This window comes from Glycine soja, chromosome 1, assembly GCF_004193775.1.
Source record: "Glycine soja cultivar W05 chromosome 1, ASM419377v2, whole genome shotgun sequence".
In the NCBI taxonomy this organism is placed as follows: domain Eukaryota; kingdom Viridiplantae; phylum Streptophyta; class Magnoliopsida; order Fabales; family Fabaceae; genus Glycine; species Glycine soja.
In genome coordinates, this window is record NC_041002.1 from 48,045 (window position 1) to 162,463 (window position 114,419).

At 36.4% G+C, this 114,419-nt stretch overlaps 2 protein-coding genes and 2 long non-coding RNA genes across 55 annotated transcripts; all 4 read right to left on the reverse strand.

Annotated features, from left to right (window-relative positions):
- Positions 1-12,059: 12,059 nt before the first annotated feature.
- On the reverse strand, positions 12,060-18,036 carry LOC114406964. The gene is made up of 4 exons (XR_003665571.1): positions 15,100-18,036; positions 12,778-12,903; positions 12,565-12,630; positions 12,060-12,463 (listed from the first exon to the last, which is right to left on the reverse strand). It is a non-coding gene; the product is annotated as an uncharacterized LOC114406964 (long non-coding RNA).
- Positions 18,037-36,590: 18,554 nt separating this feature from the next.
- On the reverse strand, positions 36,591-37,681 carry LOC114406970. Its single transcript, XR_003665572.1, has 3 exons — positions 37,374-37,681; positions 37,024-37,250; positions 36,591-36,659 (listed from the first exon to the last, which is right to left on the reverse strand). It is a non-coding gene; the product is annotated as an uncharacterized LOC114406970 (long non-coding RNA).
- Position 37,682: 1 nt separating this feature from the next.
- Positions 37,683-61,115, reverse strand: LOC114406844. Of its 46 annotated transcripts, none has more exons than XR_003665525.1 (16): positions 60,576-61,115; positions 60,390-60,506; positions 59,948-60,009; positions 59,711-59,778; positions 58,542-58,874; positions 57,390-57,534; positions 56,668-56,751; positions 56,419-56,475; positions 55,268-55,412; positions 54,546-54,629; positions 54,297-54,353; positions 53,146-53,290; positions 52,424-52,507; positions 52,157-52,231; positions 38,221-38,353; positions 37,683-37,728 (listed from the first exon to the last, which is right to left on the reverse strand). XR_003665525.1 is itself a non-coding variant. In XM_028369683.1 (12 exons), the coding sequence occupies exons 5-11, from the start codon at positions 57,394-57,396 to the stop codon at positions 47,445-47,447; spliced, it is 429 nt and encodes a 142-aa protein (XP_028225484.1). In that variant the 5' UTR covers positions 57,397-57,534; positions 58,542-58,874; positions 59,711-60,009; positions 60,383-60,506; positions 60,576-61,115; the 3' UTR covers positions 46,751-46,792; positions 47,317-47,444. The 46 variants fall into 46 exon arrangements, 3 of the variants coding, with proteins under 3 accessions (XP_028225484.1, XP_028225476.1, XP_028225491.1); XR_003665519.1 differs by having other exon boundaries at positions 60,383-60,506; XR_003665522.1 differs by having other exon boundaries at positions 58,542-58,598; positions 58,791-58,874; positions 59,711-60,009; positions 60,383-60,506.
- A 16,514-nt stretch (positions 61,116-77,629) lies between these two features.
- On the reverse strand, positions 77,630-83,442 carry LOC114406977 (protein FAR1-RELATED SEQUENCE 9-like). Of its 7 annotated transcripts, none has more exons than XM_028369893.1 (6): positions 83,274-83,442; positions 83,025-83,156; positions 82,809-82,920; positions 82,619-82,698; positions 80,265-81,817; positions 77,630-78,202 (listed from the first exon to the last, which is right to left on the reverse strand). In XM_028369893.1, exons 5-6 carry the CDS (start codon positions 81,741-81,743, stop codon positions 78,035-78,037), a joined length of 1,647 nt encoding a protein of 548 aa, XP_028225694.1. In that variant the 5' UTR covers positions 81,744-81,817; positions 82,619-82,698; positions 82,809-82,920; positions 83,025-83,156; positions 83,274-83,442; the 3' UTR covers positions 77,630-78,034. The 7 variants fall into 7 exon arrangements, 6 of the variants coding, with proteins under 6 accessions (XP_028225694.1, XP_028225682.1, XP_028225689.1 ...); XM_028369881.1 differs by having other exon boundaries at positions 83,025-83,200; XM_028369888.1 differs by having other exon boundaries at positions 83,025-83,204.
- Positions 83,443-114,419: the final 30,977 nt, after the last annotated feature.

Sequence of the window (114,419 nt, forward strand, 5' to 3'; positions counted from 1 at the left end):
AACCAATTAGGGTTTAGGGTTATTTGATAAAATAGGGTTTCATGACTAATTGGGTTTAGGAGTATTAGACTAATGAAGGTTTATGGGTAGTTGAGTAATTAGGGTTATTTGACTAACTAGGCTTTATGGGTATTTGAAAAATTAAGCTTTAGTGTTACTTGACCAATTAGGTTTTAGGATTATGAGACAATTAAGACATACTTGATTAATAAATGTTTAGGGGTATTTGAAAAATTAGTATTCATGGGTTACATAACAAATTGGGGTTTATCGGTGTTTAACTAATTAGGGTTATGAATACTTGACTAATTAGGGTTTAGGGTTACTTGGCAAATATGGGTTTCGTGGTTATTTGAAAAAATAGGGTTGCTTGACTAATTGGGTTTAGGGTATTTGACAAATAAGGGTTTAGGGTTACTTGACCAATTCGAGTTTAGGGGTATTTGACTAATGAGGATATATGTTTAGTTAAGTAATTAGGGTTTAGTGTTACTTGATAAATTGAGGTTTATGTGTATTTGACTAATTAGGGTTTATGTGTACGTTACAAATTAGGGTTTTGTGTTACTTAACTAATTAAGGTTTATGGTTATTTGACAAATTATGATTTAGGGTTACTTGACAAAGTAGCAAATAGGGGTATTTGACTAATTAATGTTCAGGGGTACTTGACTAATTAGGGTTACATGACTAAGTATGGTTTAAGGGTATTTCAGAAATAAGGGGTTTAGGGTTATTTGACAAATTGGGGTTTATGTGTATTTGACTAATTAGGATTTAAGTGTACTTGACTAAACAGGGTGTTGTGTCACTTAACTAATTAGGGATTATGGTTATTTGACAAATTACACTTTAGGGTTACTTTGCTAGTTATGGTTTAGGAGTATTTGACATATCAGGGTTTAAGGCTACTTGACTGATTGGGTTTTAATGGGTATTTGACAAGTAAGGGTTTAGGGTTTCTTTACAAATAAGCTTTTAGGGGTATTTGACTAATGAGGGTTTATGGGTAGTTTAGTAATTAGGGTTTAGTGTTACTTGACCAATTAGGGTTTATGGGTATTTGAAAAATTAAGCTTTAGTGTTACTTCACCAATTAGGGTTTAGGATTATGAGACAATTTATAATTACTTGATTGATCACTATTTAGGGGTATTTGAAATTTGGGATTCATAGGTTACTTGATAAATTGGAGTTTATGTGCGTTTATCTAACTAGGGTTATGAATACTTGACTAATTAGGGTTTAGTTTTACTTGATCGATAATTAGGGGTTATCGTACTTGAGTTATTAAGGTTTTGGGGTATTTGACAAATTATGATTTAGGGTTACTTTACAAAGTAGCAAATAGGGGTATTTGACTAATTAATGTTCAGGGATAATTGAATAATTAGGGTTACTTGACTAAGTAGGGTTTAGGGGTATTTGAAAAATTAGGGGTTTAGGGTTACTTGACAAATTGGTGTTTATATGTATTTGACTGATTAGGGTTTAAGTGTACTTGACTAAATAGGGTGTTGTGTTACTTAACTAATTAGGGATTTTGGTTATTTGACAAATTACACTTTAGGGTTACTTTGCTAGTTATGGTTTAAGGGTATTTGACAGATTAGCGTTTAAGGCTACTTGACTGATTGGGTTTTAATGGGTATTTGTCAAATTAGGGTTACTTGACATATTGGGGTTTGTAGATGTTTATCTAATTAAAGTTATGAATACTCAACTAATTAGGGTTTAGTTTTACTTGACCAATTATGGTTTAGGGTTGTTTTACAAATTAGGGTTTGTTATTACATGACTAATTAGGGTCTAATGCTATTTGACAAATCAGGGTTTAGGTTTACTTGACTAGTTGGGGTTTAAGGGTATTTGACAAATTAGGGTTTATGGGTATTTCATTAATTAGGGTTATGGGTACTTTTCTAATTAGGGTATAGTATTTGTTGACTAATTAATTTTTATGACTATTTTAAAAGCTCAGGGTTTACGGATACTTCACTAATTAGGGTTTACGGCTATTTGACAACTTAGTATTTAGGGTTCAGGGGTATTTGACAAATAAGGGTTTATGTATAGTGAAGTAATTAGGGTTTAGTGTTACTTGACCAATTAGGGTTTAAGGTTATTTGAAAAATGAAGGTCACTTGACTAATTATTGTTAATGGTTATTTGACAAATTAGGGTTACTTGACTAATTATGATTTATGTGTGGTTAACTAATTAGGGTTATGAATACTTGACTAATTATGGTTTAGTTTTACTTGACCAATTATGGTTTAGGGTTATTTTACAAATTAGGGTTTATGGTTACATGACTAGGGTTTAGCGATATTTGATAGATCAGGGTTTAGGTTTACTTCACTAGTTGGGGTTTAAGGGTATTTGACAAATTAGGGTTTAGTTTTACTTGACCAATTATGGTTTAGGGTTATTAGGCCTAAAGGATGTTCTATTTGCTCGTAGTTCACGATTAATACCGGATAAAGCAAATCTAGGTTTTCGTTTTCCTTGTGATGGACCTGGAAGAGAGGGGGGGGGGGGGCATGCCAAGTATCCGCTTGGGATCATGTCTTTTTAAGACTATTTTGGATGTACAATTCCATTTCGGTAGTAATATTCCATTTCAGTTCGAAAATGCAGTTAGATGTTTGGGGTAGTATAAGTGATAAAGGGATAGTAAATCATATCACAGAAGGAAATTTTACGCAGAGTTCCATTACCATTAACGGGTTGCTCCGTGATTTCTTATGGGCACAGGCATCCCAAGTAATTCAATCTTAATTGAAGAGTAATTCTCAATTATTCAATTTATTAGATCTAAATTTTGATGAACCTTTTTTTTAAGCGATTCATAAAAAAAAAGAAATCGAGGAAAAACCTATGAATATCTCAACTAGAAGAAAGGACTTCATGATAGTCAATATGGGGCCTCACCACCCATCAATGCATGATGTTCTTAGACTTATTGTTACTCTAGACGGTGAGGATGTTATTGATTGTGAACCTATATTTGGTTATTGACATAGAGGAATAGGGTTTCTTTACAAATAAGCTTTTAGGGCTATTTGACTAATGAGGGTTTGTGGGTAGTTGAGTAATTAGGGTTTAGTGTTACTTGACCAATTAAGGTTTATGGGTATTTGAAAAATTAAGCTTTAGTGTTACTTGACCAATTAGGGTTTAGGATTATGAGACAATTTAGAGTTACTTGATTGATCATTATTTAGGGGTATTTGAAAATTTGAGATTCATAGGTTACTTGACATATTGGGGTTTATGGGTGTTTATCTAATTAGGTTTATGAATACTTGACTAATTAGGATTTAGTTTTACTTGACCAATTATGGTTTAGGGTTGTTTTACAAATTAGGGTTTATGGTTACATGACTAATTAGGGTTTAATGTTATTTGACAAATTAGGATTTAGGTTTACTTGACTAGTTGGGGTTTAAGCATATTTTACAAATTAGGGTTTATGGGTATTTCACTAATTAGGGTTATGTGTACTTGACTAATTAGGGTATACTGTTCATTGACCAATTAGGGTTTATGACAATTTTAAAAGCTTAGGGTTTACGAATACTTCATCAATTAGGGTTTACGGGTATTTGACAACTTAGTGTTTAGGGTTTAGGGATATTTGAGAAATGAGGGTTTAGTGTTACTTGTCCAATTAGGGTGTATGGTTATTTGAAAAATTAAGGTCACTTGATTAATTACAGTTTAGGGTTATTTGACAAATTAGGGTTACTTGACTAATTATGATTTATGTGTGTTTAACTAATTGGGGTTATGAATACTTGACTAATTAGGGTTTAATTTTACTTGACCAATTATGGTTTAGGATTCTTTTACAAATTAGGGTTTATGGCTACATGACTAATTAGGGTATATTGTTCGTCGAACAACTAGGGTTTTGACTATTTTAAAAGCTTAGGGTTTGTGGATACTTCACTAATTAGGGTTTACATGTATTTGACAACTTAAGGTTTAGGGTTTAAACTATTTGATGAATGAGGGTTTATGTGTAGTTCAGTAATTAGGGTTTAGTGTTACTTGACCAATTAGGGTTTAGGGTTATTTGACATATTTAGGTTACTAGACTAATTACGGTTTAGGGTTGCTTGACTAATTAAGATTTAGGGATATTTTACAAATTAGGTTTTATGGTTACTTGACAAATTAGGGTTTTGTGGTATTTGACTAATTAGGGTTTATGGGTACTTGGTTAATTAAGGTTTAGGGGTATTTGACAAATTATGATTTAGGGTTACTTGACAAAGTAGCAAATAGGGGAATTTGATTAATTAATGTTTAGGGGTACTTGACTAATTAGGGTTACTTGACTAAGTAGGGTTTAGGGGTATTTCAAAAATTAGGGGTTTAGGGTTACTTGACAAATTGGGGCTTATGTGTATTTGACTAATTAGGGTTTAAGTGTACTTGACTAAATAGGGTGTTGTGTTACTTAACTAATTAGGGATTATGGTTATTTGATAAATTACACTTTAGGGTTACTTTGCTAGTTATGGTTTAGGGATATTTGACAGATTAGGTTTTAATGAGTATTTGACAAATAAGGGTTTAGGGTTTCTTTACAAATAAGCTTTTAGGGGTATTTGACTAATGAGGGATAATGGGTAGTTGAGTAATTAGGGTTTAGTGTTACTTGACCAATTAGGGTTTAGGGTTATTTGACTAATTAGGGTTTATGGGTATTTGAAAAATTAAGCTTTAGTGTTACTTGACCAATTAGGGTTTAGGATTATGAGACAATTTAGAGTTACTTGATTGATCACTGTTTAGGGGTATTTGAAAATTTGGGATTCATAGGTTACTTGACAAATTGGGGTTTATGAATGTTTATCTAATTAGGGTTATGAATACCTGACTAATTACGGTTTAGTTTTACTTGACCAATAATTAGGGGTTATGGGTACTTGAGTAAATAAGGTTTTGGGGTATTTGACAAATTATGATTTAGGGTTACTTGACAAAGTAGCAAATAGGGGTATTTGACTAATTAATGTTCACAGGTACTTGACTAATTAGGATTACTTGACTAAGTAGGGTTTAGGGGTATTTCAAAAATTAGGGGTTTAGAGTTACTTGACAAATTGGGGTTTATGTGTATTTGACTAATTAGGGTTTAAGTGTACTTGACTAAATAGGGCGTTGTGTTACTTAACTAATTAGGGATTATGGTTATTTGATAAATTACACTTTAGGGTTACTTTGTTAGTTATAGTTTAGGGGTATTTGACAGATTAGGGTTTAAGGCTACTTGGCTGATTGGGTTTTAATGAGTATTTGACAAATAAGGATTTAGGGTTTCTTTACAAATAAGCTTTTAGGGGTATTTGACTAATGAGGGTTTATGGACAGTTGAGTAATTAGGGTTTAGTGTTACTTGACCAATTATGATTTAGGGGTATTTGACTAATTAGAGTTTATGGGTATTTGAAAAATTAAACTTTAGTGTTACTTGACCAGTTAGGGTTTAGGATTGTGAGACAATTTAGAGTTACTTGATTGATCACTGTTTAGGGGTATTTGAAAATTTGGGATTCATAGGTTACTTGACATATTGGGATTTATGGGTGTTTATCTAATTAGGGTTATGAATACTTGACTAATTAGGGTTTAGTTTTACTTGACCAATTATTGTTTAGGGTAATTATAAGTACTCATAAATCCTAATTAGTCAAAACACCTGAACCCTAATTTGTCAAGTAACCCTAAACTCTAATTTGTCAAATACCCCTAAACTCTAATTTGTCAAGTAAGCAAAATTTGTCAAATAACCCTTAACCATAATTGGTCAAGTAACACGAAATCCTAATATGTCAAGTACTCATAAACCCCAATTAGTCAAATACCCCTAAGCCCTAAACCCTAAATCCCTAATTAGTCAAAGACCCCAAAACCCTAATTATTTAATACCCCTAAACACTAATTTGTCATGTAACCATAATTTGTCAAAAAATCATAATCCTTATTTGGTCAAGTAACACCAAATCCTAATTTGTCGTACAAATAAACCCTAGATAGTAACATATCCCTAAACACTAATTTCTCAAGTAACAATAAACCCTAATTTGTCAAATACCCATAAACCCTAATTAATCAAGTAACTCAAATTTGTCAAATAACCCTAAACCTGAATTGGTCAAGTAACACTAAACCCTAATTAGTCAAGTGCACATAAACCCTAATTAGTCAAAGACCCCTAAACCCTAATTATTCAAATACCATTTACATTAACTAGTCATGTAACCCTAATTTGTCAAAAAACCATAATGCCTAATTGGTCAAGTAACACTGATCGAGGTCGTACCCGAATCAAATAAACATTAAAAATACAATATCTAGGAAGTGATCCTAGGTCGTCTCCCAACGAGCAATGTTCAACCAAATGTTCATAACAGATAGTAATAAAACAGTAACGAATTAGGGGGAGGGGAGGGAGGTTTGTTTGTTTTTTTTTTTTTGTAAATTAAATAGCGAGTAAAATTGAATTAGAAAATATCAAAATTAAAACACGTTGCTTCCCCTTGATTCACAAGCAAGTCTCTTATCCTAGGTTGCGATAACTTATCCTTTATCAGTTCAACCACTTAATCCAACCCTAAATTAAATTACGAAGCGAAATTTAACATAAGACATTCATTATGTGATTAAGCAACACATACACCAATTAATCATGAACGATCATTAAGCATGAACGTAAATTAAGCGCAGAGACAATTAATCAAGCACTAAGCATGCATGAATTAATAGCAACAAATACAGAGTAATTGGTGAAGAAAAAAAACTGATCAGAATTTAATAGTAATAATAGAACCTCAAAGAGAGTTGTGCTTAATCCTCAAGAGAAAACAACGTTGGAGACTTACCCTTCCATTAATCAGTAGAAAACGAAGAAAACTAGAATTATTCTTCCAAATGGCATTGCCTAACACTGTGCATGTGTATTTTTAATCTTTAAAAAATACAGTACTGATATTAAAACTCATCTATATATATGACACAGCCTAACACTGTAAGAAAGCACAAGTTTCAGTCTCAACCCAAGTCTTACAAAAAACTATGGCATTCTTGGGGGAGACAAGCAATCAGGCAGTTGTGAACTCCACATTAGGTTTTATTTTTCCAAATGGATCCATTGTTCACAACAATAGTGGTGTTTCCTTTCAAGCTTCCACTCCAGTTCCCATTCGAGTACCTAACGGGTGTGATTTTCAAACGTTAAAAACCAGAATACACAATACCCTTAAGCTAACCGACAAACAATTTTTGGATGAAATTTACTAACGGCAGCCTTTCACGTATGCAGGTAATCAATTTCGGTTTAAATGTATGCAACTGAAAGATGATGCTGATGTTAACACAATGTTAATGTGTAATCATGAATTTTTGTTTGTTGATCCGATTGAGTTTTTATGTAGCATTGCTAGAACCCCAGATGGCATTTTAAATTTACTTGAATCTATTATGAACCCTACTCATGATGCCCTGCTATATTACAATGGGAGGTGGAACATGTCACGCCAAAATGAGTTTGTTGGTTACTCATTCGTAGGAAAAAATCCCAAAAACTTTGACATTCCCATTGGATGTACCATGGATGAACTGAAGGATTTGATCAAAGCAAGTTGCGCCTCGTGGGATTCCCCCTTATGGTATTGATGAAACACAAATGGTAAGACGATTGTTTTTTCGAAAACCAAGTCACCACGAGTATTCAGAAAAAGTTATAAAATTCGAAATAATTGAACTCAAAACCAACGACGACGTGATGAAGGTGCTCATTGAGTCTAACTACTAGAAAAAGATTGGGCCAATAGAAATTTTAGCTGTTTTCAGTAAACTTGTACCGCAAATGAAAGACGAGTTGTCCTTGTTACAAAATTAGTATGAGTTAGTTGTAGTATTTGATGTGAATTTAATTTCGTTCGACTATGTTGAAGTTAATGCACTGTTTGAATTCATGCATAGCATAATCATTTTTTTTTTGTTTTAATTTCGTTCGAGTCTGTTGGGGAAGTCGTAGGGTTCCATGGCGTCGAGTGCAGCGTCCATTCGCGACTCACCTTTTTGCAAATCACAAACACGATTAAGTTCATGGAAAGAAGAAAAAAGTGATTGATTGAATGAGAAAAAGGAATGTAAAACAACCTACCTTAGGACGTCGTTTCGGAGCCATGAGAACAAAGAAATTGCAAATGGAATGCAAAAGAAAAGGATCGGTTTATGTTTGCATTTGCTCACACATTGTCAGTGGCTAGTAGTCACTGACACGTGGCGGAGACGCAACAATACAGTGAGACATACTCTTTAATCCTTTTCATTATTCAATTAGGGCACAAAATTGGTGGGCCCAATCTACACTTCACTTCATAAGAATTTACTACTCTTTAATCATTTGCAGAAGGGGTACTATTTTTATTTTTTTGAGTTTGATTGAATTCAACTTCAAACATGACTTATTTGGTCCTTTTTTTTTTACCACTCAATTCCATTGATTTACCACTCAATTCTATACTCCAGCTAGTCATACTCAATTTAAAATTATGATTATATTACACATTTTTATTTATAGGTTAGTTTTCTATAAAAATAAAATACATATAAATTAATTAAAAAATTTAGACCAAATGGCTTATTTGGTCCTTTTTTTTGGTTTTGTTTAATTTGATCCTTTATATTTAAAAAAAATATTTTGATAATTTATCTTTTTAAATTGGTTCAAAGTGGCAATTTGGAAAGAGAAAAAACTTGCAATTACTAACCCACCACCGCTTTCCAATCAAACCTTACAACACACCCCTTCTTGACTTTCAGAAGAAGCTTCCAGAAGAAGCTTATGGATCAACTTGATCCGAAAAGTGTGTAGACAAAGCTTTCGGATCAAGTTGATCCGTAAGCCTTTTCGGATCATGTTGATTCGAAAGAAGCTTATGGATCAACTTGATCCGTAACTTCCAATGCTGCAAACGACGTCGGCGAACTCAGCGTAACGATGCTTACCTCGATAATGCCGATGCGCGGAGGCGGCAACACCACCGTCAACTTGGCTGGGATGGTCAACACCCATGGTAGTGCGGTCACACAACGAAACGCCGACAAAGAAGACGAAGATGCAGAACAAATGGGCTGCGCCTGATGACGATCGTGGGTCAAGCTTTTTCTAGACAAGCCTAGACTAAGGTGAGGAAGAAGAAGAACGGAGGTGACGAAGAAGAAGTAGAACGCGGGAGGGAGGAGAATTTAGTGACGAGGAAGAAGAAAAAACAGCAAGGAAGACGCAGAACGCGGGATTGGAAGGGAGAGAGATGAGAATGAATAGTTTTTTTTTAAAATAATTAAGTCAGGGGTACATATGTCTTTTCCCCTTAAGTGTTGGGTGCACCAACAAAAATGTTGGGTGCACCTAGCAGCACTCTATGTACAAAGATAAATAGACTCATACTTAGTCCATGGGCCCAAAATCTACCCTAAGACTCATGAGAACCCTAAGATCTCTCACATCTTTGGCTCAATCTTCTTGGAGTCTTCTATCCAATGTCCTTGGGGGACAAGATTACATCACCAATGACTTTGGATCTCAACATCATAGAGCTCCAAAGACAACGAGGAAGAAAATAAAGACAATTAGGAAGAAAATAAAATAAAAAAAATATTAAAAAAATGGAGAAAAAGAAAAGGAGAGCGAGGGTGAAGAGGAAGTAGTGAGAGAGGTTGTTGGAGTGAAGGCTAAAGATAGAAATACTAAGGAGGAGAAGTTAAAGGCCAAAGCCCCATATCATTGAGGAGCTTCCTTATCAAAAAAATCCAACTAAGAAAGGTAAGGAGCGATAGTTTTCTTGCTTCATTGATATCTTCAAGCAGCTTCAAATCAACATTCCATTCTCAGAAGCTTTGAAGCAAATGCCTGCATATGCTAAATTCATGAAAAAGGTCTTGACAAAGAAGAAAAACATTGAAAAGGATAACATTGAGGTCCTAGTTAAGTTTGTTCCACATTATTCCAATTGTTGTAGTAGTTGCAACGAGGACGTCGACGACCACTGATAGATGCACCATTATTAGAGGAATGAGAAACAAGGGTAGAGCACTCCCTGATAGACGTGGAAAAGTTTCCAAAAGTATGCAGTGTGGAGAAACACAACAACTGCTCCTAAACCATGTCATAGGTAGGAAGAATGGGATCCAATAGTATCTGAATGCATACTGCATCAAGGTCTGCACCATGATAAATTGATTGTGTTGTTTGTAAAAAATTTCTACATCACTGGTAAAAGGCATGTCAACATTCTCTAACTTGTTTGTAGACTATTCCGCAATCAAGCAATCGAGCTTACCTCGGTATGTCTACATGTCAGCATTCTCCAACTTGATGTTTGTTAAAGGGGTAAACAAACCATAAGCACGATGGACATCGTTGGAGTAAACTTTCTTGGCCTTGGTCCACACATCATAACAGTTTGTAAGAGCCTAGTATTGTGCCTGAAAGTCAGGAGCATGAGAAAACCAAAGGAAACTACATAAAGAGGCATTAATTTGCTTCCAACGAACTTGATTTTTAGTTGGAACATCCTTCAATTTAGTGGTCAAGTGATCGGCAGGGCTTTGGTCTTGGAACCGCAACTGAACAGCACTGCCTAGGTGCAGGTGCTGTAGTTGGCTGTGCCAATGAGTTTTTCGCAGGAGATAAGGGGTCGTTTGTGAAAGTCATGACAGAGGAAGCAGATCCAAAATTAGATGAAGCCATCGCCAAAGAGCAACTAAACACAACTAAAAGGAGCCAAACAGCCAAAAAGGATCATTGGAGGAACAGGAGCACACCGGAGTGTAGATAGCACCTAAGTTATACTGCCAACGATTCCCAAATACAATGCTAGGGAATCAACACCACCTATCCCCTTCCCCTATTGACTGTCAATTCTATTTTATTTGTACCTGATTGTCCCTTTAATCAATCCATTATTGTTTAGAAACATTCACTAAAGGCATTGTTACCTTGTAGGATCGAAGCTCGGGAGAGACGATTGGCATTGGATGCGAGTCTCAATCTCTATTGCCCCTTCGCTCCACAATAAAATGTGTTTTGCTACCACATCTTTCCTCACCAAACATGCCTAGTTGGGACATCTTGGTCTTCCTAAACTTTAGAAGTTGTTGCCAAGTCTCTCCAAGTTGTCTGATTTACATAGTGAGTCATGTCAATTAGGAAAACACACGTCACTCTTTTCCTGACCATGTCAATAAAAAGGCTACATCCCTTTTTGTTGTAGTCTATTCAGATGCGTGTGGTCCCTCTCAGATGGTAACTCCTACTAGTTTTAGGAATTTTGTAACATTATTGATTCTTCAAACAAGAGAGGTTTTGTGCTTCATAACTTTCAATCTGTTGTTATTGAGATATTGGTTAGCTTACACCTTTCCTGACCATTTATAAATAAAGGCTCAATTTTTCACATTTAAATAAAACTCAAAATTCTCTGTGCATTTTCTCTCAACTCGCATCTTTTCTAATAGTCTTCCTCAACTTATTGAACTTTATTATGGTATCAAAGCTGCTTTGTTCCTCGTGCCAGATTGTCCCTTCAATCTACTTTATGTTCCCTCTATCCTATATGAAAACCCATCTGAGCATCCTCTGACAGTACAATCTATTTAGAGATATCAATGTCTCCTAAACCAACCAGTGGCACCTGTACCTACTCCTTTAGCTGAGGTCCAGACCATGATCAACCTTCCCTAGTGCAGACTTCTACTAGATCCAGGCCTGCAATTTGACCTTGAACTACCCATTGCCCTACGAAAAGATGATCATTCTACTTGTAACCCATCTCATTATGTTACGTTAAGTTATCATTGTCTTTTTTCCAAAACTATCCTTCATTGAAACTTGATATCATGAATAAAAAAACGTCAATAGAAATAGAATATCAGTTAGTTGAGAGGGTTATAGGGATGGTGTCATTAAATAAGGTAAAAATAGCTAGAAAAAATTTATATTATGTTCCATAACTCACAAATTTTTTTTGCTCATATTTGACTCCAAAGAGTATATATATAATAATAATTATTTAACATTTACGAAAATATTAGAGTAGCGGTCATCTCACTATCTACTATCTCATTTTTTTGTGGCAGCCACTCCACACCGCTATCCATATCTTGTATTAGAGCTATGAACTCTAACTCTATAAATACATTTACTAAGAAATTTAGCTTTTATCTAATCTTCAGTTTTTTAACAGCCCAACGTTATTATAAAGCAAGACATTAATGTAAAGCAAGATACAAGACATGATATAACATGAAACTGATACCAACCTCACCATAACCAACGCTTCCCTCTTCAAGCACTAAAGATAAAATAAATCCTTCTCTATAAAATTCCTTACAACTATCAGTAACAAATGTTGATGTTGGCGGAGCTTCAAGTGCAATTCTGCCACAAAACCATTACATCCAATCCAAGGAAAAGAATCAAAAGAAAGGAACATCCAAATAAATTAGAGATTAGAATCACTGTGCAATGTGGAAACTCACCTATATTTAGAACACTGTATTTCACGGATTTTGTATAAATAGAACTTGTCCTTTATAGAGCCTTGACTGAAAATCCATGACAGGAAACTTATGGTGTGTTAAGTAGTTTGGAGTTCAAATTTTTTCAAAATGCAGAGTCAAGAAGTGAAGGTGTTGGCAAAGACTTGTTCATTAAGTCAACAAAATATTAAATAACCAAAATGCAAATTAAACCTGTGGAAATTGGCATTGGCATTAATGGAACTCTCAATCTCAACCATACAGTCCATTTGCTCATGTTGTGCTACACACATAGCTTCTTTAAGTTCTGCCTTTGTCTTCACATGCAAATGTTTGACACTGCAAGTATATTGATTTTTTCCTTAGGAAAGAAAAGGTAGCATTGGTAGAACATGGCGTGAATATCAAAACAATTGGGAAAAATATTTAATTTCAAAGAAAATACAAAATTTAATATGTGTGTGTGTAGATTAGATTGATAGATTACAACATTTTTGCTCAATAGTTCTGCCTTTGTCTTCACATGCAAATGTTTGATGCTGAAAGTATATTGATTTTTTCCTTAGGAAAGAAAAGGCAGCATTGGTAGAACATGGCGTGAATATCAAAATAATTGGGAAAAATATTTAATTTGAAATAAAATACAAAATTTAATGTGTGTATGTAGATTAGATAGATAGATTAAAACATTTTTGCTTAATAGAGAGAACCAGCCCATACAACTATGCATCCTAGGGCTAGTTGTCTACTCAGCTGTATATAGCATACCTTACCTTTTTTTTGTTTAGATTTCAGTTTCTTGTCACTTTCAGTCTATAAAACACGCACTTTGACACAAACACCAGACACGGATACGGACACAGACATTCCGACTCGACTAAGGTCTAAAATATAGGACAGAGGGGCATCGCATACACACACAAAGAGAGAGACTCTAATGAAATGAAATATGAGTAATATATAACAATATCTAAATTGATGGTATATTCATCTTTTTAAATCAACCTTCTATGTTTTTTAATAATAACAAGACTTAAAACAGTCAAGAGACATTATTTTTGCTAATTTTATATTATATTTTAAGCTGACTTTTCCAAAAGTTAAAAAATGAATTTTTTATTTTTTATTTTTTTATTTTTTTATTTTCTTTTAATAATCTAAATGTGTGTCCATCCATATAGAAGTGCCTTGTGAGGAGAGATCAACCTAGTAGAGGAAAAAGAGAGATGAGTAGAGAGAGAGAGAGAGAGAGAGAATGGGTGGGTGAGAGTGAGGTTCAGGATAGAGAAGAAAGAGAGATACAGTGAGAGCTGGAGAGAGGATTCCCACCAGAATCATGCCGGAATTAGGAATGGTCATAAACCAAGCTACAATCGAGTTAGTTGGAGGGGTTGGAATGACATTATATCGTTCTACTTCACTTGTTTTCCAAAGGAGGCCACTGTGAAAGACTTATGGCACCATTTCAAGAAGTTTGGTGATGTAAGGGAGGTTTTCATCTCCAAGAATAGGAACAAGAATGGTAGAAGATATGGGTTTGCTAGATTCAAAGGCGTGGAGGATGTGCATAGTCTCGAAAAGAAACTTGATGACATCGTCTATGGTGGCCTAAAGATGTACGTCAACACCCCCAAATTTGGGAGGAACAGAATCCAGCAGATAAACCCAGAGATGAAATGAGTGGCAAACAATGAGCAAAGGGGAGAGGAGGCAATTCGGTTAAGGCAGCTGCAACCCAGGTCGAACAAAGGGTCGTATGTGGAGGTTGTGTCAGGGAATAAAAGTGGAACAGGCTCAAGGAGACCAGTAGGTAGTGAAATTCGCAGTTATGAAGGGTCATGGTCATCGGTGTATCTTGATGTGCCGGAAACTGAGTTTACCCGGGTCAAGGAGGCGTGGGTAGGGAGGTTAAAAAATCTGGCCATGTTTGATAAAGTTGAAGATGATTTGTACTGGGACGATGGAGAAGATGTAGTGCCGAAGTACATGGGGGACGATATGATCTTATTATTAGGCCTCACCGACGAAAGAGCCAAGCAGATGACAGAGGAAGAACAGTAAGAGGAGCTACCCCTTTCTACTCCCTGGAAAAATGGAGCCCGAAGCTGTGCACGGGGTATAGACTAACGTGGGTCAATTGCTGGGGTATACCACTATTGGCTTGGGACACCAAACAAATAAGCAAGATTATGGCTGCCATTGGTGATTTGGTGGACGTTGATGACGATGTCAAAGTGGTTAGGAGGCTGGACAGGACACGGGTCCTGCTGAAAACATCACGAAGACCACTCAAACAACACATAGTCAATGTACATATCCATGGGGAGATGCACAGTGTGCATATAGTGGAAGAAGGCAGAAGTAACCCAGAGAGGGGTCATTGCAGGCGATGGTGTGAGTATGGATCATCGGAGGAGATACAAACAATAGATAGTGATAAGGACGATGAATGCGATTTCACGATGGCACTCAGAAATGCTGAAGTGCAGCCATTATCAAATGAGGCGCTGCCGGAGGGGGGATCGAGCTATGTACCTGGGCAATTACCTAACCGTCGCGAGATGATGTTGGCAGCTGAGCAGGAAGCGTCGCCGACGATGGTCAAACAAGCCGAGACACCGACAATGACCTGGGCCGAGCGGGACGTGACCTCGACGAAGCCCATACAGGACGTGGCGGTGAACTCGACCGAGCAGGACTCGACGGTGTACGAAGCTAAAGAAGAGGAGCTCGCGGCTGCAGCCAAAGAGGAGGAGGTGGAGGCGCTGCCGTCGGGAACAGTGTTACACGCTACCACCCAATTATCCACTGAACAAAGGATAATCAGCAACCACAAGACAACTGCATTACCCAGTGGTTTTCTGGCCCAACGGCTAATGAAATACGTCAGGGCAGACAAACGTGCTTGATCGACACAGTGGAGACCCATACCCACCGACAGCTAGACGCTCAGACGGAATCAGAAGTCAACTTACATAAAAAAGGAAACATGCAGGGTACCAAGGAAATAACCAATACAGAGAGGATCGAATGAGGGGGAGAAGCAGAAAATAGCGAAAAGATGAGGTATGGCAGCGTGAAGGGAACGAGTATTATTATTTATAACCAGCCACGTCAGCAAGAGAAGAATATGGAAGGTGGATCGGGCCTTGCTATCCACACCCCCCTCACTTCACTTCATCAACACCTCTTTAGCTCTCATTCACCTAATTTGCAGGTTTACTCACGAAAAAAAAAAATTCCAAAAGAAATTGCACCTGGGCTGCAGCACAGAAGGCCCCATTTCAGCCACAAACCCAAAATTAAAGACCACCATCCATAGCCCAAACCATCATCAGCTCGGGGTCGAGGACAAAGCGGGTTTAGACCAAGTAGGAATCAGTTCTAACATAGATAAAAGCCCAATTCAAATAGACTATGAGGAGGAAGAAGGTGCTACCAAGCAGAAGCAAGAAGCTGCAGCATTATGGGAAATGGCAAAGGAATTGGGGTCACTTGTGGGCCACAGCAAAGCAATTATGTGAGCAAATTAATGGAAATGGAGAAAAGGGATAAAATAGAGGCACAGAGTGTGGGAAGTAGGAGGGGTATCCAATGAACATCATCTCATACAATGTCAGAGGGAGGGCTAGGGAGGGGGGTCAAATGACCAACAATTAGAAGATTGGTCAATATGTGGCATATTGACATGTTATGTATACAAGAGACGAAAAAGGAGATTATAGATAAGTCCACATGTCAGGCTTTGTGGGGGACTCTGAAGTCAGCTAGGAGGCACTACCTGCATTAAATTCAGCAGGTGGAATTCTATGCATCTGGAGTGATAAAACTTTCAAGCTAGAAAAAAAAGTTAGTGGACCTGGGTTCATATTATTGGTAGTAAAGAAGCTCCTAGAGACTCAACAGATTCATATCATCACCATTTACTCACCATGTGACATCCATAATCAAAGAGTTCTATGGGATAATGTCAAGCAGATGAAGAGCCAGAGCCAAGGGGGACTATGGTGTATCTTGGGAGATTTTAATAATATCAGAGATCCATCTGAAAGACTGAGCGTATGTCAAAGGGAGATAGGGGAAAGTAGTATCAATGACTTCAATGAATGGATTGAAAAATTGGAGGTAAATAAAGCGCCATGGTTGGGAAGAAAATTCACTTGGTTTAGACCAAACAGAACTGTTAGGAGCAAGTTGGACAGATTCTTGGTTTCTCCAGAGTAGCTCGCCAAATGGCTTGGTAGCACTCAGCAGGCATTGGATAGAAACTTCTCTGATCATTGCCCAGTCATGCTGTCATCCAAATTTGTTGATTGGGGTCCCAAACCGTTCAAGATCCTCAATTGTTGGCTTTCAGACAATTCATTCAAGAAAACTATTCAAGAGGCATGGAGATCTAATCAGCAAAGTGGCTGGGGAGGATTTGTGCTTAAAGAAAAAATCAAAAAATTGAAGCAAAGTATGAAGGCCTGGAACAAAGAACATTTCGGTGATACCTTTAAATAATTCAAGAAAATTGAGGAGGAGCTAAACAAGTTGGAGAATGACACAAGTGACAGACACTTAACCCCTCAAGAAATGTTGACCAGGAAGCAGCTTTAAGAAGACCTGTGGATAGCGGCCCAATCACATGAGTCCTTACTAAGGCAGAAGGAGATTGTAACTCAAGATATTTTCATTTGTTGATGAATGTCAGCCGCGGAAATAGTTGCTTCAAAGGAGTGATGATTGATGGATCTTGGATTGAAGAGCTGGCAAGAGTCAAAGACGCAATAAGATCTTTCTTTATGCAGCGATTTCAAGAATCGGACCAAGAAAGACCACAGTTGGACGGTATATTCTTCCAGACCATAGATGGGCACCATAATGATATGCTAGTGGAACGATTCAAGGAAGTTGAGGTGACAAGCACTTTATGGGAATGTGGGAGTGAGAAAAGTCCAGGTCCAGATGGACTAAATTTCAAATTCATCAAGAAATTTTGGCATCTCATTAAACCCGATGTTTTGAGGTTCTTAGATGAATTCCATGTTAATGGAAAATTTCCCAGGGGATGCAATGCATCATTTATAGCACTTCTTCCCAAAGTACGAGAGCCACAGCTTCTGAATGACTACAGGCCCATCTCACTGATAGGGTGTGTATACAAGATAGTGGCAAAGATTCTGGCCAACCGTTTGGAGAAGGTCATCCCTTTTTATCATAGACGAAAGACAATCCGCATTCATAAAAGGAATACATATGCTACATAGCTCGGTAATTGCAAATGAGGTGGTCGACGAAGCTAGGAGAGGGCAGAAGTCAAGCATTATTTTTAAAGTTGATTATGAGAAGGCATATGACTCAATATCATGGGATTTCTTGCTTTACAAGCTGAGGAGGATGGGTTTTTGTTCTAAGTGGATTCAATGGGTGGAGGGGTGCTTAAAATCAGCTTCCATCTCAGTTTTGGTGAGCGGTAGTCCCTCGCATGAGTTCATACCACAAAGAGGCCTGAGGCAAGGGGATCCTTTAGCACCGCTTCTATTTAACATTGTGGCAGAAGCATTGAATGGGTTAGTAAGAGAAGCTATCGTGAAAAACCTATACAAAAGGAATAGTTAACAAACTGCAGTTCAAATATTTAGTCGCATCAAGCTTCCACATAAAGATCCAATCCCAAGACTCATGTTGGTGTTTTCTAGGGGACTTCAATTGCATTAGACACCCTTCAGAAAGAATGGGATGCAATCGCAGCAATTCTGATAACAGTACCATTTTTTTTTTTGGAAGGCAAAATTAGGATATTATTAATAAACTAAACAGTACCAGTACCAGAGGTACTGAAGAAAGCAATTACAAGGCACTAGGTGCCACCTTCCAAAAACAGAAATAACAAAACCCCAACAGAGCCCATCACAAAGGACATCAATACAGATATCTTAACCAAATGCCTCCATAAGATTGGTAGACCAATGGTTATAAGATGTATTGAAACCTTTGTCTCCAACTTTTAGCCAAGACCAAACTAAAAATAATGCATCCTCCATAACTTTCTGCGGTTCAAAAGGAGTGCCTTGAAACAGGAGAGAATTCCTATGCTGCCATATTGTAATAGATAGAGCAATCCACCACATGCCCCGCCTTCTGTGATTACTCGTGGCAACAAATCCATCACAGAATTGGATAAAATGGCTAGCCGGATCAGCTGAAAGAGCTCCTATACCCCGGATCCATCTCAAGGATTCCCACCACAGCCCCTTAGTCATTTTACAATGGAAGAAAAGATGCCCAGCCTCCTCATGCTGGCAGCCACAGAGAGGGCACATAATATCCTGAATAGGAATGCTTCTCCTGGCCAAGTTTCCCCTAGTGGGGAGTCTATCCAAAAACAACCTCCAAGAGAAAACCGCAGCTCGAGGGGGGATTTTCAAATGCCACAGGATCTGAAAATTCCTCTTGGAAGGGGCAGAGCTGATGGATGGCATCAGGAGCCTATATGCTGACTTAGTGGAATAAACACCACTAGGGTCAGCTTTCCAGAACATGCTATCATGAGCCTGATTCTGGATGGATATGCCTGAGATTTCATCCATGAAGTCAACAGCCATCGCGTACTCATAATCAAATAAACTCCTTCTCCACTTAAAATCCCAACTCCAAGCATTCTGAGAAAACTTTCCCATCTTAGAAATGGTGAGATTCTGCTGTCTGCTGATGGTATAGAGTTGATTATACTTCTGCTGAAGGTTACAACCCTCACTCAACCAAGAATCTTGCCAAAATTTGATTTTGTCCCCACAACCAACCCTCCATACCATATTCTGGTGGATGCTGTGGAAATCAGATAGAGTCTTCTAAGGTCCTTCCACCAATGGGAATGCCAAGCTTTATCTCTACCACTCTGCAGGTCTACCCAGCCTCCATATTTGGAAATGAGAATTCTGGCCCATAGTTGATTGTGGTTAGCAGCTAGATCCCAAATCCATCTCCCCATCAAAGATGTGCATTGAATTTGGCCAGATCCTTTATCCCCAAACCTCCATCACTCTTTGGAAGACAGATCACTTCCCATTTTACCCAAGGGATTCTCTTGAGCTGTTGGTTTCCCCCCCACATGAAGTTTCTTTGAAGAGATTCCAGCTTATCTACCACTCTTTTGGGGATCTTGAAAAAAGATAAGAGATAAATAGGGAGGGCATTCAAGACAAACTTGATCAATGTAACCCTACCACCCATTGATAAATTCTTCTGATTCCACTTGGAGAGCTTAGCTTCAAACTTAGATATCATAGGCTCCCATACTACCCTGCTTGATGATTTGATACCAATAGGCATACCTAGATAATAAAAAGGAAAATCCATGTGTCTACAGTTCAGGAAATCTGCTACTTCCTGAATCCAGCTGGTCTGAACCCCCACAACACCAATCTGATTTTTGGCAAAATTGATCTTCAAGCCCGATGCCATTTCAAAACCTCTCAGCATTGACTTTAGGACTACAGCATTCTCCCAAGAGGCCTCTCCAATAAAAACAGTGTCATCTGCATATTGCAGAATGTTTGTAGGCACTTTTTGCTTCCCAACCAAGAAACTTGAATACAGATCTTTGTTCAAAGCCTCCCTCATCATACCAGTAAGACCCTCAGCCACTATGTTGAAAAGCAAAGGGGCTAGAGGATCCCCTTGCCTCAATCCTCTAGAAGGAACAAACTCCTTGGTAGGACTCCCATTTACCAAGACTGAAATTGTAGCTGTTTGGAGACAAACAGAAATCCATTTTCTCCATATAGGACAAAAGCCTAATCTCATCAACATATAGTCCAGAAAAGACCAAGAAACCGAATCATAGGCTTTCTCAAAGTCCACTTTAAAAATCATAGCAGGCTTCTTCCTCCGAATAGCTTCATCCACCACCTCATTAAGAGTAAGAATTCCATGAAGGATATGCCTATTCTTTATGAAGGCTGACTGCCTTTCATCTATTAGATCTGGAAGCACCACCCTCAACCTGTTTGCTAGAAGCTTAGCTATGATTTTATACATGCACCCAATGAGCGAAATGGGCCTATAATCATTTAAGGACTGCGGTTGGGTTATCTTGGGGATAAGAGCCACAAAAGATGCATTACTCCCTCTAGGAAAAGTGCCATGGACATGGAATTCATCCACGAATCTTCTAAAATCAGGTTGCAACAGTCCCCAAAATTTCTTGATAAAATTAAAATTAAAACCATCCGGGTCCGGGCATTTATCTCCATCGCAGCTCCAAACAGCATCCTTGAGCTCTATGTCAGAAAAGGGAGCAGTCAACCCCACTCTTTGATGTTGATCTATGGAGGGAAAACAAACCCCATCCAAGGTAGGTCTATGATGATTCTGTTCAGTAAACCTCTCAGCAAAGAAATTGAACACTGCCTTCTTAACAAGGTCTGGTTGGTGGACCCACACACCATCAATAAGGATACCCTGGACAGCACCTGAGCTTCTTCTAAAATTTATCAGTTTGTGAAAGTATGCTGTGTTTCTGTCGCCCTCCTTGATCCACTTATCCCTAGATTTCTGCCTCAACAAAGATTCATAAGCAGTTGAGACATCCCACAGCTGTTGCTGCAGAATTCTCTTGGTTATGACTTCAGATTCAGATAAGGTTCTATGAGAAGCTAAATTCTCCAAATCATGAAGTTTCTGCTTCAGGTTCTGAATCTGAGAAGCTTTGATGTCCCCCTTCTCTTTACACCATTGTTTTATAACCAATCTCAGGTTCCTCAATTTATTTTTAAGAGCAACTCCCCCCCATCCACCCTGCACATCTGAGATCCAAGCCTCTTTAATCATAGAATGGTACCCTTTATGTTTAAGCCACCAGTCCACCACCCTAAAAGGCTTAGGGCCCCAATCCACCATCTTTGTGGTCAAGATGATTGGGCAATGATCCGAATAATCTCTTTGAAGAACATGTTGAGAAGTATCAGGCCACAAGGATAGCCATTGATCAGACACCAGGAATCTGTCTAGTCTGCTCTTGGCACTGCCATTGGGCCTAAACCAAGTGAAATTGTTCCCAAAACATCTTATGTCCTGGAGCTCCATCTCAGATATCCAGTCATTGAAGTCCGAGGTATCTGAAGTAGCAACAGACCTCTGTGATATGCTAATTCTCTCCCCCTGGTTCCTTATACTATTGAAATCCCCTAGAAAGCACCAGAGGCCATTAGGATCAGAATCCTTAAGGTGCCTCAAATCATCCCACAGAGCCCTTTTCCCAGGTAAATCGCAAGGAGCATAAACATTAACAACTCGAATCCTCTGATTATCTTTCATCCAATTCCCCTCTAACATTAGAAAATTTCTGCCTTTTACCCTCCTCTCCACCTGAAAATCTGAGTTATTCCACAAACACACCAAGCCTCCTGATGATTGAATTGAAGGAACAAAATCCCATGACACTGAAGAATCCCCCCACATAGATTGACAAGTGTTCCTCTCAAAAGACTCCTTTTTGGTTTCTTGAATACACACAATGTCCACCTTATGCTTCATATTAATTCTCCTAATGGCAGCCCACTTAATCCCCTTGCCCAAACCTCTGGAATTATAGGAGAGAATGATCATGATGAGGCCATTTTAATTCCCATCTCTGCTGCCTGCTTGGTGTCTCTGTTTTCCATGTCTACCATCATCCTCCGAACCTTCACACTATCCTCTCCATGGGTCAGGCCCATTTGCTTTACTAAGGCATATTGGTTCTCTAGGGTATGAGAATTAATTTGCCCAAGATTACTGTCTTGAGAATTGCTGTTTGTACCCACTTCAGGTGGCAAATTAGGAGGGGTTATGAGGTCCACACCTAGGTTCTCGTGAGATGGAGGTTGTCCTCTAACCTTTCTTCTAACGTAGTATCTAGTGCCAGGTGCTGATATTGGGCCTTTAGGACTGGGGCCCATGTACCACCCCTCATCCTCGTAACTTTGATGTGGGTTAGAAAAAGATCTATTATAAGGCTGGTCAACATAGGCTGAGATAGGTGCTTCATTTGGATTAAAATTATGCTGCTCCTTAGCTGTGTCGCAAACTGAACCTGTCGGTCCTTCCACTATAGGCTTTCCATGTTGGGTCTCCTGGGTGAGTGTTTTTTCTCTCGCCTCCCCTTTCGGAAAACCATTAACTGCACTCTTCGTTAACAGCTTTTGGGCAGAGACTTCTTCGGGTAATATAGCAGGACCAACGGTTGGGGGGCAACTCGAGAAAAAGTTGTCGTTGGTTGGTTCACGAAAATCCTGGTCCAAGCATCTTTGACCAATGGTTTTTACCCACTGGTCGCGACGCGATTGAAGAGAGAGTGGCTGTCTCCCGTCGGTGGAGAAGCCTTTGTCGTCACCGGGAGTGCTGTCGGCTAGCTCGAAGTGGGTTACGGCCCCTTGGAAATCTCCCCCACCAGTATCGGGGGTGTTTGGCTCCGTCGAAAACGGGGACGGCGGGAACCCAGTGTCCGATCTCTTCACTTTCCGCCACTCACCCATGCACGACATGTCTTCAACGATATGGATGACATTTGAAACTCCATCTATGACCGCCGTCACCTCCGAATGTATCCCCGGTCTACCGTTTGTCCTGATGAGGATCCTTGCCACGTCCATCCGTTTTCTGTTCTCCACCATTTCGTCGACTTCCACCAAGTCGCCAATCTCCGCCACCACCTTTCCCATTGAGTCCGGCTCCCACGCCATCGACGGCAGACCCCAGAGAAGAACCCATGCCAGCCTGTGTGTCGGACGAAAGTCCGGGGACCATTTCTGAAGGTCCATGATCGGAGTGGAACCATTCTGCCTCTCCTCCTGAATCAACTGCATAGCCTTAGTCTGTTGCAGATTATGGAAGATTACCCAGTCATCACCCCAATAGCACGGGGTAACATCGTTATCTAACACCCATTTGAATTCCTCCTCTAATCTTTCAAACATGCCGATATTTTTTAGTCGACCTATCCATGCATTCTGTATCCACTCCTTCTGCGCCTTTGATACCTGGAGGATGACTGTTGTCGACACATCCTCAACGAGTTGGGGTTTTTCATTCTGGTGGCAAAAGGACACTCGTTCCCAACTGAGCTACCTTAACTACCTCGGCGTATGAACGAAGTCTGCCGCCATTAACACACGTTTCCAAGCCTCCTTGTCTACGTCTGTCCACACCTTGCAAGTTAACATTATGAGGCAGACTGTTACCATTTTGCTTCCTTATGGCCCCCTTGTTCCTTTCGAATCTGGGCTGATTAACGAACATTTTCCTCCCATCAAAGAAGATACTATTATCTAGTTTTCTTTCCAGCCCCGCTGCGTCTTCCACGTCCTTATATCTGACAAAACCAAATCTCTGCCCTTCTCTGTTTTTATACTTGGGGATGAAAACCTCCCTTACCTTTCCCCATCTTTGAAATTTCTGCCACAAGTCCTTCTCATTAACCCATGATGGGAATCTAGAGAAGTAAAATGATGTGATGTTAGCCTTGTTCCGCCATGTTATTGTTCTATTAGACACGTGCTAGTTCATTGACCGTGCTTGCAATCGACCAACTGTCGTGTTCTTATTCCTCCTACGGGTTACTTTAACCCATTCTCCTTCATTGGTTGAGGTTGTGGTATCAACAGCTTCACGCACATCCCCATCCTCTGCGTTTCCTGGTCGAAAATCATGATATCGGCAACCAACACTCCTGCTCCGTACTCGTCCTCGCCGGTATTCTCTCAGAAGGTGTCTCCCTCGGGTTGGCCCTCTGGTTCTGTCAATTTCCTTCAGACTCGCTCCCCCCCCCCTGTGTTTCCCTCTCTCTCTCTCACTACTGACTCTCTGTCTAAACTCTCTCTCTCTCTCTCTCTCTGTCTAAACTCTCTTTCTCTCTCTCTCTCTCTCATTCTCTTTCTCTCTAAGTCTTTGGGTACTGATAACAGTACCATAGCTGAGTTTAATGAGTGGATTGCTGAATTAGAAGTTGAGGATATACCTTGCATGGGAAAGCCTTTTACCTGGGTCAGGCCAAATGGATCTTGTAAAAGCAAGATTGATAGAGTCTTGGTTAGTGATGGTGGTTAGATAAATGGCCAGATAGCTCCCAATGTAATTTAGAAAGGAACTACTCTGACCACTGCCCCATAATTTTGAAATCTAAAAGCATCGACTGGGGTCCAAAGCCTTTCAAGGTTTTTGATGCTTGGCTCAACAACAAGGAGTACCAGAAAGTGGTGAGGGACTGTTGGGCTGACAACCAGCTCTTCGGATGGGGTGGATTTGTTTTAAAAAATAAATTCAAGATCTTAAAAGCTAGACTGAAGCTATGGAGTAAAGAGAATGCAGCAGACATGTGTACCAAGGTGAATCAAATCCAGCAGGAGATGAATGAATTGGAGAACTCTTTACCATCCCAGCCTTCTGATCAACAAGTTCAGCTGCTGAAAAAGCTTCAAGCTGAGCTTTGGGACAAGGCTAATTTTTATGAATCCACCTTGAGACAAAAGTCCAGAAGCAGATGGATAAAGGAGGGGGACAGCAACTCCAATTATTTCCATAAATTGATTAATCACAGCAGGAGAAGAAATAACTTGAGAGGGTTAACAATTGACAACTGTTGGGTGGAAGACCCTAACCTCATTAAAGCTGAAATACTGCAGCATTTCCAGAGAAGATTTCAGGAATCCCAGCTGCATATGGCTAACTTAGATGGAGTCTCATTCAATGTTTTAACTCATATTCAGAGGGATTCATTGATTGAACCTTTTAAAGAAGAAGAGGTGCGATGTGCTGTGTGGAGCTGTGGAAATGATAAAAGTCTAGGGCCAGACGGTTTCAACTTCAGATTCATTAAATTCTTTTGGGAGGATTTAAAACCTGAATTCCTTAGGTTTATATCAGAGTTTTATGTTAATGCTTCTTTCCCTAAAGGAAGCAAGTCTTCCTTCATTGCTCTGATACCTAAGATAAAGGATCCCCAGCTCATTAGTGACTTCAGGCCTATCTCCCTCATAGGTTGTATGTATAAAGTTATCACTAAATTGCTGGCTAATAGGATGAGAAACATCATGTCGCAGATTATTGATGAGAGGCAGACAACTTTTATTAAAGGGAGACAGCTGCTTCATGGAGTTTTGGTGGCAAATGAAGTGGTCGAGGAGGCTAGGAGATCTAAGAGACCTTGCATGATTTTCAAAGTGGACTTCGAGAAGGCCTACGATTCTGTCTCTTGGCAGTTTCTTTTTTATATGCTCAGCAGAATGGGATTTCCTAAGAGGTGGTCTAGGTGGATCAGGGGGTGCCTTACTTCAGCTTCCATATCTGTCCTTGTGAATGGCAGTCCTACTGCTGAATTCAAACCTCAAAGAGGGTTGAGACAAGGGGACCCTTTGGCCCCTCTTTTATTTGATCTAGTGGCTGAAGGGTTGACAGGTCTCATGAGGGAAGCTGTGTCAAAGCAGTGTTTCTCTAGCTTTTTGGTGGGAAGCAACAACGTGCCTGTTGACATTCTTCAATATGCCGACGACACGATATTCTTTGGAGAAGCATCTATGAAAAATGTCAAAACTGTGAAGGGTATCCTAAGATGTTTTGAGCTGGTGTCTGGTTTGAGAATTAACTTTGCTAAGAGCAAATTTGGAGCTATTGGGCAAACAGAAGATTGGTGTCTTCATGCTGCAAATCATCTTAACTGCGCCTTGCTTCAATTTCCTTTCAGCTATTTAGGAATTCCGATTGCTGCTAATCCCAAAAGAAGGATGATTTGGGATCCTGTGATTAGGAAATTTGAAGATAGGTTGAATAGGTGGAATAAGAGAAACATATCCATGGCTGGCAGACTCACTCTTATTAAGGCTGTTTTAACAGCTCTACCTTTGTACTACCTTTCCTTTTTCAAGGCCCCTAAAACAGTCATTAATAGGCTATCCTCCATTCAAAGACAATTTCTGTGGGGAGGGAAATCAGATGAGAAGAAGATAGCTTGGATTTCTTGGACACAATGCTGTGCTTCTAGAGATGCAGGAGGATTGGGGATCCAAGATTTGAGAATTTTAAATAATTCTCTACTAATCAAATGGAAATGGTTCATGTTTCACCAACCAGACCAGCTGTGGAATAGGATCTTGATTTCCAAATATCAGGGGTGGAGAGGACTGGACCAGGGGCCTCACAAACACTATTTCTCCAACTGGTGGGCTGACCCAAAGGCTCTCAACCAAGATCATAATATGAATGCTGTCTTGAAACAATTCTGCTGGAAGATGGGTAGGGGTGATCAAATTTTGTTTTGGGAAGATGCTTGGGCTAAGGATGGATTCCCTCTCAAAGATCAATTTCCAGAGTTATACTCAATTTCTTCTCAAAGAAATCATATAGTGGCTGATATGGGATCCTTTTCTGAGGATGGTTGGGAATGGAATCTTCTTTGGAGAAGAAACCTGTTTGATCATGAGACAGAAATTGCTTCCAAGTTCATTGATCTCATTTCAATGACTAGGCTTAATAGCAATCTCAATGACACCTGGGTTTGGAGAGCTGACATTAGTGGCAACTTCTCTACTAAATCGGCCTACCAACTTCTAAAAGATGAGCAGTCTTCCGAGGTCCAGTACCTGGCTTTCCGGCAACTTTGGGATATCAAAATCCCCCCGAGAGCATTGTCCTTTGCTTAGAGATTGTTATGGGATAGACTTCCCACTAAGGACAACTTGGCCAAGAGGCAAATCCTTATTAATAATGACCTATGCCCTTTCTGCAACAGCAAGCCTGAATCTGCTCCCCATTTATTCTTCACATGTGACAAAATTCAACCTTTGTGGTGGGAATTTCTATCCTGGGTGAAGGAAGACAGGACCATCCATTGTAGACCAATGGATAATTTTCTTCAACATGCTCCTACTGTAGGAAATCGGGCTGTTGGTAGAAGATGGAAAATCTGGTGGCTGGCAACTACAACATCAATTTGGAAAGTCTGGAATGATATTGTTTTCCAAAACCAATCCTTTGATATCTCTAAATTGGCAGACAACACTCTTTTCCTTATGTGGACCTGGCTGAAGGGGTGGGAAAAGGACTTCACTGTCCCTTTCACACAGTGGTCCTCAGCAATGTCTTTAGTTTTTACCTAAATCTTTAGGAAGGGCTGGTTGTATGTGATGGTTTGGTTGGGTGCCTATATGGCTATTTTCTGTTGTAATTTCTATATATAACCTGTAGTACCTCTGGTACTTTCAGTTTTCAGTTATCAATATAAATGATATTTGCAGTTCAAAAAAAAAGCTTCCATTGATCGGTTACCCCAAATGCTCCAAAGCAACTCTTTGCATAGTTGATTTTTAGGCCTGAGATTAACTCAAAAGCCCTCAGGGTAGCCTTTAAAGCTCTCACATTTTCCATACTTGCTTTCCCAAAGAATATGGTGTCGTCCGCATATTGTAAAATGCTTATGTTAACATTTTTGGATCCCACTGAATAGCCTTTATACAGATTTTCTGCTATTGCCCTCCTCAGCAACCCTGATAAAGCTTCCGCTACTACATTAAATAGAAATGGTGCTAGCGGATCCCCTTGCCTAATGCCCCTTTGAGGGAGGAACTCATCTGTAGGACTTTCATTTACCAAAACTAGCATTGAGGCAGATTTGATACATCCTTCAATCCATTTGATCCACTGTGAATTAAATCCTAGTCTCTTTAGCATGTACAACAGAAATTCCCATGATACCGAGTCGTATGCCTTCTCAAAATCTACTTTAAATATAAGGCAAGGATTGTGGCTTCTTCTGGCTTCATCTATTACCTCGTTGGCAATAAGAACGCTTTGCAGTAAATGCCTCCCTTCAATGAAAGCAAATTGTGTTTCATCAATGATTGCTGGCATGACTTTTCTTATTCTGTTCGCAAGCAATTTCGCCACTATCTTGTACATACACCCAATTAATGAGATGGGTCTATACTCACACAAATGTTGAGGTTCTGATATTTTAGGAATTAAAGCTACAAAGGAGGCATTGCATCCTCGGGGAATGGCACCATTAGCATGAAACTCATGAATATAGCGCAAGATATCAGGCTTTAGTATATCCCAAAACTGTTTTATAAATCTAAAATTGAAGCCATCAAGGCCTGGGCTCTTGTCACTCCCACACTCCCCCACTGCATTTTGTATTTCAATCTCCTGAAATGGGGCCACAAGCAAGGAATTCTGTTGCTGATCTATGGTTCTGAAGCTAATACCATCAATGTTGGGTCTTTGAGCATCTGATTCTTGAAATCTTTTGGAGAAGAAGTTTCTGATTTCTTCCTTCACCTTATGGGGGTCATCTGTCCATACTCCATCAATGAATATTCCTTTAATGCAATTTCTGTTTCTATTTGCATTCATCCTAATATGGAAGTAGCGTGTGTTGCAATCACCCTCCTTTATCCATCTTGACCTAGATTTCTGTCTTAGCAGCGATTCGTGTGCTTGGGCAGCTATCCATAAAGATTCCTGCAACTGCTTTCTTTTGCAAACTTCCTGGTCAGTCATCTGTCTGTTCATTGTGTCTTCCTCCAACTTATTTAGTTCAACTTCCAGGTTCTGGACTTTTTTGAAGTTGTCTCCATATTGTTCTTTGTTCCATCTCTTTATTGTGTGTTTCAGCCTCTTAAATTTTTCTTTTAATACATATGCGCCCCACCCCGAAACTTGGACAGAATCCCAACACTGCTGTACTACTTCCTTGAAAGATTTGTCTGTTAACCAACAATTTAGAGTCCTAAAGGGTTTAGGACCCCAATTAACATCCTTAGGTCTAAGTAGAATAGGGCAGTGGTTAGAGAAATTCCTTGGCAAAGTAAATTGCACACTTTCAGGCCATCTGTCCCTCCACTCAGGGGATATTAGGAACCTATCCAATCTGCTTCTAGACTCTCCATTTGGTCTAAACCAAGTGAATTGTCTACCCACAGAAGGAACCTCCAAGACCTCTAAATCATCAATCCATTCATTGAATTCCTGCATACTGTTGTCTCCATAAAGCCTTTCACATTTTCCAAATCTCTCTGTTGGATTCCTTATGCAATTAAAATCTCCAAGCACACACCACAACCCTACTTGGGATGATTGTTTCAGCTGCCTCACTATTTCCCATAATATTCTCTTGTTATGTATGTCACAAGGAGAATATATGGTAACAATGCACACTTTCTGAGCTTCTCTAATGAACTCCCCTTCCAGGTAGATGAAGCCATTTCCAGTTATCTTATTTTGTAATTTGAATTCTGTTTCAGTCCACATACAAAGGATACCATCAGCTGAGTTGTTAGCAGGTTGCATTTCCCACATAACATCAACACTTCCCCATAGAGCCTGACATAAGGACTTGTCAATTGTTTCTTTCTTAGTCTCTTGAATACACATCATGTGAACACTCTCCTTGTTAATCAATCTATTGCAGCCCATTTTACTCCCCTCCCCAAGCCTCTGACATTATATGAGGCTATATTCATGGATCATTTATCTTTTCTCCCAGCTTCTCAGCTTCTATCCTATCTCTGCCCTCCATACTTCTTATTTTTTCTAAAATTCTGCTTTGCTGATCCTCTTCAGTGTTCCCCAATGTCACCCCCAATTGTTGAATCATGTCCCACATGTTGATTGTTTCATGGGCTTGTAAAAATCCTGTGTTTGCCTCCTCTTCGAGATCATTACTGATGTCCTTTGTCCCACTGTTAGAAGCACTACTATTGCTGTCTGCATGTGTGTCATTTTCTTTCTCCTGGTTGGTATTTAGTTGCCCTTCCTGCCTATGGTGTCTCCTTTGGGACCAACTTCCTCGAGAATGCACTTGCCATTTACAGCCCACTTCATTGTTATTTTTAGGGGGGGTGAGGCCCAAGTGATTTGCAGGTTCATTTAGTAAAACAGATGGCAGGCCCAAATTAGGCCCATATTGCAATGTCTTCTTGCTATTGTCCCAAGCTGATTCCTGTTTCATTTTCCGCATGAGCTATATAAGCTTCCTTTCCTTTTGATGGACCTTTATCTTCTGCAGAGTCACGTGATGGCTGATGGAGCTGTTTCTGAAGCCCGCTACTCTCTCCCTTCTCTCTCTGCCTATTTTCGTGAAACGCAGCAGCCCGAGACTCATGGTTGTTGAGGTGGCTTTCCAAAGGTGGGTTCTCTGATGCATGCACCTCGATAGATGAGTTGACCGTTATCGGGTCCTTCACTCCAGTCATTAACCACGAGACCACAACTTTATCCATCAAGTAATCATCTTCCTTACAGCCTGTGGTAATTCTGGTCTCTATGTGCTCTCCGGCGCCGGCGTTTGGCAAGGTAATTTTATGTGGGGAGTTGGGGAGCTGGTCCGTCGACGTGTCTCGCCATAGATCGCGGTGCGCTCCCTCGAGCCTTGTCGGTTCTGAGAAGTCGTCTCCGGCGAGGCTGTCAGTGGACTCTATTTCCTCCGAAGAGTCACTGTAGCATCGTCCTCCGGTATGGTTCTCACAGACCATAGGTCCACATTCTTCGACAGCGTGGACCTTGAACATTTCGCCGTCGATGTGAACTTCAATGACATGGTTAATCAACGGTGACCATGGAGTCCTGATAAGGACTCGTGCCCTATCCATTCTCCGTTTGACTTCAACGTCATCATCTACATCCACCATGACTCCCATACCCGCGACAATATGCCTGATATAATTCCTATCCCAAGCATGGAGTGGAATACCCCAACAATGGACCCATACCGTTCTATTCCCCAGGCGTATAGTTGGCTTCCATCGCTCTAACGAGTAGAAGGGAGGCGTGTTTCCTTGTACGCCGCCACTCATGACTCTTTCCACTTCAGCTTCAGTCATTCCAGGTAGGAGAACTAGATCATCCCCTTAATATCTAGGGGCTAAATCTAGTCCCAGTTCCCATCTCAGCTCCTCCTCCAACCTTTCGAACATGGCCGGGTTGTTTAGTCGTCCAACCCACGCGTCCTCTAGCCATTTGGTTTCTTCTTTCTTCACGTTTAGGTATACTGAGGAAGTGTAGTTTTCAACTCCTTGAGAAAGTTGCTTTTGGTCCTTTCTTTGCTGGTGAATGGTGTTTTTCTTCCTCACTACATCCGCATAAGATAGTGGTTTTCCTTGGCGTTGCTGTGTGGCTCTCCGAACTCGTGTGTGTATGGCTCCTCCTATGTTCTGTGGTTGTCTGCCTATGTCTTCCTGTGCTCATTTCTCTCTGTTATACTTGGGGATATTGACATATAACTTCATGCCTCTGATGACGATGCTATCTAGCTGCCTAGCCAACTGTTGTATATCTCGGACCCCTTTAAATCGAACAAAACCATATCTTCTACCATTGTAATTCCTTCGATAGGGTATGAAGATTTCTCTTACATCACCCCATCTTTTGAAATGCATCCAGAGTTCCCTTTCCGTGGTGTCGTCCGCAAACCTTGTGAAGTAAAATGAAGAGATGTCTTTGTGATCTCTCCAGTTCACAACAACTGCCTTTTGTGACACTCTTCCTCTGGTCCCGGCATACCCCCATTGGGGTTCCTTTCCGAAGCTTGCACTGTTCCTCACATCTCTCTTACCTCTACTCGTAACTCTTACCCACCCAGTGTCTCTCTCCTCTCGCTCCTCTCTCTCTTCTCTCACCTCTCTCTCTTCTCTCTCCTTTCTCATCTCTCTATATTGAACAAGGTAACAAAAGGAACACCAAATTTAAGAAAAGTAGTAGGTACATGTTAATTAGGTAAACAACTGTTGTAAAGGCATAATCCCAAAACTATAGTGGTAAAGAAGCATGATGCAGCAAGGTTAAACCCAAATCAGCTATGTGTCTGTGTTTTCTCTCAACCACACCATTTTGATGATGAGTGTGAGGATAGATTAGTCTATGAGAGATAGCAAAGGAAGCTAGGAGATTAGAGAAAGGTTTGTATTCACCTCCCCAATCTGACTGAATACTCTTAATCTTAGTATTAAGCTGTAACTCAACCATGGACTTGAAATTTTGGAAAATAGAGATGGTTTCGCCATTGGACTTTATATAGGAAAAATCCATGTGTACCTAGAGAAAGCATCAATGACGGAAACATAATATGTATAACCAACATATGAGGAAACATGTAAAGGTCCCCACAAGTCAGTGAAAATAAGTTCTAAAGGTGAATATACATTAGTAGGATTGTGAGAAGGTAATCAATGAGTTTTACCCATACAACAAGAGAAACAAAATTTTGTGAAGCTTTTATTCAAATGGGAAATGTTACAATGATTAAGAACAATTTTCATAACATTATCATTTGGATGCCCTAACCTAGCATGCCAAAGATTAGCAACATTGGAAGAAGAAACAACAGATTTTGAGCCTTTGTTAGAGCTATTATTGACATTAGCAATTGAATAAGGGAGGTCAACATTTGTAGCAGGGACAGAAGTAGCATCAACAGGGAAGATTGCCTTGAAGTTGAAGATTGTGAAATGAATAAAAGTCATCAGTGCCCACAACCTCTTGAAGGAGGACTTTATGTCTCTCTTGAGATTTGCAAGACAAATATGAGGATGAAATTCAAAAAACACAGAGTTATCTTTGGCAAGCTGACTCACACTTGACAAATTTTTCTAAATAGAAGAAACATGTAACAATTTGTGAAGTTTAAAGGTTATACTAGTGTCATTAGGAGACATAAAGGTTGAGGAACCAGTTTTAGAGATACTTAAACCTTTACCATTGCCTATGAAGATCTGATCTGGGCCATCAAAATGAGTGAACTGCTTAATTGAGAATCACCAATGAAAACTGGGTCCAAAGTCTGGTATCCAAGTAGAGCCAGGTCAACCAGTTCCATGAGAGGCCGAGTTCGTGAGCATGGCACTAGGTTGACTGTGACCCGAACCCGTTGACTTAGAATTGGGATTAATCCAAGGGATTAACCCAAGTGTTGGAGGTTCTAGTTGGACCAGTAGAATAAGGAATAAGCTACATGGTAGTAGGATAAAAAAAAGTTAGAGAATCATGTGGGTGAAAGCTAACATCAGTCCTGAAATGACAAACATTAGCAATATGTCCATATTTAAGACAAATTTGACACTGAAAGATAGCAAACTGGCCACCATTGCGGCCTCTGCCGGAGCTTCCACCACCGTGTCCAGTACTCTGATCAGAAAAGGTACCACAGCCACCGCCGCGGCCATACGAGTCTTGATAACCACCATTTTTGTTGGTGTTTAGATGCGAGTAACCTTGGGTGTAGTTTAGCGATGCAAAATTGATCATCTGAGCATCTCGATTGTAGCAAGTAAGGCGAGTTTCATGACCATAGAGAAGAGCTTCAATTTCGGCAATGGAGGGAATACGCTTCTAACTCTTCGTGACGAACAGGAACGCCTACGCCAACTAATTCGAGAAGCGCATCAACGTACTCCTCGTGACGAACAGGAACGCCTACGCCAACTAATTCATCAACGTAGCCTTTGATTTTGCGCAAGTACTCCTCAATCAATTTTTCATCAAGACTAACCGCGCGCATGGCATAACAAAGTTGCCGCCCATGAGATTTGGTGTGAAGGCTAATGTATTCATGGATTTTGTTCAAAACTTCATACGAATGATTGGAACCAAGAACTCTCGACAGCACGGACTTCGAAAGTGTAGATTGTAGCCAAACAAGAAGCATTTGGTCTTGAACCTCCCAGGTTTCCTACTCAGGGTTGACTCGATCAGTGATGTGATCGTCCTCAGTGAGGTAACGTGGTGGAACAATGGGATTAATAGCAAATTGCTGCAGCTTGTGCGATTTGATCACTGGCTCAACATGTTGACGCCAGTGTAGATAATTAGAATCATCAAGTTTCTCTGCAATCGAGTTGGAAAAAGATTGAGAAACGGAATTGGAAGGAGCGGAAGCCATGAACACACAGTAGAGAACCTCGCAGAAAAACTATGCTTACGAAAAAATGGCTCTAGATACCATTTCGATACATTGAGAGAGAGTGAGAGAGAAAAATCGAAAAAGAATATAACTGATATTGTTCATTTGAAAAGTTAATTCAAGTTAGTTGCAACTGAGGTATTTAAGGACCTCTGAACTGAGAAACTAACCATAACTAATCCTAACACTTGAAGTTTGAATTTTGTGTAAAATCTCACACATTCACCACACTTTCATTGCTTTCTATTAAACATATAGCTTTCCCAAAAAAGAGTGTATCATCTGCATACTGTAATATGCTAACCTCCACCTCGTTTCTACCCACTAAGAAACCTTGAAACAAGTTTTTCTCCATCGCTTCTCTCATCAGTCCATTTTGTCCCTCCAGAACAACGTTAAATAATAGCGGAGCTAGTGGGTCCCCTTGTCATAGGCCTCTTTGTAGGATGAACTCTGACGAAGGGCTGCCATTAATCAATATGGAGACAGAAGCTGAATTTAGGCAGCCCTCAATCCATGATATCCATTTTTCACAAAAACCCATCCTCCTCAACATATATAGCAGGAATTCCCAAGATACTAAATTGTAAGCCTTTTCAAAGTCCGCTTTGAAGACCAAGCACGGCTTGTTCCTTGACTTTGCTTCATGGATTACTTCATTTGCAATGAGGGTGATGTGTAGCAAATGTCGGCCGTCCATGAATGTTGTTTGTCTCTCATCTATTAATGTTGGCAGCACCTCCTTCAACCTCCTTGCTAACACCTTTGTCACAATTTTGTATATGCCACCTATTAGAGAAATAGGCCTATATTCATTTAAATTTGAGGGTCATTTACCTTGGGAATGAGAGCAATGAAAGATGCATTGCAACCCTTTGGGAGAGTTTCGTGAACAAAAAATTCATTCATCAAGCAAAGCACATCAACCTTGATAATTTCCCAAAATTCCTTAATGAATTTGAAGTTAAGGTTGTCTGGGCCAGGGGTCTTGTCACTCCCACACCGCATTCTTAATTTCTTTTTCAGTGAAAAGCTCCAATAATCTGTCATTGTCTTGCTGTCCAATGGCTTTAAAGCTGACCCCATCTAGTTTAGGTCTCACCCACTCTTCCTCCTGAAATCTGTTCTTGAAGAACAAGCATATCTCCTCCTTCACCCTTCTAGATTCATCAATCCAAACACCATTTACAAACACTCCTCTCAAAGTGTTGGATCTACGATTTGAGTTTACAAGATAGCACACCTATCTATATATAGACAGTTACATGACTATTGGCATCTCTCTAACTAACTGTACATTCATCTCTAATACCCCCCCTTCTCTCAAACTAAATGTGTCGGACCAGAAGTTGCTTTGCTAGAACTCTCACAAACAAAGAATAGTTACAATGGAACTAATTCTAGAAACTTCTGGTTCATGAGAGAGTTCTAGTAAAGCAACTTCTGGTTCATCACATTCTAGCTGTTGATCAATGGGCAGCTGCTTTGACAAAGCCTTTGGCACCTTCTAGGTTTATGTTTCTAAGAGACAAACTCAATGTGGCTGAATTCCATTCTGGAAATCATCCACCTTGAGTTTGAGGGGGGTATTAGAGATAAATGTACAGTCAGTTAAGTATGCAGTTAGTTCAATTGTAGTTAGTTAGTTAGAGTTAGCTTAACTGTTTATTTTCTGTTAGTTTGATAGTTTGTTGAAGTTAGTTGAGATGCTAACAACTGTGTCACTGTAAATACAGACAGATGTGCTAGCTTGTTTAGAGTGTAATCATAATCAGTTTTCATCTTTTGCTTCCTCTCTCTTCTCTCAAACCTATCTCAAACTCTAATAATCTTTACTGATGGATTCTTCAAACAAGTAGTTATTGCAGTGAACAATATACTAGTGTAAACCATGTGCATCATCTACACCAAGGATACAGAATTTAAAGTAATAAATACATGGATCCAAATTACCCTATGTAAGATGATTACTTAATTCAATTGACTATTGTACGTATAATGAGACTAGACACCTAACAGTAAAAGTGTATATCAATATACTAGTGACAAGCATTTCCAAAACAATGCATAAACAAACATTATACGAAGTGAATATTTGGTAGATAATTTCCTACCGCTGGTTGAAAATTGTCAGACCGTTTGTCTCATGCAATAAAGAAATATCTCCAATTACACACAACACCTGAATGAAATTGTGAAATTAAAAGAAACTATTAAAAAGAGAAAGGAAAATATGGTAAACAATTGAAGCAAAAAATAAATGGAAAAACAATTGTCAAAGAATCAAAACAAAGAGATGAAGTTTCTAACAAATAAATGGGAGTAATCAATCCCCTGTTCCCAGTTCTCTTATAGCAAAATAGTACAGCAGCAATGGACATACATTGAACTAATTATTTCCCCAAATAAGACATACTACTTAATAGAATATGCTTAATATAAACGTTCCTTATTTTAAACCAACAGTATAATCCTACAAGAGACTGTTAACTACAGCAACCAGCAGCTAATATGTGAAATGGGTAGTTCTCAATCTAAAAAGTTACCTTTTTGTTGCATCCTACAGAAAAACCAATGGCTGTGCTAAGTAACCCATCAATACCACTAGCCCCCCTGTTAGCAGCTAGCCTCACCAAGTTAATTGGTAGGTCTGACTTTAACAGGAGTCATGAAACACTTTGATAGCATATAGACCAACTACATCCATATATATTTGCATCCTGAATGGGCATAGTATTACTAAGAAAAACGGCAGACTCAGAGGAAAGAACATCTGACATCACATGTGCAACATAAGGTTCAGTTAGGGAGCAGTACACAAACACTAAACGAAAGAATAAATCAGAATCATGCATTAATATTGGTGCATTTGTAATAATTTATCAGATCATCTCACCACCAAAACCAAGTCTTGTGCATTCTTCAACAATAAACGATGCCCGAACAGCGTTAATATTGGCACTTTGTTCTGTCTATTATATCTACTTTCACACAGTCCTATACCTGCCTATTGTTCTCACACGCTGCCCAATGTTTGTTTATTGCTTTCTCGCATAGCCCAGTACATTGCTTTTTTTGTTGTTTACGCTACTTTTTGTTGTTTGTGAACACCTGAATATAAAAATAGAGAAAAACAACACAAAATAGGATTTGAACCAAAGGTCATCAACTTTTCTAAAATATTTAAAGCCACTGCACATTTTGACTTGCCTCAAAATAAGTGGCACAAAATCTTGACTTGCCTCCACAACCTGCACATTTTGTTAGTAACCTAAAGAGATCAAAAATATTATTTGTATCTTAACAAACATGAATAATTTATTCCTCTAGAGAAAGAAAACTACAAATCAAGTTGATGGAAATAAAAGAAAAACTAAGTGCAAAAAAAGAGCCAGCAAAGCAACCAATTGAACTCCAATAATGCATGTATTAGCAACAGCATACAGAATGACAACAAACCAAGTCACAGGAATGAAATTAATAAATCATCACACATTCAAAATAAAATAAAGGCTAAAATACACTATCGGTCCCCTATAATGCTCAATCCGCAATTTAGGTCCCCCTATTTCCAAATCAAGACATTCAATCCCCCTATTTTTCAAAATCAGCAATTTTCGTTCTTCTGTTAGTTGATCGTTAATTTATTATCCATGGTCAAACGTTGAGTGAAAAATAAAAGTATCTAGGAGACCAGGCAAATAGAAGCAAAAGCAAAAGCCATCACAAACTAAAACCCTCACCTGACCAGACTCCCAGGTTAAGTAGAAGTTTCCCCGACTTGAGACTACAACATACCTTCCATCTGTAGAGCGATCGACAGTAGTGAAAGTTCCAGTGAAGTAGCTTGCACCACTAATACCAATAGAAACTGTTCTGAAGAAGCAACAAAGATAGATAAATGCCTTGACCTTGCCACATAAAAATGAAAATATCTAGCAATTTACATAATATGAAAGATGCCCAAATGAATGACTTTTAGAAGTATATAATCAAAGAAGTCAACCTTCTTCATGAATAACATCATTGACACTCGTCCTATAGCAAAAGTCTTCGACAACAAATAAAGTTTATCCAGTTGTTGTTGCCGTGTGTTCAAATGATTTCCAATATAAATACACTACACACATCATTTCTCTTTTTTTTCGCCAATAAGTAAAAAAGGAATAATCCTGCCTAGGTTAGCTTTGCTATTCTTAGCCGGTCCCAAGCCCGGATAAAAGGAGAGGGTTGTGTTAGGCTTTCGACAGCCAACGTTAAACTTTGTCGAATCTCTATGACATGGATCAATTACGTAATAATGTGAATGCTAGGTCGTTGCCCGGAAGCAACGCGCTGTATGGCTCGAGTACAGTGTCAAAAGAGCAAGGGCCGCTGCATCGCCGCCCGGATGTAGTGAAAAGTAAGCAAGGGTTCCCACATTTTCGTGAACGGGTGTGGGTAAAGAAGCTAGTTCATGACAGGAGGATTCGCTTTGGTACATGGAATATAGGCACACTTACTGGAAAATCTATGGAAATAGTGGATGTTATGGTGAGGAGGAAGATCAATTTTATGTGCCTACAAGAAACTAAGTGGACAGGTGAAAAAGCGAAAGAATTAGACAACTCGGGATTTAAGCTGTGGTATACGGGAAAAATCAGATCAAGAAATGGGGTAGGGATTATTGTGGACAAGGAGTGGAAGAAGGATGTCGTGGATGTAAGAAGAGTAGGAGATCGTATCATAGCCTTAAAATTGGTAGTGGGACAGGACACCTTTAATGTTATTAGTGGGTACGCACATCAGGTTGGGTTAGCAGAACACTTTAAGGTAAAATTTTGGGAGGATCTAGAAGGGGTACTTCAGGATATACCCCAAGTAGAGAAAGTTTTCCTAGGAGGGGATCTCAATGGACATGTAGGTAGCGTGGCTAGAGGTTTTGAGGGGGTGCATGGGGGTTTTGGCCTAGGGGAGATGAATGGGGAGGGTAAATCCATCTTGGAGTTTTCGGAGGCTTTGGATCTTTCTATAGCCAATACATGGTTTAAGAAAAGAGAGGAACATCTTATCACTTACAAAAGTGGAGGGACATGTTCTCAGATAGATTTCTTCCTTATCAGGAAGTCTGATAGGAAGTATTGCTTGAACTGTAAAGTTATCCCGGGAGAGAGCTTGACTACCCAACATAGAGTTTTGGTTATGGATGTAAGAATTAGAGATAGGGCAAAGAGAAAAAGTCCTATGGTAGCACCAAGGATCAAATGGTGGCACTTGAAGGGTGAGAAACAAGGAATCTTCCAACAAAAGATATGGGAGGGATGGTGTGGACAATCACAAGGAAGTGCAAATGATATGTGGAACAAGATGTCCCAAGAGATTATTAAAGTGGCTAAAGAGACGTTGGGTGAATCTAGAGGTTTTGGACCTAGGGGTAAAGAATCGTGGTGGTGGAATGAAAATGTTCAGAGCAAAGTTAGAGTAAAAAATGAGTGTTTCAAGGAGTGGTCTAGGTGTAGAAATTCTGAAACTTGGGATAAGTATAAGATAGCTAGAAATGAAACCAAAAAGGCGGTGAGTGAGGCAAGAGCCCAAGCTTTTGACGGACTATACCAAGCTCTAGGAACCAGGGACGGAGAAAGATCTATATATAGGCTTGCTAAGGATAGAGAGAGGAAGACTAGAGATTTGGATCAAGTAAAGTATGTTAAGGATGAAGAAGGCAAAGTCTTAGTGCATGAAAAAGATATCAAGGAAAGGTGGAAGGCGTATTTCCACAACTTATTTAATGATGGATATGGATATGACTCTAGCAGTCTAGACACAAGAGAAGAGGACCGGAACTATAAGTACTATCGTCGGATTCAGAAACAGGAAGTAAAGGAAGCGTTGAAAAGAATGAGTAACGGTAAGGCGGTGGGGCCAGACAACATACCTATTGAAGTGTGGAAAACTCTTGGAGATAGAGGTCTTGAGTGGCTCACCGAACTCTTTAACGAAATTATGAGGTCAAAACGCATGCCGGAGGAATGGAGGAGAAGCACGTTAGTGCCAATCTATAAGAACAAGCGGGATATACAAAATTGTGCAAATTATAGGGGAATCAAGCTCATGAGTCATACCATGAAATTATGGGAAAGAGTGATCGAACGGAGATTAAGAAAGGAGACTCAAGTTACTGAGAATCAATTTGGTTTCATGCTGGGAAGGTCGACCATGGAAGCGATTTATTTATTACGGCGGGTGATGGAGCAATATCGCATGGCCCAACAAGACTTGCACTTGATTTTTATTGACTTGGAGAAAGCGTATGATAGAGTGCCTAGAGAGATTTTGTGGAAAGCTCTAGAGAAGAAAGGGGTTAGGGTTGCATATATTCGAGCTATCCAAGATATGTATGATAGGGTATCGACTAGTGTTAGGACACAGGGTGGAGAGTCAGACGATTTTCCCATCACAATTGGTTTGCATCAAGGGTCAACCCTTAGCCCCTACCTTTTTACCTTAATTCTGGATGTCCTCACGGAACAAATCCAAGAGATAGCGCCGAGATGCATGCTTTTTGCAGATGACATAGTCCTCCTTGGAGAGTCGAGGGAGGAGTTGAATGAGAGGTTAGAAACTTGGAGACGAGCTCTAGAAACACATGGCTTTCGCCTAAGCAGAAGCAAATCGGAGTATATGGAATGTAAGTTCAACAAAAGAAGGAGGGTTTCTAACTCAGAGGTGAAAATAGGAGACCATATTATCCCTCAAGTCACACGGTTTAAATATCTTGGGTCTGTAATACAGGATGATGGGGAAATTGAAGGGGATGTGAATCATCGCATTCAAGCAGGATGGATGAAATGGAGAAAAGCATCGGGGGTGTTATGTGATGCAAAGGTACCGATCAAGCTAAAGGGAAAGTTTTATCGGACTGCGGTAAGACCGGCGATTTTGTACGGAACAGAATGTTGGGCGGTCAAGAGCCAACATGAGAATAAAGTAGGTGTAGCGGAGATGAGGATGTTGCGGTGGATGTGTGGTAAGACTCGACAGGATAAAATTAGAAACGAAGCTATTAGAGAGAGGGTTGGAGTAGCGCCTATTGTAGAGAAGATGGTGGAAAATAGACTTAGGTGGTTTGGGCATGTAGAGAGAAGACCGGTAGACTCTGTAGTGAGGAGAGTAGACCAGATGGAGAGAAGACAAACAATTCGAGGCAGAGGAAGACCCAAAAAGACTATAAGAGAGGTTATCAAAAAGGATCTCGCACTTAATGATTTGGATAGAAGTATGGTACTTGATAGAACATTATGGCGGAAGTTGATCCATGTAGCCGACCCCACCTAGTGGGATAAGGCGTTGTTGTTGTTGTTGTTGTTGTAAGTAAAAAAGGAATATTATGAACAATTAAAAATTGAAAATATAAATAAAAATATGTAAACAGGGATAAAAGTATGCAGCAGAAAGAGTTTATAATTAGCAAGGAACTGACTGTGATCAGGTAGACAAATAATATAGAACACTAACCAAATCCATTATTCATACCATCATCTCTCTCTTGCTTCTTCTGCTTTTCCTTTGGTGTGGACTTCACCTGGACAACTATATCAAGAGATGTAAAATATTGACTAAAAGAATGAAATAGGGAAGCAAAAGTTTGCAGTCACATCAAATAACAGTGAAAATTCAGTACAATGGATATATTGTAAAATGATAGAAGTCCTTTTTTAATGTAAAAATACATAAATGGGTTGGTGCACAAAGCAGTGGTATAATTTTATCATGCCTAATACCAGGTCCCATGCTCTCACTGTCTGGATTATTGGAGGCGTGCCCCCAGTTTCCCTTTCCTCTATGTTCTCCAAGTATAATGTATCCTGCATTAAATTTGATGATGATGACTGATGAAGTTTGAATGAATATTAGGTGGAGAGGAAGAAGATTTTAAAATGCTTTGCAAAATGAATATTGAAATGGATGTAATTCTACATATTTTATTTCTGCGCTTCTCTGTTTTTCAAATCTGTTTGTGATGATGGGGCTGTTGATTTTAACGTTAAAGTTAAAGCTCACTCGTATGATATTTCTAATCTACTGAAAGTATAAAAACCCATCAAGTCAAACTCATCTTATAATTTCGTTTTATATCTACATGCTATAATTTATATATGTGTTATTATTCAATTATTTTCCATCAGTAAAAACTTCGATGAGACCAAATCATAAATTTTCTCATAATCCACTTTAATAATCAAGCATCTCCTTCTCTTCCTCCTAACTTCATCTACCACCTAATTGGCCACAACACTTTGAAGTAGGTTTTTTCTCTCCCCAAAACACACTTCATCTCTTGGCAATGACCCTTGGGAGGAATTTTTTTTATCCTATTTCCTAGTACCTTGACCACAATCTTTCTTATTATTTGCTTATGTATGAAAAATAAAAATAAACATCTTTTAATTTACCCTTTCAATCCTATTCCCCTAAATCTAAATCTGACCAAAATGTACCTTTCATACTCTTTAATTGGCTCCTAAATTCCCAGCAGTCTGAGTCCGCAGTATCCACACCTTAGCGGTGGCTGATCCGACCCCCTTCGATAAGACATCTTGATACCTTAATTTATCAATCTGTATCACTTCTAGTTGTTATCACTCCGCTAAGAAACAAAAAGGTGAAACATTAAATTAAATAGCAAAAACCTTAAGGAAAAAAAAAATAGACGATAATTATAGGAAATGATGGCAAATCAGAAAACTGACCCTTCAAAATTCTGTTATAATAATCACTTTTCAATTGGAAAGGAAAACACATATTAAGCTTGGTTATTTGGCACAGTCAGAGATAAAAAAAAAAATTCTTTCGTCTCTACCCCTTGTCTCTCACTATCCCTTTGTGTGTGAGATATTAAGATCTAAGGGAGCATAAGATGCAAGGTTGAATGTGATTATACTATTCTTATGATCCATCATAAAGAGAAAAGTTTATTCCATATGCAGTGAAAAGTTGAATATCCATGAAACCCCATATAAACTGCATCCAAATGAATTGCAGAAAGGAAATCAGTATGCAAACAAAATTCCCCAAAAGCACTAGTTCTATTATCAGTAATAAACACAAGTAAAACCAACTTTCCAAAATCAAAACTTCAAAGAAAAACCAAAATCCCAATTGCAAGAAAGTGCCTATAAACACACCTCCAAAGGCCATGGATGAAACTCTGCCACAAATGCAGTGATATCGTTGTTTCTGCAAGGCACACCAATCAAGAAGGAAAATTTCTTCGGTTTTCCCACTATCTCTGACCAACCCAACATGCAGAAAAGCAAAAAGGATGAACTTTTACATGAAAATCATGTTGTGGACAACTAACCATGTGGGAGAGAGTGTGAATAGGAACATTAAATTTACCTCTTAATTATAAAGGATAATATTTAAAACAGAAAAAACAAAAGCGAGTGTCAGCAATCAGCAAGTCCAAGTGACAATAAAATAAAATAAAATTCAAGCTGGGTAAGAAACAAAGCCTGGTTTGGAAAACTGTTCTTAAACCCAAAATCCTAGTCTTTCATGTGTAACTACAGTACCACTGGTACTCTTTCAAATCTATAATACATAATTACTTTTGCTGAGCAAAAAAAAAAAAAAACCCAAAATCCTAGTCTAGAATTGGAGCAGGTTATTCTGAGTGATGGCAATAGCACAAACACATGGTGGGCAAATAAATAATAAAGAAAAAAAATACGTTTTTACTATTAGAATGAATCTACTATAATCGTAACGGGAAAAAAGAAGAGAATGAAAGCAAGAAAGAAAAAAGTGAACTTACAGAAATTACGGAGCAGATGCTTGACGTATTGGGCATTCATTTGGAATTGTATACTACAACAACAGTGAAAAAACCAAAGTGTCGGCATGCATCAAGGATATCAGGTACAAACAATTCTATTTCACTATCTAAAATCGGCGTCGTTCAATTTTAACAGCTACCTTTCTACCAAATGGCGATTCATGATTTGAATTTTCACAAACGCGTTCCTCTAATTCTCCCGTAATAATAATAATTTAAAAGAAAATCCTAGTCTAGAATTGGAACACGCTATTCTGAGTGGTGGCAATAGCACAAACAATTGGGCAAGGCGGCACGTGCATCATGAGCAATCAGCTTCTCTCTTTTCCTGCTGAAGAAGCTGATCAGAAGCATATTTTTTAGTTTGCACATATATATTGTCTGTTTTCTCATCATATCAGTAAATGGCTCAGAGTGAATTTGAACTCCGGAACCTCACATTTTGGGGAAAGGTATTTCCTCATTATATATAAAATATATATACACGCCATTAAGCAGTAACAGATTAGTGTGTCAGTAGAAAACTGCTAAAGAACTCTGAACATTGTAAAAATATTCATATGAGAAAGTTAAATTTATAGGTAAATTAATAAATCAAAATGACGCGACATCACAAAGGCACTGACTGTCAAGTTACCAAAAATGTGCAGTCAGTTAAAATAGGAACCAATCAAATTAAACAAAACATTTTCTTCAGAGCAATAAAGATAGCAACAAAAAAGAAATTTAGTGTCAGTCAATTGATGTTGATTATGGTCAGAGAGTATGCTTTATATTTACTTCTAACCCATAAGCTAGAGACACACAACAATCAGAAGTTATGAACTAAGCAAGAATAGCCACAAAAACCATAAAGGATAAACAAAATCCTACCTTCAAGTAGATGTCTATAGCTCTGTACAGACCATCATGATTTGGTCTAGCCAAATCAGGAATGGATTGTGATTAGAAGCTAAAATACAGAGTGCAATGAATAGAATTTTAAAGTGGGACTTGTAAGTTGTAACACAAACTTTATATCAATTTCAGTTTGTCAATTGAATTAATAACCAAAGAAAAAAAATCATACAACATTTCAAACATGCTTAGGCTCCATTGAGATAAATAATATCTAAATTATAGTTTAATAGACTTTCTTTACTCAAGTGCTGAATACAAAGCTTCCAACAGAACCTTCTGTGAACAAAGCTTGGTTTATATTATATGCAGTTTCTGTCAGAATAATGCATTAAAATTGGTGCATTTGTAATAATTTATCAGATCATCTCACCATCAAACCAAGTCTTGTGCATTCTTCAACAATAAGCGATGCCCGAACAGTGTAAATATTGGCACTTTCTTTCAGGGAGTTTCATAATTCATTGGCTTGATCCAACTGATAAAACGAGACAAACATAACAAGAACAAACACTTCAGACAAATACAACAGAGAAACATAACAACTAGAAATAACCTGGCAAATGAATAATTTTCTTCTTTTTTCTATGGTACATGAATTAAATTTCCCAAAATCTAAGGTGTTCGGCAACCATCAAAGCTAGATATCTAGCTGAAATGGAGCTTATTTTTAGATCTAGACCATTTGGTTATTTAAATTTTAAAAATCATGTTCATCTTATAACTGATTTTGAGATAGAATTTGTACTTAAAAACCTCAACACAGAGTTGGCTTTCTTCTAGTCTACACTTTTCCAAACTTTCATTCCCTTTTATTCTTCCTCACAGAGTCACTGTAGACTAAGATAAAGGCATAAAGACCTACACATCCAAAACTCAATCATCCTGCAAAAAAAATTACATATCATAAAATGAATTTGAATTAGTTTTTTTGTTAGAGCTGTAATAAAAAGACTATAAACAATTCATAAACTTCACCTAATGTAGCACGAATAGAGTTCATACGTGCTGTCTTCGCTCTTTTAATAAAATGATGAATTTTAGTACAAAGTAAGTGGGCAAGAGTACTGTCTGTGATTCAAGACCAAAGGGACCTTGTGTGCAGTGTTATAAAACTCAGACTGGACCAGCAAGTCCAAACGGTTAAACCGGAACCCGGGCATAGCACCGGTTCGGATCACATATCAAATCTGATATGCATCTAACTCGGTGCCATGGAATCAACCCAACACTGAACCAGTAAGAACTAGGAAACTCGGTCTAGTCGGATACACTCAATTTCCCGGTTGTACTCTCTCACTTTCCAATACACTTTAGTCTGTCTATTATATCTACTTTCACACAGTCCTATACCTGCCTATTGTTCTCACACGCTGCCCAATGTTTGTTTATTGCTTTCTCGCATAGCCCAGTACATTGCTTTTTTTGTTGTTTACGCTACTTTTTGTTGTTTGTGAACACCTGAATATAAAAATAGAGAAAAACAACACAAAATAGGATTTGAACCAAAGGTCATCAACTTTTCTAAAATATTTAAAGCCACTGCACATTTTGACTTGCCTCAAAATAAGTGGCACAAAATCTTGACATGCCTCCAAAACCTGCACATTTTGTTAGTAACCTAAAGAGATCAAAAATATTATTTGTATCTTAACAAACTTGAATAATTTATTCCTCTAGAGAAAGAAAACTACAAATCAAGTTGATGGAAATAAAAGAAAAACTTAGTGCAAAAAAAGAGCCAGCAAAGCAACCAATTGAACTCCAATAATGCATGTATTAGCAACAGCATTCAGAATGACAACAAACCAAGTCACAGGAATGAAATTAATAAATCATCACACATTCAAAATAAAATAAAGGCTAAAATACATTGTTGGTCCCCTATAATGCTCAATCCGCAAATTTGGTCCCCCTATTTTTCAAAATCAGCGATTTTGGTTCTTCTGTTAGTTGACCGTTAATTGAGTATCCATGGTCAAACGTTGAGTGAAAAATAAAAGCATCTAGGAGACCAAAATTGCAGATCGAGCATTATAGGGGGACCAAAAATGTATTTTAGCCTAAAATAAATTCATGAAAATAAGGACATCCCTGTCAAACAAGCAATATTAATGAAACATACAGCAGGAAGAAGGTTGGAAACCGCAGTGCCTGATGATGTTATGGCTGCTGCTGGAATGTGAGATCCTCTTCCATATCCAACAGCATGATATGCAAGTGAACGCTCATCGAAGCATGAAATACATGTGATTAATTTGTGACTTGCAGCAGCAACAGCAAGAGGGAAACACCTAGATCCAGGAGCAATACACAAACACTAAACGAAAGAATAAATCAGAATCATGCATTAATATTGGTGCATTTGTAATAATTTATCAGATCATCTCACCACCAAAACCAAGTCTTGTGCATTCTTCAACAATAAGCGATGCCCGAACAGTGTTAATATTGGCACTTTCTTTCAGGGAGTTTGATAATTCATTGGCATGATCTATCTGATAATACAAGAGACAAACATAACAAGGACAAACACTTCAGACAAATGCAACAGAGAAACATAACAACTATAAATAACATGGCAAATGAATAATTTTCTTTTTTTTTCCGTGGTACAAGAATTAATTTTACCAAAATCTAAGGTGTTCGGCAACCATCAAAGCTAGATATCTAGCTGAAATGGAGCTTATTTTTAGAACTAGACCATTTGGTTATTTAAATTTTAAAATTCTTGTTCATCTTATAGTTGATTTTGAGATAGAATTTGTTCTTAAAAAGCTCAACTCTAAGTTGGCTTTCTTCTAGTCTAAAATTTTCCAAACTTTCATTCCCTTTTATTCTTCCTCTCTCACAGAGTCATCGCAGAATAAGATAATGGCGTAAAGACCTACCCATCCCAAAGTCAATCATCCTGCAAAAAAAATTAAATATTATAAATTGAATTTGAGAGGACGAGCCCTGGTGCAGCGGTAAAGTTGTGCCTTGGTGACTTGTTGGTCATGGGTTCGAATCCGGAAACAGCCTCTTTGCATATGCAAGGGTAAGGCTGCGTACAATATCCCTCCCCCATACCTTCGCATAGCGAAGAGCCTCTGGGCAATGGGGTACGAAGTTTTTTTTTATTATAAATTGAATTTGAATTAGTTTTTTTTGTTAGAGCTGTAATAAAAAGACTATAAACAATTCGTAAACTTCACCTAATGTAACATGAATAGAGTTCATACGTGCTGTCTTCGCTCTTTTAATAAAATGATGAATTTTAGTACAAAGTAAGTGGGCAAGAGTACTGTCTGTGATTCAAGACCAAAGGGATCTTGTGTGCAGTGTTATAAAACTCAGACTGGACCAGCAAGTCCAACCGGTTAAACCGGAACCCGGGCATAGCACCGGTTCGGGTCACATATCAAATCGGATATGCATCTAACTCGGTGCCAAGGAATCAACCCAACACTGAACCAGTAAGAACTGGGAAACTCGGTCTAGTCGGATACACTCAATTTCCTGGTTGAACTCTCTCACTTTCCAATACACTTTGGTCTGTCTATTATATCTACTTTCACACAGTCCTATACCTGGCTATTGTTCTCACACACTGCCCAATGTTTGTTTATTGCTTTCTCGCATAGCCCAGTACATTACTTTTTTTCTTGTTTACGCTACTTTTTGTTGTTTGTGAACACGTGAATATAAAAATAGAGAAAAACAACACAAAATAGGATTTGAACCAAAGGTCATCAACTTTTCTAAAATATTTAAAGCCACTGCACATTTTGACTTGCCTCAAAATAAGTGGCACAAAATCTTGACTTGCCTCCACAACCTGCACATTTTGTTAGTAACCTAAAGAGATCAAAAATATTATTTGTATCTTAACAAACTTGAATAATTTATTCCTCTAGAGAAAGAAAACTACAAATCAAGTTGATCGAAATAAAAGTAAAAACTAAGTGCAAAAAAAGAGCCAGCAAAGCAACCAATTGAACTCCAATAATGCATGTTTTTTTTTTTTTGCTCAGCAAAAATAGATATATTATATATTAGAAGTACCAGAGGTACTAAGGATTCAAATGATTCCACATTGTGGAACTGATTGGTAGTACATAACCAAACTGCAAACTCGTGGAATATTACATAAATTCATTATCTTTCCTCCCACCTAATTCCAATAATGCATGTATTAGGTACAGCATACAGAATGACAACAAACCAAGTCACAGGAATGAAATTAATAAATCATCACACATTCAAAATAAAATAAAGGCTAAAATACACTATTGGTCCCCTATAATGACCAGACTCCCAGGTTAGGTAGAAGTTTCCCCGACTTGACACTAGAACATACCTTCCATCTGGAGAGCAATCGACAGTATTGAAAGTTCCGGTGCAGTAGCTTGCACCACTAATACCAGTAGAAACTATTCTGAAGAAGCAACAAAGATAGATAAATGCCTTGACCTTGCCACATAAAAATGAAAATATCTAGCAATTTACATAATATGAAACATGCCCAAATGAATGAGTTTTTGAAGTATATAATCAAAGAAGTCAACCTTCTTCATGAATAACATCATTGACACTCGTCCTATAGCAAAGGTCTTCGAAAACAAATAATGTTTATCCAGTTGCTGTTGCCGTGTGTTCAAATGATTTCCAATATAAATACGCTACCAACATCATTTCTCTTTTTTTCCCCAATAAGTAAAAAAGGAATATTATGAACAATTCAAAATTGAAAATATAAATAAAAATATGTAAACAGGGATAAAAGTATGCAGGAGAAAGAGATTATAATTGGCAAGGAACTGACTGTGAACAGGTAGACAAATAATATAGAACATTACCCACATCCATTATTCATACCATCATCTCTCTCTTGCTTCTTCTGCTTTTCCTTTCGTGTGGACTTCACCTGGACAGCTATATCAAGAGATGCAAAATATTGACTAAAAGAATGAAATAGGGAAGCAAAAGTTTGCAGTCTCATCAAATAAAAGTGAACAATCAGTACAATGGATATATTATAAAATGATAGAAGTCCTTTTTTAATGTAAAAATACGTAAATGGGTTTGGTGCACAAAGCAGTGGTATAATTTTATGATGCCTAATACCAGGTCCCATGCTCTCACTGTCTGGATTATTGAAGGCGTGCCCCCAGTTTCCCTTTCCTCTATGTTCTCCAAGTATAATGTATCCTGCATCAAATTTGATGATGATGACTGATAAAGTTTGAATGAATATTAGGTGGAGGGGAAGAAGATTTTAAAATTCTTTGCAAAATGAATATTGAAATGGATGTAAGTCTACATATTTTATTTCTGGGCTTCTCTGTTTTTCAAATCTGTTTGTGATGATGGGGCTGTTGATTTTAACGTTAAAGTTAACGCTCACTCGTATGATATTTCTAATCGACTGAAAGCATAAAATCCCATCAAGTCAAACTCATCTTATAATATCGTTTTATATCTACATGCTATAATTTATATATGTGTTATTATTCAATTATTTTCAATCAATAAAAACTTCGATTCGATGAGACCAAATCATAAATTTTCTCATAATCCACTTTAATAATCAAGCATCTCCTTCTCTTCCTCCTAACTTCATCAACCACCTAATTGGCCACAACACTTTGAAGTAGGTTTTTTCTCTCCCCAAAACACACTTCATCTCTTGGCAATGACCCTTGGGAGGACTTTTTTTTATCCTATTTCCTAGTACCTTTACCACAATCTTTCTTATTATTTTCTTATGCATGAAAAATAAAAATAAAAATCTTTTAATTTACCCTTTCAATCCTATTCCCCTAAATCTAAATCTGTCCAAAATGTACCTTTCATACTCTTTAATTGGCTCCTAAATTCCCAGAAGTCTGAGTCCGCAGTATCCACCTTATCGGCGGCTGAACAGAACCCCTTCAATAAGACATCTTGATACCTTAATTTATCAATCTGTATCACTTCTAGCTGTTATCACTCCTGTAAGAAACAAAAAGGTGAAACATTAAATTACATAGCAAATACCTTCAGGAAAAATAAAATAGACGATAATTATAGGAAATGATGGCAAATCAGAAAACTGACCCTTCACAATTCTGTTATAATAATCACTTTTCAATTGGAAAGGAAAACACATATTAAGCTTGGTTATTTGGCACAGTCAGAGATAAAAAAAAAAATTCTTTCGTCTCTACCCCTTGTCTCTCACTATCCCTTTGTGTGTGAGATATTAATATCTAAGGGAGCATAAGATGCAAGGTTGAATGTGATTATACTATTCTTATGATCCATCATAAAGAGAAAAGTTTATTCCATATGCAGTGAAAAGTTGAATATCCCATGAAACCCCATATAAACTGCATCCAAATGAATTGCAGAAAGGAAATCAGTATGCAAACAAAATTCCCCAAAAGCACTGGTTCTATTATCAGTAATAAACACAAGTAAAACCAACTTTCTAAAATCAAAACTTGAAAGAAAAACCAAAATCCCAATTGCAAGAAAGCGCCTATAAACACACCTCAAAAGTCCATAGATAAATGCCTTGACCTTGCCACATAAGTATCTAGCAAAAGTATCTAACAAAGATAGATAAATGAAAATATCTAGCAATTTACATAATATGAAAGATGCCCAAATGAATGAGTTTTTGAAGTATATAATCAAAGAAGTCAACCTTCTTCATGAATAACATCATTGACACTCGTCCTATAGCAAAAGTCTTCGAAAACAAATAAAGTTTAACCAGTTGCTGTAGCCGTGTGTTCAAATGATTTCCAATATAAATACACTACACACATCATTTCTCTTTTTTTCCCCAATAAGAAAAAAAGGAATACTATGAACAATTCAAAATTGAAAATATAAATAAAAATATGCAAACAGGGATAAAAGTATGCAGGAGAAAGAGTTTATAATTGGCAAGGAACTGACTGTGATCAGGTAGACAAATAATATAGAACATTAACCAAATCCATTATTCATACCATCATCCCTCTCTTGCATCTTCTGCTTTTCCTTTGGTGTGGACTTCAACTGGACAACTATATCAAGAGATGCACAATATTGACTAAAACAATGAAATAGGGAAGCAAAAGTTTGCAATCTCATCAAAGAAAAGTGAACAATCAGTACAATGGATATATTATAAAATGATAGAAGTCCTTTTTTAATGTAAAAATACGTAAATGGGTTTGGTGCACAAAGCAGTGGTATAATTTTATGATGCCTAATACCAGGTCCCATGCTCTCACTGTCTGGATTATTGGAGGCGTGTCCCCAGTTTCCCTTTCCTCTATGTTCTCCAAGTATAATGTATCCTGCATCAAATTTGATGATGATGACTGATGAAGTTTGAATGAATATTAGGTGGAGGGGAAGAAGATTTTAAAATGCTTTGCAAAATGAATATTGAAATGGATGTAAGTCTACATATTTTATTTCTGGGCTTCTCTGTTTTTCAAATCTGTTTGTGATGATGGGGCTGTTGATTTTAACGTTAAAGTTAACGCTCACTCGTATGATATTTCTAATCGACTGAAAGCATAAAATCCCATCAAGTCAAACTCATCTTATAATATCGTTTTATATCTACATGCTATAATTTATATATGTGTTATTATTCAATTATTTTCCAACAATAAAAACTTCGATTCGATGAGACCAAATCATAAATTTTCTCATAATCCACTTTAATAATCAAGCATCTCCTTCTCTTCCTCCTAACTTCATCTACCACCTAATTGGCCACAACACTTTGAAGTAGGTTTTTTCTCTCCCCAAAACACACTTCATCTCTTGGCAATGACCCTTGGGAGGACTTTTTTTTATCCTATTTCCAAGTACCTTTACCACAATCTTTCTTATTATTTTCTTATGCATGAAAAATAAAAATAAAAATCTTTTAATTTACCCTTTCAATCCTATTCCCCTAAATCTAAATCTGTCCAAAATGTACCTTTCATACTCTTTAATTGGCTCCTAAATTCCCAGCAGTCTGAGTCCGCAGTATCCACCTTATCGGCGGCTGAACGGAACCCCTTCGATAAGACATCTTGATACCTTAATTTATCAATCTGTATCACTTCTAGCTGCTATCACTCCTGTAAGAAAAGAAAAGGTGAAACATTAAATTACATAGCAAATACCTTCAGGAAAAAAAAAATAGACGATAATTATAGGAAATGATGACAAATCAGAAAACTGACCCTTCACAGTTCTGTTATAATAATCACTTTTCAATTGGAAAGGAAAACACATATTAAGCTTGGTTATTTGGCACAGTCAGAGATAAAAAAAAAATTCTTTCGTCTCTACCCCTTGTCTCTCACTATCCCTTTATGTGTGAGATATTAAGATCTAAGGGAGCATAAGATGCAAGGTTGAATGTGATTATACTATTCTTATGATCCATCATAAAGAGAAAAGTTTATTCCATATGCAGTGAAAAGTTGAATATCCCATGAAACCCCATATAAACTGCATCCAAATGAATTGCAGAAAGGAAATCAGTATGCAAACAAAATTCCCCAAAAGCACTGGTTCTATTATCAGTAATAAACACAAGTAAAACCAACTTTCTAAAATCAAAACTTGAAAGAAAAACCAAAATCCCAATTGCAAGAAAGCGCCTATAAACACACCTCAAAAGTCCATAGATAAATGCCTTGACCTTGCCCAATAAGTATCTAGCAAAAGTATCTAACAAAGATAGATAAATGAAAATATCTAGCAATTTACATAATATGAAAGATGCCCAAATGAATGAGTTTTTGAAGTATATAATCAAAGAAGTCAACCTTCTTCATGAATAACATCATTGACACTCGTCCTATAGCAAAAGTCTTCGAAAACAAATAAAGTTTAACCAGTTGCTGTAGCCGTGTGTTCAAATGATTTCCAATATAAATACACTACACACATCATTTCTCTTTTTTTCCCCAATAAGAAAAAAAGGAATACTATGAACAATTCAAAATTGAAAATATAAATAAAAATATGCAAACAGGGATAAAAGTATGCAGGAGAAAGAGTTTATAATTGGCAAGGAACTGACTGTGATCAGGTAGACAAATAATATAGAACATTAACCAAATCCATTATTCATACCATCATCCCTCTCTTGCATCTTCTGCTTTTCCTTTGGTGTGGACTTCAACTGGACAACTATATCAAGAGATGCACAATATTGACTAAAACAATGAAATAGGGAAGCAAAAGTTTGCAATCTCATCAAAGAAAAGTGAACAATCAGTACAATGGATATATTATAAAATGATAGAAGTCCTTTTTTAATGTAAAAATACGTAAATGGGTTTGGTGCACAAAGCAGTGGTATAATTTTATGATGCCTAATACCAGGTCCCATGCTCTCACTGTCTGGATTATTGGAGGCGTGTCCCCAGTTTCCCTTTCCTCTATGTTCTCCAAGTATAATGTATCCTGCATCAAATTTGATGATGATGACTGATGAAGTTTGAATGAATATTAGGTGGAGGGGAAGAAGATTTTAAAATGCTTTGCAAAATGAATATTGAAATGGATGTAAGTCTACATATTTTATTTCTGGGCTTCTCTGTTTTTCAAATCTGTTTGTGATGATGGGGCTGTTGATTTTAACGTTAAAGTTAACGCTCACTCGTATGATATTTCTAATCGACTGAAAGCATAAAATCCCATCAAGTCAAACTCATCTTATAATATCGTTTTATATCTACATGCTATAATTTATATATGTGTTATTATTCAATTATTTTCCAACAATAAAAACTTCGATTCGATGAGACCAAATCATAAATTTTCTCATAATCCACTTTAATAATCAAGCATCTCCTTCTCTTCCTCCTAACTTCATCTACCACCTAATTGGCCACAACACTTTGAAGTAGGTTTTTTCTCTCCCCAAAACACACTTCATCTCTTGGCAATGACCCTTGGGAGGACTTTTTTTTATCCTATTTCCAAGTACCTTTACCACAATCTTTCTTATTATTTTCTTATGCATGAAAAATAAAAATAAAAATCTTTTAATTTACCCTTTCAATCCTATTCCCCTAAATCTAAATCTGTCCAAAATGTACCTTTCATACTCTTTAATTGGCTCCTAAATTCCCAGCAGTCTGAGTCCGCAGTATCCACCTTATCGGCGGCTGAACGGAACCCCTTCGATAAGACATCTTGATACCTTAATTTATCAATCTGTATCACTTCTAGCTGCTATCACTCCTGTAAGAAAAGAAAAGGTGAAACATTAAATTACATAGCAAATACCTTCAGGAAAAAAAAAATAGACGATAATTATAGGAAATGATGACAAATCAGAAAACTGACCCTTCACAGTTCTGTTATAATAATCACTTTTCAATTGGAAAGGAAAACACATATTAAGCTTGGTTATTTGGCACAGTCAGAGATAAAAAAAAAATTCTTTCGTCTCTACCCCTTGTCTCTCACTATCCCTTTGTGTGTGAGATATTAAGATCTAAGGGAGCATAAGATGCAAGGTTGAATGTGATTATACTATTCTTATGATCCATCATAAAGAGAAAAGTTTATTCCATATGCAGTGAAAAGTTGAATATCCCATGAAACCCCATATAAACTGCATCCAAATGAATTGCAGAAAGGAAATCAGTATGCAAACAAAATTCCCCAAAAGCACTGGTTCTATTATCAGTAATAAACACAAGTAAAACCAACTTTCTAAAATCAAAACTTGAAAGAAAAACCAAAATCCCAATTGCAAGAAAGCGCCTATAAACACACCTCAAAAGTCCATAGATAAATGCCTTGACCTTGCCCAATAAGTATCTAGCAAAAGTATCTAACAAAGATAGATAAATGAAAATATCTAGCAATTTACATAATATGAAAGATGCCCAAATGAATGAGTTTTTGAAGTATATAATCAAAGAAGTCAACCTTCTTCATGAATAACATCATTGACACTCGTCCTATAGCAAAAGTCTTCGAAAACAAATAAAGTTTAACCAGTTGCTGTAGCCGTGTGTTCAAATGATTTCCAATATAAATACACTACACACATCATTTCTCTTTTTTTCCCCAATAAGAAAAAAAGGAATACTATGAACTATTCAAAATTGAAAATATAAATAAAAATATGCAAACAGGGATAAAAGTATGCAGGAGAAAGAGTTTATAATTGGCAAGGAACTGACTGTGATCAGGTAGACAAATAATATAGAACATTAACCAAATCCATTATTCATACCATCATCCCTCTCTTGCATCTTCTGCTTTTCCTTTGGTGTGGACTTCAACTGGACAACTATATCAAGAGATGCAAAATATTGACTAAAAGAATGAAATTGGGAAGCAAAAGTTTGCAATCTCATCAAAGAAAAGTGAACAATCAGTACAATGGATATATTATAAAATGATAGAAGTCCTTTTTTAATGTAAAAATACGTAAATGGGTTTGGTGCACAAAGCAGTGGTATAATTTTATGATGCCTAATACCAGGTCCCATGCTCTCACTGTCTGGATTATTGGAGGCGTGCCCCCAGTTTCCCTTTCCTCTATGTTCTCCAAGTATAATGTATCCTGCACCAAATTTGATGATGATGACTGATGAAGTTTGAATGAATATTAGGTGGAGGGGAAGAAGATTTTAAAATGCTTTGCAAAATGAATATTGAAATGGATGTAAGTCTACATATTTTATTTCTGGGCTTCTCTGTTTTTCAAATCTGTTTGTGATGATGGGGCTGTTGATTTTAACGTTAAAGTTAACGCTCACTCGTATGATATTTCTAATCGACTGAAAGCATAAAATCCCATCAAGTCAAACTCATCTTATAATATCGCTTTATATCTACATGCTATAATTTATATATGTGTTATTATTCAATTATTTTCCATCAATAAAAACTTCGATTCGATGAGACCAAATCATAAATTTTCTCATAATCCACTTTAATAATCAAGCATCTCCTTCTCTTCCTCCTAACTTCATCAACCACCTAACTGGCCACAACACTTTGAAGTAGGTTTTTTCCCTCCCCAAAACACACTTCATCTCTTGGCAATGACCCTTGGGAGGACTTTTTTTTATCCTATTTCCTAGTACCTTTACCACAATCTTTCTTATTATTTTCTTATGCATGAAAAATAAAAATAAAAATCTTTTAATTTACCCTTTCAATCCTATTCCCCTAAATCTAAATCTGTCCAAAATGTACCTTTCATACTCTTTAATTGGCTCCTAAATTCCCAGCAGTCTGAGTCCGCAGTATCCACCTTATCGGCGGCTGAACGGAACCCCTTCGATAAGACATCTTGATACCTTAATTTATCAATCTGTATCACTTCTAGCTGTTATCACTCCTGTAAGAAACAAAAAGGTGAAACATTAAATTACATAGCAAATACCTTCAGGAAAAAAAAAAATAGACGATAATTATAGGAAATCATGGAAAATCAGAAAACTGACCCTTCACGATTCTGTTATAATAATCACTTTTCAATTGGAAAGGAAAACGCATATTAAGCTTGGTTATTTGGCTCAGTCAGAGATAAAAAAAAAAATTCTTTCGTCTCTACCCCTTGTCTCTCACTATCCCTTTGTGTGTGAGATATTAAGATCTAAGGGAGCATAAGATGCAAGGTTGAATGTGATTATACTATTCTTATGATCCATCATAAAGAGAAAAGTTTATTCCATATGCAGTGAAAAGTTGAATATCCATGAAACCCCATATAAACTGCATCCAAATGAATTGCAGAAAGGAAATCAGTATGCAAACAAAATTCCCCAAAAGCACTGGTTCTATTATCAGTAATAAACACAAGTAAAACCAACTTTCCAAAATCAAAACTTTAAAGAAAAACCAAAATCCCAATTGCAAGAAAGCGCCTATAAACACACCTCAAAAGTCCATAGATAAATGCCTTGACCTTGCCACATAAGTATCTAGCAAAAGTATCTAACATAGATAGATAAATGAAAATATCTAGCAATTTACATAATATGAAAGATGCCCAAATGAATGAGTTTTTGAAGTATATAATCAAAGAAGTCAACCTTCTTCATGAATAACATTATTGACACTCGTCCTATAGCAAAAGTCTTCGAAAACAAATAAAGTTTATCCAGTTGCTGTTGCCGTGTGTTCAAATGATTTCCAATATAAATACACTACACACATCATTTCTCTTTTTTTCCCCAATAAGTAAAAAAGGAATACTATGAACAATTCAAAATTGAAAATATAAATAAAAATATGTAAACAGGGATAAAAGTATGCAGGAGAAAGAGTTTATAATTGGCAAGGAACTGACTGTGATCAGGTAGACAAATAATATAGAACATTAACCAAATCCATTATTCATACCATCATCCCTCTCTTGCATCTTCTGCTTTTCCTTTGGTGTGGACTTCAACTGGACAACTATATCAAGAGATGCAAAATATTGACTAAAAGAATGAAATAGGGAAGCAAAAGTTTGCAATCTCATCAAAGAAAAGTGAACAATCAGTACAATGGATATATTATAAAATGATAGAAGTCCTTTTTTAATGTAAAAATACGTAAATGGGTTTGGTGCACAAAGCAGTGGTATAATTTTATGATGCCTAATACCAGGTCCCATGCTCTCACTGTCTGGATTATTGGAGGCGTGCCCCCAGTTTCCCTTTCCTCTATGTTCTCCAAGTATAATGTATCCTGCATTAAATTTGATGATGATGACTGATGAAGTTTGAATGAATATTAGGTGGAGGGGATGAAGATTTTAAAAGGCTTTGCAAAATGAATATTGAAATGGATGTAAGTCTACATATTTTTATTTTTTTTTTTGCACAGCAAAAATCTGATAATATTAATAGGGGTCAGTACTAGTTGTACTGAAAAAACATATTATACAAGGCAGAAACTGCCATCCCCAACTACAAAAAATTAACCACAATAGGTGGTTACCCAAACAACAGAAACCCCTAAGACATTTCCTCCTTTAAGCAAGACGACCATTGATTAAAATGTATATGGAAATCTTTCTCCATGCAATTGATCCAGGACCAAGTTAGAAATAAAGCTTCATCCATGACTTTTTCAGAGCATAAATCCTGGTTATTAAACACCAAGGCATTTCTATGCTTCCAAATTGCTTCCATGATTTTATGTTTGGGTGCAGCCTGCATGGTTCTTTTCTAGACTCCACTTAGTCTATATCGGAACCAATTGCAAGGGCATACAACCATTTGTATTTCAGTACCTCTGGTACTCAGTTCATATATATAATTACCTATCTTTGCTGATCAAAAAAAAAAAACAAAACATGAAAACCTTAAAACCCCTAACCCGAAACAAACAACAAATTCAACAACAAAGTAGCTGCCTCGGTAAAGTTAAAACCAAACTACTAAGAAATTCTCAGAACTAGTACAACGCAAAACAGAATCATAAACAAATATAGAACAAACCAATCCTAGGTTTGAGCTTCTAATTGACAAGTCTTCATGTGTAAGTGACTAAATCTAAAGACTTGAAAAGAATCTGATTACCTTGAGACGTCTCCATGCAGAACCGGGCCACCTAATACTATTGATATCTTCATTTCCAATTATCGTACCTGCATGTCCAGTTACTCAAACAAAAAGGCAATAGACCAGGTTACAAAAAGTTTCCTTGTAGATACTATAACTACCATTAAAAGCTTTTGTAAGTTTTTTTTTCCTTAGGGATAAATGCATTTCAAAATAAACCATGCATGACTTAGCCATCTTGTCAGCACTTGCTACCTCAAAACCATCTCTTCTAATGGAACTCTTTAACCTGCTCCATTACAGAGGCAGCATGAACACTGCAAGTGATCAATATCAGAATTCAGAAGCTACGAACTAAACACTGCAAGCATGTTGTATCTCCAACCACAGAGGCAGCAAAGAGAGAGGAAAATGAAACACATAGAAAAATCAAAGAGGAGGGAGTTGATGTTTTTATTTTTTCAGAACCCAAGAAGAAAAGGATCCTCTAGATTATAGGAAACAAAGAGAAAGGCCCAAACAAACCATAATGAAAGATTCCCTTTTTTCATTCACAAAGGTGTAAAAACTGATACAAAAAAGAATTTGACCATTTAACTTTAAATATTCCAAATTACATGAAAAATGATAGAAGCAGGGAATGATGGTAAATAAAACAACAAAAACCGAAAAGATATCAAAAAGGCATACCAGGCACCTGGTCTAGAGAAACTTGAAGCGAATAATGGGCTTCTTGAAAAGTAGAGAAGGAAAATTCATCCCATGCAAGGGTCATTGACAGAATGGAAACACTTTCCAGCTCATCTAACTCAATCTGGGAGCGGCTAAAGAATTAGTATTTAAAGTTATTAAAGTAATGGCAATAAGATTGTTGAACCTTTACCTGAGGGATGAAAAACCAAAAAGAACCTTTCTTTCTGGTGACTCACATTATCATCCAAATTGACATAGAGTGATTTAGAGTCGGCATCGTTCTTGGAAACATAAATGAGAGGAAAGACCGAGGAGGAGTGGGGTTGGGAGCAAAACAAAGTGAAGGTCTTAGGACTGGGAGGGAGCGCCACCTGAAACCTAAGGAATCCAGTAGGGGAAGAAGGGGAAGGAGAATTCAAGATTTGGAGAGCCTCCTTCAGTTTCTCAAGTCCCTCCTCCAATGTCAACGCCGGAGACAGAGTCCGCGTCACGCACTGCTCGAAAACCACTTCCTTTTCCAAAACGTCGTCTTTTAGGGGCACAGGTCCATCCAGCCTCACTCCGACTCTGACTCCACTAACCTCACTCCGACTCCGACTGCACACTCTCCCACTTCCCATTCCCAAACCATTACCGCCTCCCTCAAGCAAAAACATTGCTCCATTGCACACCCTCCACCCTCCCAACGCGGACACCGCCAAATTCATGGCTAACGGTTATGAAACGAAACCCTCACTCTCTATATATAAAATAAAAACACCAACATAATTATAAGATTCTACATTATATTATTGATATTGGTAACAATAGGAGAGAAATAATCATTATTACATTTACCTTTTATTCACTATCTATATATAAAAGAAAACTACCAACATAATTATAAAATTGAACATCTTATATTATTGACATTAAGCAAAAATAGAAGAAAAAGAGTCTATTTAAGGGCTTTTTTACTAAGGGGTAAAAAAAATTAATATTCGAATCGGAAATATATTTTAAAAGAATACTTAAAGGTAAATCGTATCAGGTGTTAGAGGACTTCTAACTGAAATCGTAAAGATATTTATGACTTACAAATGTTATTTTTTTTTTACTTTAAAGTCGGATATTTTTAAAACGGAAGTCATATTTTGTTATAAATTTTCATTTTTTAAATGCTTTTTTACTATTTGTAGACATGTTTTTGTTATGTTAATTTTTTTTTTCTTTTTGTAAATTTGTTTTTTCTTTTAAATTTAATATTTTTTATGGATTTATTTTTATTTTAAATAAAAAAGTTAAAAAAATATATTTAAATATATATTAAATAATATTAAGTTGATTTTATTAGTATATTTTTTATGATTTTATTTGATATATTATTATTTTATTTTAATGTTTTATTATTTAAAACATGTTATATATATTTTTAATATAGTTTACTTTAAATATTATTGATTCTTCAGTAGCCATCTATAAAAATTATTAATTAGTAAAGAATCATTGGATGACATGTAACGTAAAAAAAAACTTTTAAAAAAATTATGATAATATGACTCTAAGAAACACGTCAAAATCAAAGAACCAATTGATTGCTTGGATGTAACAGATGCACCAAGGTGAGAATGAACCTTTCTTGTATCAGCTTCACCGGAGTGAACCGTAACAGTTCATGCTGCAACTAAACACTAATATTCTAACACAAAATAATAATTTAACAAAATTAATTTAACATGTATAATAATTTATGTAACTAACTCGTAAATTAATAATAACTAAACACTATTATTCTAAAACCTAAAATAATAATTTAACAACATTAATATATCATGTATAATAATTTATCTAACTAAACCGTAAATTTAATGATATTTGTTATTCGCTTTTTCTATGGTTTGAACGTCAAAGAATTCAAAAAAAATTATATCGTGCAGCAGTTCCACGGAATAACACATCAAAAAAGGAGCACAAAATCAAAAAAACTATCATTTAAATCCTTACAACTATGGTTAAGTACCCTTGTTCTGCATTTTTTTTAAATTATGTCTAAAGGATTAACGATATTTGTGACTCACTTTTTTTATGGTTTGAACGTCAAAGAATCCAAAAAAAAATTATATCGTGCATCAATTCCATGGAATAACACCTCAAAATAGAAGCACAAAATCAAAAAAACTATAATTTAAACCCTTGCAACTATGGTTAAGTACCCAAGTTCTGCATTTTTTTTTAAATTATGTTGAACACATTAAGGATATTTGTGACTCTCATTTTCTATGGTTTGAACGTCAAAGAATCCAAAAAAAAAATATCGTACAGCAGTTTCATGGAATAACACCTCAAAATTGAAGCACAAAATCTAAAAAACTATGATTTGAACTCTTGTAACTATGGTTAAGTACCCATGTTCTGCATTTTTTTAAAATTATGTTGAAGACATTAATGATATTTGTGACTCGCTTTTTCAATGGTTTGAACGTCAAAGAAAGCAAGAAAAATTATATCGTGCACCAGTTCCATGAAATAACACCTCAAAATAGAAGCACAAAATGTAAAAAACTATGATTTGAACCCTTGCAACTATGGTTAAGTACCCATGTTCTTCATTTTTTTTAAATTATGTCGAATACATTAATGATATTTGTGACTCGCTTTTTCTATGGTGTGAATGTCAAAGAATCCAAAAAAAATTGTATCGTTCTGCAGTTCCATGGAATAACACCTCAAAATAGAAGCACAAAATCAAAAAAATTATGATTTGAATCCTTGCAACTATGGTTAAGTACCCTTGTTCTCCATTTTTTAAAAAATTATGTCTAAAGGATTAATGATATTTGTGACTCACTTTTTATATGGTTTGAACGTCAAAGAATCCAAAAAAAATTATATCATGCACCAGTTCCATGGAATAACACAAAATAAAAGCACAAAATAAAAAAAAAACTGATTTGAACCCTTGCAACTATGGTTAAGTACCTATGTTTTTCATTTTTTTAAAATTATGTTGAACACATTAATGATATTTATGACTCTCTTTTTCCATGGTTTGAACATCAAACAATCCAAAAAAAATTATATCGTACATCAGTTCCATGGAATAACACCTCAAAATAGAAACACAATTGAAAAACTATGACTTGAACCCTTGCACCTATGGTTAAGTACCCTGGTTCTGCATTTTTTTAAAATTATGTCTAAAGGATTAATGATATTTATGACTCGCTTTTTCTATGGTTTGAACGTCAAAGAATCCAAAAAAAATTATATTGTCCAGCAGTTCCATGGAATAACACCTCAAAATAGAAGCAAAAAATCTAAAAAAACTATGATTTGAACCCTTGCAACTATGGTTAAATACCCATGTTCTGCATTTTTTAAAAATTATGTCGAATACATTAATGATATTTGTGACTCGCTTTTTCTATGGTTTGATCATCATACAATCCAAAAAAATTATATCGAGCACCTGTTCCTTTGAATAACAACTCAAAATAAAAACACAAAATAAAAAAAAAAACTATGATTTGAACCCTTGCAACTATGGTTAAGTACCCATGTTCTGCATTTTTTTAAGACTATGTTGAACACATTAATGATATTCGTGACTCTCTTTTTCTTTGGTTTGAACGTCAAAGAAGGAAAGAAAAATTATATTGTGCACCAGTTTCATGGAATAACACCTCAAAATAGAAGCACAAAATAAAAAAAACTAAAATTTGAACTCCTGCAACTATGGTTAAGTACCCATGTTCTGTATTTTTTTAAAATTATGTCGAACACATTAATGATATTTGTGACTCACTTTTTCAATGCTGTGAACATCAAAGAATCCAAAAAAATTTATATTGTGCAGCAGTTCCATGGAATAACACCTCAAAATAGAAGCACAAAATCAAAAAAATTATGATTTGAACCATTGCAACTATGGTTAAGTACCCTTGTTCTGCATTTTTTTTAAATTATTTCTAAAGGATTAATGATATTTGTGACTTACTTTTTCTATGCTTTGAACGTCAGAGAATCCAAAAAAAATTATATCGTGCACCAGTTCCATGGAATAATACCTCAAAATAGAAACACAAAATCAAAAAAACTATAATTTGAACCCTTGCAACTATGGTTAAGTATCCATGTTCTGCATTTTTTTAAAATTATGTTGAACACATTAATGATATTCGTGACTCGCTTTTTCTTTGGTTTGAACGTCAAAGAAGGCAAGAAAAATTATATCATGCACTAGTTTCATGGAATAACACCTCAAAATATAAGCACAAAATAGAAAAAAACGAAAATTTGAACTCTTGCAACTATGGTTAAGTACCCACGTTCTGTATCTTTTTAAAATTATGTCGAACACATTAATGATATTTGTGACTCACTTTTTCTATGGTGTGAACGTCAAAGAATCCAAAAAAAATTATATCGTGCAGCATTTCCATGGAATAACACCTCAAAATAGAAGCACAAAATCAAAAAAATTATGATTTGAACCCTTGCAACTATGGTTAAGTATCCTTGTTCTCCATTTTTTTAAAATTATGTCTAAAGGATTAATGATATTTGTGACTCACTTTTTTTATGGTTTGAACGTCAAAAAATCCAAAAAAAATTATATCGTGCACCAATTCCATGGAATAACACCTCAAAATAAAAGCACAAAATCAAAAAAACTATGATTTGAACCCTTGCAACTATGGTTAAGTACCTTTGTTCTGCATTTTTTTAAAATTATGTTCAACACATTAATGATATTTGTGACTCGCTTTTTCTTTGGTTTGAACGTCAAAGAATGCAAGAAAAATTATATCGTGCACCAGTTTCATGGAATAACACCTCAAAATACAAGCACAAAATATAAATAAAAAAAAACTAAAATTTGAACTACTGCAACTATGGTTAAGTACCCACGTCCTGTATTTTTTTAAAATTATGTCGAACACATTAATGATATTTGTGACTCACTTTTTCTATGGTGTGAACATCAAAGAATCCAAAAAAAATTATATCATGCAGCAGTTCCATGGAATAAAACCTCAAAATAGAAGCACAAAATCAAAAAAACTATGATATGAACCCTTGCAACTATGGTTAAGTATCCATGTTCTGCATTTTTTTAAAATTATGTTGAACACATTAATGATATTCGTGACTCGCTTTTTCTTTGGGTTGAACGTTAAAGAAGGCAAGAAAAATTATATTGTGCACCAGTTTCATGGAATAACACCTCAAAATAGAAGCACAAAATAAAAAAAAAAACTAAAATTTGAACTCCTGCAACTATGGTTAAGTACTCATGTTCTGTATTTTTTTAAAATTATGTCGAACACATTAATGATATTTGTGACTCACTTTTGCTATGGTGTGAACGTCAAAGAATCCAAAAAAAATTATATCGTGCAGCAGTTCCATGGAATAACACCGCAAAATAGAAGCACAAAATCAAAAAAAATAGGATTTGAACCCTTGCAACTATAGTTAAGTACCCTTGTTCTGCATTTTTTTAGAATTATGTCTAAAGGATTAATGATATTTGTGACTCACTTTTTCTATTGTTTGAACATCAAAGAATCCAAAAAAAATTATATCGTGCACCAGTTCCATGGAATAACACCTCAAAATAGAAGTACAAAATCAAAAAAACTATGAAATGAACCCTTGCAACTATGGTTAAGTATCCTTGTTCTGCATTTTTTTAAAAAATATGTTGAACACATTAATGATATTCGTGACTCGCTTTTTCTATGGATTGAACGTCAAAGAATCTAAAAAAATTATATCGTGCACTAGTTCCATGGAATAACACTTCAAAATAGAAGCACAAAATAAAAAAAAAATTATGATTTGAACCCTTGCAACTATGGTTAAGTACCCATGTTCTGCATTTTTTAAAAATTATAGTGAACACATTAATGATATTTTTGACTCACTTTTCTATGATTTGAACATCATAGAATCCAAAAATTATTTTATCATGCGCCAGTTCCATGGAATAACACCTCAAAATAGAAGCACAAAATAAATAAAAAAACTATGATTTGAACCCTTGCAACTATGGTTAAGTACCCATGTTCTGCATGTTTTTAAAATTATGTTGAACACTTTAATGTTATTTGTGACTCTCTTTTTCTATGGTTTGAACATCAAAGAAGGCAAGAAAAATAATATCGTGCACCAGTTCCATGGAATAACACCTCAAAATAGAAACACAAAATCAAAAAAACTATGGTTTGAACCCTTGCAACTATGGTTAAGTACCCATGTTCTGCATTTTTTTTAAATTATGTCGAACACATTATTGATATTTGTGACTTTCTTTTTCTATGATTTGAACGTCATAGAATCCAAAAAAATAAATATACACGCCATTAAGTAGTAACAGATTAGTGTGTAAGTAGAAAACTGCTAAAGAATTGTGAACATTGTAAAAATATTCAAATGAGAAAGTTAAGTTTATAGGTAAATTAATAAATCAAAATGACACGACATCACAAAGGCACCGACTGTCAAGTTACCAAAAATGTGCAGTCAGTTAAAATAGGAACCAATCAAATAAAACAAAGCATTTTCTTCATTGCAATAAAGATAGCAACAAAAAAGAAATTGAGTGTCTGTCAATTGATGTTGATTATGATCAGAGAGTATGCTTTATATTTACTTCTAACCTATAAGTTAGAGACACACAACAATCAGAAGTTGAACCAAAAATAATTCTAAAAAGACCCTGGAAAATAATAGTAAATTTTTAGTGAAGAAAGCGCAAAAGGAGCTTTCACAAAAGTTAATTAGAGAAGCTTCTTGTTTTAAGAAGGGAAGCTAAAAAAAAGGTTGTACAATTACCATATACTATAAACCTCTGCAAACTACATTTGTTTCACATCAATTTTAATTTAAACCAGTTTCCTTTCCCTTTAATAATTGAGTACTATGTTGGTTATTCCCTTCTCCTTTTCTTTTCCTTTAATTTTATTGGTGCCTACTTATTCTTCAAATAGAGTTCCTTGATTAGTTTCCAGAATCAACAATACAAAACCACACAAATTTCATTCATGTGTTATCAAAGCCAAGTGATGTACCTGTTATCAAAACCACACAAATAACCCTAAACCATAATTAGTCCTGTGAGCTTAATTTTTCAAATAACCCTATACCCTAATTGGTCAAGTAACACTAAACCCTCATTTGTCAAATACCCCTAAACCCTAAACACTAAGTTGTCAAATACCCATAAACCCTAATTGGTGAAGTATTCGTAAACCCTAAGCTTTTAAAATAGTCATAAACCCTAATTGGTCAACAAACAGTATACCCTAATTAGTCAAGTACCCATAACCCTAATTAGTGAAATACCCATAAACCCTAATTTGTAAAATACACTTAAACCCCAACTAGTCAAGTAAACCTAAACTCTGATTTGTCAAATACAATTAAACCCTAATTAGTCATGTAACCATAAACCCTAATTTGTAAAACAACCCTAAACCATAATTGGTCAAGTAAAACTAAACCCTAATTATAAACACCCATAAAGTCCAATATGTCAAGTAACCTATGAATCCCAAATTTTCAAATACCCATAAACAGTGATCAATCAAGTAACTCTAATTTGTCTCATAATCCTAAAGCATAATTGGTCAAGTAACACTAAAGCTTAATTTTTCAAATACCCATAAACCCTAATTAGTCAAATAACCCTAAACCCTAATTGGTCAAGTAACACTAAACCCTAATTACTCAACTACCCATAAACCCTCATTAGACAAATACCCCTAAAAGCTTATTTGTGAAGAAACCCTAAACCCTTATTTGTCAAAATACTCATTAAAACCCAATCAGTCAAGTAGCCTTAAACCCTAATCTATCAAATACCCCTAAACCATAACTAGCAAAGTAACCCTAAAGTGTAATTTGTCAAATAACCATAATCTCTAATTAGTTAAGTAACACAACGCCCTATTTAGTCAAGTACACTTAAACCCTAATTAGTCAAATACACATAAACCCCAATTTGTCAAGTAACCCTAAACCCCTAATTTTTGAAATACCCCTAAACTCTACTTAGTCAAGTAACCCTAATTAGTCAAGTACCCTTGAACATTAATTAGTCAAATACCCATATTTGCTACTTTGTCAAGTAACCCTAAATCATAATTTGTCAAATACCCCAAAACCTTATTTACTCAAGAACCCATAACCCCTAATTATTGGTCAAGTAAAACTAAACCCTAATTAGTCAAGTATTCATAACCCTAATTAGATAAACACCCATAAACCCCAATTTGTCAAGTAACCTATGAATCCCAAATTTTCAAATACCCTTAAACAGTGATCAATCAAGTAACTCTAAATTGTCTCATAATCCTAAACCCTAATTGGTCAAGTAACACTAAAGCTTAATTTTTCAAATACCCATAAACCATAATTGGTCAAGTAACAATAAACCCTAATTACTCAACTACCCATAAACTCTCATTAGTCAAATACCCCTAAAAGCTTATTTGTAAAGAAACCCTAAACCCTTATTTGTCAAATACCCATTAAAATCCAATCAGTCAAGTAGCCTTAAACCCTAATCTGTCAAATACCCCTAAACCATAACTAGCAAAGTAACCCTAAAGTGTAATTTGTCAAATAACAATAATCTCTAATTAGTTAAGTAACACAACACCCTATTTAGTCAAGTACACTTAAACCCTAATTAGTCAAATACACATAAACCCAAATTTTTCTAGTAACCCTAATTTGTCAAGTAACCCTAAACCCCTAATTTTTGAAATACCCCTAAACCCTACATAGTCAAGTAACCCTATACTTGTTGTAACTGCCTAAGAATTTTCTGGTTGTTTCGCAGGAGGGGTTGGGTAATTCATAGGCTACTTCGTTCACACACAACACCTATCTTTTTTTGCACACACTTTGAGATATTGGGCTTTATAACTGGGTCTGTGTGAGTCATAGGGAGTGGAGGTCGATCTGTGGTCATGTTGGGTCTCCGACTCGTTTGATGATAGTGAAGCATCAGCTAGAGTTAAACTTTTTTGGTGATGCATTGCCGCTGGTAGTCCCTATCGACGTAGTGTTGTTACCTAAGAGAATGATATCTCTAGAGTCCAGTGAGGTTACGTGAAAGTACCCTTGGAAGTTGTCACTGGATAATGGACTTTTAGACCTTTTCCAGTAGGTTCCTAAATTAGGACACAGAGCAGACTCACCTTGTCTTGTTTCCTTGATCGCATCATGCATCTCTTCATGGCATCATGATAGACATATCATTTCTGCATTCATCATTTATCATATTCATGCATCGCATTTGCATAAGTCATTGTATTTCCATGCATATTCATTTAGCCTTTTTTTTGTTCAAACAATTACATACATTATGTTGTCATCATTTCACATGTTATGTTCACTCATGCATGATTTTGTCATATAGTTGTTGATGCATTGCATTTTCTTTTGCATTACCGAAAACTCACACTGAAGCGCAAAAGTTCACACCGCGTTCTTGGTTACATGCGTTGGGTACCATGGTGATAGCCATAAACAAACCATGTTGGGGTTACATAGTCTGTTTTCCTGAAAATGATCGAAAATCATGTGAACATGGTATATAATGCATTGATAGCATGAAAAGGGGGTCTTTTGGGCATCTTGTGTCGATCTCATAAATACATCTATCATGAATCGCATAAGTATGTCCTGCTCATTCATCATACCTGATATAGATTGTCAAAGTATTGATGATCAAAATTTGCATTCTTTGAAAAAAGGGGTCAAACTAAGTGCAGTTTTTTAAGAAAAAGGTTTTACCAAGTCAAGGTCAAAAGTTTGGAAGTAGCCAACTTGTGAAACTTGGGACAGCAAATAGAGCTAATGACTTACATAATTAAGAACTGTAGATGTGTCTGTGTTTTATTTTCAATTGTATTTTGACCTTCACATGATGTGATATTGTTTTAATGAAAATTTGAGTTAATTCAACCCTATGTTCTACTGAACTTTCTGTGTAAAACTCGCAATACTTTAGAAACTTATCTTTTACATGAATTCATGCATATTTGTTTTGTTGCATTGTTACACATTGTTCATTACATTATTTCCTTTAAATAAAAAAGAAATCAATGTGCTAAGAAAGAAAGATCGTGCTTTATGGCACCTATACCAGACACATGCCAAGACAGAGCTAATGAGTGACAAGAGCAGATGAAGGTCGATATGGAGGCCATGAAGGGGCAGATGACAATTATGATGGCAGCAATGATGAGCATGAACAAGGTGATGAAAGAGTTTTGTGAGGATTTCAAGATCCAACACCATGATTCGACACCTTATTGGCCCAAGATGAATGATGCAATTGAGGTCGTCAATTAGAATATCAAGAAGATCATTCAAAAGATAATAGTGACATACAGAGACTAGCACGAAATGTTGTCATTTGCATTGCACAATTATCGAACTTCTGTGCGCTAAAGTTGATCTCCAAATCTGGCCAATCAGAAATGGCATGTTCTACATGTTTGGTGGTGGTGCCGTAAGCAACAAGTAAAATTGAATAAGCATTTGATTGATTATGTTTCAAATCAATAAATAATAAGTACAAACATTCATGCGACCTCATTTTAACTTTCCTAAAAGTTTTGTCTTTCTTAAAAATTTTCTAAAGAGTAAGAGTCATTTGACTTAATTTGTCAATTGAAAATTCTTTAAATATTTCTCGTCCTTGAAAATTCTTTTTCCAGAATCTACACGGTTTCTTTCATTTCTTCTTGCTACAAAGATGTCAAAAACGATAGCAACAGATACCTCTGAACCCTACACTAGGGCAACGACAGGCACCATGTACGAGCTTCAAACAAACCTAAAGGCAGATAAAAGGTCCTCACCCAGTAGGTTGAAAACCCGAAAAGGGCAGTCTAGGAAAAAGTTAGGGTATACATATATGAAAAAAAAAAAGAAATAATAAAAGAAAACAATCAGGAGCATGTTTATTAGAAGTTCTATCCCAAAATTCAAACTATAAGAGTCTTTAGTTAGGACTTGAAATGACACAATATTGTGTTTCTTTATCCTAAACACTAATTTATCCTTTGCCACCCCCTTCGAGCCAAAGTATAATTTTTTCTTTTAAAAAAAAGCGAAAACCCTAAGTAGGAATCACTAAGCTCTAGGGTCAGCAACAATGAAAAAAAACAAAAAGTAAATCCGCCAAAGGCGAGAAAAGAAAAAGGAGACAAAGACCTCCAAATTTTACAAGGAATGCATAAAAGTGCAATGATGATTAATGTATAAGAAAAATGAAGTAGAGCCCAACCTAAAAAGTTGAAATGAATAAAAGTACAAGCAAGGCTCTCAAGGTTCTTGCTCAATATAACCCTTAAATACTCTTTGAGCCTTTCTGATCCTTCCTTTCATAGCCCTCTTAGCCCCTGACCATGTTACAAGCCCAATAAAGCCCATGTGGATCAGAAAAGTTTCACTTGGTCATATACCAAAGTGTAACAATCTATTGCCATCTTTCAATGGTGCACGCGATCAGTCCGAAAGCCTTATATTTCCTTGTTATGGAGAATAATCGAAGTATTTAAACAAAAAACGAAGGGATGACCCTAGGATCAATATTTTAGTTGATTGATTACATGTCAAATGGCTCCATTGTCGTCACCCAAAATTGTCAAGTGATTAAATGAAACAAAACATACACTCTAAGGGAGTCCTATCAAGATATTCGCAAAAGATAGGATGAGGTTGCACGAATTATCACATCCTTTAGAAAGAGGCAATCAATATGTGTTTTGCACAACAACAAAAAACAATGTATAATAAGAGAGAAAGAATTTCATGAGCATTGCACAACTTTCATGATTGAAAACCTTTAGCATTGCATTGATGGGTACAATGCCTACACTTACTGCATTTAAGGCCGTAGTTTGCATGCATATTTTCATTCATCATAATGCATTCCAAAACTCATATACTTCATATCAACCTATAAGTTCATAGATTTCTCTTTACATGCTAGTTTGCAAAATCCAAGTTATATCTTTCGAGTTTGGGATGAGTATCCCTTTTAAAGAGTCAACCTTTTGCTTTCTTATAAGGTTGAGCCCTTAGGTACTAGTACCTATTGGCATGTCTCATAGGACTCAACCTTCTCGCCTTTATGTTTCGCAGGACTCAACGTCCTTTGCATTTTAATTTCATAGGACTCAATGTCCTCGCCTTCATGTTTCATAGGACTCAACGTCCTTAGCTTTTAGTTTCATATGACTCAACATCCTCACCTTTATGATTCACAAGACTCAATCTCCTTTGCTTTTTAGATTCATAGGACTCAACGTCCTCGTCTTTATGTTTCACGGGACTCAACATCCTTTCCTTTTTAGTTTCATAGGACTCAAAGTCCTTGCCTTTATGTTTCACAGGACTTAACGTCCCTTGCTTTTTAGTTTCATAGGACTCAGCATCCTTGCCTTTATGTTTTAGAGGACTCAACATCCTTTGTTTTTAGTTTCATAGGACTCAATGTCCTCACCTTTATGTTTCACGGGACTCAACGTCCTTTTTTTTTTTAGTTTCATAGGACTCAACGTTCTCTCATTTATGTTTTACAGGACTCAACGTCCTTTGTCTCTTAGTTTCATAGGACTCAATATCCTTTGTCTTTTTAGTTTCATAGGAGTCAACATCTGTTGTCTTTATGTTTTTGTAGGACTCAACGTCCTTTGTCTTTATATTTTCATAAGAATCAACGTCCTCTCTCTTTATGTTTCATAGGACTCAACATCCTCCGTCTTTATGTTTTCATAGGACTCTACGTCCTCTGTCTTTATGTTTTCATAGTACTCAATGTCCTTTGTCTTTATGTTTTCATAGTACTTAATGTCCTCTGTCTTTATGTTTAATAGGACTCAACATCCTGTCTTTATGTTTTCATAATACTTAACTTCCTCTGCCTTTATGGTTTCGTAGACCTCAAAGTCCCCTATCTTTATGTTTTGTTGGATTCAACGTCCTCGGTCTTTATGTTTTCATAGGACTTAACGTCTTCTAACTTTATGGTTTCGTAGGACTCAACGTCCTATACTTTATATTTTCATAGGACTCAACGTCCTCTATCTTTATGTTTTCATAAGAATCAACATCCTCTGTCTCTATGTTTCGTAGGAATCAACATTCTCTGTCTTTATGTTTTTATAGGACTCAATGTTCTCTACTTTATGTTTTCATAAGACTCAATGTCCTTTGTCTTTATGTTTCATAGAACTTAAAGTCCTATGCTTTTTGTTTCATGAGACTCGTTTCCTTGTCTTGTCGTTGAACTCAAGTTCTTTATTTTGTTGGTACACCAAATTCTTTTTTTTTTCAAAATATTCTTCATTCTCATGTTGTGAGCTTTCGAGGAATCATCCAAACATAATTAGTGTCTTTGTCTTTACTTATCTTTTACATTCATTAAAAGATAAGTAAAGAGATGCAGTTGTTAGACCCTAATTATGTCTGGGTCCAAAAAAATAGAAAAGGAGAAAACATAAAAAAATATAATAATAAAAAATAAAAAAGAGAGAAAAAAACAAAAAAAATAGTAGAAAACGAAAAAAATAAATAAAAAAGACAGACTATGTGACCTATTGGGCTCTCGAGGAGAGCCCATTTGGTCAAGAGGAAGGAACACAATGCATAAAAGAGGAAAGTCTTTGCATTAATGACATAGAGGGCGCACGGATCCTGAGGAAGAAAATGGACCAATTATGTCACGCCATTTGAAGACGCCGTCAAAGAAGAGATAGGGGTCACCAAGTAATCTCTCATTCCCTCACCCTCTCACGTTTTCCTCTCCCTTTCCTCTCTTCCCCATTCTTTCTTTCTTTTCTTGATCTACTACTTCATTCTGTCCATTCCCGTCAGTGGGCACTTTGGCTGTTAGCGAGGTTTCCGTGGATTGAATCAATATTTTCCTTTTGTTGTTGCATTTCGTTTTAAGTTTTCATTGCCTCTGCCATCCCTATGGCTGCCTTGCACCGTTGGCCCTGCACCAGTGGTGCCGAGGAGGTGTGCCACCATTCGTGGAGGCGTGCCACCCTCTGTGGTGGTTTCCACCTTTTCTGCGATGTTTTAGGGTTGAGGCACATAGGGTTTTTCCAACCCTGTTGCCTAATTGTGGTTGGGTCTGGTTGCCTGACCCAATTCCAACCATAACCATAAAAACAAGAAGAATATTACTTTTTACAACTCATTTTTTATATATACACCTCCATTTTCTGTTGGCCCTGCCCCTTATTAAAGTCTGAAATAAAATGAAAACCACTATCTACATTCACTTTTTTAACACATGCACCTTCTTCAATGTTGGGCTTAGTGCGTTATTTTTGTGAAGTCTGGAATAAAATAAATGTTGATGGTTTTACCCCCCCCCCCTCCCCTCCTTTATATATGCACCCTTGTCACTTAGGAGGGTGATTAAACCCGCCATGTCAACATCCCATCAGTGTTGACTAAGTTTAAGTTAACCCTTTGGCTTTGACATAAAAAGAAAGTAAAAATAATTATAAATATTAGTGGATAGCTATTTATTTTATTTTATTTCTTTATTGTCTATATCGTTTATTTTATCCTTCAATGTATTTTTCTTTTTACCATTGCCTAGTTAGTTTGTTTAATTAATAATGTATTGTAAATATCTCGTTATTCATCTTTTTCCCCATGTTTCAATCCTGCATTCTTAATTACTAAGTTTACTTTCCACTTCTATTCTATTCATCTTTATTCTCATTTTATTTATTTGATTTCCTAGCACTACTTCAATTATTTATTTATTTTTGAAAATCCGCATTAGCATTCTTTAGTACACGCTTATGCTCTTTTTACTCCATGTTGGGTCTCCGACTTGCTTGATTTTATAAAATCTACCCCAAAACTAAAGTCTTTTCTAAAAGGAGTAAAATTCTCACATAAATGAACACTTAATTCTCCTTTTTCACGTTTCACAGACTCCATGATGGGTCTCTGACTTGCTTGGCAGTGTTTCAATAAAGTGTGAGTAAATTTTGTGAATGTCATGCTTGGTCTTCGACTTGCTTGAATTCACAAAGTTTACCACAAAATCAAAATCTTTCCAAAATAATAATAATAATAATAATAATAATAATAATAATAATAATAATAATAAAATAATTAACTCGACACACAAGCTCTTTTTCTATAAAAAAAACTACGTAAGTCTCATTTTCTCATTGCATCTCAGCATACGTAGGAGCAACAGCAAACACCTTGTTGACCTAAAAAACTAAAAAAAAACATAAAATTTCTTCTATTTTCTAAAAATATTGCTTTCTTTTCCCCCTAAATAAACAAAAATATAACAAACATAATTTATGTTCTCAAGGGAAGATAATAATTAAAAATTCATTTTATCTGTAGCACACTCGATTACTCAACATACGTAGGAGCAACAGCAAACACCTTGTGACCTAAAAAACTAAAAAAAACATAAAATTTCTTCTTTTTTATAAAAATATTTCTTTCTTTTTCCCCTAAATAAACAAAAATATAACAAACATAATTCATGTTCTCAAGGGAAGATAACAATTAAAAATTCATTTTATTTTTAGCACACTCGATTAAAGGTCGTCATCTTCATGACGGACGTATGGGATGCTAACACCTTCTCCGTACGTAAATGACTCCTGAATCCTTTTTTCTCAAATCGTAAACCATTTCTTTTTTTTTCCTAACATTTTTCTTAAATAAATATTGGTGGGGAGTCCCCAAGTTTTCCTTTTTTTGGGAAACAATTTATCTAAAATTTTAGTTCGTTGTCTCGTCGTGGCCCACGTTGCGACATTAGGGTTTAGGAGTATTTGACAAATCAAAGTTTATGGTTACCTCACAAATTTGGGTTTAGGGGTATTTGACGAATTAGGGTTTATGAGTACTTGATTGATTAGTGTTTTGTGTTACTTGATCAAATAGGGTTTGTGGTTATTTGACAAATTGATTAATTAGGGTTTAGGGTTACTTGACAAATTATAGCTTAGGGTTACTTGACAAATTATGGTTTATGGGTACTTGACTAATTAGGGTTTATGGGTACTTGACTAATTAGGATTTAGTGTTACTTGACCAATTTGGGTTTAGGGTTACTTGACCAATTTGGGTTTAGGGGTATTTGATAAATTAGGGTTTATGAGTATTTGACAAATTAGGGTTTAAGGTTACTTGACAAATTAGGGCTTAGGGGTATTTGACTAATTATGATTTATGTGTACTTGACTAATTAGGGTTTAAGGTTACTTGACTAGTTAGAGTTTGGTGTTATTTGACAAATTAGGGTTTAGTGTTACTTTAAAAATTAGGGTTTATGGGTACTTGACTATTAAGGGTTTAGTGTTATTTGATCCATTAGTGTTTAATTAATTTTGATACAAATTATGTTAATGATGACAAACATTATGTTTTTAACCGTAATCAAATTAATTGTTACATAAATTACCTTTTATATACATTTAAATTAGTGATGACTTAAATTACTCTTTAATGATTTGATTACGTTTATAAATAATAATATGTATCCAATTAATTTAATTTATTTTTAAAAAACATTGAGTACTATTAAAAATGATAAATTATATCACAATTAATTTGATTACTTTAAAAAATATATATTTCATTTATAATTAATAAAAATCGTAAAAAAATAGCAAAAATACGATTTCATTGTATTCTTTGTCGAGATGCACAATAAAATCTTATTTTCGTTATTTATTTTTTAAAACAAAAAATACACAACAAAAATACGAATATGTTATGTCTGAATGAAGCTCACAATGAAATCATGATTTTGTTATATAGTTTTTTCATAAAACATGATGCACAACATAATCATGATTCCATTGTGTAAGGAGGGTTAAAAAACATCAAAATCAAGATTCAGTTGTATACTATAAAACGGAATCAGGATTTCGTTGAACCATTTTTGCATCCCCTAATGCAACAGAAGATGATTCTGTTATGTATTGTGGGTGAGGGTAAATTTGAAATTTTGAATGATGATAGGTACCAATAACAACCCCTAAGGCTTCTTGATTCGAGGCAAAAAAAAAAGGTCAATCTAACTCAAAAGCTACTAAGCCTATTTAATTTAGGAAATTAATATTGGCACTACCAATACTGCTATTTAAACTACCTATACGGACTACTTTTTTATTTTATTTCAAAAATACTCTTTCCAAGAAAACATAATTCTATTGAGCAGGATTAAAAGGGGGATGAAAAAAAACAACGAAAAAATAATTTCATTGTACAACAACGGAATCATATTTTTATTGTTGGCTCAAATCCCAATCACCATCTCAAATCCATTGACAGCAACAACAAAACCCGTAACTACAGGATCCCGGGGGGTGCTGATGACACGGTGGTGCAAGGGAGTATGTGCTGGATCTGGACGGAGGTGTAGGCGCACAGCAGTGCTGGAGGACAGGGGTGGGGTGGCTCAATGAATGTTTATAGCACAGAAATTAATAATAAAATTAATAACTTATCGAGAAATTCAAATATTCAATCAGATTGCAGACACGGACCACGATAAACTACGCAAAGGTTATTAACATACCCTAAGAGGAATCAAAATGGCAAGACAGGCATGCATTAAAACCCTTTGCAATCAGGGAATCACTCTTTCAAACTAAGTCTTGCATTTTGAACCTTTACTGATAGCTTTAACTTCTGTTCTTCCATATCCTTTAGCACAGCCAGCAAGTTTGCTCTATAAACTTCACATCGTTGATTTGTGGCCTCTAACTCAGCAGTCAACTCTCCTATTTTCTTTTGCTTCTCCGCCTGTTGCATAGGATCCAAAAGGAATTTTTTTATAATACCACGTCTATTAACAAAAATACAGGCCACATATAAGATGTTGTCAGTTCTTACTCTAATGTGTACACTTATGCAAATGCAAATACACAAACTTTGTGTCATAATTCTATAAAATAATTAGTAAAAAAGAAACATAAATTTATAGCATAATGTTAAAAGCTTAGCAAGATGAGCGCAAATATAAGGTGGCATCAAGACAATGTCAGATCCAAGTCCATATAAACAGCCTCAATTTCAAGAGGTTCAATTTAAACTTACAGGCTAAACAAATTAAACTTGTTAAATTACTAAGAGGAGTTGAGAAAAAAGATCACCAGTCAAGTCGAAGAAGTCCATCACAGACAAACAAGCATGTTATGACCAAAACATATGCAATACAGATTCTTCACATAAAATAGTATAAATAGCACATATTTTTCAAGGGAAAATTACAATCAGCCTCTTAGACTTTACCCTTTTGCAAAATGGCATCACCCAACGTTAAATTTGTCCCAATCTATTAACTTAAAAAAATATTACAATAGACCCTTCTGTTTAGCTACCATTTAACTCAACAAGGGAAGAGCTACGTGACATCTAATCCATTCATTTGTGAATAATCTTTTTGCCCAATTATTTATTTATTTTTGTTTTAAAATATAATTTACGAGGTTTTTAAATCATCAACAATTTAAAAAATAGTAAGTGGCATGGAGTCCAACCACCATGCCACAACATCAAACCCCGTCATCACCCAAACAGTAACCATGCACCACAAAAATCTTGAACAAAAATAAATGAGACAAAGAAATCTATAATGCATTAATCCTAAACCCAGCACTCGCAATCACCACCACCCACTGTCACCAGGCAGAACATAGGTTAAAATCAAGATGCAACCTGTCTACAACTGCATGCACACCAAAGCAGAGCTCCCCAACCAAAATGTGCAAACCCACCCATTCTAGAGATTTGTTCATCAAAGTGGTTTTTACCTCTTCCTAAATCAATCTTCCCAGTTTTCAACAAATATATTAGATTTCACAATTTACTTAAGTTTTTGTTTAAAAAGATAATTTTGTTTTTCTAATTTATGAACATTTATTAAATAAACAAATAAAGCAGAAAAAAAATGGATTGTGAGGATTTGATGATATGGATGGATAGTCTTTTGACATGTCCTCAAGTGTTCACATGGTAAGCACACCTCTGTAATGAGTTAAAGGATGCTATAAAAAACAAAAGGATTTACTGGCACATGAGAAATACTAGCAACAAACTAACATTATCTTTCCAACACACTCTTTATAAGGTAGTATTCATGTTGGCCCCACTAAATACAGCTCACATCCCCAAACTAGTAGAACTCACATGAAGTTCAACTAATATGAGAGAGTCTTAAGAAGAAAGTATTAGAGAATACATTGCTAGTTTTTTTTTATCAGCCAATAAAAAGAGATTATATTAAAAAACAAGGTACAAGGGGTACCCTAACCCATATACAAATTTGCATAACAGTGCCAAACAAAAAGCCAATCAAATTGCACAAGATGTTATCCCTTCCCATCCCAACGATCAGCAATAAATACCGGTCTATAAGATTCCCCAACATTCAATTATCATAGCGTTAACATTGCAGCCCACAAAAACCCAAGGAGAATACATTGCTATTATTCCTCATTGGTATATTATGTAAAGTTTAAGGATTAATTGAGACAAGTTTAAAGTTGATGGTAGCACTTTGTAGAAGATCAAACATAAATGTTATTTACTTACCACATTGAAAAGCATTACCTAGAAAACAACAAGCATGATCTCCAAGTGCCAGCTTGGAGGTTGTACAAGGGGGGGAAACTGCCCCCTTCCCCTTCCTTTTGTACATTTTTTTTTTGCTTCAACACAAAAACATGTACAGTAATAGTATAGTTCCTTGGATGCAGCTCATTGTAGAATTTGCCAGGGAAAGACTTTGTGTACATAATTGTTCTAGTGAGAACCTAATGGCTTTATCATCTAAGGAAAAAATCTTAAGTTCAAAGAAACTAACCACAGATTGATTGCTTGGAACATCTTCATCTGCTACAAGCAATTCACCCCTGCTTCCATTGGTTGCTGTAGCTCCCTCTGCTGTTCCAGAACTCTGATTTTTTATGGTGCAAACCTTCTTAGCAGCTTCTTTCAGAGCTCTCATGGCAACATGATAGATTTGGATTGATTTTGCACCTTCTTCAACATATTTGATTGCTTCTTGTCGTAAATTGTTATAACAAACTGGTACAGATTCACGAGAAGTACTTGGCAATTCAGATGCATGTTCATCTAACAATGTACCGGTTTTAGCATTCCTTGTCCAGCGTGTCAACACATACTGAGATGGAAGAGTGAGAACATTTTTAGCTCTGAAGACTGACAGTATATGCCTACAAATAATTCCTGAAAATTCAAACATCTGACAGCTGCAACTAGCTTTCATCTCAAAAGAATTAAAAGTCACAACATGAGATTTTTGGTTTTCCCCAAATTTGGCAACTCGATATGTAGTGATTGTTCCTGAATCATCAATTTTTATAGCAGGATTTGCAAGAGTCTCTACTAACTCCTCTTGGAATTTCATGAATATCTTTCTCGTGTAAAGACTCGCAGCTTGTTTTTCCATAGGAGATGGTGTTTTTAAAACTGGACTACTATTAGTAGTGTCATAATCTGCTTTTAATTCTTTTTCGTGCCAACTTGACACGGCTTTCTCGTATTGTCTAACCAATACCTGTAGAGTGGTGGATGAATTCACATATCCATCAAAGAAAGAAATCAAATATTCATTTCCCTCATTCAAAGATATCTCTCCAAAGAAAGTCTCCCGCAAGTACACAGGAACCCAATGTTGTCGTGAGTTGTATATTGACTGAAGCCACTCATTGTCCATGACGTAGAATCTTTCCAAGAGTGAGTGCCAATAAGACTCAAACTCATCAATAGTCTCACTTTCATGAACGCATTTCTTGAATTCAGTTTCAAAAGCAGGATATGACTGACATAAATGAGCCAGTTTGCCTCGGGTTTCTCTGAATATGCTCCATTCACAAAACCGATGGCGAGTTGAAGGGAGAACTTGGGCAACAGTAACTTGTATGAAAGGGTCCAAATCTGTTGTAATAGAGACAGGGTGGCGGCCAGACATGGCATGAAGCCAAGTCCTGAATAGCCATATAAATGACGACTCAGATTCATTGAAAATCAATGCACAACCAAATAACACAGGTTGCCCATGATGATTCAACCCATTGAAAGAGGTAAATGGAACCCGGCATCGGTTAGTCTTGTAGGTTGTGTCCAATATAACAGCATCTCCAAAATAAGAGTAGTTTGTTCTAGATGTTGCATCAGCCCAAAATATATTCCCACACGCGAGATTATTGACATCCTGGACTGCATAAAAGAAAGCAGGATTCTCTGCCTGCATATGCTTCAAGTAGTCCAATACGTGATGACCCCCACCACCAAGGGGACACTGTCTAGTGATACTCATTTGTGCTGTAGGGGACAAGGTAAAGTGCTGGTGGAATAGGATACACTATAACTTCATCAAAGATTGTAGTCAACCTATGTCCAAGGAACAGTACACATCAAGTTATCAAGTTATATAAATTCATTCTATATAAAACACCGACAAGGGGGTCTAGCTCAATTGGTTGAGCAATGTGCGTGAGTTGTTGTAAACCCAGATTAAAAAAACACCAACAAGGGAAAAAAAATAAAGCTTCAATAAAAAAGATGAAGTTGCAAATACATAAATACCACCAGGAAAATTACATGAACCCATTGGCCTACTCAACACAATTAACAATATAGGTTCTAGCCTTGTGAACTCCTCTCCACCAAAAGAACACTGTTCAGACCCTCCCCCCAACACACATAAAATAAACACCATATAAAAGGAATGTTTGTCTGTTTTTCAAAATTAAAATATCAAAATATAGTGGTGGAGTATTCATGGGGTATACAGTTCAAAATCCCATCAAGACAGTTTTTGGTTTTAAAAGTTACCTTGTAGGACCATATAACCAAATGTTTTGATTACCAAGTGCAACTGTGCTTACTAGTATATGATGAAGTATTAAATTTTCAATCAGATTCACAAAGTAAACAACTACTTTCTTCCTATGAATTAGCCATACACAGGTTATTTCTTCAGGGAATAAGGAAGCCCAAGAGTTTACAAATGCAACTAACAGTCAAATTAGTCCAGTTCCAAAAATATCAAAAAGATCTGATTAAAGATGTTCACAACCATAATTAAAAATGCACTGTTAAAATGTTAATATATTCCCTGACTTGCAGCTCCTCATTATTGCGGACATAGTAGTATTTAAGAAATCTAAACAAAACAAAAAATGGCTTCACCTGTTGTCCTCATTGACACCGTCTTTTTTCCATATTCTTCCCAAGGCCACAAGGGATATAGCACATTTTAAAGTCTCCACCTATAACCAAAAGAGAAATAAAGCAGGTTTCGGTTTGAAGTTATGGAAGATAATAAAAGTAGAAATAACAGAATGAGCGTATAGGATATGAGGATGTGATATATCCTCACCATAAAGTTAGCAGTAGTGACTCTATACTCATAATTGCCAGCTCTCTTGGACCAAACGATTAGAATGCCTTGCGAACTAGTAAGAACAGTCAATGCAAGTGTAACAACTGACCTATACCAACAGGCAACAGGGATAATAATTAAGAAATCAAACAAGTAAGTATTTCACTTATTATATGTGAATTGTTTTCATACTTGCGCTTCCACTTTACTTACTTTCTCCCTGTGGCTGTCAATTTTGGTTTCTCCCTCGGAAGTCAAATCGTTATCTGGGACCGGAAGAGATACGAAACGGTACAACACAACTATCCATTATCCAGCCCGGAGGAGCGATAGCGATACCGGTACCTGACAGCAAAAATGATTTTCCAACGTCCTCAACGCCCACATCCCTAACTTCATCCTACAACAACAATGCATCAAAATCGTACTATTAATTGAAGAAATATGCGAAAAAACACTCACCTCGTCTTTGATTTTCCTGTAATCCATTATATCACAGAGATCTACGCTTTGTGCATTGGATAAACAGAGTTCAAACTCTAAACTTTCCTCGATGCACCGGCAACAGATCTCGGCTGCTCACCAATTATGATATGATAAGGCCACGCTCTCTTTCCGATCTCTCTTTGCTGTGCACAAATACATGGTTACTATCACTCTAAATTAGGCTTAATTATATTTTTTAATTTTTTTTTTAAATTTTATCCTTAATAAATTAATTTAACATATTTTTTCAACTTTTTTATTATAAATTTTTTTCTACTTTTTTATTTTTTTCAAATTTTATGCCTAACTTTTTAAGCTTAATAATGGATAAATGATTCAGATAAAATTTGTAAATTTCTCTCGGACTCGTCATACGAGATCGTCGGGTTGAAAGGCTCGTGGTTGAACATTTGTATTGTATATTCTAACTGCTTGAAGTTTGACAGGCTCTTCCTTAATCCTCGTTATTTCACAAATTTCTTTGATAGTTTCAAGTTCTATTCTTATATTCTCTTCTTTCTACTATTGTTGAAATAGTAGTCTCATTATCGACGGTTTCCGACTTCTACAAGGATCATGGTGTTTGTGCCATATGTGAGTGAGTAAGGAGTTTTGTTGGTAGCTGTCTAGGGTGTGCAGTGGTATACCCATAGTATGTTGTAGAGTTCTTTTTTCCATAAGCCTATAGACTTGTCGAGTCTAGTTCGTAGGGCCATGAAGATGACTCTATTAGCTGTCTATCCATTAGTCTGAGGATGTTCGACAGAGGTGACTAGGTGCTTGATGCCTAGTCTTGTGAGGAAGTCTTCAAAAGTCTGAGCTTTGAATTGGGTGTCGTTGTCGGTGACAATGGCGTATGGGAGGTCGTAACTACAAATGAGGTGCTTCTAGGTGAATTTTTCCACCTCGTTGGTCGTAATGTCCTGAAGTGGTCTTGCTTCTATCCACTTGGTGAAGTAGTCGATGTCGACTAGTAACTATTTGACAGCTCATAAGGCTTTTGGCAACGGTCTCAGTGTGTCCATTCCGCACATGGCAAAGGGCCAAGGGGAGATCAGACTGTGAAGGTTGTTAGGAGTAGTGTGTGGCACGTCTGCAAACTATTGACATCGCCTACATGTCCTGGGGAAGTCAAGGGTGTATGCCCTAAGTGTTGGCCAATAGTAGCCTGCTCACATCATTTTGGTGGCTAGGGAGCACCCTCCGGTGTGGAGTCCACAAATCCCTTCGTGAAGTTCTCTTATTACGTAGTCTGCCTGTTGGCTGTTTAGGCATTTGAGTAGGGGTGTTGTCAACCCTCTTTTGAATAGCTCGCCATTAAGGATAACGTAGTAGCTGGCCTTCCGTCTAAGGTGTCAGGCTTCGTCCTCATTCATTGGTAGGACCATCTGTATTATGAAGTTTTTGTATAGGGTCATCCAGTTTGGTTCCTCCTCTTCTCTAGTCATAATTTCCTCAACATCTATGGTGGGAGTTTGGAGCGTCTCCTAGATGATGGTCTTGAGGTGTTTGGCCTTCTTGGTGCTGACCAGCTTAGAGAGTAGGTCCGCTCAGGTGTTGTTTTCCCTAAGGATGTAATACATTTTGAAACATTCAAAATTGTCGATTAGAGACTTCGCTACGTGATAATACTTGAGCAGCATTGTTTCCTTGGTCTAGTATGTGATGGCAAACTATCCTTGGACAAGCTACGAGTCTTTGTAGCATCGTAGCCACTTGGCTCCAACTTCTCTGGCTAGCTTCAGATCTACAATGAGCGCCTCTTACTCTACCTGATTGTTCGAGGCTCTGAAATTGAGGTTAAGGGCTTGCTCTAGAGTGATATTGTTATGGTCTTCGAGGATAATCCTTGCCCCATTTCCTTTTACGTTAGACGCATCATCAACAAAAATGATCCACCAGCATGGGTGGTTGTGTCGTTCTAGCGAATTCTGCCAGAAAGTCAACCATGAATTGTGTCTTCATGGGGCCGTGTGGTTCGTAGTGAATGTTGAACTTTGAAAGTTCATAGGACCAGGCTATCATTCTTTCTGCGAGTTCGGGCTTTCTCAAAATTTGTTTGATGGGATAGTTTGTTTTGACTACCACTTGATAACTCTAGAAGTATGGCCTAAGTCGTTGTGCCGAGGTCACGAGTGCAAGTAAGGCTTCTCCAAAGGGGATAGTTATCTCCAATTTCTTGAAGATGTCAAGGAAACGAGCCAAGTGTCGTTCCTTATCTTTCTTGGACGACACCAGAGGATATGGTGCTTCCTTCCCAAAGCATGAGACAACCTCTTTCTTATTTTCTCTGGCCAACTCATTCTTTGTTTTCTTTTCTTCCCCTTTTTCTTTCTTTTCTTCATTTTTTTCTTCTTTCTCTTCATCATTTATTTTTTTCTCTCTCAACTGATTTTCTTCTTCTTTAGCTAGTAGCTCTTGCTCATCACTATTCCCCTTTTCATCTTCCACCATGATTACCTTCTTGCCTCGGGTCATGATAGCTTTGCATTATTCTTTAGGATTGTTCTCAGTATTAGCCCCAAAGCTTCTAGAAGAATTATCGGCTATCTGCTTAGACAACTGTCCTACTTGAATTTCCAGGTTCTTGATAGTAGACTCTGTGCTCTTGTGATTGGACATAGCAACCTGCAAGAACTGAGCAAAAGTCTCTTCCAACTTGGTTGTTCTATCATAAAGGCTAGGCGCTTGATTTTGAGGCCTGTTGGATGATCCTCCTTGGTCTTTATTGAATTGGTTTCCAGGATGAGACCTCCACTGCCCTTGATTCTGATTAAAATTGGAACCTTGCTGGTAACCTACTAATCCTCTAGCATTAAATCCTGGTCGGTGCTGATTCCCCGTATAATTCACCTCCTTTGCAGCTTCATCATGAGATATACAGCAACTAGATTCATGAGCTCTTCCATATATGCTACATCCTCCAACCTACAGAGTTGTTGAATGTGAGGGTTAAGTCACTTGCAATTGGGTTGGCAACTTACTAAGTGTCTCCGTCAATGATTCTAGCTGCTTAGCTAGCAGCTTATTCTGTGCCAACAGTGCATCTTGTGAGGAAAGCTCCAGCAAACTTCTCTTTGTAGGCACATGAGCCCGATCACGCAAAATAGCATGATCACTAGAAGCCATATTTTCTATCAACTCCATAGCTTCTTCAGGGGTCTTCAATTTAATTTTCCCTCCAGCAGAAGAATCCAATAATTGCTTGGACTATGGCCTCAACCCATCTATAAAAATGTTAAGTTGAATTGGCTCAGAGAATCCATGAGTTGGTGTTTTCTACAGCAAACTACGGAATCTCTCAAGCACTTCACTCAGGGATTCATCTGGGAATTGATGGAATGAAGAGATAGCGGCCTTGCCTTCAGCTGTCTTGGACTCAGGAAAATACTTCTTCAAAAACTTCTCTACAACCTTCTCCCAAGTCTTTAAATTGTTTCCCTTAAAAGAGTGCAACCACCTCTTAGCTTCTCCAGCCAAGGAAAATGAAAATAAACTGAGTCTCACTGCATCTTCTGGCACACCGACAATCTTCACTGTGTTGCAAATCTCAATATAAGTAGCCAAGTGTGCATAAGGGTCTTCATTTGGCAATCCATGAAACAAATTTCCTTGAATCAGCTAAATCAAGGAATGAGGATAAGTGATGTTGTAAGCTTTAACTTCCAGCCGTGCAATGCTTGTGAAGAATTACGGCACGGTTGAGCTAGAATAATCTTCAAGAGTAACCTTTCGTGGTTGATCTTCAGCCATAATTAGAACTTCAGATGCACCTACTTCAGATTCTCTTAACTCTGGAAAGACTGAAGATGATTCAGATGATTGAGCTTTCTCCAAACTTGGTTGTGTTGTCCTTTCCTGCAAAAATTTTCTCCTTCTCTCGGCGTTGTTTCTCCTGCAAGTAGCCTCTATCTCCAAATCTAATGGAACTAAATCACCTGCAGAAGAGTTGCCTCGCATACAAGAAACACTAAAATGACCAGCAATTAACCAAATCAAGATAGCGTAATTCTAACTAACTATTCACAAAATCAATCAAAAAATAATGAATAAATGTCTACAAATTGAAGTATACTTTCTAAATGGAAAGAAGTTCCCCGGCAACGACGCCAAAAACTTTGTTCGCTCTTCAGAAAACCTAATCGGAAAGTGTACCGAGTCGCGCAAGTAATATAAAACGGTAAGAACCGAGTATCGAATCACAGGGAACTTGTTTCACTCAGAAAATACGTGTCCAATGAGCAAACATTTGTTTAAAGTAGTAAATGTTAAATGGGGTTTTTATATGAAAATCTAATCAACTACAAACTAAAATATCTAGAAGTTGAGAAGTAAAAACAGTCAAGTAAAAAGCGTTTGGTCATTCTACTGAACTTGTTTTGATGTTGCTAAAGGTTTTTCTCTATTTAACGTTGTTTTAGTGTTCTTATGCTGAAAAATTACCCAAACCAAGATCCCTCGAGTGAATGGGCCTAACTCTATTTAAACCTCATCATTGATCCCTCAACAAACTTAGTTTAAATGAGTTGCATTAAGATTACAACATACTAAAGACTAAATCACTGCACTCCATTCCTAGACAAACAGTTTTCTAGCTTGCTTTATCAAGTTCTAAGGCTTTAAAACTCCAAGGAGTGTTACAATCCCTTGCTCTATTGGTCCAGTGTCAATTGGTAAAGCCCTCATTGACTTAGGGGCAAGTATAAATTTGATGCCTCTCTCCATTTGTAGAAGAATTGGAGAGTTGGAAATTATGCCAACAAGAATGACATTGCAGCTGGTAGATCATTCTATTACAAGGCCTTATGGCGTGATTGAACATGTCCTCGTCAAGGTGCGGCAATTTACCTTCCCTTGGGACTTTGTTGTCATGGATATTGAGGAGGATGCTGAAATCCCACTTATTTTGGGTCGTCCATTCATGGTAACCACTAATTGTGTGGTGGATATAGGGAAAGGTAAAATTGAAATGGGTGTAGATGATCAGAAGATCAAATTTGATTTGTTTGATGCAGAAAAGCACTTACTTGACAGGAACATCTGTTCTAAGATGGATGAGCTTAAGAATGAGATGGTTCTGATGGCCAGAGCCAAGCTTGCTCCAGACCCATGAGGTAATATGCGTTAAGCTAGTGACGTTAAAAAAGCGCTTACTAGGAGGCAACCCAGCTCTTTTCCTTTATTTTATTAATCATTGCATATAGTTAGGTTTCAACTTGTTTGTGATTGCTAGAGTAAGTCATCAACATGTTTTGAATGATAACATGGGATTGTTTGAGCTTCTTTGAAGTTGTGGATGAAGAATAACTTAGAAAATTTTTCAGTCATCAACTCGCTCAGCCTGCCCTGTGCGCTAAGCGAATCATTCTTCATGCGCTGAGCGAGCCACTACTCGCGCTAAGCGCATCAAACCCTACCCATTGGCTGAAGGGGCCTCGCTAAGCGAGAGCATTACGCTAAGCTCAAAAACCTCTTTGGAATTGGTCTAAGCGAGTCATCTAGCTAAGCACGCAGCATAGTCTCGCTAAGTGCATCAGTGCGCTAAGCGCAAATAAACTTAGAGTAGAGTGGCATTTGCTGTAGGGCTTCTCCAAAAGGGATAGTTATCTCCAATTTCTTGAAGATATCAAGAAAACAAGCAAAATGTCATTCCTTGTCTTTCTTGGATGGCACCAAAGGATATGGCACTTCCTTCCCTGAGCATGGGACAACCTCCTTCTTCTTTTCTCTAGCCAACTCACTCTTTGTCTTCTTTTCTTCCTCTTTTTCTCTTTTTTTTTTTCATTTTTTTCTTCTTTCTCTTCACCATTTATTTTCTTCTCTCTCAACTAATCTTTTCTTTTTCTTTTCTTTTTCTTCTTCAGCTCCTAACTCTTGCTCATCCACATTCCTCCCTTCATTTTCCACTATGATTGCCTTCTTGCCTCTAGTCATGACAGCTTTGCATTCTTCCTTAGGATTTTTCTCAGTGTTGGCTCTGAAACTTCCAGAAGAATTCTCAGCTATTTGCTTGGCTAACTGTCGTACATGAATCTCCAAGTTCTTTATGGCAGACTCTGTGCTCTTGTGATTAGACATAGTAACCTGCATGAACTGAGCCAAAGTCTCATCCAGCTTGGTTGTTCTCTCATAAAGGCTAGGCCCTTGATTTTGAGGCCTGTTGGATGATCCACCTTGGTCTTGTTGAACTAGTTTCCAGGATGATTTTAATGAAAAAAAAATTGTGGCAGTTTTAGTGAATACCATTTTTAAATTAGTTATTTTAATATTTAAAATCCTACCCATGTTAGTATCTTAATGATCGAAATGGATTCATTCATAAACAAAGGAGGAAAGCGTGATCGAATGCTTCATTCAAACAGTCACATTCTTTTTTTCATTTTACAATTATAATTTGTGTAATTTTTTTTTATAGATAACTAGTCTTCAACCCGTGCACATGCATGGGTTGTTTGGTAAGCGTTTTCTAAATGTTGATGGACACCAAAATAACAAAGTTGATTAACAGGAAAATGGAGATTAACACCAAAATGTTGATTGAAAACAAAGTTGATTAACAACAAAATACCATGAGTAAACATTAACAGAGTTTGTTGGAACTAAAGGCAGTCTAATTGTTATCACTATCCTCCCAATCTCCTGCTTCCTAATTATGATATCCCAAATTTTTTCATAATGTCTATAGTAAATAGAGATTTCATCTCCATCATCAAAGTCCATTTCTTCAAGAAAATCGTACCATGGTTGGACAACGCCTTTTCCCCCAATAGCAGGATTCTGAGTTTCAACTTTCCATTGCAATGGGTAGCCATGTCGCCTTAAGACTGTCATGTGATTACCGCAAGCTTTAAGAGGAACTTCTGTACAACGGGGGAGTTTCTGTAAATTGGAAAAAGTAGAATTGTTAAAATGGTAAAAATGTGTTTAAAGAGATTAAGGTATGAAAGTCAACTTACCAGGGGTTCAGGAGCATCCAGCATTTCCTGAGTAAGTCGAAAAGTCCAGATATGCTTTCTGGATGAATGCCTCTGTCTGCCACAAGTTTGCTGCTCCAATGGTGGTATGAAATGTATGTCAAATACAGAGTGATGGCCACAAGCAAAAAAGTTGATGGTGGTTGACTCGTAGATTTTCAAATCTTTCCTGAAGTTTTCGAGTCCATCTGCTAAATACACTTTTTCTTTGTGTTGTCTGACCCGTATTTCGTAGATGGCTCCATTGTATCTGGGATGAACAAACTCGGGATACTGTGGTGCCCATTGTGTATGATAGAATGCTGGAAGTTGTATGGTATTCTGTAAAAAAAAGTGAGAAATATAAATGCATGTATATGGAACGATAATACTAATGGAAGAATTGGAAAAAAGATGACTTTGTCATTGTTGAAGGCAGCGATAAATTGAATGATCAATGGTGGTCTGGTCATGGGATTTTTCATCTGCAATCACATAGATATCGTAGTTTGAATAGATTAAGTGTAGATCTTGAAGAAAAGGAAGAAAAAATTGCCTGGCGTGAAGAGGAGAGTAGGAATGACTTACTTTACTTGATGCTGTTGAAGATGTGTTGTTCATTTTGTGGATGGCGTGAAAGTGGAGTTTGGACAGAAAAGTGAAAGAGGATTTGCAGGAGAAGGTAGATTATAGCATTTTCTAGAGTATGGTATTTAATATTTGCTTGTTTCCAATGGCATAACTGACGGTTGATTTGATCATTGCTTTTAAAGTGAGCACGATGTCATAGGTGTGAAGTGAATAATTGTGAATTGAAGAGGTGCCAAGTAATGAAGATTTTTTGTTGGAAGTAGAAGCTTAACACCGTTGATATTGTGGGGCAGTAATGGTGTAGATTTATTTTGGGCCTGGATATGAGGATTGGGGCAATTTCTAGAATTGCTTGTTAGAATTTGGTTTTTAATGTATTGCAGAGGGGGTATGATATGGTATTTTATAATGATATGATTCTGAAGGATATATATGGCAATTATTTAAAACTAACTATGTCATGTTGCATAACTAGATTTTTTAAATTTAGTTTTTTTTGTAAAATAAGAATGATGTTGTTTTCAACCAATGGAGTATATGCAGCATGATCTAATATATTTGCACGATTGGCATGAGCGATTTTTTTTTAATATTGTTTAAAGGATAATTATCATATAAGGAGTAGCGTATGAACACTAGATACTTTATTATTGAACTTCAATAGTTTAAATTTCTATATTTCGGAGAAAAATAAAGAAAATTTGTACAGGTAAATGTCAAAGCAACAATTTGGGCTCAGATATATTAAAGTCATTTGATTCTAGTTCTCTTTTAGTAGCTCTTATTGTGGATGAGAGGCGGTCATTGTATGATTTGGTTGTAAAAGAAAGCAACTGAATATGAGAAGCATGTTTAATTAAGTAAAAGACATTTTAAAGATGTGATAGCAATATGCTAAGCTGTGATAAAGTGCTAAATATTCAGAGGTATGGATATGTTTCTAAATGGGTTAATAATATAACCTTAAGTAAATGAATTATAAATGGAAGATATTAATGTGGTGATTAAGATTACATACCTGACAATGTAAAATTTAAGATTGTAATATATGATATCATCTTGGCTGTATGTTAGAATGTATATGAGTAAGATAACAGTTAGGAATTGTTGCCAATAAATAGTACAATTTGTTGTTTCAAAATTAGAGTTACCTTCTAAGATTTTTGAAAACCTCTTTGAAGACTACATTGGTAGTAGAAGTCATATTTTTTGGTCTTTATCATGAATAAGAACTTTTTAATCCTTGCCTTGAATTGACCCTTGATAATGCAACGTATAATTTTCCCATGGCTAAAGACTGGTTTTGGCAAATAAGTCCAACCATAGAAAGTGATTGGCCCTGAGACTTGTTAATTGTCATTGCATAAGATAGCATGATGGAAATTGCCTTCTTAAAAGCTTGAAAGGCCATGGTGATTGTGAAGGTGACATTGACATTCTTAGGATGTAAACATTATCGCCAAGATTTTTGCCAGAAATGATTTCAGCTGCAATGACATGTTTGGCTAGTCTAGTAACTACTAATCTAGTACCATTTCACAGACCTTATGTTTGGTCTAAGCTTCTTAGCAACATTATAGGACTACCGATTTTTAGCTTGATACGATGATTTGGCAGACCAGATGTGTTTAGTGAATTGAGAAATTCAGTTGTAATTGATTGGAAATGCCAACTGTCAATGGTTTCTGACTTCTCTATATAATCAGAGCTTAAGTATTCCATTTGTTCACCTATTATATTTATTTCAGTAGCATGCAAAGTTAAATAGAGAATAAATACTGAATGGATGTTAGTTTTTGTAAGTTTCAGATATGCATAAATACCTGGAATCAAGGAAAAGTATATAATCATTGACCTCTTCAACTGTTTCATTGGTGGAAGCTAATATTGCTCTACATTTGAAGAATTCAGGATTACTGTGATGTTCATAAAATCTGGAAATGTTGATTTGACTATAGCATCAATGGGGTCATTATATTCAGTAATCAATAGGTACTCAGGAATTTCAACGGTAGCATATCCATCATTTTGATTCCCAATAACTTCATCTCCAATATCTAGAATCCACTTTGCAAATTTAGTAGTTTCTTGATCATCAATTGATTGGGCATTGCCTTGTAAACGCATGTTTTGCTGATTGTTAAGACTTCACAGGAAGCCACAAATATGATGAATTGATTGTGCATTTATAATGTCTGAACGACTTCCTCTTGGAATGACTGGACAGAATTTGTCGGAAATCTCCACGAAATACAATAACTTTGCCTCCAAAAATTTGATTCGATTTTTTTCTTTAATAATAACTATTCACAAAATCAATCAAAAAATAATGAATAAATGTCTACAAATTGAAGTATACTTTCTAAATGGAAAGAAGTTCCCGCAACGACGCCAAAAACTTTGTTCGCTCTTCAGAAAACCTAATCGGAAAGTGTACCGAGTCGCGCAGTAATATAAAAACGGTAAGAACGAGTATCGAATCACAGGAACTTGTTTCACTCAGAAAATACGTGTCCAATGAGCAAACATTTGTTTAAAGTAGTAAATGTTAAATGGGGTTTTATATAAAATCTAATCAACTACAAAACTAAAATATCTAGAAGTTGAGAAGTAAAAACAGTCAAGTAAAAAGCGTTTGGTCATTCTACTGAACTTGTTTTGATGTTGCTAAAGGTTTTTCTCTATTTAACGTGTTTTAGTGTTCTTATGCTGAAAAATTACCAAACCAAGATCCCTCGAGTGAATGGCCTAACTCTATTTAAACTCATCATTGATCCCTCAACAAACTTAGTTTAAATGAGTTCATTAAGATTACAACATACTAAAGACTAAATCACTGCACTCCATTCCTAGACAAACAGTTTTCTAGCTTGCTTTATAAGTTCTAAGGCTTTAAAACTCCAAGGAGTGTTACAATCCTTGCTCTATTGTCCAGTGTCAATTGGTAAAGCCTCATTGACTTAGGGGAAGTATAAATTTGATGCCTCTCTCCATTTGTAGAAGAATTGGAGAGTTGGAAATTATGCCAACAAGAATGACATTGCAGCTGTAGATCATTCTATTACAAGGCCTTATGGCGTGATTGAACATGTCCTGTCAAGGTGCGGCAATTTACCTTCCCTTGGGACTTGTTTGTCATGGATATTGAGGAGGATGCTGAATCCCACTTATTTTGGTCGTCCATTCATGGAACCACTAATTGTGTGGTGGATATAGGAAAGGTAAAATTGAAATGGGTGTAGATGATCAGAAGATCAAATTTGATTTGTTTGATGCAGAAAGCACTTACTTGACAGGAACATCTGTTCTAAGATGGATGAGCTTAAGAATGAGATGGTTCTGAGGCCAGAGCCAAGCTTGCTCCAACCCTGAGGTAATATGCGTTAAGCGTGACGTTAAAAAAGCGCTTATAGGAGGCAACCCAGCCTTTTTCCTTTATTTTATTAATCATTGCATATAGTTAGGTTTCAACTTGTTGTGATTGCTAGAGTAAGTCATCAACATGTTTTGAATGATAACATGGATTGTTTGAGCTTCTTTGAAGTTGGTGATGAAGAATAACTTAGAAAATTTTTCAGTCATCAACTCGCTCAGCCTGCCCTGTGCGCTAAGCGAATCATTCTTCATGCGCTGAGCGAGCCACTACTCGCGCTAAGCGCAATCAAACCCTACCCATTGGCTGAAGGGCCTCGCTAAGCGAGAGCATTACGCTAAGCTCAAAAACCTCTTTGGAATTGGTCTAAGCGAGTCATCTAGCTAAGCACGCAGCATAGTCTCGCTAAGTGCATCAGTGCGCTAAGCGCAAATAAACTTAGAGTAGAGTGGCATTTGCTGTAGGGCTTCTCCAAAAGGGATAGTTATCTCCAATTTCTTGAAGATATCAAGAAACAAGCAAAATGTCATTCCTTGTCTTTCTTGGATGGCACCAAAGGATATGGCACTTCCTTCCCTGAGCATGGAAACCTCTTCTTCTTTTCTCAGCCAACTCACTCTTTGTCTTCTTTTCTTCCTCTTTTTCTCTTTTTTTTTTTCATTTTTTCTTCTTTCTCTTCACCATTTATTTTCTTCTCTCTCAACTAATCTTTTTCTTTTCTTTTTCTTTTTCTTCTTCAGCTCCAACTCTTGCTCATCACATTCCTCCCTTCATTTTCCACTATGATTGCCTTCTTGCCTCTAGTCATGACAGCTTTGCATTCTTCCTTTAGGATTTTTCTCAGTGTTGGCTCTGAAATTCCAGAAGAATTCTCAGCTATTGCTTGGCTAACTGTCGTACATGAATCTCCAAGTTCTTTATGCAGACTTCTGTGCTCTTGTGATTAGACATAGTAACCTGCATGAACTGAGCCAAAGTCTCATCCAGCTTGGTTGTTCTCTCATAAAGGCTAGGCCCTTGATTTTGAGGCCTGTTGGATGATCCACCTTGTCTTTGTTGAACTAGTTTCCAGGATGATTTAATGAAAAAAAAATTGTGGCAGTTTTAGTGAATACCATTTTAAATTAGTTATTTTAATATTTAAAATCCTACCATGTTAGTATCTTAATGATCGAAATGGATTCATTCATAAACAAAGGAGGAAAGCGTGATCGAATGCTTCATTCAAACAGTCACATTCTTTTTCATTTTACAATTTATATTTGTGTAATTTTTTTTTATAGATAACTAGTCTTCAACCCGTGCACATGCATGGGTTGTTTGGTAAGCGTTTTCTAAATGTTGATGGACACCAAAATAACAAAGTTGATTAACAGGAAAATGGAGATTAAACACCAAAATGTTGATTGAAAACAAAGTGATTAACAACAAAATCATGAGTAAACATTAACAGAGTTTGTTGGAACTAAAGGCAGTCTAATTGTTATCACTATCCTCCAATCTCCTGCTTCCTAATTATGATATCCCAAATTTTTTCATAATGTCTATAGTAAATAGAGATTTCATCTCCATCATCAAAGTCCATTTCTTCAAGAAAATCGTACCATGGTTGGACAACGCCTTTTCCCAATAGCAGGATTCTGAGTTTCAACTTTCCATTGCAATGGGTTAGCCATTGTCGCCTTAAGACTGTCATGTGATTACCGCAAGCTTTAAGAGGAACTTTCTGTACAACGGGGAGTTTCTGTATAATTGGAAAAAGTGAATTGTTAAAATGGTAAAAATGTGTTTAAAGAGATTAAGGTATGAAAGTCAACTTACAGGGTTCAGGAGCATCCAGCATTTCCTGAGTAAGTCGAAAAGTCCAGATATGCTTTCTGGATGAATGCCTCTGTCTGCACAAGTTTGCTGCTCAATGGTGTATGAATGTATGTCAATACAGAGTTAGTGGCCACAAGCAAAAAGTTGATGTGGTTGACTCGTAGATTTTCAAATCTTTCCTGAAGTTTTCGAGTCCATCTGCTAAATACACTTTTTCTTTGTGTTGTCTGACCCGTATTTGTAGATGGCTCCATTGTATCTGGGATGAACAAACTCGGGATACTGTGGTGCCCATTGTGTATGATAGAATGCTGGAAGTTGTATGGTATTCTGTAAAAAAAGTGAGAAATAAAATGCATGTATATGAACGATAATACTAATGAAGAATTGTTTGGCCTTCTTGGTGCTGACCAGCTTAGAGAGTAGGTCCGCTCAGGTGTTGTTTTCCCTAAGGATGTAATACATTTTGAAACATTCAAAATTGTCGATTAGAGACTTCGCTACGTGATAATACTTGAGCAGCATTGTTTCCTTGGTCTAGTATGTGATGGCAAACTATCCTTGGACAAGCTACGAGTCTTTGTAGCATCGTAGCCACTTGGCTCCAACTTCTCTGGCTAGCTTCAGATCTACAATGAGCGCCTCTTACTCTACCTGATGTTCGAGGCTCTGAAATTGAGGTTAAGGGCTTGCTCTAGAGTGATATTGTTATGGTCTTCGAGGATAATCCTTGCCCCATTTCCTTTTACGTTAGACGCATCATCAACAAAAATGATCCACCAGCATGGGTGGTTGTGTCGTTCTAGCGAATTCTGCCAGAAAGTCAACCATGAATTGTGTCTTCATGGGGCCGTGTGGTTCGTAGTGAATGTTGAACTTTGAAAGTTCATAGGACCAGGCTATCATTCTTTCTGCGAGTTCGGGCTTTCTCAAAATTTGTTTGATGGGATAGTTTGTTTTGACTACCACTTGATAACTCTAGAAGTATGGCCTAAGTCGTTGTGCCGAGGTCACGAGTGCAAGTAAGGCTTCTCCAAAGGGGATAGTTATCTCCAATTTCTTGAAGATGTCAAGGAAACGAGCCAAGTGTCGTTCCTTATCTTTCTTGGACGACACCAGAGGATATGGTGCTTCCTTCCCAAAGCATGAGACAACCTCTTTCTTATTTTCTCTGGCCAACTCATTCTTTGTTTTCTTTTCTTCCCCTTTTTCTTTCTTTTCTTCATTTTTTTCTTCTTTCTCTTCATCATTTATTTTTTTCTCTCTCAACTGATTTTCTTCTTCTTTAGCTAGTAGCTCTTGCTCATCACTATTCCCCTTTTCATCTTCCACCATGATTACCTTCTTGCCTCGGGTCATGATAGCTTTGCATTATTCTTTAGGATTGTTCTCAGTATTAGCCCCAAAGCTTCTAGAAGAATTATCGGCTATCTGCTTAGACAACTGTCCTACTTGAATTTCCAGGTTCTTGATAGTAGACTCTGTGCTCTTGTGATTGGACATAGCAACCTGCAAGAACTGAGCAAAAGTCTCTTCCAACTTGGTTGTTCTATCATAAAGGCTAGGCGCTTGATTTTGAGGCCTGTTGGATGATCCTCCTTGGTCTTTATTGAATTGGTTTCCAGGATGAGACCTCCACTGCCCTTGATTCTGATTAAAATTGGAACCTTGCTGGTAACCTACTAATCCTCTAGCATTAAATCCTGGTCGGTGCTGATTCCCCGTATAATTCACCTCCTTTGCAGCTTCATCATGAGATATACAGCAACTAGATTCATGAGCTCTTCCATATATGCTACATCCTCCAACCTACAGAGTTGTTGAATGTGAGGGTTAAGTCACTTGCAATTGGGTTGGCAACTTACTAAGTGTCTCCGTCAATGATTCTAGCTGCTTAGCTAGCAGCTTATTCTGTGCCAACAGTGCATCTTGTGAGGAAAGCTCCAGCAAACTTCTCTTTGTAGGCACATGAGCCCGATCACGCAAAATAGCATGATCACTAGAAGCCATATTTTCTATCAACTCCATAGCTTCTTCAGGGGTCTTCAATTTAATTTCCCTCCAGCAGAAGAATCCAATAATTGCTTGGACTATGGCCTCAACCCATCTATAAAAATGTTAAGTTGAATTGGCTCAGAGAATCCATGAGTTGGTGTTTTCTACAGCAAACTACGGAATCTCTCAAGCACTTCACTCAGGGATTCATCTGGGAATTGATGGAATGAAGAGATAGCGGCCTTGCCTTCAGCTGTCTTGGACTCAGGAAAATACTTCTTCAAAAACTTCTCTACAACCTTCTCCCAAGTCTTTAAATTGTTTCCCTTAAAAGAGTGCAACCACCTCTTAGCTTCTCCAGCCAAGGAAAATGAAAATAAACTGAGTCTCACTGCATCTTCTGGCACACCGACAATCTTCACTGTGTTGCAAATCTCAATATAAGTAGCCAAGTGTGCATAAGGGTCTTCATTTGGCAATCCATGAAACAAATTTCCTTGAATCAGCTAAATCAAGGAATGAGGATAAGTGATGTTGTAAGCTTTAACTTCCAGCCGTGCAATGCTTGTGAAGAATTACGGCACGGTTGAGCTAGAATAATCTTCAAGAGTAACCTTTCGTGGTTGATCTTCAGCCATAATTAGAACTTCAGATGCACCTACTTCAGATTCTCTTAACTCTGGAAAGACTGAAGATGATTCAGATGATTGAGCTTTCTCCAAACTTGGTTGTGTTGTCCTTTCCTGCAAAAATTTTCTCCTTCTCTCGGCGTTGTTTCTCCTGCAAGTAGCCTCTATCTCCAAATCTAATGGAACTAAATCACCTGCAGAAGAGTTGCCTCGCATACAAGAAACACTAAAATGACCAGCAATTAACCAAATCAAGATAGCGTAATTCTAACTAACTATTCACAAAATCAATCAAAAAATAATGAATAAATGTCTACAAATTGAAGTATACTTTCTAAATGGAAAGAAGTTCCCCGGCAACGACGCCAAAAACTTTGTTCGCTCTTCAGAAAACCTAATCGGAAAGTGTACCGAGTCGCGCAAGTAATATAAAACGGTAAGAACCGAGTATCGAATCACAGGGAACTTGTTTCACTCAGAAAATACGTGTCCAATGAGCAAACATTTGTTTAAAGTAGTAAATGTTAAATGGGGTTTTTATATGAAAATCTAATCAACTACAAACTAAAATATCTAGAAGTTGAGAAGTAAAAACAGTCAAGTAAAAAGCGTTTGGTCATTCTACTGAACTTGTTTTGATGTTGCTAAAGGTTTTTCTCTATTTAACGTTGTTTTAGTGTTCTTATGCTGAAAAATTACCCAAACCAAGATCCCTCGAGTGAATGGGCCTAACTCTATTTAAACCTCATCATTGATCCCTCAACAAACTTAGTTTAAATGAGTTGCATTAAGATTACAACATACTAAAGACTAAATCACTGCACTCCATTCCTAGACAAACAGTTTTCTAGCTTGCTTTATCAAGTTCTAAGGCTTTAAAACTCCAAGGAGTGTTACAATCCCTTGCTCTATTGGTCCAGTGTCAATTGGTAAAGCCCTCATTGACTTAGGGGCAAGTATAAATTTGATGCCTCTCTCCATTTGTAGAAGAATTGGAGAGTTGGAAATTATGCCAACAAGAATGACATTGCAGCTGGTAGATCATTCTATTACAAGGCCTTATGGCGTGATTGAACATGTCCTCGTCAAGGTGCGGCAATTTACCTTCCCTTGGGACTTTGTTGTCATGGATATTGAGGAGGATGCTGAAATCCCACTTATTTTGGGTCGTCCATTCATGGTAACCACTAATTGTGTGGTGGATATAGGGAAAGGTAAAATTGAAATGGGTGTAGATGATCAGAAGATCAAATTTGATTTGTTTGATGCAGAAAAGCACTTACTTGACAGGAACATCTGTTCTAAGATGGATGAGCTTAAGAATGAGATGGTTCTGATGGCCAGAGCCAAGCTTGCTCCAGACCCATGAGGTAATATGCGTTAAGCTAGTGACGTTAAAAAAGCGCTTACTAGGAGGCAACCCAGCTCTTTTTCCTTTATTTTATTAATCATTGCATATAGTTAGGTTTCAACTTGTTTGTGATTGCTAGAGTAAGTCATCAACATGTTTTGAATGATAACATGGGATTGTTTGAGCTTCTTTGAAGTTGTGGATGAAGAATAACTTAGAAAATTTTTCAGTCATCAACTCGCTCAGCCTGCCCTGTGCGCTAAGCGAATCATTCTTCATGCGCTGAGCGAGCCACTACTCGCGCTAAGCGCATCAAACCCTACCCATTGGCTGAAGGGGCCTCGCTAAGCGAGAGCATTACGCTAAGCTCAAAAACCTCTTTGGAATTGGTCTAAGCGAGTCATCTAGCTAAGCACGCAGCATAGTCTCGCTAAGTGCATCAGTGCGCTAAGCGCAAATAAACTTAGAGTAGAGTGGCATTTGCTGTAGGGCTTCTCCAAAAGGGATAGTTATCTCCAATTTCTTGAAGATATCAAGAAAACAAGCAAAATGTCATTCCTTGTCTTTCTTGGATGGCACCAAAGGATATGGCACTTCCTTCCCTGAGCATGGGACAACCTCCTTCTTCTTTTCTCTAGCCAACTCACTCTTTGTCTTCTTTTCTTCCTCTTTTTCTCTTTTTTTTTTTCATTTTTTTCTTCTTTCTCTTCACCATTTATTTTCTTCTCTCTCAACTAATCTTTTTCTTTTTCTTTTTCTTTTTCTTCTTCAGCTCCTAACTCTTGCTCATCCACATTCCTCCCTTCATTTTCCACTATGATTGCCTTCTTGCCTCTAGTCATGACAGCTTTGCATTCTTCCTTAGGATTTTTCTCAGTGTTGGCTCTGAAACTTCCAGAAGAATTCTCAGCTATTTGCTTGGCTAACTGTCGTACATGAATCTCCAAGTTCTTTATGGCAGACTCTGTGCTCTTGTGATTAGACATAGTAACCTGCATGAACTGAGCCAAAGTCTCATCCAGCTTGGTTGTTCTCTCATAAAGGCTAGGCCCTTGATTTTGAGGCCTGTTGGATGATCCACCTTGGTCTTTGTTGAACTAGTTTCCAGGATGATTTTAATGAAAAAAAAATTGTGGCAGTTTTAGTGAATACCATTTTTAAATTAGTTATTTTAATATTTAAAATCCTACCCATGTTAGTATCTTAATGATCGAAATGGATTCATTCATAAACAAAGGAGGAAAGCGTGATCGAATGCTTCATTCAAACAGTCACATTCTTTTTTTCATTTTACAATTATAATTTGTGTAATTTTTTTTTATAGATAACTAGTCTTCAACCCGTGCACATGCATGGGTTGTTTGGTAAGCGTTTTCTAAATGTTGATGGACACCAAAATAACAAAGTTGATTAACAGGAAAATGGAGATTAACACCAAAATGTTGATTGAAAACAAAGTTGATTAACAACAAAATACCATGAGTAAACATTAACAGAGTTTGTTGGAACTAAAGGCAGTCTAATTGTTATCACTATCCTCCCAATCTCCTGCTTCCTAATTATGATATCCCAAATTTTTTCATAATGTCTATAGTAAATAGAGATTTCATCTCCATCATCAAAGTCCATTTCTTCAAGAAAATCGTACCATGGTTGGACAACGCCTTTTCCCCCAATAGCAGGATTCTGAGTTTCAACTTTCCATTGCAATGGGTAGCCATGTCGCCTTAAGACTGTCATGTGATTACCGCAAGCTTTAAGAGGAACTTCTGTACAACGGGGGAGTTTCTGTAAATTGGAAAAAGTAGAATTGTTAAAATGGTAAAAATGTGTTTAAAGAGATTAAGGTATGAAAGTCAACTTACCAGGGGTTCAGGAGCATCCAGCATTTCCTGAGTAAGTCGAAAAGTCCAGATATGCTTTCTGGATGAATGCCTCTGTCTGCCACAAGTTTGCTGCTCCAATGGTGGTATGAAATGTATGTCAAATACAGAGTGATGGCCACAAGCAAAAAAGTTGATGGTGGTTGACTCGTAGATTTTCAAATCTTTCCTGAAGTTTTCGAGTCCATCTGCTAAATACACTTTTTCTTTGTGTTGTCTGACCCGTATTTCGTAGATGGCTCCATTGTATCTGGGATGAACAAACTCGGGATACTGTGGTGCCCATTGTGTATGATAGAATGCTGGAAGTTGTATGGTATTCTGTAAAAAAAAGTGAGAAATATAAATGCATGTATATGGAACGATAATACTAATGGAAGAATTGGAAAAAAAGATGACTTTGTCATTGTTGAAGGCAGCGATAAATTGAATGATCAATGGTGGTCTGGTCATGGGATTTTTCATCTGCAATCACATAGATATCGTAGTTTGAATAGATTAAGTGTAGATCTTGAAGAAAAGGAAGAAAAAATTGCCTGGCGTGAAGAGGAGAGTAGGAATGACTTACTTTACTTGATGCTGTTGAAGATGTGTTGTTCATTTTGTGGATGGCGTGAAAGTGGAGTTTGGACAGAAAAGTGAAAGAGGATTTGCAGGAGAAGGTAGATTATAGCATTTTCTAGAGTATGGTATTTAATATTTGCTTGTTTCCAATGGCATAACTGACGGTTGATTTGATCATTGCTTTTAAAGTGAGCACGATTGTCAATAGGTGTGAAGTGAATAATTGTGAATTGAAGAGGTGCCAAGTAAATGAAGATTTTTTGTTGGAAGTAGAAGCTTAACACCGTTGATATTGTGGGGCAGTAATGGTGTAGATTTATTTTGGGCCTGGATATGAGGATTGGGGCAATTTCTAGAATTGCTTGTTAGAATTTGGTTTTTAATGTATTGCAGAGGGGGTATGATATGGTATTTTATAATGATATGATTTCTGAAGGATATATATGGCAATTATTTAAAACTAACTATGTCATGTTGCATAACTAGATTTTTTTAATTTAGTTTTTTTTGTAAAATAAGAATGATGTTGTTTTCAACCAATGGAGTATATGCAGCATGATCTAATATATTTGCACGATTGGCATGAGCGATTTTTTTTAAATATTGTTTAAAGGATAATTATCATATAAGGAGTAGCGTATGAACACTAGATACTTTATTATTGAACTTCAATAGTTTAAATTTCTATATTTCGGAGAAAAATAAAGAAAATTTGTACAGGTAAATGTCAAAGCAACAATTTGGGCTCAGATATATTAAAGTCATTTGATTCTAGTTCTCTTTTAGTAGCTCTTATTTGTGGATGAGAGGCGGTCATTGTATGATTTGGTTGTAAAAGAAAGCAACTGAATATGAGAAGCATTGTTTAATTAAGTAAAAGACATTTTTAAAGATGTGATAGCAATATGCTAAGCTGTGATAAAGTGCTAAATATTCAGAGGTTATGGATATGTTTCTAAATGGGTTAATAATATAACCTTAAGTAAATGAAATTATAAATGGAAGATATTAATGTGGTGATTAAGATTACATACCTGACAATGTAAAATTTAAGATTGTAATATATGATATCATCTTTGGCTGTATGTTAGAATGTATATGAGTAAGATAACAGTTAGGAATTGTTGCCAATAAATAGTACAATTTGTTGTTTCAAAATTTAGAGTTACCTTCTAAGATTTTTGAAAACCTCTTTGAAGACTACATTGGTAGTAGAAGTCATATTTTTTTGGTCTTTATCATGAATAAGAACTTTTAATCCTTGCCTTGAATTGACCCTTGATAATGCAACGTATAATTTTCCATGGCTAAAGACTGGTTTTGGCAAATAAAGTCCAACCATAGAAAGTGATTGGCCCTGAGACTTGTTAATTGTCATTGCATAAGATAGCATGATTGGAAATTGCCTTCTTAAAAGCTTGAAAGGCCATGGTGATTGTGAAGGTGACATTGACATTCTTAGGATGTAAACATTATCGCCAAGATTTTTGCCAGAAATGATTTCAGCTGCAATGACATGTTTGGCTAGTCTAGTAACTACTAATCTAGTACCATTTCACAGACCTTATGTTTGGTCTAAGCTTCTTAGCAACATTATAGGACTACCGATTTTTAGCTTGATACGATGATTTGGCAGACCAGATGTGTTTAGTGAATTGAGAAATTCAGTTGTAATTGATTGGAAATGCCAACTGTCAATGGTTTCTGACTTCTCTATATAATCAGAGCTTAAGTATTCCATTTGTTCACCTATTATATTTATTTCAGGTAGCATGCAAAGTTAAATAGAGAATAAATACTGAATGGATGTTAGTTTTTGTAAGTTTCAGATATGCATAAATACCTGGAATCAAGGAAAGTATATAATCATTGACCTCTTCAACTGTTTCATTGGTGGAAGCTAATATTGCTCTACATTTGAAGAATTCAGGATTACTGTGATGTTCATATAAATCTGGAAATGTTGATTTGACTATAGCATCAATGGGGTCATTATATTCAGTAATCAATAGGTACTCAGGAATTTCAACGGTAGCATATCCATCATTTTGATTCCCAATAACTTCATCTCCAATATCTAGAATCCACTTTGCAAATTTAGTAGTTTCTTGATCATCAATTGATTGGGCATTGCCTTGTAAACGCATGTTTTTGCTGATTGTTAAGACTTCACAGGAAGGCCACAAATATGATGAATTGATTGTTGCATTTATAATGTCTGAACGACTTCCTCTTGGAATGACTGACAGAATTTGTCGGAAATCTCCACGAAATACAATAACTTTGCCTCCAAAAATTTGATTCGATTTTTTTTCTTTAATAATGTCTCTTAAACATTGATCAAGTGCTTGAAAGCAAAATTTGTGTGCCATGGGTGCTTCATCCCAAATTATCAGATTTGTCTGATTTAACAATTCTGCTAGTTGACTTCCTTGAAGTATGTTGCATGTTGAGTCTTCAAAAATTGGCACAGGTATCTTAAATTTGGAATGAGCAGTCCTGCCACCTGGCAATAACAGAGAAGCTATGCCGCTAGAAGCAACCATAATCACAATTTGATTTTTTGCCTTCAGTGAATTTGCTAATGTTCTCCATATGTATGTTTTTCCTGTACCTCCATATCCATATAGAAAAAACATGCGACCTTCATTGTTGTTGACAGCTTCCATAATTTTGTGATAAATTTGTTTTTGTTCGTCTAGAATAAAAAATAAGTTGAGATTTGATAGAAATGAAGAATTAGCAGATGCAAAATTAGAAGATACAGATGGAATTTAACTTTGTTAAATGCAATTTATAATATATGAATTGGTAGATTACCTGTCATAGATAGAAAAAGATTTTCGAATTCTGATCTAGCCTCATCATTGTTGTAATTAAGTTCAGATAATATCAAGCTATTCTCTAGACACAATGCAAGATTTGCACCCTCAGGATATGGCATTGTAGGATAGTCTTTGAGTGATGTTTGGTTTGGATGCAGAAGTTTTTCAATTTCCAGTAATGTTTAATTTTTAAGTTGCTCATCATCAATCTCTAATTCTAACAAATGATAAAGAAAATAGTTAAACAATGCATATCTGCGATGTTATTCAATATAGAAAGTTACAAACTGATTAAAACTAACCTATGTTCAAAGTTGTTTTTTTATAATGATATGCAATGTCTTCAGCTAACCAATTCCATGTCTGATTCCAAAGTTCTTCAGGTTTAGTAATGGCACCTGATAATAGCATTAAGACAAATAATTTTCTCAAATAATTAGTTGTGCCCCAGTCCTTAGCTTCTTTGATTGCTTCCACAAATTCTCTGTCATCTTGCAAAAAACCCATTGTGAAGCATGCTTCTCTATATGTAGGGTATAAAACATTTTCAATTGTTCTAATATCCTCAAATGAAGTAGCTCCTTTGCATGTAGCAAGCATCATTCTTAGATAAAACAATTCACCAATGGTTGGTGGAACCTATATTAGCCTGCCAATTGTATTGCCTTTCCTTCTAAGATTCCATGATCTAGCCTTTTGGTTGTACACGAATTTGGAAACAAATTATGAATAAGTAAGATTTCTACCTTCTGAAAAACATTTGTTGCTATTCATCCAAGCTAAGAATTTTGAATCTGAAATGCTTGGCTTTGACAGGATATCATCTATATCATCATCATCTTCATAAAGAACATTGTGTTGCCCTGGCAGATGAAAATGTAATCTCTCCACAGCAGGCTTTCTAGCATGTATTGGAAAACCAAAAATTCTCCAAGTAGCTTCGCATGGAGAAATATATCTGGCATAAAAAATTCATAATTAAAAGAGTTAATTAAAGAAACAATGAGTAAATTAAGTATACATATTAAATTAATATTACCTGCAATCTACATATTCTTTAATCTCATCATTTTGAGTGATAGGATTCTCAAGTGCATCATTAGCATCATAAATAACAACAGTGACTCTGTCATAACCTTTTGTTTATATATTTAAATAGATATTTAATGGAAGTATTTTGATTACACCATTCAATATTTATATGTGCTTGGTATTTTCTCAGCAATTTTGCATTGTAAGGTACTATATATCTATTATCAATAATAACTCCATTCTTTGAAATTATACGACCATCATTTCTTCTACGATAGATTGGATAGTCATTTGAATCTAAAACAGTTTGAGGGTGAAACATTTTAGGGTAAAAACGGCTACACTTGCCTTCTTTCATACATGGAGACTTAGATTGCAGAATTCCACATGACCCATGTACCATATGATTTTGGACTAATGTATAGAGTTCCGGGTCATTTTCATGTGAAGGAATTTCTGCTGATATTATCTGGTCAATGTCATCTAAAGATGGATATTTATTATTTGGGTGTAAGAATAGCAATAAATGCACATGAGGAAGTCCTCTTTTTTGAAATTCAATTGTGTGCATATTTGCAATTGTTAGCTGATCGTATTAATAGTGCAACAGTAATATAGAAATTCTGTATAGTTGTATCATATCAGGGAAAAATGAAAAGCAATAAACAAATGTGTAACTTTAAGAAGCATATTAATGGCAAACTCACATGCGACTACTTTTCCAAGTAGGTGTTTTTTTGTTAAGTCAAAAAGCATTTGTTCGTACTTCATTCTTAAAACACGTGAGATAAGATCCGGTCTATCTATTGCTTTTAGATTCAAAGGTGCAAGTACTCTACGGATTTCAGGCCAATTTGGATTACAGGTTAAAGTAATAAAAAGATTTGGAAAATCCACATGGTTGCATATTGTCATACCATCAAAGTAAAGTTGGTCCATATAACGTGGACTGCCAACAAAGGTTGACGGCAAAATCATTCTTTTTCCTTTAGATGAGCCTTTACTGCTTCCAGCATCCAATGATGTTTGTAAACTAAATACTTGTCAACTCTAAGTTTTTTTTTATTGTTCCTGATGTAGCTAAGTCTTTCAGACTCAACCATGGTGTATGCTTCAACGATGAATTGTTGGAATAGTTTTCTAGAATGCAACAAAGTTTGTGCTTCATTTGATCTGGACTGCAGTCTATAAGCAAACCACTCTCTCATCGTTAGACGATTTCTCTTCATTTTTCTGCTGCTAGATGTAGAACGGTGAAGTATATCAGGTCTATATCCATCTTCAACCATAAGGGAAGAGTAAAGGGTATTGGAGTCCTAGATAGCTAGAGTGTAATTCATGGATTCTTTGTAATTCTCCATTTTGAGTTTCAACAATAATATCTCTTCTTGAGTCTGGATCAAAATCACCAACAATCAGGGCAGCAACTTCAGAAACATTTGGGAGATTGTATGTACAACCATCTTTCTCACGTGCAGCTATCAATCTCAATTTTACATTATCTAGTTGACTATCTGTCAATCTGTCCCTGGCCATTCTGAAACTTTTTGCATGGACATTGTGCTCATCCAGCATTTGACTTAAAGTTGAAACAATCTCTGGTTGAATTACAACATGTTGGCTGCAAAAAACAATATAAAAATACATCCATTGGTGTCAGAAAACATGTTTTCCCAATCATAATTCTTCATATTTGATAATAAAAGAAACAAAAGAAGTACTACCTCATTGTATTAATTCTATTTTCAACTTCATTCTACGTATCAAAGATATATAACTATGCAAATTTCGGTTGTTTTCCAAGCATTGGTAATAAGCTGCCTATTCGATGGCATGGTTGACCCTGAATTCTAATTGTAGGAGGTCCTCTGCTTTCATTAATTGATTTGTCTAGCTTAATACCAGCAGATGTAAAGGCAAACATCATGTTATATGTCTGTATGTTACACTGATAATTTTTACTATCACTTGCATTACCATCAAACATAAGTCGTTTAAGATACTTCGGGGGACTTTGTAATAATGGAAGTTCAACTTTGTCATCTCCACAACATAAGCTGAATTTTGGACTTGTTGTATTTTTATCTTTTGAAATTCTTTCATTATACCACATTTTTGCATTGCAATGTCTACATTGCCTGGCCTGATCACCCAAGTCAGAATAGCCTGAAATTGTCTAATGAGATAGTAGAATTTAGTTTAAAGCATATCAATCGATATCCTTAAGGTTATATCAGAGCTATAATTATTACCTTCAGTATCGATTGCAGGTTCATTACTATTGGATTGACAATTTTCATCCTCAGACAAAAAATTAGAATCAGATGTTGTAACAATTTAGGTTAGATATCATAGATATAATTAAAATTTGGGAAAAAAAGTGAACAAGGATTTTCTATCATCGTACCTTGTGGAGATTCAGAATTTATATCCTCTAATGAATCAGTTGTCATGACTTAAGAATAGAGACAAATTAAGTCAAGTTGAACAGACTAATGTTTTTTTAAAAGAAAACATCTTATTTATAATTTCTCACCATGACGTTGTATATCTTTCAGAGTGGAATCTATAGTTGCCTCATGTGATCTATCAGGCTGAATCTTATCTTTTTTTTTTCCAGGATAGCTTTCCTATACATTCTGGCTTTACCTGAGGTAGATGCATTTGCATGTGTATTGTTTTGCATGTTTGCAGTTGATATCAATGAAGCTGTTTGGTATATCAATTCACCACGACAAAGTTTTGAAATGCACAAAGAGGAAATTATACATCAAAGTAATTCCAAATGTCCAGTTGTGTAATAAAGACAAAATTAAACATGCAAGTTGAATTAAAGTAGCTTCGAAAATGAGTCATGTAGCAATGATCAGACTCAGATGTAAAGATATTGTATATAGAGGAGTAAGTTCTGGATATAGAATCAACTATGTGATTGATCTGCACTTTTAGAGCTTAAGAATTTAGAACGGAACTTGCAACAAAGGATGAAATATTTTGTAAATTAATAAATAAATGTTAATTGACATCAAGCAAGAGATGGCAAATATGAAATACGAGTTTAGGGGATTAAATGTGATTAGATGTTTTTATATAATGGATTTCATAATTAATGAACAGATTTGTTTTGGCATCCAAAATTACAACTAAAGATTCATGGGTAAATTAATAAACAAATCTTAATTGACATAAAGCAAGAGATGGCAAATATCAATTCTGGGTTTGGTGGATTAAATGTGATTAGACATTTTTACAGTTATTGTAATAAAAAAGAAAATTAAGCATGAAATTGAAATTAGAACACAAAACTACAACTAAAGATGCACGGTAGAGAAAACTTTGATATCAAAGGTTGTCCAATCTCTCTTTGGTTGATCAATATGTCATATTTGCAATTCTCATCCCTAATAGAGTCGAAATAATCCTTGCCTTGAATCTCTCTTTACTTAGTACTGAATATTAAGTTTCAAAATTAGCTGTGCAATAGCAATAAAGATAGGATTAAATAGTTTTGAAAATTACTTAATATGTCAATCTATTTTACTGATTGTAATGACTCATGATTAATATTTAAGTAGTCAAAAAACTGGGTTTAATTACTAAATGTCAGCTTATATTTTAGTTTATGTGTAATTTGTTCAAAAAAAACCCTTAATTCATCAGTTATCTTGACTTGTTAACATTCATCAACATTCTTGTATTGAATCGAAATAATCCTTGTATTCAATCTCTCTTTATCAATTATCTTGACTTGTTAACATTCATCAGCATTCTTGTATTGAATCGAAATAATCCTTGTATTCAATCTCTCTTTAATTAGCACTCAGCAGAGAAAAAAAATTTTAATTCATCAGTTAACTTGAGTTGATTACATTCATTAAGATTTTGACAACAATAATCCACAGATTGCAATTTCATCACAGTATTAACAAATAGAGTAATGCAAAGCCCCAAAAAACTATTGTTTCATTTAATCAAAGAGGAAAAAAAACAGTTTTGGTTTGCAAGTACAAAATGAACTTAACAAAAATGAGACAGGAACGGTATTCTACAAAATAGCCAACAATTAATGTTCCAACAACGTCGTCCATGCAAAGAGTAAAAAAACCGCAAAAAGTGCGACGGGGTAAATATTACAATTTGGTCATACGATCATAAAAAAACATCCAAGGCAACATGTCAACAGCATAATTCATTCAGCCTGAGAATGCTTGGCTAATTTGTTGGAGGAAACTTCGGCAGGTGAAATCTGAAAGTTTTTTCGCTCATCATCCAACTCATCAAAAGATACGCGCTTAGTTGGTGTCAATGGAATCCTGAGAAGAGGGTCATGATCTCCGGTAACAAACACAGATTGCTGCATAAAATATTAACTGATCAGTAAGCTAAATTTTGTTGACATCATCGGAAAATACACCAGCAAAAACACACAAGGACAACGCCAGCTTACAGATTCAAGCTCTGTAGGCTCACTTGAGTCAAGCATTGAGCGGTCATGATCAGCGGTAACAGACACAGATTGTTGCATAAAATATTGATTGATGAGTCAGCTAAATTTTGTTGCCATCATTGCAACATACACCAAGAAAAACAGAGAAAGACAATTTTAGCTTACAGATTCAAGCTCTGTAGGATCGGTCAACTCAAGTATTGAATTCTCGATCTTGCAACATGGCTGCATGATATATGAATTGACACTAAAAAAACAAATGGAATATATGCATACACTCACAATAACTAAAATACATTTGACAAAACACAACCTCACTATCGGGAATCATATCCAGCACAACATTGATCAAGTCTGATTCATCTGAATATTTAAGAACAACAGAATTCCTGAACCTTGGTTGCACCTTCACTTTGAATGCAAGGAAACAACCCAATAGCCTATCTAGTGCTTGAGGAGAGACATTTAAATCAACATCGCCATCCTTGCGCGGAAAAAGAAGAATGAAAATGGATAGCAACCTAACAAATTTTCACTGTAAATTAAAAAACATTGCATGACAATACAATAACATACTTCTATTTTGAGCTTGTTGACTTCATCCGCTGATTGACCAATTAACTGTGCATATTCACGGTCCCAGATAAAAAATTTGGTCTGTTCACCCTTGTGATTAACCATCACCTCAACTCTATACCTGCCAATATAGATACCAGTATAAGAAAAAGTAGTTGATGAACGTCATACCAATTAAACAGTGAATCAATCACCTTAGTACAGGTTGATCGTTCTCTTTTCCACACAGACATGTGAACGGCACAATTTCTATGTCAACTTTTTTATAACATTGATCGCAAGCCGGATAGCACCATGAATAGTTGTCCATCACTATAGTTGTAATCTTGGCAACAGTAACACAAACAATTTCCTGTTTGAAGAAACTAACATTAGATTTTCTACAAAGAGAAGCTACAAATGAATAAGAACATCACCTCAGAAGTGGCATTAATCTGAGAGATATTTTTCACTTCAGCCTTTGACAGAAACGCATCTTTTGATGATAATTGAGATGACCCTGAAACCTGTGAACTCCCTTGTCCAATAGGCGTCAAAACTTATCTAACCTCGATCCCTAAATCTAAAAGGCTATAAGAATACAACAAATGCAAAAGCCCAACAAAGATTACTTACATATTTAACAGTTTGAAATTACAATCACATAAGTAGCACATTGCCAAAATACCTCTCTCTAAATTCTTGAATTTCCAGCACAAGGTCGTTGATCATGAGTTTAGACGCCTTGAAAGAATTACTGACCGACGACGAATATGATCCTACAGATTAGACCCCAAAAAAATATTATCTAGTAAGCATGAAAATTGAGAAATTTCACATTACACTGACCCTGCGCTTCCTTAATCCTGGCATGTGTCAAAAGAATAACGATCGGCCTTTCATCTTGAACGTCATTCAAATAAGACAAAAACTGTAAGTAGTAATTTTCCCAGAGTGTGCAGGATAGCACCTGTCCACTATCAGAAGGAAACAACAATTAATGTATCAGTATATCAGCATCTAATCATCATCCGATTGAAACAACAATGACACACACTCAAAACTTAAATTGTAAAAGATAACCTTAAATACTTTAATTTCAAAACAACCCTCGTATTTTTCGATGACACATATCGGAATACCACTTCATCAACCACGCCAATAACATCTAAAGCAACCACAAGGTAAACACATCTTACTTGAAAAGCCATAATCACGTCAAACAAAATCAATCCACAAATTGCAAACAACGATCTTACCAACCAAGAGTCCAATTTGAAAATGACCAGCGATGACACTGGAAAAATCAACAAATCTGAATTTCCTAAAAGGTAAGTGTTCCATATCAGATTGCCTAACAACAGTAACTCCAGTAAAACATAATTTATATTCATGATCACAAACTCTGAATTTCCCATCATTCTTGATAACTTTAAAATTATGCATCACATAAGTCAAATTTTCTTTCAAATCAGCCTTGCGAGACTTCAGTTGATCTTGTTTGCACACAACATGCATTTCATCTCCCTATAATATAGAAAACATATAAATACCTGATTGAATGGTCAATAATATAATTTATAATAAAAAAAACTGCCAAAAACATACATCATAATCAACAACCACCATTTCGGCATGTTCAGACTTTTCGGGAATCCCAATGAACCAAAGATCAGTGATCCTTACAGAAAGTTTAAGAGCTTCCCTTGATCCATCTATCAACTTAATTTTATCAACAACACGTGCCATAACTTCATAATCGCAAAGCCTGAACAACAACACCAAGAAAAACAGAACATCAGTTAAAAACCAAGCATATAGTCAAACAGTGAAAAAATTAAACTACCACCTCAACCATTGGAAACCAAAGTTAACAACCTGTCACAAAAAAAACAAAGAAGAAAACTCACAAAACACACATAAGACCACAATAAACTGCATATGAATAAGTAAAAATAAACACCTGGCCATGTGAGTAAATAGAATTAACAAAAGAGGCAACAAACATATAAGAATGCATTAACACCAAACTTAACAAACCATAGAAAAAACAGACATCCTCAAGTTAAAGCTCAACTTCTCTCAGCCAAACTCAAACTTGGGTACAAAAGTATAATTTTCATTTGTTGCACTCAAAACTAACAACCAAACAAAGGAAAACTGTAAAACAAACTTCTCAACCAAAGAATGCACAACATAAACATTACCTTAGCTTCTCACAATCAAGCTCAGCAAGGCAGCAAAACTAAACTGCAAAACAAACTTCTCAACCAAAGAAAAACTGTAAAATCACAGTCATGCACAATAGAAAAATTAGAAAACAAAGCACCAAAATCAGAAAAAGACTCAAAACAAACCGAATACAAAGACATTCAACAAAAAAAACATTACCTTTTCTTCTCACAACCAACCGAACAACAGAGCTAAACCAAACTGGGAAACAAAAAGGAAAATCACAGCCATGCACAACATAAAAGTTAGAAAACAAATGACCAACACACAGCCTCACACCTTGAAATCCAGAAGCAAGCAAACAAACAATTTTGCTCTGAAACTTGAAAATGAAACAAACGAAAATGATACAACAACGGCCAACGACATTCTGCAAAACACCCAAACCCCGTGTCCAACCAAACAATGCAAGCTAGCTTATCCATTAGACACATGGCACAACAGTTGCTTTTTGAGGAAAAAACAAACATGCAAACCACACACGTGTTGTAGCCGAAGAAAAAACCAAAAGGACAACAAAATGACAATAAACCCAGCAAAAGGCAAACTATAAAACAAACGTAACTCATTAAAAAACAAAAAACAAAAGCTAAAGCACACATGCACAACATAAACATTACCTTTTCTTCTCACAGTCAAACCCAGCAACGGAGCAAAAACAAACTCCAAAAGAAACTTCTCAACCAAAGAAAAATTGTAAAATCACAGCCATGCACAATATAAAAGTCAGTAAACAAAGCACCAAAGAAGAAAAATACCGAAAAAGAGTTCTAAAATCACCTGGAAAAACTAACACACATACAAACTGAAACCAAACCAAATGCAAAGACATTAAACAAAAAAACAGAACAACCCGAACAACAGAACAAAA

Bases quoted from the DNA above. Each gene is read 5' to 3' on its own strand.
- LOC114406844 (XM_028369675.1), bottom strand. The intron at 47,690-48,970 runs GCAAGTCAAAAT...TTGTATTATCAG, and splicing joins TTTGTGCCACTTATTTTGAG to ATAGATCATGCCAATGAATT. The intron at 47,486-47,583 runs GTGAGATGATCT...TCCTGGATCTAG, and splicing joins CACAAGACTTGGTTTTGGTG to GTGTTTCCCTCTTGCTGTTG.
- LOC114406977 (XM_028369893.1), bottom strand. From the start codon at position 81,743: ATGAGTATCACTAGACAGTGTCCCCTTGGTGGTGGGGGTCATCACGTA. The intron at 78,203-80,264 runs GTTAGTTTCTTT...CCTATGCAACAG, and splicing joins TTCCAAGCAATCAATCTGTG to GCGGAGAAGCAAAAGAAAAT.